The sequence below is a fragment of the Cyanistes caeruleus genome, chromosome 16 (genome assembly GCF_971803275.1).
Source record: "Cyanistes caeruleus chromosome 16, bCyaCae1.hap1.1, whole genome shotgun sequence".
NCBI lineage: Eukaryota > Metazoa > Chordata > Aves > Passeriformes > Paridae > Cyanistes > Cyanistes caeruleus.
The window spans coordinates 15,312,545-15,451,036 of NC_141716.1; the positions used below are offsets into that span (position 1 = coordinate 15,312,545).

At 52.4% G+C, this 138,492-nt stretch overlaps 3 protein-coding genes and 1 long non-coding RNA gene across 5 annotated transcripts in view; 3 read left to right on the plus strand and 1 right to left on the minus strand.

Annotated features, from left to right (window-relative positions):
* Positions 1 to 2,237, plus strand: part of LOC147650284 (uncharacterized) — a 3,643-nt gene extending 1,406 nt beyond the window's left edge. Inside the window, exons 1-2 of the long non-coding RNA XR_015276985.1 lie at positions 1 to 1,091; positions 1,824 to 2,237. The exon at positions 1 to 1,091 is cut by the window's left edge and continues 1,406 nt beyond it. This is a non-coding gene — a long non-coding RNA (uncharacterized LOC147650284). The remainder of the gene's footprint in view (positions 1,092 to 1,823) is intronic.
* Positions 2,238 to 13,794: 11,557 nt separating this feature from the next.
* Positions 13,795 to 94,027, plus strand: LOC111943692 (uncharacterized). 2 transcript variants are annotated; one of them, XM_086853507.1, is made up of 30 exons: positions 13,795 to 13,970; positions 14,050 to 14,211; positions 15,147 to 15,194; positions 15,332 to 15,564; positions 16,014 to 16,167; positions 17,604 to 17,797; positions 19,144 to 19,271; positions 19,450 to 19,619; positions 20,387 to 20,557; positions 21,164 to 21,298; positions 21,575 to 21,720; positions 22,174 to 22,455; positions 68,158 to 68,317; positions 68,897 to 69,189; positions 75,541 to 75,588; positions 75,726 to 75,958; positions 76,414 to 76,567; positions 78,004 to 78,197; positions 79,551 to 79,679; positions 79,858 to 80,112; positions 80,719 to 80,853; positions 81,128 to 81,273; positions 81,722 to 82,002; positions 83,965 to 84,124; positions 84,704 to 85,001; positions 90,880 to 91,112; positions 91,568 to 91,721; positions 92,084 to 92,277; positions 93,551 to 93,679; positions 93,858 to 94,027. In XM_086853507.1, exons 2-11 carry the CDS (start codon positions 14,197 to 14,199, stop codon positions 21,680 to 21,682), a joined length of 1,356 nt encoding a protein of 451 aa, XP_086709633.1. In that variant the 5' UTR covers positions 13,795 to 13,970; positions 14,050 to 14,196; the 3' UTR covers positions 21,683 to 21,720; positions 22,174 to 22,455; positions 68,158 to 68,317; positions 68,897 to 69,189; positions 75,541 to 75,588; positions 75,726 to 75,958; positions 76,414 to 76,567; positions 78,004 to 78,197; positions 79,551 to 79,679; positions 79,858 to 80,112; positions 80,719 to 80,853; positions 81,128 to 81,273; positions 81,722 to 82,002; positions 83,965 to 84,124; positions 84,704 to 85,001; positions 90,880 to 91,112; positions 91,568 to 91,721; positions 92,084 to 92,277; positions 93,551 to 93,679; positions 93,858 to 94,027. The 2 variants fall into 2 exon arrangements, with proteins under 2 accessions (XP_086709633.1, XP_086709634.1); XM_086853508.1 differs by lacking the exons at positions 75,541 to 75,588; positions 75,726 to 75,958; positions 76,414 to 76,567; ... (11 more) ...; positions 93,551 to 93,679; positions 93,858 to 94,027 and adding an exon at positions 72,704 to 73,149 and having other exon boundaries at positions 13,799 to 13,970.
* On the minus strand, positions 50,387 to 56,826 carry LOC147650285 (maestro heat-like repeat-containing protein family member 7). Its single transcript, XM_086853421.1, has 12 exons — positions 56,275 to 56,826; positions 55,933 to 55,997; positions 55,692 to 55,841; positions 55,370 to 55,518; positions 54,938 to 55,085; positions 54,504 to 54,691; positions 54,277 to 54,414; positions 53,891 to 54,005; positions 53,600 to 53,737; positions 53,221 to 53,397; positions 52,910 to 53,096; positions 50,387 to 50,397 (listed from the first exon to the last, which is right to left on the minus strand). The coding sequence occupies exons 1-12, from the start codon at positions 56,411 to 56,413 to the stop codon at positions 50,387 to 50,389; spliced, it is 1,605 nt and encodes a 534-aa protein (XP_086709547.1). The 5' UTR covers positions 56,414 to 56,826.
* An 8,052-nt stretch (positions 94,028 to 102,079) lies between the features above and the next one.
* LOC147650286 (maestro heat-like repeat-containing protein family member 1) lies at positions 102,080 to 102,893 on the plus strand. Its single transcript, XM_086853191.1, has 3 exons — positions 102,080 to 102,225; positions 102,472 to 102,659; positions 102,749 to 102,893. The coding sequence occupies exons 1-3, from the start codon at positions 102,091 to 102,093 to the stop codon at positions 102,888 to 102,890; spliced, it is 465 nt and encodes a 154-aa protein (XP_086709317.1). The 5' UTR covers positions 102,080 to 102,090; the 3' UTR covers positions 102,891 to 102,893.
* The last annotated feature ends 35,599 nt before the right edge of the window (positions 102,894 to 138,492 follow it).

The following is a 138,492-nucleotide window of genomic DNA, read 5'->3' on the forward strand; positions in this document are numbered from 1 at the left end:
CAGGCTGCAGAAGCTACCAAAGGAGAAGATGGAAATATACAACTTGCTGAACTCAAAGCCATCCAGTTGGCCCTGGACATTGCTGAGTGAGAGAAGTGGCCAGAACTTTCCCTCTACACTGACTCATGGATGGTAGCCAATGCTCTGTGGAGCTGTTTCCTGGCTGGAGAAGTGGAAAAAGGCCAATTGGCAGCATAGGGGAAAACTATTCTGGGCTGCTGACGAATGGCAAGATGTTGCTATTTGGGTAGAGAAGCTACCTGTGAAAGTCTGTCACGTCCATGTCCCCAAGAGTCAGGCTAATGAGAAGCACCGAAATAATGAACAGGCGGATCAGGCTGAAAAAATCAAGTTGTTTTGTTCAAGATAGATTTGGATTGGTAACACAAGGGACAGTTATTCCTAGCTTGATGGACCCATGATGCCTCAGGCCATCAGGGCAGAGATGCCACCTATAAGTGGGCATGAGACTGAGGGGTAGATCAAGCCATGGACAGCATCTCTCAGGTTATCCATAATGGTGAGACATGAGCTGCGATCAAACAAGCTAAGCGGGTGAAGCCCCTGTGGTATGGGGGCCGTGGTCCAAATGTAAGTGGGGAGGCCTGGCAGACTACATCACACTGCCTCAAACCCTCCAAGGCAAGTGCTACATGCTCACAGTGGTAGAAGCCACCGCAGCATGGTTGGAGACCTAGCCTGTGCCTCACACTGCTACCCAGAACACCATCCTGGGCCTTGGAAAGCAGGTCCTGTGGAAGGATGGTACCTGCCACACAATTGAGTCCAACAAAGGCACTCATTTCACGGACAGCCTTATAAACACCTGGGCTAGAGAACATGGCGTCGAGTGGGTGAATCACATTCCCTTCTATGCACCAGCTGCCAGGAAAGTTGAGCGGTGCAATGAACTCTTAAAAACAATATTGAAAGCAATGGGAGGCATGGGATCTTCAAGCAGTGGCAGCTGCATCTAGCAAAAGCTACATGGTTAGTTAACACCAGAAGTTCCACCAATGAAGCTGCCTATTCCTGATCCAAACCCCTGTGCACAGCAGATGGAGACAAGGATCTGGTGGTGCATATGAGAGGTATGCTGGGAAAGATTGTTTGCATTAATTCTGCCTCAATCAAAGACAAACCCATCTGTGGGGTTGCTCAGTGCACCAATTTGCACTTGCTGAGTGATGCAGAAAGATGGAGAAACATGATGTATGTCTCAAGGAGACCGTGTTTTGGGATGAATTTCCCAAGACACTGTGCCTGTAGCCATACCTGCATGTATGTATGTGTACAATTAGGATAATACATGTAGTTATACGGTTTGAAAATCAAAGTTTGATGTGATATGTTGGTATGGGAAAACATTCAGGGTGGCAAATGTTGTGGGTTTGCGGGGTTTGTTTTGGTGGATTTTCTCCTATTTGTTACATGAAAAGGGGGATGTTGATACATGAGGAGGGGGAAGTTGACACCCCTTGGGAAGGGATGATGGGCAATTGAGATACCAAAGAACTGGCCGATGTCCCTCCCATTCCACTGGAAGCTTCCAGGGAGGGAGGGTGGGGTTAGGCACGGGCTTGCTGAGGGAAGAACCATCTGGCTATGCTAGGAGCAGGGCAGTTGGGGCAGTTTCTGGTGCTGGGCCCGGCACTGCTTCAGAATTCTCCTTGCCACCCATGGGTGAGCCTGTTGCTTGCAGCAGCAGCTGGTTGACGGGGACTTTTCAGCACTCGCCATCAGCATGAAGGCCCTCACCATCTGCCTGCGAGCTTCAGGGGAAACTGGACAACCCCACCTGTCCTCTCTCTCTCTCTCTGCAGAGAGGGAGCCCCAGCTGCTGTTCAACTGGAGCCTCACCAGAGCTGCCATCTCCAGGATACTGCAATAGACAGGTGAGAACGTGGGAAAACCAGACCCCCACCTTCTCTCTCCCCCTGAGGCTGCCATTAACCCCTGGGGTGGCTCACAGCTCCCATCGCTGGCCCCCTGAAGCCGCCTGAGCCAACACCACCCCCTGGAACCAGGGCAGAGTCACTGCAGCCACTCTGCCTCGACGTGAGCCAACAGCAGCCTCTGCCAGTTGTGATCATAACTACAGCAAAGGCAGAACTGCTCAGTGGGTGAGAAGAATCCGTGATTAGTTTGGAGGGATGCTGTTGTTTGTTCTCTCTTGTTACCTCTTTCTCTCTCTGTATATTTATATATGTGCTAGTAAAGAAAAAAAACAGGCTTCACTCTTTAGAGTTTTTTAAAGTTATATTAATTATTATAGTTATATTAATATTTAAAAGTTTAATAAGGGGAAGAAAGGGACAAATCTCTAGGGCTGGGGTGGATTTGGCAATCGGCCAAAAACCACACCTTAGCTATGGAAGTTTGACATTTAGGGAAAGCAGTAAGAGCCACCCACGGAAGGGATTTCTTTGAGAGAAGCTGCTGGGAGTTTCTTCTGTGCCTGAGATAGGCCAATAGCTGGCCAGTTCTGAGAACTGACAGCACTTTGCACCACTGAAAAGTAAGTCCACCTCTGTGAATTCCGCCTTTTAAAAACCAAGCTCGGGAACTTCTCTCTCTTTCTTTCCAGCCATGAAATGCAGCAGAACTCTGGTGCGGCTGGCCCTGCTCCCCCATGGCCTGTGCGACCTGCCTGGGGGTGGGGGACTGGGCCAAACCCCATCGGCTCCTGGGTGGGGAATGGAGACTGAGGCCCCCCCCCTCCCCAACCCAATGCCCTCCCGCAGGCCGGGCAGGTCTCTGCTGCAGCACTGGCTTCTCCCAGGAAGCTCTCTCGGTCCCATTCCAGTGGGGTGGAAAAAGCCCTTCCCAGGGGAGTCCCCCAACCCAGGCGGGGCCAGGCCATGGCTGCTGACACTCACCAACATGCCCCACATCCCCCTCAGCCCCCACAGATGGCCCAGCCGCTGCCAGGCTGAAAGAGGCACCAGCGTGGCTTTAAAATCTGACACCGTAACTACCTCTTGTGGCCTGGGCAAGATTTAACCCTTTCACTACACAGATGAGACCTGCAGACCTGGCTTTTTCCTCCAGGGAGATAAAAGAATAATCGACACATAGAAAGACAACATGAAACATCGGGGTCAGTAAGAGAGGGATTCAAACCTCAGATGGAAGGAGAATGAGGAGATGCTCTAATAAGCTGAAATATTCTTTTGGTAGGGCCGTGGAGATGGACAATTATGTTCTGAAAAAGAACTCCTTTAATTCATGAAAGAGTATTGGGGGGATGAAGTATTCAAGCTGCAGATCTAAGCAGAGGTATCCATTGACGAAGTTAAGCAGATGGTGAAGTAACTGTGATCCCATGAGAGGCTTGAACAGAGAAAGAGAGAGATGAGAGCTGAAGACTGTTTGCCCTCAGGGAGAGAAGAAGAAAACCTCTGTTCCCAAAGATGATCACAGAGACAGATGGAAATAACCTTTGCCTTTGAATAACTCATCCTTAAAATAATACCCCATGAGTTCATGGCCCATGGACACACCTCTAGGAGGGCTGTTCAAATGGAGGGCACACCTCTAGGAGGGCACGATGGCAGAGTTTTTTTTCCCCAGGCAGCTGTCACTCGTATAAATGAAAAGCCACAAGAAAACTCTGTCTTGTGAAGTCTCCATGGCACAAGAGAAAACTGCTCTCCCTACAAAGACTGATGAAAGACTATTGTACAGTTGGTGCTGCTTTAACATCCCAGGCTTTGTCTCTACATTGTCAGTTGGGCAAGGAAAAAAGTTTTTGGGAGGTTTTATTCTGATGCTTCTTATTCTTGTGGTTCTGTTAATAAAGTTTCTTTATTCCTTTTAAGTTTTAGGCCTGTTTTGCCCTTCTCCTAATCCATATCTCACAGCAAGAAATTAGTAAGTACCCTGGTGGTTTTAGCTAGCGCTAAAAGCCACCACATTATTTGGTGCATTGGCCAGGAAACTTAAATTGGTAATCTAAACCACTACATTAGCTTCAGAAAATGTTCCCGATATACTGTTATATTACAGGAGGTCCATGCACATTCATGTGTTTCATGCATTATTCAAACATTCTTGTGAGATTTTTGATGTCTCAAGAACTCTTTTGTTTAGTTTTACACTCCAACTTTTCTGTATGATATCCTGTGGGTTAAGTCCATATATTTTATTTCTTCTCCTGTTTCCACCCTGTTGTTCCACACCCTGATAAAGAGTTCTTCTAAAATTCTTCTCCAGCGCTCTAGTTTATGTCACTGTTATCACTTAGAGAGGTCAGTCAGCAGATGTGGGGGAAACAAGCATGATTGCTTTACACCATTCTTTTAGTTGCATAGGAGCATTTTAACATTTTGTGGTTTGCTAAGGCCTACAATATAATACAGTCATCGCACCACTATTTCTGCAAGCTTTACAGTGCAAAACTAATAGATTGTGTTACACTAACAAGCAGCCAAAAAGAGTTACAAATTGTACCATATCCAAATACTTATGATCCAATACCAACAAGTAAAAGCTAATACAGAAATGCAAAAGCCAATATTACATGTCATTTTAAACAGAACTGTTATTCCTTTTCCCATATAATTGCCTGGAAGCCCTGTCATTTCAAGTAATAATTTGGAGGAAGGGGGCAATCTTTCCATTCCAGGAAGATTTCCAGCTTTCTTGGCAGACATCTGTCTTTTAAACCAGGACAATCTGCTATCATTAATGGAAAAACTGACCTAGGAGGTAAAGGAACTCACAGAATTGCAGTTTCAGCCTGTAGTTCACCAATTTGAGTTTCCCAGCCAATACACCAAATGATGTGGTGGGTCTAGTGCTGGCTAAAATTACTAGTGAACGTACTTATTTCTTGCTGTGAGATATGGATTAGGAGGAGGGCAAAACAGGCTCAATACTTAAAAGGTATGAAGATGTTGGGGGTTCGGTGTCCTCCTTCTTGTTCCTTCTCAGCTATGGAATTTTTACCCTTTAGTGGCAGGGAAATCTGACTGCTGGTACTTAGTGAGTACTTGAGAAACACAAAGAGCTTGGCTGGGCCAGGGGGGAAGAGATGCAGGGAAAAGGGAGGGTGGGGGACAGCTGGGGGCTGGCTGGTTTCTTGGGCTGGAGAGCAAGACACTCTCTCTTGGAGCTGTTGAGGTTTTGGAGAAGAGAATTTGCCATCACCCAGATGAAGCTGCTGCTGCTTCTTCTTCCCTCTTCATCAGTGGGCCTTGTGCCCCCTGTCCTGCTGAGATGTGGCAGTGCCAGCCACTGCTGTGGAGCTGCTGATACACCTCATCCACTGGCCCAGGATCTCAGCTCATCCCTGCTGTTCCAGCTGAGTGTTCCTCAGAGCCCTGCAGGAGCACCGGGACTGCCCGCCCGAGGGGGTTTGTGAAGCAAAGCCTCTCCTCCATCCCTTCCTGCCTTGGCTGAGAAGGTTGTCACAGGGTCCTTGGTTCTGTTTTGTTGTTAATGCTGTAGTTATTGTTGTTGGCCTTGTTGCACATAATAGTAAAGAACTGTTATTCCTATCCCCAGATCTCTGCCTGAGAGACCCTTGATTTCAAAATTATAGTAATTTGGAGGGAGGGGGTTTACATTTTCATTCCAAGGGAGGCTCCTGCCCTCCCTAGCAGACACCTGTCTTCCAAACCAAGACAGAAGAAAACTTTATTAACAAAACTAAAATTATAAAAAGAGTCAGAATAAAACCCTCAGAACAGTTTTCCTCCCCCTGCCAGGCTTCTTTTCCAACAGACAACACAGAGACAACACCTGGGGATTTAAAATCACTTACTAAATCTACAATAGTCTTTCATGAGTTCTTGTAGGGAGAGGAATTTTCTCTTGCCATGCCATGGAGACTTCTCCACAAGAAACAATTCCCTTGGGGCTTTTCATTTTCACAAATAGCAGCTGCCTGAGGAAAAAAAACAAACCTGCAATTGTGAAGTTGCTCCCATTTTCACAGCCTTTCTACAGTTGCAATTATGGGCTATGTCAACTTATGGGCTATTCTTTTAAGGATGAGTTCTTCAAAACCAAAGGTGCTCTTCATTTATCTCTGCAATCATTTTCATCTCTGGGAACAGAGGTCTTCCCTCCCTGGGGGCAAAGGGTCTTCATCACTGTCTCTCTGTGTCTCTCTGTTCAAGCTTCTGATGGGATCACAGCTCTTTCAACATCTACACTGCTTCATCAGTGGATGCCTTTGTCACATATACAGTTTGAACACTTTATCCCCCTATACTTTCCCCTGAATTAAAGGGGATATTTTAGTGGATCATAGCCCATCTCCCTGGCCTTACCAAAAGTGCTTTCAGGCTCAATACTAAGGCATCTCCTCATTTACCTTCCATCAGACGCTTGACTCTTTCTTTCCTGACCTCGGTCTTCAACTTTGTCTTTCTACGTGTCGTCACTCTGTTCTTTTCTCTCAGCCGAGGTGAGAATCGTGCTCTGTGGGTCTCATCTGTGCACTGAAAGGGTTAAATGGTGCCCAGACCTGTGGACGGTCATGGGGTGTCTGCCAGGGCAGCAGCCGGAGCTGTTTGTGGTGGAGGATTCTCGGTAGCTGTGCTGGGGGAGGGCGGCTAGGATCTCAGCAGCCAGGCCAGGACTCCAAGGCAGCACGCCGTGGGCCAATGGCTACCCCTCCCTCTGCCTGGCAGTTTCTGGTAAAACCCAGCAGCGGCAGAATTTCAGCCCTGGCCCTGCCTGGCCTGGCGGTGCCACTGGGAAGGGCTCGGCGGGCTTCCCGGGAAGGGCTCAGCCCCCCTGGGAAGGGGTCCCAGCCCCCCGCCGCAACAGACCCAGCGAACTTCCCAGGAGGGGCCAGCGCCGCAGCAGAGCCGGGCCTGGCCCCACCAGACCCCTCAGGCTGTGCGGGGAGCCGGGCCCCAGTCACCTGTTCAAGGCCAGAAGCCAAGAGAGCTTTCCAGGCCTTGTCTGTTTTTAAAATGTGCATCTCATAGAGGCGGACCAAGCTTCTAAGTGGTTCAATAAGTTGTCAGTTCTCGGAACTAGCCAGCTATTGTTTTTTTCCAAACACACAGGAAGCTCTTAGCTTCTGTCAGAGAAATAATTTCTATGGGTGCTTTCTTCCTTCTTGCCCAAATATCCATCAATGCAAAACCAGCACACAGCCCTTGCCTGTCGCTCTATTAGGAACGGCGAGAATGAACGACAAAGACGCTCTATGGAGTCGATCAGGAGAATTTCTCTTAGTTTATTACTTCAAGTCTTTTTTATAGACCGATATGTGGAAAGTACAGAAAAGAAACTCTTACTGGTTAGTAAACTACTACATCACCATCATTGGTCAGTGGGGCACACCACCCCTTGACCTTCTCCTGCAAAGAAAACAAGGAACAGACAAACAGCACCTGCAAGGCTGCTTTCTGTCTCTGAGGATTGTTTTAAATCCTCCTCATAATTTCCCAGGCCACTTTCTCAGGCAAGACTGAGAAAGCTATGTGGCCTGCAGTTTCACATGCTCTCTGTTTCAGAGTTAGCATCCACACTTGCCTAGGAATTGTTTTCCCCATCTCGACAAATTAGGGGCTTATATGGTTTGAAGAATAGTCTTCAAATGATCTCTACACCCCAGCTTTTACATCCCTCAGAGTGCACCTTCCCACAGTAGGTCACACCAGTCTGGCACGGTTCCTATGCAGCTGACATCCATTGTCACCAACAAAAGGACTACTCTTCCTTTACTCACCACCAGTGAGAGGGAGCATGGATCATTACATTTTTTCCCACATAAGATATGGAGCAGAAATTCCTGTTGTAAATCCTGCCAAATCTTTCTGAATATGGAAGTGGTGCCACACATGGCACAGGGAAGGGTTTCTTCCCCTCTGCTCCACACCAGTGAGGCAGCCTTGGAGTGCTGGGCCCAGAGCTGGGCTGCCCAGTACAGGGGACAGGGACAGACTGGACACAGCCCAGCACAGGGCCATGATGGGCCATGATGGAGGGGCTGGAGCATCTCTGCCATGAGGAGAGGCTGAGAGAGCTGGGACTGCCCAGCCTGGAGCACAGCACGCTCAGGGCATCTCATCCCTGGGGATAAATACCCAGGGTGGGGCTGCAGAGGGGATGGGGTCAGGGACAGCCCCAGGGGCCACGGGCACAAAGTGACACACAGGAGGGGCCCTGTGAGCTCAGGAGACACTTCTGCACTGGGAGGGTGGCTGAGCACTGGTGCAGGTGCCCAGGGAGGTGATGCAGCAGGTGACTCAAAAGCCACCTGGACACATCCTGGGCAGCTGTCTCTGGGTGGTCCTGATGGGGCAGGGGCTGTGCAAGGTGACCTCCAGAAGTACCTCCAACCTCACCCAGCCTGAGATTCTGTGACTCTCAGACTAAAACAGGTTGCAGTTTCCTAAGGACAAATGAAAAAGCTCCACACATGGCAGGAGTCTCCTGCCCTCACCAAAGTGGATTATGGCACATGTCTCCTTTCTGCAGATTCCTCCCTGGAGTGATCATGTCCCTCAGTGTCACTCCTTGAGGCTGAGAGAAATCTTTGCCCATGATCATTGGTTTGGGTGCTCAATCTCTAATTAAGAATTGGTTTTGCTGGCTTGAATAGAATTGATTCAAAGTTGCATCAAATGTAACACACTACACTGGAAGTTATAGTTCCGTGTACTGGGTAGTAAGTAATTCCAATAAAGATCTTTTAGTTTAATCATGATCATAACAAACTCTTTATTTGTCTATAAATACATCCTACATCCTATGAAACACAGTTGTATAAAGGTTCACTTACACCTATAACTATGCTTTAAACATAAACTAGTGACAAAATCTAAGGCTAATACTACATCCAGCTGCTCCATGGCTCCTCTCTGAGAAGTTTAGGAAGCAAGGAGATCCCTTCTGCTCCCTGTGACTCAACGGGAGTGTCTCGTGCCTGCTCCCTGCACAGCTCTCCAGGTGGTGCTGTCGGTCTCGGGCCAGCTGTGACTGCAGCAGGGACACCTGAAAGAGGCACAAGGCCCGGCTCAGACAAGCCCACGCTGGCAGCAGCATCCACAGCCCCACGGTACCGGCTGTCAGGGCAGACACAGCCTCCAACTGCAGCCCTCACCAACACTCTGCCCTCGGGGAAGGGGAAAGGAACAGGCTCCCAGACTGGCCCTGAACAGAGCTCAGATGATCAACAAGTCCAGTCCAAGGCTGCCAAACCCTTCCCACGTACATCCCTCAGCCCCCACAGGTCTAGCAGAGCGAGTTCCAACAGCAGTGAGGAACCCAACTCTCATTTCCAAAGGACACATTTGGGCCACTGACCCCTTGCTCCACAGGCTGTGCATCAGCAGGAGGACTACTGCTGCTCCCCTGAGCTGCTGGAGCTTCTTTCAGAAGTTGACCTATTTTGCTGCTCAGACTTGGAGACACTGAACGTAAAGGACTCTGGGGGGAACGCTCTCCTAAAAGTTCTGATTCTTCTTCCTTCACGTTCCACCTGCACATTGGATGGGAGAAAGGTCACAGAAACCTGTCAGCAAACATGGAGCAAAAGAACCTCTGGACATCAATGCAAGATCTCTGCTCTGAGAGCCTGAATTGCACCAGACAACACTGGGGGCAAAAAGCTCTCGCTGGGGGCTGCGCAAGAGAGGCCAGGGTGTGTCCAGGGACACGGGGCCAGGGAGGGAGACAGTGCAGTGAAGGCACCTTTGAGAAAGCCATGGGCTGCCGCAAGAGACAGAACAAACAAAAGTCTGTGCCTGCAGCAGGGACAGGGAGAGGCAAGGAAACAAGCAGGGCACTGCAAAGCACTGCCTGGGCAAACGTGCTGTGCTCCAGAGAAGCCTGAGGCTCTGCACAGGTGGTGTACTTTACCTGCTCGAGAGTCCTCCTGGGCACAGTGGTTGATCCAAGATTCTCTGTCTTGTCTTTTGCTGATGTTGCAGCCACATCCCGTACATGTTCCACGACCTTCCTGGAGTGCTCTGATAGCTGCTTCCCTTCTGCTCCAACAGCCTGCTGGGTATTCAGAGAAGAGATGATTCCCTTATTTCAGACACCACAAAAGCTGTCCCTTGGAAATCTGTCTCACAAAGCATCCGTGTGGCACCAGCAGTGCAGCTTCTGTTTGGCTCACTCAGTACAAAACTACTCACTTGCTGCATTCCCTCCCACACCAAATCCAAATCCCCATGTGTTGCCATGATCTTGTGTGGGCACAGGAGAAGCAGCTCCCCGTGCCCAGCATTTGGCCTGCAGCTGACCTGAACAGCAAACTCCAGAGATGTAGCAGTCATTCTGGGCGTGCCAGGAAACAATCTGCCAGTCAATGGTCTCTGGCTGGGGCCAGGCAGACAGACAAGGCTGCCTGCTGCAGCCTGGGCTGCTTTGGCCAAGCAGGCCTGGACTCACAGGGATATAGAGTCCCACTTCTTTATGGGAAACATCACTGGAATCCTTCAGAGACATTGGAGTGGACTGAAGGTCAGTGCCTGTGCCCACCTGGATACAGGTCTTCCCGTCAGGATGTCCATGTGTTTCTTCAGAGAACCTTTGGCAATTTCACTCTTCCTTGGTGCATCACTCAGGACTTGAGTGTTCTGTATCCATTTCTCCAAAACATCAGCCCCACGCTCCAAATCTTCCTGCATGCCTTCCCTCTCCACTTCCAATTGTTGAGTGTTTCCCTTATGATTTCTCATTGTAGGTGCATGCATTTCTATCTTCTTTTCCAGATCTCTCATCTTCCCCTCATACAATTCCCGTTCATGCTGCCAAAACAGGGAGAAGAAGACTCACTCATTGCCTCCCTTGGTTTGCTTCTCATACCAGATCTGGACTCCTGCTGCAGGGGCAGGCACGTGCTGCCCCCCTCTCTCTCTGCCTCTCGGGCTGCTGCAGACCTTGGCTGGGTCCCCCCTTGACGCTGCCTCTTTCCCAGCTCGCTCAGCCCATCCCAGCTTCCTTTCTGCCCGTCCCCGACCTCTGGCAGCTCCACTCCCGTGTTCCTTTGGGCACGAGCTGCCAGAACTGCAGCCAGGATTTCAAGTCAATGCTAAGCAGGATTTAGGCAGTGCCATGAGGATGTGCTCTCCATCAGGAAGGAGGAGCAAACACCCTCAGCATTTCATTCCAAGGCCTTGGGGCAACAGGAGTGGTTTTCCAACACTCCTGTGTAGACTTTCCATGGCAGCATCCCCAAGAGCCCCACTGCCCTCTCTTGCAGCACCAATGGCCAGATCAGTCATTCCCTGCTGCCACTCAGGACGAGTTCTCCCCTTGCAGGCACACGTCCTGATCTGCATCAGCACCTGGCTTTCCTCTCTTCTCTCCCCACTGCCTGCTCTCATACGGCCAAGGCCAAACACCTTTCAAATAACAGCAACCTAGGTCTTCTCATCCCTCCTGCCAGCTCCAGATATTTAGAAATCTGAACATGGATTTGGACGCAACGATTGCCCAAACCATGCAATGTCAATGGAGACAATGTGGACATGGAGAACTAAAGCTTCCAGGGCACAGAACTCCAGCATGGAGGAAAATCAGCAGCCTCAGTGCTAACTGGCTTTGACATGGCTACAACATCATTTCCTCCTTGTTCAGAAGAATGCAATTAGGAAAGTTAAACTGGAAAAAGGTGCTCCTTAGAACTGGTAACACAAGGTGCAAACATAGCTAGGAAATGGCCCTTTGTGGCATCTGCCATTCTCACCAGCACATCCTGCCTTTCCTTCTCCTGGCTCTCCAGTTTCCTCTGCAGTGATGCCACCTCTGACGAACAGTCACAGCCTCTTCCTTCAAGGCAGTTTCTAGAGAGGTCTTCTGCTGTTCTGCCCTCCACATTGCTGCAGGAGGGAAGGGGAAAGAGAAGGGAGAAAGCAAAGCAAAGTAAACTGATGGGCACCCTGCAGAGACAACAGCACTGTCTTCTCTGCCTGCCATGGTTTGCCAGGCGTTAAGCCCACAAGAGCTTCCAAAACTGAGAGAAATGAAGGAAACTTCCAGGCAGAGAAAAAAGCAGGAATGGCAGGGGCAAGGTTCAGAGGAATAGCAAAGTGTGTTTGCTCTTGGCCTTGTGCAGAATCCAAGAGAGACAAAGCAGCAGGGATGCCTGTGCAGCCCTGCTCCAGAGAGGCCAATAGCCTGGAGGCTTTGACAGGGCCTGAAATTTGGGGGAATTGAGCTGAGGCATCCAGCTCCAGCTGCTTAGCACAGACACAGCACCTGAAAGGCACCAGCTGTGTATGGGATCAGCCACAGCAGAGCCAGTTGGCACCGCCAGCCACAGCATCATCCTTGAGATAAACTTTGACTGGCGCCTGGATGGATAAGTCTCGTGCTGGTTGTTTTTCCTGTCTGCCATCTCTGGGCAAAGGCCTTTACCTCTGCATGGGATCAGAGATCCCCGCTGGTGGAACAGGATGGGGCAATGGATGGGAGAGAAGTTGTACCTTGCTGAGTTTCCTCCAACAGTGTCTGCAGCTCCTGATTGCAGGCCTTGATTTGGTTGTTGTCAGCCTGAGCCATCCTCAGCTCCATCTCCATGGCCTCACAGTGTGTGGCCATGGCCTCTGCTCTTTCCTCAGAGCTCTGGAGCCTCAGACGCAGCTCAGACATCTCAGCCTGCAGCACATGCACAGCGTCCCTCAAGCTCTGTTCTCCTGCTTGGGACTTTTCCAGCTCCTGCAGCAGCTCCTTCTCTTGAGTGTCCTGCTGAGCTGCCTTCTCTGTCACTGCATCCTGCAGGGCCTGGATCTGGAAGATGGATGCAGAGAGCCTCAGGGACTGGGCTGCTCCTGAGGCAGCAGAGCGGGCAGTAGGGAGAGCATTGAAGGAGAAATGACTTCAGGTAGAAATACACCAGAAACAGAAGGTGCAGAACCAGGAATCCAGTAGAGACAAAGGTAGAGAAAACAGGGGAAGGGAGGCAAGGGGCACCCTTGAGGCTGCAGCTCTGAACACGGGCTGAACTGGCTGTGGTGGAAGTGCCCTGCCCAGCCTGCCATAGCCACGTCTGTGTCCCCACATTGCTCAGTGCCTGGCACAGGCACCAATCCTGTCAGGGACAGCACTGCTAACAGAGGGACAGAGAAGCTCCAGAGGAGTGTGCTGCTGCTTCTGCTCCCAGATTTCCTGCTGGGACCCAGGAAAGAATGGGGGAAAACTTTGGCAGCAGACACCAGATCCAGCCTTGGCCTGAGGGTGCAGCAGCAGCAGCCCTGGGCAGAACACGGCGGCAGTGGATGCTGCTGGGAGGGGAAAGAGGTTGGGACTAGCATGCCAAAGGTGGTGTTGTGTGTCCCTGGAGAAGAGGATGGAGTGCCCAGCTTACCTGGGTGTTGAGCTGCTTCAGTTGTCCTGCACAAATTGAAGAGAGTTGTTCGGCCTGCTGAAGAGCAGAATGAAACTGAGACAGCTGATTGTTCAGCACTTGGTTCCTTTCTTCCAGTGATCTGAGGCACAGGGTCTTTTCCTCCAGAGACAGAATCAGCCTAGAAAGGAAGCATGCAACTCATTACTGTATGCGATCACATTTTATAAATTCTTAAGATTTGCTCCACGTCGGAGACAACTGCTCTGTCCGATGAGGCTCTGCACACTGATGCTGCCTGGTGCAGGAACTCGGAACTCATGAGCTGGGTCCCTGCCCAGCTGCCCAGCAGGGTTGTGTGGACATGGGGGAGGCAAGGCTGGTGCCAGGGCCAGCAGGGATCAGGGATGAGGCGAGAGCCGGGGAGGGCCTCTCCAACAGTCTCTGCAATGTTGGGACTCAGACCGTGGCAACCGTCAACAGTCCATGAAATGTTGGGGATTGCACCCTGGAAACAATCAACAGCTCTTGGCTATTTGGGTTTGGACCATGGAGCTGTCAACAGCTTGTGACCATTGGGGCTTGGACCTTGCAACGGCCAACAGCACTTTGATCGTGTTTGATTGCTATTGACCCTGCAAAGGCCAAGAACCTTTGGAGATTGGGGTTTGGACCCTGCAAAGGCCAAGGGCCTTTAGATACTGGGGTTTGGACCCTGCAAAAGCAAACTCCATTGGACACTGAGGTTTAGACTTTGCAAATGCCAAGGCCTTTTAGGCACTGAGAGTTAAACCCTGCGAAGGCCAAGGGTGTTTGAACATTAAGGGTTAAACCCTGGAAGTCCGAGGGCCTTTGAACACTGGGGTTAAACCCTGCGAAGGCCAAGGGCCTTTGGACACTGCACTTTGGACACTGTTTGTGCCAAGGAGCGGATGGACACGCGACGGGTGAGTGAGAAAGCCACTGCTCTCCTTGTGCCAAGCCCTGCAGGGGCCTGGGTGGGCCTGGGCTGTGCCTCAGGGAAGGCTTCCCTCTGGGAATAGCAAGGGTTTAACAGTTGCTGTTCCAGAGCTCCAGCAGCTTTGGTGCTTGCTGTGGGGACAGGCCTGGGAGGGAATGGGGGGCACCTGGCCATCCCAGAGCACAGCCACATCTCCTCCTCCATCCTTGTCCAACCGGAGGGGCCATGGGCACAAACAAGGGTCATCGCCTTCCCCTCAGCCTAATTTACAGTGCAGCCTCAGCTCTTCCCAGAGGCAAACCGGGGTTTCTCTCAGACATTTCTGAGATGATCCCCAGTGGCCTAGGGGAGGCCATGGGGATAACAGGAAGATGCTCCAAGGGCTGGAGCACCTGTGCCAAGGGCAAAGGAGGCAAGAGTTGGGGTTGTCCAGGTGGGAGAAGGTTCCAGGGTAATCTTAGAGCTCCTATCAATGCATGAAGGAAGGGCCTGCAAGAGAGCTGGACAGCGACTTAAGGCAGGGGCCTGCAAGGACAGGACGAGGGAAAATGGCTTCCCACTGAGACAGGGCAGGGATGGATGGGCTATTTGCAGGGAATTCTGCCCTGTCAGGGTGCTGGGGACCTGGGGCCCTGGCATAGGATGCCCAGGGAAGCTGTGGCTGCCACTGGATCCCTGGGAGTGTTCAAGGCCAGGTTGGATGGGTCTCTGGGCAACTCCCGTTTTGGTGTCCTTAGAAATGATGAGACACATTCCAGCATGTTTGTTTGTGCTGCTGTCAAACTAGTGGGCTGAAAATATTCCCAAGGAGGGGAGGAAGAGCTCAGCTGGAATTGCTGCTCTCTGGGACAGGCTGGGAAGCACTTAGATGTGACTGGGCAGGCATGCAGTCTGAGTGTGCTCTTCCCTGTGCTCTTCCAGGGAGCTCGAGGTCTTTCTCACCAGGGACAATCCTCCCGAGCCCCTGAGGTGAGTAAACTGTGCTGAGCTGGCTGGGATTTTGAAACTGAATGGACACTGGTTCTTGTGGGATCAGAAGAGGCATCTCAGTGGTACTTTGGAATAGGAAGAGAATGCCTGACTAACAGCTGGATGTGGGCTTTCAGGCACTGACAGACGACAGTGACAGCATGGCCCATTCCATCGTCTGCACTGACAATCCTGGCAGCATCCTCTCAACTCTGACATCCACGGATAAACAGGATCCCTTTGCATTGCTTTGGGAAGTCTCAGGGAATTGTGGGCGCTTGCAGGAACGTATTGGTCAAATGGACGAGGAAACCCAAACGGTCACAAGCCGCTATCAGCAGATGGAGGATCTGATAGAAGAAATCAGAGGGTGAACATTTCCTCCTCCTCCTCCTCCTCTTGCATTCCAGATGCAATCTGCTTCCAGGTGTGGGAGTTCAGAGGTTCCTGGGTGAAGAAATCACCTGCCCTACCATGTGTGGCTCTTGAGCATCGTCCTGTCAGGGTTTTTCATGCTCTACTGTGACTCCTAAGGCTGTGTGGGAGATGCACAGCCATGTTGGAATAGAAGACTCCTTTTTCTCACCATACTGCTTCCCTGAATTCTGTTCTTTGCGTGCCCCTGCCCAGCCACTGCTTCTCACTGAAGGAAGGCAAAATCCTGCCTTCCTTTCCCTTTGCCTCTGGAGGATTTCCTAGGGAGGGAAAGAGCAAGGTCTTCCTTAGCCCACTGCCCCCTGCTCCAGCCTGGAGTGCTGGAAATGGGATCGGTGACTCTTGAGGCCTCTTTGTTCTTCTGACTGAGCCTTGTCTCTGCAGTTGCTGCAAAAACGTTGAGAAGTCCAGGGAAAAGCTGCAGCAATGCATGGGAATCCCAGAGCCAGGAGCCTTGTGGCTGCGTCAAAGGAACACCGAGCAGCAGAAGGAAACGTCACCCCAGGTGGAAAAGGCCCAGCAGCAGGACAGGATGGAGGTTGGTTTTGGAAATGAGACTGGCTTTCCCTTGAAAACTTGTCTTGGCCCTTCTTGTACAGTGGAGGCTGCACTGGAGGGAGAAGACCCCTCATTGCAGAGCGAGCTGGAAGTCAAGAGGCAGACACTGGAGGAATTGCAGCTTCAGAGGGATCTGCTGGAGCAAAGGAGGGATGATGTCACCATGGCTCTGGACACCTCATTGCTAGGCAGCACCTGTGGGAGTGGGAGTTGTGCCAGCCAGATCAGCCCAGATGCTGGTTCTGGCAGTAGAAGACAGGGACACTGCTGTGGACAGCTGCCTCAAGATGGCACATGCATTTTTTAGCCAGGGATATGGGTGTTTGTCAGCAAAGTGTTGCATGCTTCTGCAAAATTTGTTGCTGTGAGCAGCCACAGAGCCTCTAAAACAGGGAATGGAGCTGGGGAAGGGTCTGGAGCACAGGTTTGACAAGGAGCAGCTGAGGGAGCTGGCGGGGCTCAGCCTGGAGAAAAGGAGGCTCAGGGGGCACCTTCTTGCTCTCTACAGCTTCCTGTGACAGGAAGGTGCAGCAGCTGAGGGTTGGGCTCTGCTCCCAGGGAGCAAGGGACAGGACACGAGGAAACTGCTCCAAGCTGTGCCAGCATAGGTTTGGATTGGGCGTTACAGGATAGCTGCAAGAGAAGGGTTTGTTTCTGATGGTCCCTCTCAGACAGTCTCCGTTCTGGGGTATGTGGTAGGTTTGGCAAATATACAGCAGAGATTTTGCTTTTGAAGAAAAGAGCTCAAAAACACGGTTTGGTCATCTGGCTTGAATAGCAGCAAGGGCCATTAGACACCTTCTTTGTGTAAGACAAGTCAGTGGTATTGTTGGTGTGAATTGCTGCACCAAGACATCTGCATTGGCCACATCAGCCAGATTTCCATCAGTCACTAAATGTCTGCTCACCACAAGAGCCATTTCCCTGCCAAGCATCCCCTCGTTGCAGAGAGCTGCTCTGAACATGTGGAGAGGTGACACTTTGATGGGGGTTTTGTTCTAGAAGAGGCAGTCCTGTATATTTTCCCTTGCTTCAGGGAGCAAAATTGCTTTCCCCAACCTTCCTGAAAATATCCAGGGCTGAAAAAGATCCTGATAGAAATTTTGTTTGCCATGTGGCACTTGAGGAAGATGCAGTGCTTTTGGGTGACAACATGGAGTTTGGAGTAGGGATGTTTGTTGGCAAGGAGCTGTCAAGTCCCAGGCAAGGCAGCAGGGCCTGACACAGCAGCTCCAAGGTAACAGTGGCAGCGGCTTTTGCAGCCCAGGGTATCAGAGCTGCATAGGGTAGTGCTGTGAACCTTGGAGGCCAGAGCACAGGTGCTCCTTGTCCTCTGGCTGCCTGCGAGGTGGCACTGGCTGGCTCTGCACAGGGCTCCTGAGGAAGGGCTCAAGCTGTACCTTGTCCTGTTTCCAGGTTTCCCAGGAGCAAGAGTCAGCGAGCAGGGCTCTGGAGCAGCTGCGCCAGCAATCCACTGGCCAAGAGCATGCACAGGCCCAGGTGTGCAGAGAGAAGGAGCTGCTGGGCCAGGAGAAGGCTGCCCTTAAGGGAGGAATGGATAACATGGAACGGCACCAACAAGAGCTTTGCAAGCAGCTGGCAGAGACCAGGTAAAGGCAGGGAGCAGAATCTTTCAGATGTTTTTACATTCCGTGGAAGAATATGGAAATGTCTCCAAAAAAAGAGAAATATGCCACAATGTGAAGGTTATTTTTCTGACATCTAAAGCCAATAAAGCTCTCATGAGCCTTGGGCTCCTGTTTGTGCTGCCAAGCACATTCCTGTGGGAAGTCAAAAGCAAGCCACCCAGCCCTGAATTGAGTAGTAGTTAAAGCATGCAGAGGTTGAGTGAAACCTCAAGTTTCTCTTGCGTTTGGTTCCTTTTTGTGAGCATCCCTGGTTCACTGAACATCCCTCGTTCCTTACCAAGTAGCTTGACATGATCTTGATCTTCAGAACTGAAGCCGCATCTTGAGCATTCCAGGCTCTTACCTGGGGACATTGGGAGTGTTTTGTTCTAGAAGGGGAAGTCCTGTATGTTTTCCCTTGTTGCTTGCTGCCATTGTGGGTGAAGCCAGAGGCTCCTGCTGAAAGTCTTGAGGCTTTCTGCTTCCAAGCCCACTCTTGAGAAGTGTGGGCCAGGTGCTAGAGGTGGTTATAGAGCAGCAGGGAAAGCCCTTTGGAATCCTCAACGACCTCTGGGGATTCTTGCTAATTGTTGATGGGCATCCACCTGCCAAACCCACTGAGGTCTCTTTGCATGGTCCCTCTCACTCTGTAAAGAAGGACAAGCCAATTGGGCTACTGCCTGCTTAGCCAACAACACTAAAATAAAGGTGGCAAGCCTACTCCTTGACCTTGCATGAGTTTAAACAGCAGTCTCTGAATTCAAGTAGTTATTGTTCAGACAAAAGGGTGTTGGGATCTTTTACAAGTGCTGCCATGACCATGAGATTTTACTGTATCATGCAAAGTAGTTCTGAAGTCTCTTAAATACATGGTGTCTGGAAGATGATGTAACTTTATGTCCATTTTCAAGAGCATCAAAAAGTCAGGAGTCAGCCAGAGCAAGAGTCTGTCCTGTCCCCCTGCAGAGCAGCTTGCAAGTGCTGATGACAGAAGGGCTGTGAGCAGAGGCTGAGACTTTGCTCGTCAGCCCATCCTGTCCGGGCAGAGCTCCCCAGTGTCATAGGTCAGGAACAGCAAGTGAAGCTTTGGCTGTTGAGGTCAAGTTGGGCTGGGCTGTGTGTGCTGTGCCAGGCCATAAGGAAGGCCAGGGCACTCCCTCAGAGGGCCCTGCTTTGCTATGGAAATGGCACAAAAGTGTCTTCTCTGGACGAGTTTCCATGTGATCCATTTTCCATAGTGATGTGTGGGGATCTTGAGCCTCGTTGTCCTGGAATAACCAGCTGTGGGTGTCAGGAGCAAGCAGCTCATGTCTCTCTGCAACTTGTAGGTCAGCAAAGGAGAGCCTGGAATCCAGCCTGTCTGCTGTTCAGCAGCAAATATCTCAGCTGGAGATGAGCAGGAACCATCTGGAGGCTCAAGTGCTCAGAGTCACGCAGGCCAAGGCAGTGGTAGAAGGTGAGGACCTCGTGTGCTTTGTTTGTGGTGCTGCCCCTGCCGAGAGAAGCTAAGCACCCTGTAAAGCCACCTCTGTCCACAGGGCTTCTGAGGAGTGGTGGGGCTGGAGGCACTGAAAGGGCCTAAGGTCAGTAAAGTCAGCAAAGACTCTGATTCCTGCTGTTGGTGATGTTTGCAGGACAAGTGAAATTCCTGCAACAAGAGCTGGAAGCAGAGAGAGCTCTCAGGATGAAAGAACAGGAAGAGACAGCTCAGCAGCTCATGCAGGCAGAGAATAGGTGTCAAGAAAGCCTCAGGCTTCAGGCAAAAGCTCAGCAACTGGAAATAAACAAGCTCCTGCACGACCTGGTAGGGGACAATATGCTTCTGAATTGTCCGAGCTGGGCCTGTGGGAAGGTTTAGCTCAAGCAGAACCTGAGAGTGAGAAAGGGCAGCAATCCTCTGCCAGAGGCCTCTTGCTGCTGGGCTGGGCAGCAGAGCCAGCATCTCAGACTTGGAGGTGTGTGAAGCCCCCCAGGCTGGTGCTGGGACAGCAAATGCAGCCACGGCTCCAGTGAGGGCGTAAGACGAGTTCCAGAGCAGGTTGGGCAGTGCCCACCCAAAGTGAGACAGCCCAGGGCAGGATCATCCCTGAGTCCCTCCTGCCACGGAGCAGATGCCATCATGCAGCAGATGCCAACATGGAGCAGATGCCAACGTGGAGCAGATGCCATCAGTGCCACTGGCTGCAGGAGTGGGAACTCAGTTCCTTTCTTGCTGTGCTTCCATGATTGACACAGGGATTAGGTTTGGGCTGGAAGCCAATGGAACAGGCCCCTGGTCCTTCAGTGCTTGTGGCTGGGGCATCAGGGAGGGGAAGGTGACACCTCCTTTTGTGAGTGCTTGGGCTCAATGCTTGTGAAGGCTTTTCCCAACAGAAATGATTCCATGAGGCTGTGATTCTTGCAGCTGCTGAGCCTCCTCTTAAATTCCCATGCAGGACATGAATTCTGGAGTGCAGAAAGCCAGTGCTGTTGTCTTTTCAGGTTGGGGTTTGTGGGATGGATGAAGCTTCACATCTTTCCGCAAGGAGCTTGCTGGGACTTCATCTTGCAAATTTCTCCTCCCCTCCTCAGGCAAGTGAACGTGAAAGGCACCGTGCTAAGATGCTGGAACAATGGCAAGAAGAGAAGGCAAAGAGAGAGCGGGAACACGAGAAGGTGCTGCTTGAGCTGAGGCAGAAAGTTGCCAGCCTGCAGGCCCAACAACAAGACGAACAAATTAGATTTGAAAAAGCCAAGCGACAGGTAATGGTTCTGAAGGGAGAACTGGTGTGATTTTTTGCAAGGCTGGAGCTGTGGAGATAGCAGGCTATGGGGGCTGTGTGGAGCATGTCCTCCATGTCCTCTCCATTGAATGTGGGCAGGTGAAAGGTGATCGGGTCTGTCTTTGGGACCAGGAATGAGCCCTCTCACAGGAAGCCAGGCAGAAACATCAGCTTTAAGTTGAGATTTTTGTGCTGCTCTTGTGTTCTGTTTTTCTAAGACATACCTCAGAGTTTCTTCACTGTTCTCTTGCCACTCCCCTTCTGGTGTGTGCTGGTAGGTGTTCAGTGCCAAAGTGAGATTGTAGGACTTTTGTGGGCACAGGGAGGGTGTAGCAGGAATGCTGACAAGGATGAGAAAAATCTATTTAACGACTCATCTGGAGTATTTCTGAAGAGGAACCCAGAGATGTCTTCTGGGCTGTGTTTTAAGTCACTTCCTGGGCAGCTGTGGTTCCCCGGGGCAGACAGTGGCCCAGGGGAGCAGCAGCCAAGTGCTCTGAGGGCGCATGAGCCCATCCGTCTTTGCCTCTTGCCACACAGATGTTGCAGGCAAGTGTGAAACCCTCTGCTCTTTGCTTCTGTGCAGGTGCTGCAGGAAGAGCAGAATGAGAAGAGGGCTTTAACAGAGACACTGCTCCAAACTCGGGGACAGCTCAGCCAAGCGTGCCAGCAGGTCCAGCAGCTCAGGCAGGCGGTGAAAGAGCAGCAAGAGAAGGGACAGGTAAGTCTGAGTAGGCAGGGAATGGAGTGCAGGGCAGGGACAAGGGCACAAAAGGCAGCTCCTGGGAGTGAGGAGGCAAGGGCTGCCTCAGGCTCTGGGAACACAGAGCCTGGTAAGCTCCAGAGCTCAGGCCCAGGAAGGAGGGCTTGCAGTGCAAGCAGAGCTGGGTTGAGAAGCCACAAGAAATGGCTGAAGGAATGGGATTTGGAGACAGCAAGTGCAAAAATCTGAGCCTGAGGGCAGGTCCCAGGAAGTCACTCTGCATTTTGTTGCCAGACCATCGAGGCAAAGCTGCAAGCTGAGCTGCAGGAAGCTCACAATGAAATATTGGCAGTGCAGAGGAGGCACAAGGAAGAACTTCAGGGCATCAGAGAGAGGAGATGAATGTCTTCCTTGAACAGAGGGATGCTCTACAAAAGCAGGTGAGTTGAAACAGCAGTGGCACTGCAGTCACCCAGGGAGGACTCTGTGGCCTTCTTGCTTTTCCATGGCAGAGCAGCAGCTGATGGAGTGATCCCTGGGGCTGCCTCATGCTGTGGGGGCTCCATGGCAGCTGCTCTGAAGGACACTCAGTGCTCTGCTGAATCTCAGCTGCTGCCCCCTGGACAGCTGGGCCAGTCCTCTGGGCTGTTGGCCAGCACCCATCAGCATGGACTCCTGCTGGCCTCTTCTTGCTAGCCTTGGTTTGGGAGGTGCTTTTTCAGGTGGGCCACTTAGAGACTTAACCAAGTTGTCCATCTCTATTGGGAATCTGCCAGTCCCAGGACAGGGAGAAAGGGAAAGTTTTCCTTTCTCATTCCTAAGTGCCTCTACTGTGGCTGACAGTGGCAGGCTGTGGCTGTCGCCTCTGACTGCTTTGTTCTGTTTGACTGGAGGTGGAAGAGTTGACATCTCAGCTGGCAGCCTCCTTGAGAGTTCCTGGAAAGCACAGTCCAGAGAGCCCAGCAAGATGTGAGCGAGGCCCAGGCACAGTCAAGGCAGAAGCAATTGGAGGCTGAACACATCCAGAAGAGGCTGGAGGAGGCAGAACATCAGAAGAAGGAGCTCCAAGTGAAGCTGCAGAAACTGGAGAGGGAATGGAGTGAATGCAAAGAAGTGGCACTGGAAAATTTTGAATTGCAGGCTTCCGTGAATGTCCTAGAGAGGGAAAGAGACAGGTAAATGAAAGCCTGTGGGACTCTGCAATGTGGTGAATGCATTCCCTCTTTGCCATCTTTGCACCTACCTGGGGCTCTGGCAGCATTTCCTAAGGGGCAGATTCTGAACTCTCCATGAAGACACATCTCATTATCTGTATGTTGTGTTCACTCTCTAATATTTTAAGCCTTCACTTGGAGTTTTTCTGAAGACAAAGGCTTTTGGGGTAGCTCTTTCCCTCTAGGGAGTGTTGTGCTGTTAGGTTAGGTTAGGTTAGGTTAGGTTAGGTTAGGTTAGGTGGGTGTGTTAACAGTGCTGGAGCTGCAGTGTAAGGAGCTGGATACATCCATCAGCTCCACCTTGGCTGCTGTAACTTGAAGCCTTTGGGATCTGATCAGCCTGGCATCTGATGCCTTTACTGGGCAGAACCTTCTTAAGGCCCTGAGTGCTGATCAAGCCCAGATTGCCCTGGGAGGCACCCAAGAAACAAGAATGTTTCTTGAAAGAAATTGGCCAGGAGACAAGACTCCTGTTTGATGCCTTTAATTAGGATTCAGCTCTTGGGGTGGGGGGCCCGAGGGCTTGTTTGCACCATGGCCATTCCCACACTTGCAGCTCCAAGGAGGAGGCACAATTCAGCTTTGCAGCACACACTGCAGAGCTGGGGCTTCCATCCTCATGAGAGTAGCCAGAAGGCCTGTTGTTCTGGCTCATTGTCTAGGGGTGTCAGTCCTTTCCAGTCCTCTTAGGTCATGGTGATGCAGGAAGATGGTTTCTAAGCAGGCTTAGGTGATGCAGGGAGATGATCTTAGCTTGCTAGAATATGTTTCCTTGTCCTTTTATTCCTCTGTTAGCTCATTGTTTTGGTGTCTTGCATGCCTTAGTTTGCGTATTACTTGGTTGCACAGCTTCCTGGGAGTTTCTTTGTTCTAGTGTGGCACAGCAACCATGGGAGTTGTCTCCTTCTGTGGCATACCTTTCTAATGGGTTGCTTTTGTTAGTTTAATTTAGCCCCCATGGGAGCAGCTCTGTTACAGCAGTAGCAGGGAAGGAAGGGAAAGGTACAGGAATATCTCATAAGAACCTTTCAAACACTTCAGAACCTGGTACGTAATTAACATTACTAATAACCATCGGAGTAAACAAGGGGTACAAGGTTTACAAATGGGATAAGAACGTTAACTGTACGTAACTAAACACAGTATTTTAACTGGGGTGGATTTCTTGAGAGATTTTATTCATGATATCTCTGGTGCATTGCTCCTGATAAAATGCCCCCCCCCCGCCCCGGTGCCTGGAGGGGCTCAAGCAGGGTCCCTGCCACCCTCCACACTCACAGGTGTTACTGACTGTGCAAAGAATGCAAGAAACCAGAGCAAGGTTAGGGGGGCTCCTCCAGCTGATCAAGTCAAGCCAGTCTTCAGTGCCACAGGATTCTTCTTCCAAGAAGAAGACAAAGGAAAGGCAGAGCACTCTTGCTTGCCTGGAGGTTTCTGCATCTTTCATCAGCTTGAGCTCCAAGCCTCTGTTGCCACTTCTGCCTTGGGCCTTTGTTCCTCCAGCTGAAAGTAGGATGGGTGCTGGTAAATCTCAGGGAACTTGCCAGACGTCCCCTGGCTGTAGGGTGCTGCTCCTCCCACCTGGACATACAAGATGGGGGAAGGAAACGTCTCTTCCATGTTGACCAAACCTCTTCCCCTTGGAGCCTGGTTAGTCAGAAGAAAATTCTTCCTCTTCCCTAATGTCTTCATTGCAGGACTTTGTTAGGTTTGTATTCACTTTCCCAGCTCAAATAGAAGGTAGGCCATGAAGGCAGGAACTCCCTGTTCTTTCAGGAACAAAAGCAGAGTGGGCACATGCTGGGCTGTGACTGCAGGGGGAACAAACAGCCAAGTTGTTTAGACAATCCTCATTGGACAGAGCAGTTTTCTCTGAGGTGGTGCAAGTCCTAGGAGTTTATAAAATGTGATGCCATTAGTAATGAGTTGCATGCTTCCTTTCTAGGCTGATTCTGTCTCTGGAGGAAAAGAGCACGGATCTCAGAATGCTGGAACAAAGGAACCTGGTGCTGAACAATGAGCTGTCTCAGTTTCATTCTGCTCTTCAGCAGGCCGAACAACTCTCTTCAATTTGTGCAGGACAACTGAAGCAGCTCAACACCCAGGTAAGCTGTGCACTCCATCCTCTTCTCCAGGGACACACAACACCACCTTTGGCATGCTAGTCCCAACCTCCTTCCCCTCCCAGCAGCATCCACATGTTCTTCCCAGGCCTGCTGCTGCTGCTGCACCCTCAGGCCAAGGCTGGATCTGGTGTCTGCTGCCAAAGTTTTCCCCCATTCTTTCCTGGGTCCCAGCAGAAAATGTGGGAGCAGAAGCCGCAGCACACTCCTCTGGAGTTTCTCTGTCCCTCTGTTAGCAGTGCTGTCCCTGACAGGATTGGTGCCTGTGCCAGGCACTGAGCAATGTGGGGACACAGACGTGGCTATGGCAGGCTGGGCAGGGCACTTCCACCACAGCCAGTTCAGCCCGTGTTCAGAGCTGCAGCCTCAAGGGTGCCCCTTGCCTCCCTTTCCCTGTTTTCTCTACCTTTGTCTCCACTGGAATCCTTGGTTCCACTGGAATGCCCTGGAATCCTGCACAGGCATCCCAGCTGCTTTGTCTCTCTTGGATTGCTCACTCAGCACAAGGCCAAGAGCAAACACACTTTGCTATTCCTCCGAACCTTGCCCCTGCCATTCCTGCTTTTTTCTCTGCTTGGAAGATTCCTTCACTTCTGTCAGCTTTGGAAGATTTTGTGGGCTTAAGACCAGGCAAACCCAGTCAGGCAGAGAAGACAGTGCTGTTGCCACTTTGCAGCGCCTCCCTCATCTCAAGGAGGACATTCATATCCTCTCTGATGCCTTGGAGTTCTTCCTTCTGCCTTCTATGCACTGCCAGCATTTCATTGTGAGCTTCCTGCAGCTCAGCTTGCAGCTTTGCCTTGATGGTCTGGCAACAAAATGCAGAGCGACTTCCTGGGACCTGCCCTCAGGCTCAGATTTTTGCACTTGCTGTCTCCAAATCCCATTCCTTCAGCCACTTCTTGTGGCTTCTCAACCCAGCTCTGCTTGCACTGCAAGCCCTCCTTCCTGGCCTGAGCTCTGGAGCTTACCAGGCTCTGTGCTCCCACAGCCTGAGGCAGCCCTTGCCTCCTCACTCCCAGGAGCTGCCTTTTGTGCCCTTGTCCCTGCCCTGCACTCCATTCCCTGCCTACTCAGACTTACCTGTCCCTTCTCTTGCTGCTCTTTCACCTCCTGCCTGAGCTGCTGGACCTGCTGGCACGCTTGGCTGAGCTGTCCCCGAGTTTGGAGCAGTGTCTCTGTTAAAGCCCTCTTCTCATTCTGCTCTTCCTGCAGCACCTGCACAGAAGCAAAGAGCAGAGGGTTTCACACTTGCCTGCAACATCTGTGTGGCAAGAGGCAAAGACGGATGGGCTCACGCGCCCTCAGAGCACTTGGCTGCTGCTCCCCTGGGCCACTGTCTGCCCCGGGGAGCCACAGCTGCCCAGGAAGTGACTTAAAACACAGCCCAGAAGACATCTCTGGGTTCCTCTTCAGAAATACTCCACATGAATCGTTAAATAGATTTTTCTTATCCTTGTCAGCATTTCTGACACCCTCCCTGTGCCCACAAAAGTCCTATGTTGTGGTTTTAATCCAATTACTAAGAAAATAACTTATTTCTTGTTGTGAGATATGGATTAGAACAAGAGCAAAACAGGCATAAAACTTAAATGGAAAAAAAAAAAAAAAGTTTTTTGACAAACTACAATAATTAGAACACCAGAATAAACTTCCAGAAAAACCTTTTCATCCCCTATTCACCCACTATTCCCTTGTTCACATGACAACAGAGACAAAAACTTTGGAACTTTGATGGTTAAAACAGTCCCAATTCTTGCTACAGTCTTTTCACCAGTCGTAGTAGAGAAACAGAAGTTTTTTCCTGTTAATTTATGGAGTTTCTCACAAGAAAACTATTTTTGTTATAGTTTTCCATTGCCCTAATGTTAGCTGCCCAGAGCTGCTATTATTAGAGCTCACTCCTCCCATTTTCACATCACTCTGAAGTGTGTATGGGCCATGAGTCTAGGGATAGCATTTCTAAGGATAAGTTATTCAAAGGCAAAAAAGTCTTCTTCATCTGTTTCTGTGAGCTTCACTAGAAAACAGTTTTCTCATTGCCTCTCAAGGCTTCAAATCTCCCAGCACTTCACTATACCATAATTACTCTACTTTTTACTCCAATTTACACTTTGAACCCTATTATTCCTCCCTAGATACTGTATCATGAATTAAAGGAGTTCTTTTCAGGACTTCATTGTCCATCTCCATAGTTTTAACAGAAAGATATTTCAGCTTAATGAAAGCATCTTCTTAATTCTCTACCTCTTCTGAAGCTTCTTTTCTTTCCTGTCACTGGTAGTTTATAAAGTGTCTTTTCATGTTGATCACTCTCTTTTTCTCTCTCTGGATAAAAAGATTAATCCGCAAGTCTCATCTGGGTAATGAAAGAGTTAAAATCTTGCCCAGGCTTTTGTAGATGGTTCGGTGATCTCTGCCGAACAGGAGCTGGAGCCGTCTGCGATGGGAAGTTCTTCATAGCTGCTCTGGAGAGTGTGGTCGCTGTCTCTGCTTGCTGCAGGTCCAAAGCCTCTCTCCTTCTTCACTCAGCAGTTTCTAGTGAATTTAGTTACAGCAAAACCTGCAGCCGAGCCAGAGATCGGCCTGGCCCGGCCCGGGCCCGAGGAAAACCTTCCCCAGGCCCCCCCATCTCCCGGGCAGGAGACGCGGCAGGCCCGGCCCCGGCCCCGCCCGGCCGCATGGCCTGGGCAGGGAACGGGAGGCCTGGAGCTCCGCCACCCTTCCAGCCAGGAAACAAAGAGAACCCAGAGAGCTCTGCTTTTACACTTTAAGGTAGGGTTCACAAGTTGATCCCACTTTTCAATGGCCTAAACTGCTGTCAATTCTCAGCAATGACCGATAATTGGTCAGGAGAAAAGACTCCAGGCAGTTCCCAGCAACTCCAACTCCCTTAAAGGTAAAGTAACTCCATGACACCCAGCTTGAGGAAATGAATGCAGAAGGAGGTGCAGAGTTGTTCAGAGAAGGTTTGGTGAAGATAAAACTAAGATAAAAAAGAGATTTGCTGCTTCTTTCTACCAAACTTCCAGTGTTTGGTGTGTTTGCAAAGCCCCTGCTTTGGTCAAGTGGCACATGACCATTTTCTCTCTCTCAAGATGGGTGCACAGGGGAAAGAGGTGCCTGTGTGGAAAATCTTGACATTTCCTGCAAAACAGTGAATTGCCTGGGTGTAAAAATAAACATCATAAACATAAACATAATATTATAATAGTTAATAATAATAATAATAATAATAATAATAATAATAATAATAATAATATTAATAATAATAATAATGATGGCAGGGTGGAGGCAAGGGCAGCCCTGCCCTGGGGAATCAGCTCCTAAATGCCCTGGATGCAGGTGTTTGGGGAAGGCTGGGGGGTCTGCAGTTTGGCCCTGTGGGACAGAGGGATGGAGTTCCCATGCCTGGGCAGTCCAGGGGAGGATGATCCAGAGCCTCATGGCTCTTGTCAAGTCTCTGTGTGAGGCAGATTTTCCCCAAGACCTCACTCCAGCCTTCCAGAAAGCAAATAGTTCTGTGTTCTGCTTCCCCAAACCTGTGTCTCCTCATCTGCTCCACCCTCTGAGTGCACTCACAGCCTGGCCAAAAAGAATTAAAAGTTTTTTGTGGCTGGCAATTCAAAAACTATGAAAGCTCACAGACAAATTCTGTGGGGTTGGTTGGAAAGACAGAGTGAGTTTTGGAGGGTCTTTGTTCTCTTTGCTCTTCATCTGCACAAGTCTTCACACTTTCCATTACAAGTCCCAGCCAGAGCTCCTGCTGGGGAAAGGAAAAGCTCCATAGCCATGAAGTGGAGCATTCCCTTCATTCCAGCAGCCCCTCATTGACCAGGAACTCCACAGGTCACCGTGAGGCAGTTCATTGCCAGATTTCACCAGGAGTAATTCATAACCAGGAAAAGGCATCCCTGGGACTCCCAGAACTCCTGAATAGTTCATTATCCAAGGCACAATGCCTTCTGAGCATCCTCCTAGCAGGGAGGCTCCCATGTGGATACACCAAAATCCTCTCCAGCATTCCCCAGCAAGGAATCCCTCAGCTGGCATCTGCTCATTGCTGCAATAGCTGAAATTTAATTTGATCTTAATAATTAAACCTCCAAATAACAGCTTTCACATGCCAGCTGAACCATTAAATTCCAGGAGTGGATACAAGCCTTTTTGCAGTGAGTGGAGTTTACTCATGTGGAAATTTCCTGGTGTGCTACTGGACTTGTTATTGATGCAAATTTTGTGGCACTGAATAAAAATGTTTCTTTTCCCTTTCAGACGACGATAGAATCCGTGAGTTGTTTGGTTGGGTTGGTTTGGGTATTTTTAATGCGCTTGGCACAAAGAAACTCCTCGTTGTTTGAGCTGTGCCTCAGTGCTGATGCACAGGACCTTTTCCAGAGCTGGTTTTAGAACTGGAGTCACTTTGCAGCAGCCTCAGCTGGAATCTGTGGGGGTAAAAATCAACAGTGGTGCCTCCAGAACCCCTCTGAGAGTCTTCTGCAGGGCCTTGTCCTGAGCCTCACCCTCCAGGACACACCAGCCAAGAAATGCAGTGGGACCACCATGGCACCAGCGCTCCCTGATAGACTCAACCACAGGAAATTACACCAGAGGGTGTGAAATATCAGATTTTCTCTTGTCCCTTGCTCTACTCAGTGCCCGTGGCTGTACAACACAGCCAAACATCCATCCCTGAGCTTGGCTCAGGAATCCTGGCAGCTTTGGAAAAAACCACTTTGCCACCACACGTGTAAGGCCAGCAGAAAGGCTTCCCCCGAGCAGCTCCTCCTGGATTCCAACCACAGACCTCTTCTTAAACCTAAATAATTTAAAAGGCACAAGCAAGACCTCTCTAGCTGCTCCCCCACCCATATCTGAGTATCTTTACTCACCGAAAAAGTGCACTCATGAAATTGTAATGTACATGTTAATTAATGTACATATTTTCTCTGTGAATTTTGCACAGCTGTAAGTGGCCAAATAAATAATGAATGCCGTGGAATAATTTATGTGAGCTCTGTTTCTTATAGTACATGTTTTAATTACCGATATGGACGCATCTCGATGAATTATTGAAAGTCAAAGAATAAATAATATTAAAATTAAAAAGTACACGAGAAGCAAAGTTCAAATAGATATTTAATTCTACTAACACGCTGTGATGTAATCCTTGCCCCATAATTGGCAGCAGGAGAGGAAATGTTCGTCCTGGCCAGCTTGAGCTCCATTTCTTCTGGGGTTTTTTGTGCCTTTCAGTGTTGAAATTCATCAGCTGAAGCTACAGGGATGCTTTTCACCATTGGACCTTCAGAAGGAACTATGTTAGTTACATTAATTATGTCAATTCTTCCCTGTGAGGCTGCTGAGGCCCTGGCACAGGTTTCCTGTGGCTGCCCCTGGATGCCTGGAAATGTCCAAGGCCAGGCTGGATGGGGCTTGGAGCAGCCTGGGATAGGGGAAGGTGTCCAGGCTCCTTTGTGATGCCCCTGCACCAACTCAGGCAATATCAGCAGCTTGTCACACTCAGATCCTCCAGCAGAGAATCCCACAGCACTCAGGGGTTAATTGGGGAAGCTCCAAAATTCCCACGTGGAGCTACAAATTGTCATCCAACTTTTACACAGTCAGCCAAAGGCCAGGGCTGTTCTGGGCCTCCAAATGCAGCTGTTGCACACTGTGAGCTGGTTTTGCAGCTGGGACCAGAGGTGAGGAACAGCTGGGGGAAGTGGCCAGTAATTAACGCTGCTGGTCATTAGCATGCTTGATTACTTACTGCTTATGCACTGCAGAGTAATTGTGTGCAATTTGCTGTCAACTGTGGGTTCCTCAAAGGTGCTGCCTTTGCAAGAACTGCCCTGGATGCTTTGCCCAGGGAGATGTTGGCAAAACTTGGGCAGAAGCTGTGCCTAAGGGGCTCCCTCAGGAGGTGTTGGACACACACTGATGTTTCCTGAGTGGATGGGTGCAGCCACTGCCCTCAGCCCAGCAGGAATCCTCCAGCCAGAACTGCTGCTGGCCTGTCCATCCTCCCCTCACTCAGTGCACCAGGATGGGTGTCACTGCTGGACACAAAATGAGTCACAGGGACACAGCTCGAGGTGTGGTGCAACAGAGTCCTTTATTCTCTCAGTATTTATAAGTTTTTGACCACCACCCGAGAATGGATAGTCAGGTCACCACCTTCCCAACCACACTGGCTGTGAGAGGTGTCCATCAAAAAGGCAAATGCTGGCTTGGAGATGCCAAGTCCAGATCCCTGCACTTGTGGGTGCATCCATGGGGATCAGGAGCTGCTTGCCCAGAAGGAGCTGGCCACCAAGCCCAGTCTCTTCTGAGGGACAAAATTCCCTCTCCCTGCTCACGGAGCGATCCCAGCCCAGCACAGGATGGGAGGCACAAACACCAGGGCAATGAGACAGACTGGAAGTGACATTCTTAAATGGTGTCACTTCCAATTAGTCTTTGTGCCTGCAGAACGAGAAGAACTATTTTTAAGTTAAGTTGGAGATTTGTTTTCAAGCTTTTCCAAGGTATAGCAAGCATTTTTCTCTCCAAGATGTCACAGCTTGCGCTTTTGATCCTTTTTATGACTTGTCTTTGCTTCTTTTCCTTTTTTCTCTCTCCTGTCATATCCCAAACATTCACCAATTTTCCCCACAAAGACAGTATCCACTTGTGCTTTTTTATAAAGGGGTTTTCTATGGAACTTCTCAGTGAACAATTAATTCTTTGGCCAGCTCTGCAAATGGAAAATACTTGATTGAAGAGCAGCAATATGTGGACAACTCAAGAAACACACAAAATATCTTTAAGACAAATTAATTTTCAAACAAAGATGCAAAAATAAATTGCAATTTGCAAATACACTGAAGGTAAAATTCCCCCCCAGAATGGGTTGGGTTGGAAGGGACCTTAGAGATCATCTCATTCCTCCCCCAGCCATGGGCAGGGACACCTCCCACTATCCCAGGCTGCTCCAAACCCTGTCCAGCCTGGCCTTGGGCACTTCCAGGGATCCAGGGGCAGCCCCAGCTGCTCTGGGCACCCTGTGCCAGGGCCTGCCCACCCTCACAGGGGAGAATTTCTTGTGTATTTCTGACTTAAATTTCCCCTCTTTCAGTTTGATCCCATTCCCCCTTGTCCTGTCACTGCAGCTCCTGAGGAAGAGTCACTCTCCCACTTCCCTGCAGCCCCTTCACACCCTGGGAAGGAGCTCTGAGGTCTCCTCACAACCTTCTCTTCTCCAGGTTCAGCTTCCCCAGCCTGTCCCCACAGGGAAGGAGCTCCAGTTCCCTTGCCAGCATCTCCTCCTGGTTCCTCGTGGGACACAACTGATGGAACTGCTCAGGCTGAGCTCGTGGGCAAGATCCCAGCAGCCCCAAACCTGGACAACCCCAGACACTGCAATTTAAACCCAAAATGCTCGGGATGGTGAGGCTGAACATGAGGCAGCACAGCCCACATCTCAGTCAATATCCAGCATTTTATTCTGGGCTAGATCCTCCACTGCTGACATCCCCTTTCTCACGTGTCCACCTGCAGGACTGAACAAATCCTCTCTCCTGGCTGAGATTTCCTTGGCTTCCCCAGAGGGGAAGGAGATGGCAAACCAAAGCCCTGGAGAAGAGGGAGGTGGGAAACCATCCCTTTTTCACCACCTGGGAGCAACACAAAATTCTGCTGTTCCAAACAACACCTGGGGCTGTTTGCTGCAAAGGACGAGCACAACTCAGGGGCTGCTTAGCTCCAGACCAAAAATAAAGTCAAAAAAGCAAAGTCAAAATCCTTTCCAGGCTGTCCCCTGCCCCCTGGCCAGCCAGGTGACTGTCACTCAATACTGAATTTGTGCATCTCACAGGAACTTTGCCTCAAATGATAAATCAAGCAGGTTTTTTTAAAGCCCCACCTTATCACAGTCTCTCCTCCGGCACTTCCATGGGAAGGAATAATTATTTTGTGCTCACTGCATGTATAATGAATTTTCAGGCATACTTGTTTGATCTATCGCCTTGAAAATAAAAAATCCCATTAGTCTAACAAGCTCACCAATTATTTCCTGGGATCACTGAGCCTATTCCAGCAGAGAAAGTCGCATAAAATTGAAAGTGAACAGGGAACAGTGCAATATGTTGTTTTACAGGGTAAAACATTCTAAAGCAGTGTTTCACATCGTGTTTGGGGGCAGAGGAAAGAGAACTGGAAAGAGCAGCGAGCTTGGGTCTGCCTTAGCTGCGTGGAAATACCTGGGCAGGGAAGAAACATTTAAAGTTGCCTGAATTTAGATATTAACTACTCTTGTAGTTAACTGCTCTGTCCAAGCCAGCTTTTGCAGGTTCCATGTTTTAAAAAAAGGCTTTTCCAGGACACCCATTCTCACTCATTTCAGATATTGAAACCCAGGCTGGTGAATGGCACTCCAGAAAAATCAGTGTCTCTCTCTCAGCTCCAAAGAAAGCCTGAATAACTTGCTCAGACACTGGAGGTACACAAAGTTGGATGATGCAGATTTCCTCTCCCCACCCAACCTCCCTCAGTCCCCATGAGCTCCTGGGGGCTGTGGGGACACCACTGAGCTCTCTCCAACCTCCAAATTAGTCCTGCTGCCCTCTGGGGTCACCACCTCTCTCCACTGCCGTGGCCAAAATAAAAAATAATTCAAATTGCTCCCAGGAGCTGCCTCAGCTTCAGCTGGAAGCTGAACCCAGCACACAAAGGGATTCATTCACTGAAGCCAGCAAGGGGCCAAATCCAAGGCAAAGATTCCCAAGTAAGTCTGCAGCTTGGAATAAGCTGGGGGTTGGCATGGACAGGACACAGCTTCAGTTTGAGCATCTGTGTCAAAGCAGCAGTAAAACCCCCAAAGTTGGTTATTGCTGGGGGTTTCCATCAGGATTACACCCAAATCTTGCTCCACATTTGGCAGCTCACAGATCAACACACTGAGGAAGCACCAGGAAAGAGGCTGGACGTGGCAGGGGTGGCTGCAGGGTTTCATCAGCCCTTTCCCTGCCACTCTGAGTGTTGGAAGGAGAACATATCTGAATTCAAAGCACAATTTAAATCTTATTTGCTCTTTAGGGATGTTGAGAGATGTTTTTGCTGTGGTTCTGGAGGGGCGGCAGCAGCAAAGGCAGGCAGTGATTATAGAAATGCCTAAAATTAACAATGTTATACACACTGGCATTCCTGACTTCCAGCACTCCACACTGCACCCAGAAAGGTGGAAGTGGCTGCTCAAACACCCATGAAAATTACAAATTAGACAGAGCATGAAAACAGAACCATTTTGTGCTGGGGGATGGGGTCAGCAGCAGAAATGGACCTTCATGGACAGAGAGGATGATTTGACTTAATCTAACAGGATATTTGCAGGCCTGAAGAGTTTGGGGACTGAGAATGAAGAGTTTTGAGGGTTCCATGGCACCACACCAAGCCCAGGGTTGTCCCCAAGATGCCAGCCCAGCCCTGGGAGAAGCCAGGGCCAGAGGCTGCAGGATCTTGTCTGGGTTCACCCAAACTGCTCCCTTCTCTTTCAGCACCAGCACATCCCCTTTTCCTGGGCCTTGGAGTATCCATCTGTGTTCCTGCCCCTCACCCTGTGCCTCCCTGCAGGTCACAGCTGCTCTTCTGCTCCTTGCAGCCTCCTCCTCCTCCTCCTCCTCCTCCTCACAGCACTGACACGGAGAGGTGTCCCCAGGTGGAACAGGACGTGCTGAAGTGCTCTGGCTGAACAGATCCCACCAGGAATCAGGGGCTGCAGAGCAACACCAGCACAAATGGGCTCTCTGGGGGCTGGTGCCATCCCTGCCCAGGTAAATGACCATGTGCAGAGTCAGACAAGTGTATTTCTATTACAAAAGGCTAAAAAACCTACCACCACCAAAAATCCCACACATTTTCTCCCTGTTCCTGTCTCTGGAAAAAGATCCACAGCTAAAAACAGAACAAGGGAGTCTTCAAAACAACCAGGAATGATGAGAGAAAGGGCACAAGTGGAGTAACTGAGGCATGAAAATGGAGTTTTAGCTTGTCACATTCAGTACTGCCTAGAGGGCCCTGGAAATACTGAACCCCCTGTCACCTATGTAAACTTTAGAGATCCATCCCAGCAGGGCCATGAGCCACTTCTGGCTAAGCTGAGGTCTGTCAAGCACTCCTCAGGCACACAGGAGGACACCAGTGAAGGGTTTGGGCACCTCTGGTCACATCTGCTGAGGTGCAGGGTGCCCCACTCTTCCCAGCTGATTCCCAGCACCAGCAGCACATCACAACCTCCCAGCTCCGAGCCACAGGTGAGCAGGGCTGGAGTCTGCCTGCTCCAAGGAAAGGTTTTTCCCAGCTGCAGGAGACCCCAAGCCCAGCCTGTGTTTGCCAGCCCTCCTGGCCGTGAGTGAAGTGCTTTCCCTGGGGGAGCAGCACAGTTTGATTCTCCCTCCAGCTGCCTTGGCTGTCTCTTACTGACCCCTTCAGCCGCAGGGCTCTTCCTGGAGCACGTCCTGTGCATCAGGATTGTCTCCCCACACCTCCTGGCCAGCACTCCTCAAAGCCTGGCCACCCAGCAGCTCTCCTGTCCTCCAGGACACAGCCTGCTGGGAACTGAGGGAGCTTCACCTGCTCACGTGGGATGGTCCAAATGGGATTTGTCCTGGACCCAAATCAGCCCAGGACTTTGCCCACGTGGAAATTTCACTCCTTTGCAAAACAGAAGCACACTCTGACACTGAAGAGAAAATTTTGGCAGCCAAGCCTGCTTCTGCCAGGGATTAGCACTGGAGACCCTCGCACTGGGGATGGACACCTCCTTCATCCAGGAGCTTCAGATCAGGCCTCACCAGGGTCCAGAAGGTCACACAAGGACAAAACACTGAAGTGGAAGCAGAATTCCTGGGCACAGCCCTTCCCTGGGGACCCTGGGGGTGCTGGCTCAATAAAGCAGAAGGATTTTGGAAAAGTCTGCTACTGGCCCTGAAACTGGGCTGGCTGCTAAGGCTGGGAGCAGAGCAGGGTCACCAAGAAAAGGGGGCTGGAATGTTCTGAGGCAGGAAACTGCCCAGTGAAGCTGGGACAGGGAGGTGGGACACAGCCTGACACAGCCTGACACAGCCACGCAGCTCCTCTGCCCCAGGCAAGGGCTACACAGGGAATTTGGGAATTGCACACCGTGTGATCCCGCTGTGATGCTCCCAGGAGCCTCAGCCTGGGCTCCAAAGGAAAACTGCTGCTCCTGAGGAGCTCTTCAAGGACAGTCAGCAGTGGATGAAGGAGGCTCAGAGAACAGAGGGCAGCTGAGAGGCAGGGCCAGGGCTGGGGCTCATGGTGTGTCCTCAGAAAAAAAGGGAGACAAGATTTTCTCTCAGAGCTCAGGACCACTGGGAGCCTCTAAGGCATCACTTTTTAGGGACATCACAGAGAAGGAAAGGAACAGAGCTCTGGAAATTGGTCCACTTGGTCTTCACTTAAAAAAACAACACTGACAATAACTGGGGCTGAAGAGGAAAAATTATCACAGAAATGTTTGGGGTGGAAGGGACCTTAAAGTTCGTATTGTTCCTCCCCCAGCCATGGCAGGGACACCTTCCACTGTCCCAGGCTGCTCCAAGCCCCGTCCAGCCTGGCCTTGGACACTTCCAGGGATCCAGGGGCAGCCCCAGCTGCTCTGGGCACCCTGTGCCAGGGCCTGCCCACCCTTGCCAAGGAACAATTCCTGCCCAATACCCCATCCAACCCACTCTCTGGCACTGGGAGCCATTCCCTGTGTCCTGTCCCTCCATCCCTTGTCCCCAGTCCCTCTCCAGCTCTCCTGGAGCCCCTTTAAGCACTGGAAGGGGCTCTGAGCTCTCCCTGGATCCTTCTCTTCATTTCTCCTGGCCCAAGCAGTTGCTCTGCCCACAGAAACTCCCAGAGCTCCTGCCTGGTCTCCAAGAAACACAGCTTTTCACCTTTCTTTCCCCTTTCAAAGCCTGTTTATCATTTGCTGTCTATTAGGCTGTCTTCCATCATCCAGCTTTATTCCTGCCTGTGAGTCCAGCTGGAAATCTCCACATTTACTCTTGCCCACCCAAGACCAGAACCCCAAAACCAGAGAGCCCAGCCCAGCCCTCCCGAGCTCTGCAGCAGACTTGGTTTAAATGCCAAGGTGAGGCTGTTGAATTCCGTCCCAGTTTCAGATATATTATCCCAAACCCAAAAGGTTTCTTGAATAAAACATGAAAATCCAGAATGCCATCTGTGCAATATCATTGGGCTAATTAAGTTGATATTAAATACAATTTGTTTTACCCAACTCCTACATTTTTCATTTTAAGCGAGTTACAGAATATTCTGGGTGAAATAAGTGTTAGAGAAACTGGTACTGGAAGCTCCAGCAGCTGAGCTGGAAACACCTGGGCTGCACATGAAGGGGGAGTCTCAGCAGAATCTTCCTGGAGCTCTTGTTAGCAAAAGAAAAATGACAAAGCATCCCTGGTAAAAGTGACCCTGCCCCCGTGGGGCTCTGTTTGGGAAGAGCCCTTTGGAGCCAAAAGAAAATGATGTTTTTCCAGGAGCAGCCCTGGGGTCTGACTGAGGGAAAGCTGCCTCAGCATCCCCACCAGCCTGTCCAGCCTCTGCCACTTTCCTGGGGGAAAAAATAAATAAATCTTGTAATCCAGAGGCAGAGCAAGCAGCCCTGGGCAGGTGACCCCAGCAGCTCTGCCCTGTGCCTTGCAAACCTCAATGAGAAACATCTCCATGGGCTGCCCAGCCACCCCCCAGCCCCATGGGGAGAGGTGCCAGCCCCCAAATCCACACTGTCCCCAGATCCATGCTGTCCCCAGATCCACGCTGTCCCCAGATCCATGCTGTCCCCAGATCCACGCTGTCCCCAGATCCACGCTGTCCCCAGATCCACGCTGTCCACAGATCCATGCTGTCCCCAGATCCATGCTGCCCTGGGGAATTCCGTGCCAGGAGGGCACCAAGGGATGGCTGGGAGCTGCTGAGAGGGGACAGGACTGGTGGAATAACAATCTGTTGGTTTAAGGACCTGCACACATACCCAGAGCTGTGCAAAGGCAATTCCTACAGCCTGGGCCAGCAGCAGGAGGTCTGAGTGCCCCCAGGTCACCTTTCCAGGGCCAGCCAGCCCATCCAGACACCAGCTGCCCTTTCAGGAGAGGGAATATATCAATCATGCCCTTTGCTCTGACACAGGGGATGTGACATTCCTGCAAAGCACTCGCAGGTGAAGAGACTCTGGAAGCAACAGGCTGGAAAATCCTGCTTCTGCCAGAGACACCAACCCCTGCCCCTCTCACAGCTCTCTGGGGGAGAGAGATCTGCACCTCTCCATCAGCAGGGACACATGGAACACCTGCCCTAGCAGTCTCCATCCTCCCACTTCCCAGCCTGCATCCACAGGACTCATTGAAACATGTGCAGGAGATGCAGCAGTGCAACTGCCTGCTGCTTAACTTGAGGTGAGCAGTGGGATTTGCATCAAATGTATCCCAGTAAACCCCTGCCACAGGCTAAGGCTGCAGGCAGCCCTGAGCAGATGGTGATTTTCCCAGTGCCACCTCTGTATCCCAAGGGCCACACAATGGGTGTATCACATATCCCAAGGGTATCACAATGGATGTGCTCAGTGCAGGGAATGCCTGCAGGATGCAGCTCTCCTGCTAAAATCCAGGACAGCTCTAGGAAATACTGGACAAGCCAGAGTGCTGTGCTCTCACAACTTCATGGGAGGATGGAATTTTCCATGGTTTTGGACAAACACTGAAAATGATGAGAACTCGATATTCCCCACCTAAAAAAACCCCAACCAAACAAAAACCCCTCACCCAAAAACAACAACAACAACAACAACAATTCAGCTTTGCAGAACAAGTTGATTTGTTACAGCAATGGCAATTACTGTACACATTCCTGTGCACAGGCAGGTTCTGAGCAGGGTGAGTTTAACCTGCAGTGCTGCAGGACCTGCAGGAAAAGCCTCCCTGGTTATGCAGGGCTGGGACACACCTCCTCACCTTTTCCTTGTGGATCTAACAGGATTCAGGCTCCCAGCTGCCATCCCAGCCCCAGCTCTGTGTGCTGAGCCCATCCCAAGGATCCAGCCGGGATGTGATGGAGCCCAGCAGAGCCAGGAGGCAGCAGCACCTCTGGAGGCAGCGCCAGCTGTGCTGCCCTGCACGTGTCCCCAGGCTGTGCCCAGCTCCAGGGCACACAGCAGAGCTCCTGGAGCCACCACAGCTCCGTGGCACTGGTGTCTGCCCGGCTCTGCCGCGTGGGATCGCTGACAGGACAGCAGGAAGGGTCCCTGCTCCTCGGCCACCACCCCTGCACAGTGGCTGGGAAGGGACCTGGGCTGCTGGACACGAGCCCAGGTGGGCAAGGAGAACAATCCTGGCTTGTATCCAAAACAGAGTGAGCAGGAGCAGCAGGACAGTGATTGTCCCCTGTGCTGGCACTGCTGGGGCACCCCCAGAGCTGGGCCCAGTTCTGGGCCCCTCACGAGAAAGGCACCGAGGGGCTGGAATGTCCAGAGGTGGGAATGGAGCTGGGGAAGGGTCTGGAGCCCCAGGAGGGGCTGAGGGAGCTGGAAAGGGACTCAGCCTGGAGCAAAGGAGGCTCAGGGGGCCCTTCTGGCTCTGCACAATCCCTGCCAGGAGGGGACAGCCGGGGAGGTCGGGCTCTGCTCCCAGGGAACAGAGACAGGAGGAGAGGGAACGGCCTCAGGCTGGGCCAGGGGAGGCTCAGGGGGGAGATCTGGAAGGATTTCTTCATGGAAGAAATTGATTTCTTCATTGTCAGGCACTGGCAGGGGCTGCCCAGGGCAGTGGTGGAGTCCCCATCCCTGGAGGTGTCCAAGGAAGGTCTGGATGTGGCACTCAGAGCTCTGGGCTGGGGACAAGGTGGGCATTGGGCACAGGTTGGGCTCAGTGACCTTGGGGATCTTTTCCAGCCTCAGTGATCCTGGGATTCTGTGAAGGGGTGCTCACGTCAGGTACCTCAAACACAACCAGTGTTGGTTTCACCTGTGCTTTCCCTCCCTCCCAACACACCTCTGCTCCTGTGGCCTCTGGGAAGAGCAGGGATGTGCCTCAACTCCAGCAAATCCCAGCTGTCAAATGGATCTGGGGCAGCAGGGAGGCGGCACAAAGAGAACCCCAAGTCCAGCCACTCACAGCCAGGCCTGCCATGACTGCAGCTGGTGAGATGGGCACTCCTGGACACACAGCAGCCACTGGGACACTCCTCACCCCTCCATCCTACACAGAACTCCAAGTTCTTGCTGTCAAAGGGCTTTCTTTGCTATGGATAGAGGGGGAAAATGCAGAAAAACAATAAAAGAATAAAAGCCAACCTGAGGATGTCCAAGCAAGGGTTGGTCTGACTGAGGCTCAGGACACTCTTGTCCCCCATGATTCCTCCCAAAACCTGCTGAGCTTTAAAAAGGACACTGAAATAGGCTTAGTTTTGTGCCAAAGTCTCTCACAGCCTCTCCAGCACCAAGTTTTAGTGGATCAGCCATCAGGATCCCCACCAGGCTGAGTGAGAACTCCTGCATTCCCTGGCACCCTGAATTCCAAGGCCAAAGCCAAACAAAACAAGCAGAGCAAACCCTGCTCCTTCCCCTTCCCCCTCCCAGCCAGGTGGGCAAGGCAAACCATTCCTGCTGAAATACAGCTCTCAATTGGAAAGGGCCCCAAGATTGTGTCCCCTGAACGAGAAAGCTGACAAGAGGGGGAAAATATTATTAAAAATAAAATACATCAATCACTCCACAAATTATACTCCAATATGTCCTTCAGGCAGGAAGGTCCCTCCTTGGTGCTGTATTCTCTTTCTTTGGGATTTGCTTTCTTTAGGGAACACACGGATTGCAGCAGCTGAGTGGATCATTTAAGTGGATCCTGCACATAACAGACACAAAATGTGTGTGGGGCATCGCTGTGAGGTGTTCTGGGAGGGATGGGATCGTTCCAGAGCATCTCTGGGCTCATTTCTGCAGCACAACACACTGAGAAAACCAGCAAGGGCTGGGGAGCACTGGGAGAAACCCCTGAGCCACTTTCCTTCCTCCTCCCTCCCTGCAGAGGATGCTCCTTCCTCATCCTCTGAGCCACAGGGCTTTTCCCTCCATTGTCATTCCTTCTCTTCAGCTGCATCCCAGTGCTTGTGTTTGGATTTGATACTGGGAATGAAAAATCAAAGCTTTCCTGGTGTTCCAGGAAAGGGATCCTCACAGGGATCAGCCAGGTCTGACACAGCATCCTCGAGTTAAAGCTCCAAATAAGATCTGTTCTTACCTCTGCTTTTCACATCCAGGTAACTTTTCCTTTTCCATTTCCAACTTTTACTATTTAAAGGTGAAACCTTCTGTGGTTTGTGTCTGCCTGAACTGTTTGAGAAGGAAAATGGTTTGAAGAATATTGTGTCTTTTTTGGGGTTTTTTTGGGAATTGAAAGATGCTTTCCCCAGTGATTTGAAAGGAAAATAAGCATAGATGCATTTTTCAGAACTGGAATAACACCAGTTTAAAAAAAAAACCAAAAAAAGCACAATCAACAGTTTCAAGTGAAACACTTGAAAATCAGATTAATAAATCAGGTCACTTCTGAGCAGGAGCAGCTGATCTCTGTCCCTTCAGTCAGCTTCTGTGTGATGCTTTTCTTTGCTTCTTTCTGTAGAGGAGCCAAACTAATTCCTTTCCCCTCCACTCCCCTTCTGGCACCGGTGGAAAATCTTCTCCCATCCCTGCTGGAGTGCTCTGCAGGAGGCTGGTGTGGCTTTGTCAGGGGTAAAAGCAGTCTGAGGAAGGTGCAAAGTGGGAGCCTGGGAAAGGATGGAAGGTCTGCAGCCTCTGTGCTGTGTAAAATGCTGCAAAAACTGCCCTGAAGACTGACCAAAGCCCCCCTCCCCTCTGTTAAACACAGATTTCTGTCAGGAATGAGGGCTCTGCCCTCAGCTCAGCACTTGGGGACTCCCCATGGAGCCACCCCAAGCATGCAGAGGGCACTGGCACTCCATGGGATGAGGTTTGTGTGGATACAGACCCCAACAACAGCAACCAGAGCTCCCTTCTTGGGTTCCATAAAGCAGATTTAGCTCCTAACCCATCTCTAATATGTCTGCTCCTCGTAGCCAGATGAATAAGGAACAAATATAAATCACAAGGAATTTATCTGATGATGGCAAGGAGAGAAAGGGATGAATAATTTATTTGACGGATATTATTCATCCATCCATGGAGCCAGCCAAGTAATGAAAACATTTATTCACAAATCACTCTGTTGACAATCGAAAACTTTGTACAAGAAGTAATTCATATGTATGATTTGACTCCTGGAAAACCCAAACTAGAGAGCTGACCTTGCTGAGGAGCAGGAAGTGCTAAAGCTGGGCTTATCTTAGACCCACCCCACGATTTCCATCTCTTTCCCACCTCTGGGACTACACAAAACAGATTTCCAGCTCTGAACTATGGAAAACCTGACTTTCACCCACAGCCGCCACCAAAAATCATTAAAACATGGCACATGACTTTCCCATGAAGGCAGAGATGCTCTTCCCACCAACCAAGCCCCACTCCAGAGTGCAGGAGCTCCCTCCATAAATAAACCACTAGAAAAGCCTAAAAATAACTGTTTCTTTTTCTTCCAGAGGACATTCAGCTGCTTTCCAAGATCTGGGCAGTTTATTCCATTATCAGAACTCCTTCCTCCATCCCATCTTGGAGCTTCCAGACTGTTTAAATAACCCAAAGTGTCCATATTCCCTCTAAGTAACAGGAACAACAGTCAAGCCAAGTCAGAGCTGCCACAGATGGAAATATGCTATTTATGGCCCCCTGAATTTCAGTCACTAGTATATGGCCTCAGCTCCTCTAAAAAGGATCACAAATCTACACAAAGTCCCCACGTGCAGCTCTGTGCTTTTGGGTCCTCCAAGATATTTAAAATCCCATGGAGATGGAGTGCTCCCTATTGACCATCCAAACACAAAGAAACACACATTATCCCAACATGACTATGGAATAAATCACCATCTGCTTCCAAGAAGGTGAGGAGGAAGAATTCCTGCAGCCACAGCTCTGGAGCTGGTGAAGCAGAAAACTCGTCATGGTTCAATTAATCTCACAAAAAGAATCAAAATCATGGCTGCCTCTCTGAAATAGATGCAAATCTCCATTCCCCTCTGGTGAGTGAGGCAGGGCTGGCAATCCTGTCTGAGCAGGTTGCTTATGAGATTTTAGTGCTTGTGGGAAAGCACAAGGGCACAATCCTGGGCATCTGGCATTTGCAAGGTGCTGTCTCCTCCCAGCTGAGGGCAGGAGAATGAACAGAAAAGCTCAGGCAGGGCAGACAGCTGGGGGCTCTTTGTAACAGACCCTGAAGACCTAAATCTGGAGGGAGAAAGGTGGGAGGGATTAGAGAAGTCTGGGATGATTTAGGACACAGAGCCAAGCTTCACACTTAATTCCCAGCAAAAGCTCAATAAAGGCAGATGTGCTCACAATTAAGAAACTGCTCTTGGAATCTCAGACTGGTTTGGGTTGGGAGGGACCTTAAAGGTCACCCAGTCCCACCCCTGCCATGGCAGGGACACCTTCCACTGTCCCAGCTGCTCCAAGCCCTGTCCAGACTGGCCTTGGACACTTCCAGGGATCCAGGGGCAGCCCCAGCTGCTCTGGGCACCCTGTGCCAGGGCCTGCCCACCCAGAGTAAAAGATTTCTTTGCCATTATCCAATCTAAGTTTGTCCTCCTTCAGTTTAGAACCATTCCCCTTGTCCTGACACTGTCTGCCCATATGAAAAGCCTCTCTTCCTCTGTTTCATAGGCCACTTCAGGCATGGGAAGTGGCTCTGAGGACTCCCCAAAACCTTCTCTTCTCCAGGCTGAACCTCCCCAGCTCTCCAGGTCTGTCTCTACACATCAGAGGTGCTCCAGCCCTCCCTCATCCCTACCTCCACCTGAAGCAGGATGGGATCTGAGCAGCAGGACCTCAGCCAAAGTCCCAGCCCAGGCACTCAGCTTTTGGTCCAAATTCAAAAACCCCTCTGTCTCTTGCTCCCCAGCAGCCAAAGGGAGATCACCCGGAGGGACCATCCCCTGCTCAGAGCCAGCTCCAGGGGTGACCAGCCCTCACCCCAAAGAGCAGCTCCCTCCTCCCCCATCCTCAGCCAGGGCATAGTTCCCATGAAAGTTTTCAGTGGCCCACAAAAACAGCCACAAAATCAGCAAAGTTTCATCTAAAAAATAACCCAGAGCTGGGCTTGGAGCCTTCCCTGGAAGCAGAGCTTTGGTTGAGACACAATTCCCTGTGGAATTCCCATGGGGAGTCTCTGATCAATTAGAGAACAAAAGCTGCTTTATCCAGCCCTGCTCTCCTGCTGAGGGGCCATACTGAATACCAGACAGTATCTCCTTAAACCAGAGAGATTCCCCATTCCAGCAGCAGATATCTGGGCAGCCTCTGTACAGCCCAACACCTTTCCCTAATATATCATGCTTCCATTTCTAGAGCCCTTCAGTAGCACTGTACTCAGAAGAGCTACAAAAATAATCACAGTCAATATTCTGGAGTCTTAACAGAGGCTTTAGTACCATTTATAAGTGGAATTTGTAGTAAACCACTCCTGCCTGGAGAGCAGGATCTCACTGAGAGCCCAAGAACTTCAGAAGTATTGAAAAGCTCCACCACAACCATTCACCTGCTGCATTTTAAATTTTGAATTTTCATTCATTCTCCCCTAATTACCAAACCCAGCCCTTCCTCTTAGCTCCAATTAAACCTCCATAGGCGTCTTCTAAGCCAGATTTAAGGGAAATTTGAACCACAAGAATTTGCCAGCAAATTTTATTTAAAGAAGCAGAGAAGTCTCTACCCTCAAGTAAATGTCTCCAGATTCAGCCAGCAGCAGGAGAGCTGAGGGCAAGGTCTGCTAGCACTTCTCTGTCCTCATTCCCAGGAGGATGGGATGGGATGCTCCTGCCTCAAGCATGGGGCTGACCAAAGGGATGGAAGAGGAAAAGAGGAGTTGGTATTTCACATTTTTGAGACTTTTTTTTTTGTTTGTTTTGCAGGCAGCCAAGCCAGCCTGGAGGCACCAAACAACATCAGCTAAAGGCATCCTGAGGGTTTTGCTGGGATGGGCAGGGTGGTCACTGATGTGCAGGTCACGTCCAGCAGCTCCCTGTGTCCAGTGCTGGGCAGGAGCAGGAGCTGGGCACTGAGGAGAGCCAGCTGTCCTGGAGCTCCATCTAGTGCAAGGCACCCTGGATTTATCCTGTCTCCACATCTGGGGAAGCTCCTGGAGCCACAGGATTTCCAGAGACTTTGCGCTTCACGATTCCCCCCATTTGCAGCTGTTGCTGCTGCTGGTGACACCATAAAAACACAGTTCAGGTGCATTTACAGCCAGGAAGGTACCAAAAGGACAGGGATTCTCTCTTCTTTTAAATCCTCTGGTTAGTTTTCAACTTGGAAGTACTTGGGGCTGCAAAAAGTGTTGTTCACAAGCTCTGCAACCTCTGAAAGAGCAGAGCAGCAGCAGGGCTCAGGTGGCTCAAACACAGCTCTGGTTTTCAGAAGGATTCCGACTTTTCACGTCTTGACTCCTCCATTGTCTTTGAAAGCCTCCACCACACCAGAAGGGCTCAGAGCTTCAGAAAAAGGTGGTTTCCCCTGAAAATCTTGCTGGGAGCTGCCAGCAAACAGGGAACCACACCATGAGCGTGAGAGGGTGAGCTCCTGGTTTTATTTTAAACACCAGTATCAAAAAGGGGGGAGAAAACATAAAAATAAAGAGGCCTATTTGGAAAAACAGAAATGTTAATTTTCAAAGGAATTACAGAAAAAATGGGATAAGATCCTTCTCATTGCTTTTTCGCCAGATACACTGAGCTGGACACAGAGACTGAGGATTTCTCTCCCCAGTGAAAATCCTTTTCCTAAAGCCCCTCTGCCATCCATGGCCACCACAACAGCCCCAGATCCCAGTGTTCTCCCCTCCTCCTGCACAGCTGCTCCTCAGGGAAGCCAAGACTTTGTGCACCTCATTATATTTTTAACCACACCCGCTATTCAGGCACTTTCAACTCCTGAGAGGGAGGGGAGATTTAAACAAAGACAGATGTGTAAATACCTGAATAAAGACATGAATGATTAAGAGAAATAACTGTCAATAACTGTTAATTGTTTCCATGCCAATTGCCAAGATGCAGTAGAGGCTACAAGGGATTTCCAGCTATTAACAGGTGAGGAGGCAGTGGTGTTCAATGAAGGTCAAAGAGTGATTTATACAATGTGCTACAACACTTCTGCTCACTTTTTTATTGAATGTCTCTGCAGTGCTATTCCCTGGGAATTCCTGTTTTACACAACTTAAAACTGCTCAGCTTTCCATGAAATCACAGGATCATTAAGGTTGGAAAAGCCCTCTAAGATCATCAAGTCCAATTTTTAACCAAACACCAGCATTCCCACTAAACTGTATTGCCACGTGCCACGAATACTTGGCTTTTGAACACTTCCAGGGATGGTGACAACAACATCTGTGGCCAAAATGTGATGGTTTGGAGCCAACAGTGGGATATCCCCTAATGCACAACTCCTGCTGGAGAAATCTCAGGGAAACTCCATGCTGCCAGGCTTGGGAGTTTGAAAACTCTCAAAACCAAAAAAGAAATCAAAGCACAAATGTGTTTGTTCCTTGGAATAAAATACCTGTGGTTTCCCATGCTGGCTGCAGCCCCCCATCCCAGGGGATTCTCCGTTTTGTGTGGGCCCATCAGCTGCAGGTTTAATTTGGCCGTGAGTTCCACATGTCTCACAAAACCCTCTTTAAACAACTTCCAGAAATGCTTTTATTCCGAGGATGTTCTGACTTGAATGCATCTGATTCATCCCCCCCCCCCCCCCCCCGAAAATGACCCTTTTACAGCACAGCCTGAGCAGCTGAAGGGAAGCAGAGTTGTTCTCTCCCTGCTATCACAATCAAGTTGTTTGGTATAAAATGTGGCTGAGGAGTGAATCCATAATGTTCCTGGCCATGTAAGGAAACTGCTATTACCAGGAGGAAAATGCAGGTAGTAACTCTGCGGGTTTTTCTCCACTGGAACTGTAATTAATGTGGATGCTGTGCACTAAGTACAGGGAGAAATACAGACTTCAGAGCAGTGAAAATGCATCTCATTAACACCGGAACTACTGTATCGTCCAAATGCATGATGTTCAGCAAGGAAAAGCTGGGTAATTGAATTCCCACCAAAGCACAGTTCATCTGCATCAAACAGCACCATGCCCATCGTGCAGCTCCTTCGGGCTGCTGCTGGAAATGAGGATTAATTAGGATACCTGCTCGTTACTCACAGAGCAGGCACACACACTGTGGTCAGGCTTGGGGCTGTAGTGAGAGGCTCTGCTCAAACCCCAGCCAGGCAGAGCAAGGCAACTCCAAAACTTTGGATCTTCTTGCACTCAAGATGCCCCAAGAGTCAACATTTTTTTTTTGTCCGTGAAGAAAAAGCTGGCAAAAAACCCCAACAATTCACAGGAAGACACCTCTGCTGCATAAATATTTCAGTAATAACTAATAAGTGATTTATGGAATTGGTTTTGAATTATTCTAGGCTGGATTGGCTCGAGTGGCAGGGATGTGCACAAATCATTCCATGCACAGCACCCCCCAATCCCAACATGCGGCTAATGAACCCTCCGGAGCCAAACACACTCCTCCTTCAGGAAGAACCCACTGATCTGCAGCATTTTAATGGGTAAATTATTATTAATTTAAATAAATACATGAAAAACTCCCAAATACATCAGAGGAGAGAGTTTGGGAAGGGGAAGGAGGCATCCAGACAGAAACAGCAGAGAGGGTTTGGAGGTTTGGAGCTGGAAATCTGTGCTTTGAGCAGTCTTTCAGTCAGATCCAAGTGGGACTAATCCATCCCTTTGCTGCAGAACCTCCCATCCATGAGCCCCAGCACTGGGGTGTGTAAGGGCAGCAGGAGCTCGTTAAATGCATTTTAACTCATTATCATCATGTATTCTCCCTTTTCCTCCCCTGTCACATGTTCACCAGAGCCCCAGCACACGGCTCTCTGGTATCCCACCGACACAACTTCCAGGCTGAGAAACCCCTGCAAAGCCAAACCCCAGAGTTATTCTGGGCACAGGCATCTTGGGCTAAAGCAGCACACGGAGAGGAGGTCACCCCATCTCATCTTGGGGTCCTGGTATGATTTTCCTCCACATTCACCCCAGACCCTGATCCCCCCCAAAGCCCCCCACAGTGAGAAGGGGCCAGCCCCCTCAGCATGCCCTTTGGGTGTCATTTTGGGCTGTAGGGGAGGCAGTGGGAGCAATCCATCACCCTCAACCTTTGGAAAACCAGTGACTGCTGGGATATCATTTTAAGCTGCCACTTGGCTGAATTTTACTCCCTAGAGGTGCAAAGGATGCTGAGCTCTGGCTCATTCTGGCTCCCTAAGGTGGGACATGATCCCATCACTCCCAAGACCTCACTGTGCTCACCAGTGCCTCAGCTCCCATGCAGCCTGGCACACCCCATTACTTCAGTGCTTCAAATCCCATTATTCAGCTCTAACGAGGAAATCATTTTAATTAAGGAAATTAAAAATGTATTTGCTTTGGAATTTTAAGTAGGTGTTAATTTGAAGGGATGAAAAAGAGCCGTGCAGCCTGCTTGTGTGAGGAGCAGCAGGGGATGGGGATGGAGGAGGGGAAGGGCCCTCTGCAGCACCTGGGGTCCCTGGGGAGCAGGGGCAGGGCACTAAGGCAGGAGCAGCAAAAGGCAGAGCCACCTCCCAGCTAAGGAGGGCTCCTGCTGATTCCATTCCTGCAGGAGAGTGGAGCCAGGTGGGAGTCAGGCTTTTCTCCCAACAAGTGACAAAAGGAGTAGGGCCTCCAGTTACACCAGGGGAAGTTTAGGTTGGATGTTAGGGAAAATTTCTTCATGGAAAGGGCTGTCAAACACTGGAACAGCTGCCCAGGGCAGTGGTGGATCCTCCATCCCTGGAGGAATTTCAAACCCCTGTTGATGTGGCACTTGGGAACATGGTTTAGTTTAGCAGTGCTGGGAGAACAGCTGGCAGTCAATGATCATAGAGCACTTTTCCAACCTTAATGATTCCACAGATCTATGAAATACAGCAAAAAAGGTGTTGGAAAATCCTTCAGAGAAGCTCTGAAGCCGTGAGGCCACGAGGAGGGACAAGAATATTGCCAAGCTGGCCCTGGTCCCTGTTACCGCTGAAGATCAATAGATCACACGGACACAGGTTGAGGTGTGGTGAAGAAAGAGCAGAGTTTATTTTTCCTCCCAGGATTTATAGGCTTCTTACCATGGCCAGGCATTGGATGCTCAGGATAACACTTTCTCACTGCACTGGCCATGAGAAATGCCCATCAGAAGACGTGTAACAGAAAGAATGTACACATATCTATGTTTACAGTTACTGTCCTGGGAAAGTCCTTAGAAAACTATGTTAGCAAGCTCAGAAGCTGAGTTTTCAGGGTGACAGGTCCCCATGGGCTGCAGTGTCCTCTCATGTCCCCTGGTCCCCAAGGGCTGAGGTTCACCTGGAGGTGCCAGGTCCTGCTTCCATTCCCTCCTTCACTTGTTGCTAGTCTCCAACACCACAAGACTCCATCAGTAGTGTCCCAGGCTTTCCACAGGTGCCACCAACCCACTGGGAGCTCAGCTGAGTGCCAGTGCCACGGGGGGTGGGGGGGGTGGCTTTTGGCCAGAAGGAAGGAGATGCTTCTCACTTTGTGTCCTTGCAGCAGAGACAGCCCAGAGAAGGCTGCAATGCAAGGCTCAGCTTAATGCAGCAGGGTAAGAGTCCTATCAAAAACAGCAGCTAATAAGTTAAGTAATACCCAGTGTTATTAATGCTGCAGCTCTGCCATCACCCATGTATTTATAATAACAGTGTTCCCACTGTACTAGCATTAATCATAATGGATTTACTAAGAAATTAAGGGGGAAGGGATATTATCTCTCTCGGGAACGGCACTTGACAGCAGCCCTATTTACTGTGTGGATTTGGATTGGTTTAATTCTCAATGTCTCGCTCATTAATCTGCTTTTCCAACAGCCCCTCACAAACACCCCTCTGGGAGCACAACCACAGGAGGAGGGAGGCAGGACAAGCACAGCCAGCTGAGGGGGGCTCAGGCAGAGCAGCCCCAGGGAATCCTGGCACAGGGTCAGCACAACCACCAGGGCTGTCTCATGGGGTGTGAGGGCACGGTCCTCTCCTGCCTTGGTGGGCAGTGTGCACGTCTGGGCATCACCCTCTTCTCCAGCCAATCTGCTATTCTCAGCTCCATGCTTAAAAACTCCTTAGCTTTACCTGGTGAGCAAGGAATAGTCAGCATCTCTTCCCAACATTTATAACAAGAGCTCAAAGGTTTTATTGAAACTTGTTTTCCCATATGCCTTTCTCTTCATTAGGCTTCTGGCTCGGGACACTTGGACCAAGAGCAGCTTGTCCAAGCCAGGAAATGCAGTGAGACACCCACAAAGCTCAGGCCCACCAGCCTAACCAGAACCCATTGAGCTTTCACCAGTGGGTTTTTACCAATCAGACAGCTTTTCACTGTCTGATGAAAATGAAAGATTAATGTATGTCCTGAAAGTCAGATGATCTGAGTAAAATTAAATCCTGATGAAAATCAAAGCTTGGTAAAAATTAAAGCCTGAAGTCCAAAGTGATCCAGTGATTTTTACCAGGAGTACGGCTTTCCTTGGTTAGTTTATAGCTGTGAGGAAAGACAGAGACATTTTATCACAGCTTGCATTAAACCCCTCTGATGCCTTGCCTGGGAGAGTGGAAGTGGCCTGGAAGCTGTGCACCTGTCAGCAGGAAAACAAGCTGGAGGAAAAAGGCTCCCAAATCCCAGAAAGCCCTGGAGCCTCCTGGGCTGGTGTCCCCATCAGGGGCAGCTGGCTGTCCTCAGCCAAGGAAACACTGGGATTCCACTGGATTTATTGTACCTATCCATTGCATCACACAAAGGATCTGAGGACACCTGGCTAATTTTTTCACCCCAAGTTCTTGATACACAAATAAACACACTTCCCCCTTTTCTTTGTCCATTTAATATTTTTTTCTTTCTATTTTCTGCTTGAGGAGAGGGCTGGGCTGAGATTCATGAGTGTTCAGGAACACCCCCATGTCCAGCCCCCAGCCAGGGAGGCCGCAGTGAAGCCTCCTCAAGGTCTTCTCTCCTCCTGGCTGAGCAGCCCCAGCTCTCTCAGCCTTTCCTCAGAGCAGAGGGGCTCCAGCCTGCGGCATCTCTGGGGCCTCCACTGCCTTGCCTCCAACAGCTCCAGCTCCTTCTGTGCTCAGGACCCCAGAGCTGGGGCAGGGGTGAGCCCGGGAGGGGCTGCAGCTTCATGGGCACCAGCAGGAAATTTTGTGTTATCCCTGGAGAGGAACTAAATGCACTCTGGTGTTGAGGGATAAAATGAAAGGAATCAAGCCTGCCCTGGGCAGGGTTGCCACCAGCACCAGCATTTCCTTGTGCAGTCTGAAGGGATCTGTCAGGGGCAGATCCCAGGGCTCCCCTTGCTCCGGCCCCCAGCCCAAAGCAGCTGCAAGGATGGCAGGGCTGGGCTGCGGGTCCGTGCCCAGCTCAGTTCGGAGCTCCCTGTGCCACCACAAGCACAGGCTCCAAAGCAAACCCTGTCCATGGGGACACAGCAGCTGTGCAACGCTGGCACCCTGCAGCTGAGGCCGAGCCTGCAGCACCTTGGGGAACCCACACAGCCCAGACTGTCCCCAAGGCTTCCTGGAGCCCACAGACAAGGGCGGTTCTTGCGTGCCCTGCGGAATCCATCTTGCCACTTCTGCAAGATGGAGCCTGGAGCTGCCCGGAGGACGAAGGCTGTTTCCAGAGCCAGCCTTCTGATGGCAGGGCTGATGTCCTGTGCCTTGTCATCAAGGGCTGGAAGAGAGAGGAACAGAGCCATGGTCAGATCTGGATCTGCAGGGACCCGAGGAGAGCCCCGTGCAAGGGCCAACCCAGGTGGCTCTGGCCATGGCCAGGAGGGAGCAGGGACCAAAGGGATCAGCCCAAAGCCACTGGACACTATTGGCACTCGTGCCCCTGAAATCTCTGTGTGTGCCCTGGCCACACCAGGCCTGGTCCGCACAGGGAGCAGAGCCCTGGGCAGCCGGGGCAGGGATTGCAGCTCTCCTTGGCAGCCGGGGCTGGCAGCCCGCTGCCCTCACTCACCCTGACAGATGCTCTGGAGCTCTCGTTTGTTCCCCCGGAGGTGCCACCCGGCCATCCCTGGGAACACAGAGCCTGTCAGGGTCCCAGCAGCACAGCTCCCTGCCAGCGGCGCTGCCAGCCCTGGGGCCACACGGCCTCCTGCCCCGGCAGGGCTCAGCCCCGGCCCTTGCCGCATCCTGACTCAGCCCAAGGGCCCGGCTGCCAGAGGCCGGCAGCAGCAGCCCCGAGGGCAGCCGGGGCTCCAGGGCCGGGGCAGCAGCCGGGGCTGGGGCCGAGCTGCGGCGGGGCAGGGAGGGAGCCCAGCCCGGTTCGTGGCTCACCAATGAACCTGATGGCCGCCGCTCGCAGGGACTCCTGCGGGCTGTCCAGGTAGAGCAGGGCCCGGTGCAGGTGCTCAGCCGCTCGGCTCCTGTCCTGTGCCAGCTGCAGAGAGCGGCGGGAGGGAAGGGTTGGTGCGGGCTCTGCCCCTCGGCCGGGCACTGCTGCCTGCGGCCAGCCCCGGCCTCCCGTGCCCGCCCAGCCCTGAGGCACCGGGCAGCAGCCGCTGGCGCCGGGCTCCGGAGGGGGCAGAGGGCCGGCTGCTGCCCGGGGAGCCGCGGTGCTGGCCTGCCCGACAGAGCAGCTGTGCCGGGGCTCCATGGGCACACGGCTCGGGGCCACAGGGGGCTGGAGTAGAGCCCGCGGGGCCCAGGGAAGGGAGCAGCGTGTGGGGCACAGGCTGGCGGCCCTGGGTGCGGCACTGGGCAGGGCACAGCTGCCAGCCGCACACACTGAGCTTCTCCAGCCTGGGGCTGGGGCTTCCAGCCCGCCCTCGCCGAACCTCCAGGTCTGATCCACCCGCAGCATCTGCTGGAGATCCTTCCTCTTCAGGAATCGGGCGGAACAGAGCAGCGTTTCCCGGGAGGCCTGGAGAGCAGCAGAGACCCAGAGATGGCACCACAGCCCAGGGCACAGGACCCACGTCCCTGGGCCAAGACCGGGAGGGATCTGCAGCCTGCGAGGCAGCAGAGCAGGAGGCAGCCGAGCGCCCTGCCAGGGAGCCACGGCAGCTGCCGAGTCCTCACATCAACCACGCGCTGGTTCTCATCATGGCAGTGCAAGGAGAGTGGGAGCAGGCTCTGCTGCACGTGGGACTTCAGGGCCTTTTTCCCCTCCTTTGGTACTAAATCCATCATCTCTTGGAAGATGAACATGGAGCACAGCTGCACCTGGCTATCGTCCTGTACGAAAGGAAGAAATAAAGACCTCAGCATCAGCTGCTTCAGGCCCACCTGGGCACAGGCCTGCAAATGCCCAGGGCACAGTGCCCAGGCAGCAGCCATGGCTGGAGACACAGAGCCTTACATTGTCAAAGAGCGGCAGGAGCGCCTCAGCCAGCTGCAGGCCGAGGGGGATGGTTATCGGGCCACCATTGTACAGGAACAAACGTCTGAGGAGAGCGATGCTCATCCCAAGCACATGGCTGTCATTTTCCCCCAGGAGCTCCACGAGCCTTTCATGCAGGCCCCACATTCTTTTGGCCTGTGTGGAACACAAGTGTGTGAAATGCCACCCTGCTGCCACAGGGCCCAGAGGCCAAAGGCCTGTGCCAAAGGCCTGGGGCAGGAGGCAAGAGGCAGGAGGCAGGAGAGCTGGCAGCAGCTGCCTCAGTGCCCAAAGGCCAACCAAGCGCAAGCCACTGCCTTCCCCAGCCCCACGCCGGCAGCCGCTGTCCCCTTCTCACCATGGAGGAATTCTTGCCGAGCACCACAAGGCCTCTGAGTGCCAAGCGACGCCTCTCCCTGCACTCGCTCTGCAGTTTGCTTGATGCGATCTCCAGGACTCTGTCACGGTATTCACTCGAGTCCAGGCACTCCAACATCTGAAGGGCACAGGCCGGTGATGGGGCAGCAGCGCACAGGGCTGGGCCCAGGCAGCAGCACAGGGCGTGGGCACCGTCCCGGGCGGCTGCGGCACCGAGAGGGCAGAGAGCTGGGAGACAGCTCAGCGAGACAGCGCTGCCCTTCAGGCTCACCTCCACAAGGAACGCCATGGCGGCCAAATCCCCGTGTGCCGTGTCTTTGCTGAGCAGCCCGAGCAGGTAGAATGCAATCGCAGAACACAAGGGTAGGGACACGTGACGCATTGCTCTGACGGGAGGAAAAAGGAACCAAGACCCTGAGCCAGCGGGACAAACCTCTCCATGGACTGACTCCCAGGAGGAGCTTGGCCCTTCTCCACCACCCTGCAAGGGGACCTGGGGTCCTTTGGGGGCCAAGCTGCCCTTGGGCACCCTCCTCTCCCAGGCTTGTGCAGTGTCCTTGGCCATCCCTTGGTGACAAGGCCCTCTGGCCCCTGACCACGGGGACTGTGTGGGGCACCCCAGGCACGGGGCACAAGCGCTGTTTGGGGGCAGCTCACCTGGCCAGCACACCCACAGCACAGTGGTGCGTGCCAGCACACAGCAGCGTGTCCCAGCCACGCTCGTCTTCCACTGCTGCCACCACATCCTCATAGTGCAGTCGGCAGAGCAGGGCCTTCAGGGTGTGCACTGCAAACCTGTGTGCACGGCAAAGCCCAGGTGATGCTGGGAGCACGGGCTGCTGCCCTGGGGACATGGCAGGGACAGGAGGACTGGCATGGAGCACCTGTTGGGGCTGATGGCAAGGCCGTGTTGCTGCTGGCATCTCTTCCAGAAGGTATCGACCTTCTCTGGCAGATCCAATGTGCTGAAGAGCACTTGCAAGAGCAGGTGCACCAAGAGACGGGGGAAATACACTGTCACTGCATGTGGGACACAGGGCAGCTGGAGTATCTTCCATATCACCACAGTTGCCTGCGAAGGACAGAGCAGCCTGAGTCAGTGCTCAGTGCTCAGGTGTCCATGTGGCAGGGCCCGAGCGTGGCAGGGAGAGGCCAGTGGAGATGTAGGGATAGCAGCCGGCCTGGTGGCCCTGGAGCTGCTCCTAGGCCAGGTTTGAGCCCAGTGCCTGAGGCAGGGAGATGCCATGGGAGGAGGGAGGATGGAGACCTGAGGGAGAGGTGACCTTGGGGTGAGCAAAGGTCAGTTGCAGAAACTCACAGCCAGGGCAAGGACAGCCGTGTGGTCCCCGTCGGAGGTGCACATGCTGAGCTCTGGCCAGGTGCCCAGCACATCCAGGAGTATCAGCATGGCCGGCTCTGCAGCCCTGCACGAGCACATGATGCTCTTCCACATGGTGGTAGCAGCTCTGTGGGGACAGAGTTCTGTGTCAGGGGGGTCTGGGACACATCCCCGTGGCCTGGGCAGCAGCAGGGAGCTGAGCTGGCTGCCAGCCCTGCCTCTGCCCACTGCCCCTCTGTGGCAGCCCAGCCCTGTGGGGACTGGCCCCTGAGGGCAGCAGGCTCGGGGGCTGCTGTGCCAGGGCTGACAAAGGGAGGAGCCACAGGGCCCTGGAATACTCTGTTTGTCAGACACCTGGGCCAGGCTGTGCAGGGGGATGCCCTGAGCCCTCTGGGCACGTGGGCCCTGTACCTGTCACACCATGGGGCCACACGCAGGAGAGCCATCACCACGTCAGCAGGCTGTGCCTCTGTCAGATCCAGAAGGGGCCTGCACAGATTGTACTCAGGAAACTCATTAGCCTTGAGCCACTGGTGGATGAACCTCACCATGGGGAGCACCTGGAGAAGGCACAGGGAAACTTGGAAAGCTGCCAGCAGGAGTAATGTGCCCAGCTTCCCAGAGAAGTGCTTCCCTTCCCACCGCACTGCCATGGCCTCAAAGGCTTGCAGTGAGCAGCTGGCGTGGCCAAGCAATTCCTGGGAGGATCGAAGCCAGGCCACAGGCTGCTTACTTGCTTTGGACTGGAAGGACCCTCCTCCACAAGCATGTCCAGCAGGGCAGCACTGGCCTTGGTTTTGAAGATGGGAGAGTATGCTCTGACCACAGTGCCCATGGCACTGGTCTCTTCCTCCCGAATTCTCTTCATGAATTTGCAAATCATCTGCAGCAGAAGGGCAAGAAATGAGGGACATTGCATGGAGTGCTCCAAGCGTGGTGCTGGGCTGAGCAGGAGAGGGGATGGCTGCAGGTACCTGCGCTGTTGTGCGGAAGAGGCCACGGCTGCGTTCCTGCTCTCGAGTGCGCTCCATGGCTGCTCCTGGCAAAGAGCGAGCGCAGCTTGAGCTGAGGGGCTGCGGGAGAGGCCGGAGAACACAGCCCAGCCCTGCACTCCCCAGGCAGGGACAGCCCCAGGAGGCCCCAGGGCACAGAGTACAGCTCCAGGGCGTCTGCCCCAGCCCCACTTCTGTCCTGTCCATGGGCGTGTCCCCGGGGGATGGGATGGGATGGGATGGGATGGGATGGGATGGGATGGGATGGGATGGGATGGGATGGGACGAGGCCAAGCTGGCTGCAGGCCCAGGTCTGCCGCTCACCCTGCTGCGGTGGCTGGAATTGCTCCAGCTCTCCATGCTGCTGTGCTGGGGCAGTCCCAGGGCCTTCTTTCTCCTCCTTCACCCAGGTCATCTTGGGGACACTCGGAGGTCTCTGCTCAACATCACTGCCTGGATTCATGGCTACTTGCAGCAGAGGTGGCTCGGAAAAGGTCTGAGTTGGCAAGTCCTGCAGCTGTGCCTGGAAGGCACCTGCAGGAGTGAAGTCTTGGCAAGGCTGCAGGACAGCCAGTCCTGCACTTGGGTCTCAGGGGCTCGTGCCACAAGGACAGGAGACTCGTCGTCAAGGACCGCGGTGAGGAAATGCCACGGTCTGGGCTCGAGCACACCTGAGAAGTGTGGTGCTTCACCTCACCAGAAGTGAAGCCTCGGGAAGGCTGCAGGTCACCGAGTGCTGTGGTCTGGCCTCGAGGTGACCTGCAGGAGTAACGCCTCAGAAAGGCTCTGGGTCAGCAAGGAATGAGTGCGCCGTGCGGGGGCTCCTCACAGCACCACTCTGTCCCGTCCTGCCCTGTCACGTGCACCAGGCACTGTGGTGTGGCTGTGTCACCGCCAACACTAATGTCACCCCATGTCACAAAGGGCCCTTGGACACCCTGTCCCGTTCCATTCCACGGTTACCATGCTGCGCCGTGTCACCAAGGGCCGTTGCACACGCTGCCCCCTGCCCTGGGGCTCCACCCAGCCCGGCCAAAGTGGCCCAGCTTGGAAGCAATGCCTTGGCCCAAGTGTCTCAGACAGCCCAACAGGATCTTTAGGAACAGCTCAAACCATCAGCAAAGGCTGCCCTGCTCTGTGGGCTCAGGGCAGCAGAAGGAGCCCCCTGGGTTGCCGAGGCAGCCGTGGCGGGAAGGGCGCGGGGCCCTCCACAGAAGCTGTCACGGCCTCCTTGGGACATGTCCCGCCTGGTGGCCATCCTAAACGTGGCGGTGTGACACAGACCAGGAACGTGTGGGCCAGGGCCCGAGTGCTGTTCTGACCCCACTGAAATCAGCAGGGGTGTCAGAATCCTTGCCAAAGCAGGCCTGCCACCCCCCGAGCCCTGGCAGCGCTGGTGCCCATCTCCTGCCCCAGAGACCTGTGCCCTGGGGGGGCTTCTGTGCCAGAGGGCAGCCAAAGCCAATGTGCATTGGGGGCTGTGCTCCATCCTACAGGGACTGTTGGCCAGAGCACCTGGAACAACTGGTGGCAACACTTGGGACGTGTCAGATGATGTTGCTCCTTCCTGGAATGTTGTTTTTCGTGGAAGGGATTAGCAGTAGCACAAAAACACCAACAGCTACTGAATTTCGCTGGACAAAGAGACTCCACAGAGATGCTGTCATGTATCCTTGTGCCTTTCTGTCTTTCTTGCATTTTGGAAGAAAAAGAATTGGCCCAGCCTCTGCTGCAGCTGCTGTGTGTCTGCCTGTGGCAGCTCATGTGCAAACACAGCTGGCTGCCTGCTGAGCACGGCAATGGACAGCCACAAACAGGGAGGTCCCCAGTGAACATCGAGGCAGACACCTGGGGAAGTGCAGAGCATAGGGATAACTGTGGGAACAGAAGCTGGTCTGTGTCTCTGATCATGGTGCTGATGCCCTAAAGCTGGGCAAGAAAACAGTACTCCATGGTATAAAGGCCTATAGAGCAGGTATTTATTTATTTGATGCCGGGAGGGAGTGGCATAGCTTCAGCACAAACTCACTCCTCCATTCTTCACACAGTACTACCTTTTATACATTTTTTTAACTTAATGTTCACATTATACTTTCCAAACCTTCATATTGCAACCTATTTCATAATCACATGCTAAATTTGCTGATTTCCAAAAAATTCTGCATTCACATACCCTTTTACAAAGTAATTAATTCTTTCTGCATCCAGCTTTTTGCATAGCTGAAGCATTATCTCACTGCCTCGGCACCAGCGTGCCTGGTGTCCAGCCTAGTGTCAAACTAGGACACTGCAATAAAATGGAACAAGGCAGTGTTGGTACCTCCAACACAACAGTGGCAGTAGAAAGCAGGGCTATTGTTATCTCAAGCCAACCATTTGTGTATCCACTGGAGTCACAGAAGCACCTGGGCATTTCTGCAGCTCATTTAGGATCCAGCTGGGAGGCTCCAACCAAAGCAGCAGGGCTGCAGTTGATTTGTGCCCTGCGCTAGGAACATGTGAAGCCACGGATGGCTGCTGAGGAGACGGGGCTGTGATGCTCGCGTGCAGCCAAGAGAGCAAGAGCAGCACCTTTCCAGGGTGTGAAGGGGCTACAGAGAAGTGGGAGAGTGACTCTTTGTCAGGAACTGTAGTGACAGGACAAGGGGAAATGGGTTCCAATGGGGAATAGGAGTGGATTTGATGTTAGGAAAATATTCTTTGGTGTGAGGTGGGTGAGGCCCTGGCCAGGCTGTGCAGAGAGGCATTAAAGGACAGGCTGAACAGGGCCCTGAGCAACCTGGGGAGGTGGGAGGTTACTCAGGGCTGAACAAGAGGACCTATAGGGTCCCACCCAAGCCAAACCATTCCAGGATTCCATCATTCCAGGCCCTAATGGAAGTGGTCCCAGGACTCCTGTAACATCACTGCCCCCAGAGTTGTGATGTCTCAGCCCGTGTTCCAGCAGCAGAAACGCAAGCAGGGCAGGATGCCCTCGCTTGGCTTTTGTCTCTTGAACAATCTGAGCACTGGCAATGCAAAGCAGAGGAGGGCCAGAGCTTTTGGGGGCTCCAAGCCCTTAATATCAGCCCCTGCAGCTGCAAAAGCCGCTCCCCAGATGCTGGCTCCAGCAATTCCCAAGGCCATAAAGGCCTTCAGAGCCTGAATGTGGATTTTGCATCCGTGTAGCCTGGTGCCAGCTCTCAGCCCAGGAGTCCCTGTGGCTGCAGCAGGAAGGGTGGCAGAAGGTTTCCTGCCTGCTTTGCATTGCTGCAGGGGCTGCTCCTGTCAGAGCCCCCTCTCTGCTGGTGACAGCTTTGCTCTTGGGGACACCGCTCTGCAGCAGCCCAGGAACACGAGCGGTGCCCAGTGCCGGGAGCGCCACCAGTGGTTCCCCCCTGTGCACGGGGACCCCAGCCCCAAGGTGGCTGTGCCAGCACCCCCAGGGACCTCCAGCCTCGGGAACCCAGGGCAAGGGGAAACCACAGCTGTGCAAATGCTGCCTGTGCCCAAAGCAAATGCAAAGACAGACAGCCTGTGACAAACAAGGACAATTTATTTACACAACAGCACCACCACCACCAATGAACTACAGAATGTATTTACGTTATAAGAATCTTCATAGCAACAATCTATAAAATGTATTTACAATGAAAGGACCTCTATAGCAATTGCAATCTAAGAAATGTATTTACATTAGAACCTAACTGCAGCCTATAGAACATATATACTGAAGGGACTGTGTCCATCATTTCTGTTATTCCTGCAAGAGAAGGAGGCATCTTGGCCACTCCAGCCCAGCCCTGAGGGCTGTTCCTGTGCACGCTCTGGTGCCGTTTCTGCTCTGTCCAGAGCCGCTTCAGCAGCAGCGACTCAGCAGCGCTGCTCGAGGAGACATCACCACCCTCCCCATGGAGGCAGAAGCTGTGCAGACACAGAGCTCTGTGTCAGGGGAGCCTCGGTCTCAGCACCGTGGCCTGGGCAGGCGCGGGGGCCCGGGCTGGCCGCCAGCCCTGCCTCTGCCCGCTGCCCTGGCAGCACCCAGTGGCTGTGCCCTGCCAGGGCCTCCTTGCCCTCCTTGTTGCCAGCCAGCCCAGCCTGGGCGCCTCGGGGCTGCTGAGGCCCAGCCTCGAGGGCTTCTGCTGCAGGCATGGCAGTCTCTCAGGGGAAGCACCAGAGCAGCGGGTGACAGGAACAAGGTGACTGCCCGGGGGCTGCTCGTGGCCTCTGACACCCAATTCCTCAGTGCTTCCACCACCCCGTCCCCTCAGGGGCCTCCTGTGCCCTTGGAACCTCCTGCCACCTCCTCCCTCACACCTGCCCCTTGTGCCTTCCCACTGCCTTGTCCCATCAAGGCCTCTGCAGCACCGCATTCCTTCCAGGCCTCCCTCCACCCCAGCCCCTCTGGTCTCCCCCAGCCCGGCCAACCTGCCCGGCAGCAGCGCAGCCCCGATGGAGCTCCAGAGGAGCCGGATTGAGAGAGCCTCAGAGCCCTCAGCAATCCCGCCAGCAACCCACAGGCTGCAGGACACAGACGGCGCTTCCTGGCTGGGAGAAGCCTCGTGCCCATCTCCAGGCACCACAATCACAGCGATCCCCACAGCTCCAGCCCCTGCCCAGCTCCTCTGTGGGCAGCGTTAAGGCTTCAGCAGAAGCACCAAAGGCCGAGGGCCTTCTGGCCATTTTCCCTTCCCCACTGCACGCCTGGGCAGCTTGCTGAGCACAAGCACCCTTTTCCCCTCTCCCCCTATGCCCTGCGCACACTGGGCACCAGAGAAAGCACCTGAGACACTGGGTATGAGAACACATTCTATATTTCTATATATAATTCTATATCTATATTCTATATATTTCTAATTCTATATTTCTATATTAAAGAAGAACTAAGAAAAAGGAAAAAAAAAACATCTTAAAGAAAAATCCTGCCTGGCTCAGATGGCCCCGGCAGACAGAGAGCCTCTCAATTCAGCTCTCCTCAGAGCTCCAGCAGCACAGCCAGCCACGGGCCCACAGACAAGGGCGGTTCTTGCGTGCCCTGCGGAATCCATCTTGCCACTTCTGCAAGATGGAGCCTGGAGCTGCCCGGAGGACAAAGGCTGTTTCCAGAGCCAGCCTTCTGATGGCAGGGCTGATGTCCTGTGCCTTGTCATCAAGGGCTGCAAGAGAGAGGAACAGAGCCATGGTCAGATCTGGATCTGCAGGGACCCAAGGAGAGCCCCGTGCAAGGGCCAACGCAGGTGGCTCTGGCCATGGCCAGGAGGGAGCAGGGACCAAAGGGATCAGCCCAAAGCCACTGGACACTATTGGCACTCGTGCCCCTGAAATCTCTGTATGTGCCCTGGCCACACCAGGCCTGGTCCGCACAGGGAGCAGAGCCCTCGGCAGCCGGGGCAGGGATTGCAGCTCCCCTTGGCAGCCGGGGCTGGCAGCCCGCTGCCCTCACTCACTCTGACAGATGCTCTGGAGCTCTCGTTTGTTCCCCCGGAGGTGCCACCCGGCCATCCCTGGGAACACAGAGCCTGTCAGGATCCCAGCAGCACAGCTCCCTGCCAGCGGCGCTGCCAGCCCTGGGGCCACACGGCCTCCTGCCCCGGCAGGGCTCAGCCCCGGCCCTTGCCGCATCCTGACTCAGCCCAAGGGCCCGGCTGCCAGAGGCCGGCAGCAGCAGCCCCGAGGGCAGCCGGGGCTCCAGGGCCGGGGCAGCAGCCGGGGCTGGGGCCGAGCTGCGGCGGGGCAGGGAGGGAGCCCAGCCCGGTTCGTGGCTCACCAATGAACCTGATGGCCGCCGCTCGCAGGGACTCCTGCGGGCTGTCCAGGTACAGCAGGGCCCGGTGCAGGTGCTCAGCCGCTCGGCTCCTGTCCTGTGCCAGCTGCAGAGAGCGGCGGGAGGGAAGGGTTGGTGCGGGCTCTGCCCCTCGGCCGGGCACTGCTGCCTGCGGCCAGCCCCGGCCTCCCGTGCCCGCCCAGCCCTGAGGCACCGGGCAGCAGCCGCTGGCGCCGGGCTCTGGAGGGGGCAGAGGGCCGGCTGCTGCCCGGGGAGCCGCCCTGCTGCCCTGCCCGACAGACCAGCGGTGCCGGGGCTCCATGGGCACACGGCTCGGGGCCACAGGGGGCTGGAGTAGAGCCCGCGGGGCCCAGGGAAGGGAGCAGCGTGTGGGGCACAGGCTGGCGGCCCTGGGTGCGGCACTGGGCAGGGCACAGCTGCCAGCCGCACACACTGAGCTTCTCCAGCCTGGGGCTGGGGCTTCCAGCCCGCCCTTACCAGGCCCTCGCCGAACCTCCAGGTCTGATCCACCCGCAGCATCTGCTGGAGATCCTTCCTCTTCAGGAATCGGGCGGAACAGAGCAGCGTTTCCCGGGAGGCCTGGAGAGCAGCAGAGACCCAGAGATGGCACCACAGCCCAGGGCACAGGACCCACGTCCCTGGACCAAGACCAGGAGGGATCTGCAGCCTGCGAGGCAGCAGAGCAGGAGGCAGGCGAGCGCCCTGCCAGGGAGCCACGGCAGCTGCCGAGTCCTCACGTCAACCACGCGCTGGTTCTCGTCATGGCAGTGCAAGGAGAGTGGGAGCCATCTCTTGTAACTCTGCATGGTGTCTTTCTTCAAAAAAGGTTTTTTGAAGAGGGGAGAAAAATTTTCAAGATGAAGTTGCAGGGAAGCTCCCTGCTGAAAAATGTGAAGCTTCATCCATCCCACAAACCCCAGCTTGAAAAGACAACAGCACTGGCTTTCTGCACTCCAGAAACCATGTCCTGTCTGGGAATTTAAGAGGAGGCTCAGCAGCTGCAAGAATCACAGCCTCATGGAATCATTTCTGTTGGGAAAACCTTCACAAGCATTGAGCCCAAGCACTCACAAAAGGAGGTGTCACCTTCCCCTCCCTGATGCCCCAGCCACAAGCACTGAAGGACCAGGGGCCTGTTCCATTGGCTTCCAGCCCAAACCTAATCCCTGTGTCAATCATGGAAGCACAGCAAGAAAGGACCCAAGTTCCCGCTCCTGCAGCCAGCGGCACTGATGGCATCTGCTCCATGTTGGCATCTGCTCCATGTTGGCATCTGCTGCATGATGGCATCTGCTCCGTGGTAGGAGGGACTCAGGGATGATCCTGCCCTGGGCTGTCACACTTTGGGTGGGCACTGCCCAACCTGCTCTGGAACTCCTCTTACACCCTCACTGGAGCCATGGCTGCATTTACTGTCCCAGCACCAGCCTGAATTCAGAAGCATATTGTCCCCTACCAGGTCTTGCAGGAGCTTGTTTATTTCCCTTTGCTTTGTGGTTCCTGGAAGCCTGAGCATTTCTTGACTCTGCTTTTCTGCCTGCATGAGCTGCTGAGCTGTCTCTTCCAGTTCCTTTCTCCTGAGAGCTCCCTCTGCTTCCAGCTCTTGTTGCAGGAATTTCACTTGTCCTGCAAACATCACCAACAGCAGGAGTCAGAGTCTTTGCTGACTTTACTGACCTCAGGCCCTTTCAGGACCTCCAGCCCCACCACTCCTCAGAAGCCCTGTGGACAGAGGTGGCTTTACAGGGTGCTTAGCTTTTCTCGGCAGGGGCGGCACCACAAACAAAGCACACGAGGTCCTCACCTTCTACCACTGCCTTGGCCTGCGTGACTCTGAGCACTTGAGCCTCCACATGGTTCCTGCTCATCTCCAGCTGAGATATCTGCTGCTGAGCAGCAGACAGGCTGGATTCCAGGCTCTCCTTTTGCTGACCTACAAATTGCAAATACAGAGAGACATGAGCTGCTTGCTCCTGACACCCACAGCTGGTTATTCCAGGACAACGAGGCTCAAGATCCCCACACATCAGTAGGGAAAATGGATCACATGGAAACTCTTTCAGAGAAGGCACTTTTGTGCCATTTCCATAGCAAAGCAGGGCCCTCTGAGGGAGTGCCCTGGCCTTCCTTATGGCCTGGCACAGCACACACAGCCCAGCCCAACTTGACCTCAACAGCCAAAGCTTCACTTGCTGTTCCTGACCTATGACACTGGGGAGCTGTGCCCGGACAGGATGGGCTGACGAGCAAAGTCTCAGCCTCTGCTCACAGCCCTTCTGTCATCAGCACTTGCAAGCTGCTCTGCAGGGGGACAGGACAGACTCTTGTCCTGCCCAACTCCTGACATTTTAATACTCTTGAAAATGGACATAAAGGTACATCATTTTCCAGACACCGTGTATTTAAGAGACTTCAGAACTACTTGGCACGATGCAGAAAAATCTCATGGTCATGGCAGCACTTGTAAAAAATACCAACACCCTAAATGCAGAGACTGCTGTTTAAACTCTTGCAAGGTCAAGGAGTAGGCTTGCCACCATTATTTTAGTATTGTTGGCTAAACAGGCAGTAGCCCAATTGGCTTGTCCTTCTTTACAGAGTGAGAGGGACTGTGTAAATGGACTTTGATTGGCTTGGCAGGTGGATGCCCATCAACAATTAGAAAGAATCCCCAGAGGTCGTTGAGGATTCCAAAGGGCTTTCCCTGCTGCTTTCTAACCAGCCCTAGCACCTGGCCCACACTTCTCAAGAGTAGGCTTGGAATTAGAAAGCCTCAAGACTTTCAGCAGGAGCCTCTGGCTTCACCCAGAATCGCAGCGCACTACTCCCAACATCCCCAGGTAAGAGCCTGGAATGCTCAAGATGGAGCTTCAGTTCTGAAGATCAAGATCATGTCAAGCTACTTGGTAACAAACGAGGGATGTTCAATGCCCAGCATAAGGAACCAAACCTAAGAGAAACATGAGGTTTCACTCAACCTCTGCATGCTTTAACTACTACTCAATTCAGGGCTGGGTGGCTTGCTTTTGACTTCCCACAGGAATGTGCTTGGCAGCACAAACAGGAGCCCAAAGCTGACGAGAGCTTTGTTGGCTTTAGATGTCAGAAAAATAACCTTCATATTGTGACTTTTTATTTTTTTGAGACACTACCATTTTATGTCCGTGGAATGTAAAAACACCTGAAAGGCTCTGCTCCCTGCCTTTACCTGGTCTCTGCCATCTGCTTGCAAAGCTCTTGCCTCTGCTGCTCCATAGCTGCCAGTCGTCCCTTAAAGGCAGCCTTCTCCTGGCCCAGCAGCTCCTTCTCTCTGTGCACCTGGGCCAGTGGTTGCCCTTGGCCAGAGGATTGCTGGCGCAGCTGCTCCAGGGCCCTGCTCGATGACTCTTGCTCCTTGGAAACCTGGAAACAGGACAAGATACACCTTGAGCCCTTCCTCAATGATGGTGTGTGCCATTTTGAGGCAGCTGTCCACAGCAGTGTCCCTGTCTTCTTCTGCCAGAAACAGCATCTGGGCTGATCTGGCTGGCACAACTCCCACTCCCACAGGTGCTGCCTAGCAATGAGGTGTCCAGAGCCATGGTGACATCATCCCTCCTTTGCTCCAGCAGATCCCTCTGAAGCTGCAATTCCTCCAGTGTCTGCCTCTTGACTTCCAGCTCGCTCTGCAATGAGGGGTCTTCTCCCTCCAGTGCAGCCTCCACTGTACAAGAAGGGCCAAGACAAGTTTTCAAGGGAAAGCCAGTCTCATTTCAAAAACCAACCTCCATCCTGTCCTGCTGCTGGGCCTTTTCCACCTGGGGTGACGTTTCCTTCTGCTGCTCGGTGTTCCTTTGACGCAGCCACAAGGCTCCTGGCTCTGGGATTCCCATGCATTGCTGCAGCTTTTCCCTGGACTTCTCAATGTTTTCACAGCAACTGCAGAGACAAGGCTCAGTCAGAAGAACAAAGAGGCCTCAAGAGTCACCAATCCCATTTCCAGCACTCCAGGCTGGAGCAGGGGGCAGTGGGCTAAGGAAGACCTTGCTCTTTCCCTCCCAAGGAAATCCTCCAGAGGCAAAGGGAAAGGAAGGCAGGATTTTGCCTTCCTTCAGTGAGAAGCAGTGGCTGGGCAGAGGCACGCAAAGAACAGAATTCAGGGAAGCAGTATGGTGAGAAGAAGGAGTCTTCTATTCCAACATGGCTGTGCATCTCCCACACAGCCTTAGGAGTCACAGTAGAGCATGAAAAACTCTGACAGGACGATGCTCAAGGTAGGGCAGGTGATTTCTTCACCCAGGAACCTCTGAACTCCCAGACCTGGAAGCAGATTGCATCTGGAATGCAAGAGGAGGAGGAGGAGGAGGAGGAGGAAATGTTCACCCTCCGATTTCTTCTATCAGATCCTCCATCTGCTGATAGCCGCTTGTGACTGTTTGAGTTTCCTCATCCATTTGACCAATATGTTCCTGCAAGTGCCCACAATTCCCTGAGACTTCCCAAAGCAATGCAAAGGGATCCTGTTTATCCGTGGATGTCAGAGTTGAGAGGATGCTGCCAGGATTGTCAGTGCAGACGATGGAATGGGCCATGCTGTCACTGTCGTCTGTCAGTGCCTGAAAGCCCACATCCAGCTGTTAGTCAGGCATTCTCTTCCTATTCCAAAGGACCACTGAGATGCCTCTTCTGATCCCACAAGAACCACTGTCCATTCAGTTTCAAAATCCCAGCCAGCTCAGCACAGTTTACTCACCTCAGGGGCTCGGGAGGATTGTCCCTGGTGAGAAAGACCTCGAGCTCCCTGGAAGAGCACAGGGAAGAGCACACTCAGACTGCATGCCTGCCCAGTCACATCTAAGTGCTTCCCAGCCTGTCCCAGAGCGCAGCAATTCCAGCTGAGCTCTTCCTCCCCTCCTTGGGAATATTTTCAGCCCACTAGTTTGACAGCAGCACAAACAAACATGCTGGAATGTGTCTCATCATTTCTAAGGACACCAAAACAGGAGTTGCCCAGAGACCCATCCAACCTGGCCTTGAACACTCCCAGGGATCCAGTGGCAGCCACAGCTTCCCTGGGCATCCTATGCCAGGGCCCCAGGTCCCCAGCACCCTGACAGGGCAGAATTCCCTGCAAATAGCCCATCCATCCCTGCCCTGTCTCAGTGGGAAGCCATTTTCCCTCATCCTGTCCTTGCAGGCCCCTGCCTTAAGTCGCTGTCCAGCTCTCTTGCAGGCCCTTCCTTCATGCATTGATAGGGGCTCTAAGATCACCCTGGAACCTTCTCCCACCTGGACAACCCCAACTCTTGCCTCCTTTGCCCTTGGCACAGGTGCTCCAGCCCTTGGAGCATCTTCCTGTTATCCCCGTGGCCTCCCCTAGGCCACTGGGGATCATCTCAGAAATGTCTGAGAGAAACCCCGGTTTGCCTCTGGGAAGCGCTGAGGCTGCACTGTAAATTAGGCTGAGGGGAAGGCGATGACCCTTGTTTGTGCCCATGGCCCCTCCCGTTGGACAAGGATGGAGGAGGAGATGTGGCTGTGCTCTGGGATGGCCAGGTGCCCCCCATTCCCTCCCAGGCCTGTCCCCACAGCAGGCACCAAAGCTGCTGGAGCTCTGGAACAGCAACTGTTAAACCCTTGCTATTCCCAGAGGGAAGCCTTCCCTGAGGCACAGCCCAGGCCCACCCAGGCCCCTGCAGGGCTTGGCACAAGGAGAGCAGTGGCTTTCTCACTCACCCGTCGCGTGTCCATCCGCTCCTTGGCACAAACAGTGTCCAAAGTGCAGTGTCCAAAGGCCCTTGGCCTTCGCAGGGTTTAACCCTTTATGTTCAAACACCCTTGGCCTTCTCAGGGTTTAACTCTCAGTGCCTAAAGGGCTTTGGCATTTGCAAAGTCTAAACCTCAGTGTCCAATGGAGTTTGACTTTGCAGGGTCCAAACCCCAGTATCTAAAGGCCCTTGGCCTTTGCAGGGTCCAAACCCCAATCTCCAAAGCTTCTTGGCCTTTGCTGGGTCAATAGCAATCAAACACGATCAAAGTGCTGTTGGCTGTTGCAAGGTCCAAGCCCCAATGGTCACAAGCTGTTGACAGCTCCATGGTCCAAACCCAAATAGCCAAGAGCTGTTGATTGTTTCCAGGGTGCAATCCCCAACATTTCATGGACTGTTGACGGTTGCCACGGTCTGAGTCCCAACATTGCAGGGACTGTTGGAGAGGCCCTCCCCGGCTCTCGCCTCATCCCTGCTCCCTGCTGGCCCAGGCACCAGCCCTGCCTCCCCCATGTCCACACAACCCTGCTGGGCAGCTGGGCAGGGACCCAGCTCATGAGTTCCAAGTTCCTGCACCAGGCAGCATCAGTTTGCAGAGCCTCATCGGACAGAGCAGTTTTCTCCGAGGTGGAGCAAATCTTAAGAATTTATAAAATGTGATCGCATATAGTAATGAGTTGCATGCTTCCTATCTAGGCTGATTCTGTCTCTGGAGGAAAAGAGCATGGATCTCAGAATGCTGGAACAAAGGAACCAGGTGCTGAACAATCAGCTGTCTCAGTTTCATTCTGCTCTTCAGCAGGCCGAACAACTCTCTTCAATTTGTGCAGGACAACTGCAGCAGCTCAACACCCAGGTAAGCTGGGCACTCCATCCTCTTCTCCAGGGACACACAACACCACCTTTGGCATGCTAGTCCCAACCTCTTTCCCCTCCCAGCAGCATCCACATGTTCTTCCCAGGCCTGCTGCTGCTGCTGCACCCTCAGGCCAAGGCTGGATCTGGTGTCTGCTGCCAAAGTTTTCCCCCATTCTTTCCTGGGTCCCAGCAGGAAATCTGGGAGCAGAAGCAGCAGCACACTCCTCTGGAGCTTCTCTGTCCCTCTGTTAGCAGTGCTGTCCCTGACAGGATTGGTGCCTGTGCCAGGCACTGAGCAATGTGAGGACACAGACGTGGCTATGGCAGGCTGGGCAGGGCACTTCCACCACAGCCAGTTCAGCCCGTGTTCAGAGCTGCAGCCTCAAGGGTGCCCCTTGCCTCCCTTCCCCTGTTTTCTCTACCTTTGTCTCTACTGGATTCCTGGTTCTGCACCTTCTGTTTCTGGTGTATTTCTACCTGAAGTCATTTCTCCTTCAATGCTCTCCCTACTGCCCGCTCTGCTGCCTCAGGAGCAGCCCAGTCCCTGAGGCTCTCTGCATCCATCTTCCAGATCCAGGCCCTGCAGGATGCAGTGACAGAGAAGGCAGCTCAGCAGGACACTCAAGAGAAGGAGCTGCTGCAGGAGCTGGAAAAGTCCCGAGCAGGAGAACAGAGCTTGAGGGACGCTGTGCATGTGCTGCAGGTTGAGATGTCTGAGCTGCGTCTGAGGCTCCAAAGCTCTGAGGAAAGAGCAGAGGCCATGGCCACACACTGTGAGGCCATGGAGATGGAGCTGAGGATGGCTCAGGCTGACAACAACCAAATCAAGGCCTGCAATCAGGAGCTGCAGACACTGTTGGAGGAAACTCAGCAAGGGACAACTTCTCTCCCATCCATTGCCCCGTCCTGTTCCACCAGTGGGGATCTCTGATCCCATGCAGAGGTAAAGGCCTTTGCCCAGAGATGGCAGACAGGAAAAACAACCAGCACGAGACTTATCCATCCAGGCGCCAGTCAAAGTTTATCTCAAGGATGATGCTGTGGCTGGTGGTGCCAACTGGCTCTGCTGTGGCTGATCCCATACACAGCTGGTGCCTTTCAGGTGCTGTGTCTGTGCTAAGCAGCTGAAGCTGGATGCCTCAGCTCAATTCCCCCAAATTTCAGGCCCTGTCAAAGCCTCCAGGCTATTGGCCTCTCTGGAGCAGGGCTGCACAGGCATCCCTGCTGCTTTGTCTCTCTTGGATTGCTCACTCAGCACAAGGCCAAGAGCAAACACACTTTGCTATTCCTCTGAACCTTGCCCCTGCCATTCCTGCTTTTTTCTCTGCCTGGAAGTTTCCTTCATTTCTCTCACTTTTGGAAGCTCTTGTGGGCTTAAGGCCTGGCAAACCAAAGCAGGCAGAGAAGACAGTGCTGTTGTCTCTGCAGGGTGCCCATCAGTTTACTTTGCTTTGCTTTCTCCCTTCTCTTTCCCCTTCCCTCCTGCAGCAATATGGAGGGCAGAAGAGCAGAAGACCTCTCTAGAAACTGCCTTGAAGGAAGAGGCTGTGACTGTTCGTCAGGAGGTGGCATCACTGCAGAGGAAACTGGAGAGCCAGGAGAAGGAAAGGCAGGATGTGCTGGTGAGAATGGCAGATGCCACAAAGGGCCATTTCCTAGCTATGTTTGCACCTTGTGTTACCAGTTCTAAGGAGCACCTTTTTCCAGTTTAACTTTCCTAATTGCATTCTTCTGAACAAGGAGGAAATGATGTTGTAGCCATGTCAAAGCCAGTTAGCACTGAGGCTGCTGATTTTCCTCCATGCTGGAGTTCTGTGCCCTGGAAGCTTTAGTTCTCCATGTCCACACTGTCTCCATTGACATTGCATGGTTTGGGCAATTTCTGGTGTCCAAATCCATGTTCAGATTTCTAAATATCTGGAGCTGGCAGGAGGGATGAGAAGACCTAGGTTGCTGTTAATTGAAAGGTGTTTGGCCTTGGCCGTGTGAGAGCAGGCAGTGGGGAGAGAGGAAATCCAGGTGCTGATGAAGATCAGGACGTGTGCCTGCAAGGGGAGAACTCGTCCTGAGTGGCAGCAGGGAATGACTGATCTGGCCATTGGTGCTGCAAGAGAGGGCGGTGGGGCTCTCGGGGATGCTGCCATGGAAACTTTACACAGGAGTGTTGGAAAACCACTCCTGTTGCCCCAAGGCCTTGGAATGAAATGCTGAGGGTGTTTGCTCCTCCTTCCTGATGGAGAGCACATCCTCATGGCACTGCCTAAATCCTGCTTAGCATTGACTTGAAATCCTGGCTGCAGTTCTGGCAGCTCGTGCCCAAAGGAACACGGGAGTGGAGCTGCCAGAGGTCGGGGATGGGCAGAAAGGAAGCTGGGATGGGCTGAGCGAGCTGGGAAAGAGGCAGCGTCAAGGGGGGCCCAGCCAAGGTCTGCAGCAGCCCGAGAGGCAGAGAGAGAGGGGGGCAGCACGTGCCTGCCCCTGCAGCAGGATTCCAGATCTGGTATGAGAAGCAAACCAAGGGAGGCAATGAGTGAGTCTTCTTCTCCCTGTTTTGGCAGCATGAACGGGTATTGTACCACCAGCAGCTGAGAGACCTGGAAAAGGACATGGGTGCACCTGACATCCAAAGAGGGAAGAAGATAACCCAGGAATTGGAAGTGGAGAGGGAAGACATGCAAGAAGAGTTGGACCACGGGACTGCTGCTGCCTTGAAGAAGAGAGGAAGAGAAGAAATCAAAGGGACAGAGAATGCTCAACTCCTGAGTGCTGCACTGAGGAAGAGCGAAATGGCCAAAGGGACTCTGAAGAAAAACTTTGTAATCCTGCAGAGAAAATCTCCTGACAACTGCATGGGCCAGTCTCATCTCCAGGTAGGCACAGGCACTGACCTTCAGTCCACTCCAATGTCCCTGAAGGATTCCAGTGATATTTCCCATAAAGAAGTGGGACTCTATATCCCTGTGAGTCCAGGCCTGCTTGGCCAAAGCAGCCCAAGCTGCGGCAGGCAGCCTTGTCTGTCTGCCTGGCCCCAGCCAGAGACCATTGACTGGCAGATTGTTTCCTGGCATGCCCAGAATGACTGCTACAGCTCTGGAGTTTGCTGTTCAGATCAGCTGCAGGCCAAATGCTGGGCATGGGGAGCTGCTTCTCCTGTGCTCACACAAGATCATGGCAACACGTGGGGATTTGGATTTGGTGTGGGAGGGAATGGAGCAGGTGAGCAGGGCGATGGACTAAACCCAGCAGAGTTTTGTACCAAGAGATGTGAGCAGCAGCAGCTGCACTGCTGGTGCCTCGAGGATGCTTGCCAAGATGGAGATTTCTGAGGGACAGCTCTTGTGGTGTTTGAAATAAGGCAATCATCTCCCCTCTGAATCCCCAGCAGGCTGTTGGAGCACAAGAGGAGCAGCTGTTACTTGTCTCACAGAGCAGGCTGGAACCTCAGCAACCGCTTGCATCAGCAGATGATGCCTGAATGAACCACTGAGCCCAGGAGAACTTTTGAGCACGTAAAATGGGCTTTCTGTGCCTCCACGGAGCCTCAGGCTCCTCTGGAGCACAGCACGTTTGCCCAGGCAGTGCTTTGCAGTGCCCTGCTTGTTTCCTTGCCTCTCCCTGTCCCTGCTGCAGGCACAGCCTTTTGTTTGTTCTGTCTCTTGCGGCAGCCCATGACTTTCTCAAAGGTGCCTTCACTGCACTGTCCCCGTGTCCCTGGCCCCGTGTCCCTGGACACACCCTGGCCTCTCTTGCGCAGCCCCCAGCGAGAACTTTTTGCCCCCCGTGTTGTCTGGTGCAATTCAGGCTCTCAGAGCAGAGATCTTGCATTGATGTCCAGAGGTTCTTTTGCTCCATGTTTGCTGACAGGTTTCTGTGACCTTTCTCCCATCCAATGTGCAGGTGGAACGTGAAGGAAGAAGAATCAGAACTTTTAGGAGAGTGTTCCCCCCAGAGTCCTTTACGTTCAGTGTCTCCAAGTCCGAGCAGCAAAAGAGGTCAACTTCTGAAAGAAGCTCCAGCAGCTCAGGGGAGCAGCAGTAGCCCTCCTGCTGATGCACAGCCTGTGGAGCAAGGGGTCAGTGGCCCAAATGTGTCCTTTGGAAATGAGAGTTGGGTTCCTCACTGCTGTTGGAACTCGCTCTGCTAGACCTGTGGGGGCTGAGGGATGTACGTGGGAAGGGTTTGGCAGCCGTGGACTGGACTTGTTGATCATCTGATCTCTGTTCAGGGCCAGTCTGGGAGCCTGTTCCTTTCCCCTTCCCCGAGGGCAGAGTGTTGGTGAGGGCTGCAGTTGGAGGCTGTGTCTGCCCTGACAGCTGGTACCGTGGGGCTGTGGATGCTGCTGCCAGCGTGGGCTTGTCTGAGCCGGGCCTTGTGCCTCTTTCAGGTGTCCCTGCTGCAGTCACAGCTGGCCCGAGACCGACAGCACCACCAGCAGAACTACATTGAGAGCTGTTCAAGGACCAGCCAGGAGCTGTCAGACCTTCACCAGGAGCTGTCCTGCTCCTTTGCAGCTGTGCTCAAGGAGCCCAAAGCTGCTCTTGTGGAAGCAGAGACTTGAAGCTGCATCAGTCTCTGAATCTTAACTTGGCAGGGACATCCTTGGGCCATCAGTCTCTGGAGAGACAGGCCCTGGAGAAGGCAGGTGCAGCTCTTGTGCACAGAGGATTTCTGCCCTGCTCAGAAGGCAGTTCCTGTCAACTGGGGCACAGAAATCCTCCCTAGGACACAGACAAACACTATCAAAGATGAGGGCAAAAAACACCTGCCAAAACTCTTCCAAGCAGACCCATTTGGTTCTTGAAGGTCTGTTCCTAGTGAGGAATCTTTGATGTAAGCAGCAGGATTTTTCTTCTGCCTAGAAGACCTAGTGATATATTCGCAAACAGAGAGCAGAGCAGGAAAAACATGCACTTGGGGCTGTCTCAGGATTCTTAATCCATTTTATGAGCTGACGCTGCTCTTGGCCGCCCCGGAGCTCTGGGCTGGCTCCACAGTGCCCAGGGTCCAATGGGAGCTCGCGGAGGGAGGGGTAAGGGGAGGAGGTTACAATACCAGGGACCAATGGGGATACAAAGAAGGCGGGAATACAACATAACAACCAATAGTGTTTTGAGGAAGGGATGACATACATGGAAGGAGCTGGAAGGAGAGGTGGGGTTTACAGGGATGGATGGGGAGCTGGGGCAGGGTAAAGGTGATTGACGGGGAACATTCAGAAAAACTGGGAGGGGTTTACATAACAGACAAATGGAACCAACCAAAGCAGTAAATGGGAGACAACCAGGAACATATCAAACAGACGAAATACTAACAATTTTAACAGAACTGAATAAACATACTACAACAATGAGCCTTAAACACTGCAGCTCTAGGCATTTCTGTGTAGGAATTTGAAAAGTCCCTGAAACACCATTTTTCCTCCTCAGGTGGCTGTCCTAAAGGCAAAGCTTTACTTTAGATGAATATTTATAAACACCAAGAACCTTTTTAGGATTGTTCTTACATCTCCCCTTGGTCAGTGTCCTGGGGTGACTTTATGATACTGGTATCCCAAATCGTCTGGTTTATGTTATATATTAAGTTGTGCACCTTTAAGACTGGCTTTGAGAGCAAGAGAGGGGGAAGAAGAAGCGCGCAGTGTGTTAAGGAAAAACATCACTCCCACACATCCCGCTTCTGGACTGTGGTGTCGGCAGCACAGACAGACAGCGGGACAGAGCTTCTCTCTGGCTTTTAGTTAGTTTTAGCTAGCTGAGGCAGAGGAGTTCCCTGGACATTTGGTTTTTTTCCAATTTTCTTGGATCTGTGCAAGCCTGCTCTGGACTGAACACCCAGCCAAACCCAGGGAGCTAACGCCTGTGGCCCACCGGGGCCTGGGCCTCGGCACTTTCCAGCGCCGGAGGGACTGATAAGAACCTGAGCGAGCCGAGCTACACCACATGAAAAAGACTTTTTCTTCCTAGATTTGCCGTCCCATCGAACGGCAAGAGGTTTTATTATTTAATATTATTCAATTTCTGTTAAACAAACAGCTTTTTCCACTTCTCTCCGAGGAATTTTTTTTTTTTTCTTTTTTTCCTTTTCCTGAACCAGTTGGTAGGGAGGCGCATTTCCCTGTGGAAATCCCCATTTAGAGTTTTCCTTCCTAATTTGCCCTAAACTAGGACAGTCAGGGAAGACAGGAGAATTCCTGTGACTCAGGAACTAATCACATCCCAGAAGAGCATGTGGGTCTTGAGAATGCTGAGCCTTAAAACTGGTGCTGCCTGGAGCAGCAACTTGGAACTCATGTTATGAGCCAGGTCCCTGCCCAGCTGCCCAGCTTGGGCTTGGACCTTGCGACGGCCAACAGCACTTTGATCGTGTGCTAGTGACCCTGCAAAGGCCAAGAACGTTTGAATATTTGGGTTAGGACCCGGCAAAGGCCAAGGGCCTTTGGACACTGGGGTTAAACCCTGCGAAGGCCAAGGGCCTTTGGACACTGCACTTTGGACACTGTTTGTGCCAAGGAGCGGATGGACACGCGACGGGTGAGTGAGAAAGCCACTGCTCTCCTTGTGCCAAGCCCTGCAGGGGCCTGGGTGGGCCTGGGCTGTGCCTCAGGGAAGGCTTCCCTCTGGGAATAGCAAGGGTTTAACAGTTGCTGTTCCAGAGCTCCAGCAGCTTTGGTGCTTGCTGTGGGGACAGGCCTGGGAGGGAATGGGGGGCACCTGGCCATCCCAGAGCACAGCCACATCTCCTCCTCCATCCTTGTCCAACGGGAGGGGCCATGGGCACAAACAAGGGTCATCGCCTTCCCCTCAGCCTAATTTACAGTGCAGCCTCAGCGCTTCCCAGAGGCAAACCGGGGTTTCTCTCAGACATTTCTGAGATGATCCCCAGTGGCCTAGGGGAGGCCATGGGGATAACAGGAAGATGCTCCAAGGGCTGGAGCACCTGTGCCAAAGGCAAAGGAGGCAAGAGTTGGGGTTGTCCAGGTGGAGAAGGTTCCAGGGTGATCTTAGAGCCCCTATCAATGCATGAAGGAAGGGCCTGCAAGAGAGCTGGACAGCGACTTAAGGCAGGGGCCTGCAAGGACAGGACGAGGGAAAATGGCTTCCCACTGAGACAGGGCAGGGATGGATGGGATATTTGCAGGGAATTCTGCCCTGTCAGGGTGCTGGGGCCCTGGCATAGGATGCCCAGGGAAGTCTGAGTGTGCTCTTCCCTGTGCTCTTCCAGGGAGCTCGAGGTCTTTCTCACCAGGGACAATCTTCCCGAGCCCCTGAGGTGAGTAAACTGTGCTGAGCTGGCTGGGATTTTGAAACTGAATGGACAGTGGTTCTTGTGGGATCAGAAGAGGCATCTCAGTGGTCCTTTGGAATAGGAAGAGAATGCCTGACTAACAGCTGGATGTGGGCTTTCAGGCACTGACAGACGACAGTGACAGCATGGCCCATTCCATCGTCTGCACTGACAATCCTGGCAGCATCCTCTCAACTCTGACATCCACGGATAAACAGGATCCCTTTGCATTGCTTTGGGAAGTCTCAGGGAATTGTGGGCGCTTGCAGGAACGTATTGGTCAAATGGACGAGTAAACCCAAACAGTCACAAGCCGCTATCAGCAGATGGAGGATCTGATAGAAGAAATCAGAGGGTGAGCATTTCCTCCTCCTCCTCCTCCTCCTCCTCTTGCATTCCAGATGCAATCTGCTTCCAGGTCTGGGAGTTCAGAGGTTCCTGGGTGAAGAAATCACCTGCCCTACCATGTGTGGCTCTTGAGCATCGTCCTGTCAGGGTTTTTCATGCTCTACTGTGACTCCTAAGGCTGTGTGGGAGATGCACAGCCATGTTGGAATAGAAGACTCCTTCTTCTCACCATACCGCTTCCCTGAATTCTGTTCTTTGCGTGCCTCTGCCCAGCCACTGCTTCTCACTGAAGGAAGGCAAAATCCTGCCTTCCTTTCCCTTTGCCTCTGGAGGATTTCCTTGGGAGGGAAAGAGCAAGGTCTTCCTTAGCCCACTGCCCCCTGCTCCAGCCTGGAGTGCTGGAAATGGGATTGGTGACTCTTGAGGCCTCTTTGTTCTTCTGACTGAGCCTTGTCTCTGCAGTTGCTGCAAAAACGTTGAGAAGTCCAGGGAAAAGCTGCAGCAATGCATGGGAATCCCAGAGCCAGGAGCCTTGTGGCTGCGTCAAAGGAACACCGAGCAGCAGAAGGAAACGTCACCCCAGGTGGAAAAGGCCCAGCAGCAGGACAGGATGGAGGTTGGTTTTGGAAATGAGACTGGCTTTCCCTTGAATACTTGTCTTGGCCCTTCTTGTACAGTGGAGGCTGCACTGGAGGGAGAAGACCCCTCATTGCAGAGCGAGCTGGAAGTCAAGAGGCAGACACTGGAGGAATTGCAGCTTCAGAGGGATCTGCTGGAGTAAAGGAGGGATGATGTCACCATGGCTCTGGACACCTCATTGCTAGGCAGCACCTGTGGGAGTGGGAGTTGTGCCAGCCAGATCAGCCCAGATGCTGTTTCTGGCAGAAGAAGACAGGGACACTGCTGTGGACAGCTGCCTCAAGATGGCACACGCATTTTTTAGCCAGGGATATGGGTGTTTGTCAGCAATGTGTTGCATGCTTCTACAAAATTTGTTGCTTTGGGCAGCCACAGAGCCTCTAAAACAGGGAATGGAGCTGGGGAAGGGTCTGGAGCACAGGTTTGACAAGGAGCAGCTGAGGGGGCTGGCGGGGCTCAGCCTGGAGAAAAGGAGGCTCAGGGGGCACCTTCTTGCTCTCTACAGCTTCCTGTGACAGGAAGGTGCAGCAGCTGAGGGTTGGGCTCTGCTCCCAGGGAGCAAGGGCCAGGACACGAGGAAACGGCTCCAAGCTGTGCCAGGAGAGGTTTGGATTGGGCGTTACAGGATAGCTGCAAGAGAAGGGTTTGTTTCTGATGGTCCCTCTCAGACAGTCTCCGTTCTGGGGTATGTGGTAGGTTTGGCAAATACACAGCAGAGATTTTGCTTTTGGAGAAAAGAGCTCAAAAACACGGTTTGGTCATCTGGCTTGAATAGCAGCAAGGGCCATTAGACACCTTCTTTGTGTAAGACAAGTCAGTGGTATTGTTGGTGTGAATTGCTGCACCAAGACATCTGCATTGGCCACATCAGCCAGACTTCCATCAGTCACTAAATGTCTGCTCACCACAAGAGCCATTTCCCCGCCAAGCATCCCCTCGTTGCAGAGAGCTGCTCTGAACATGTGGAGAGGTGACACTTTGATGGGGGTTTTGTTCTAGAAGAGGCAGTCCTGTGTATTTTCCCTTCCTTCAGGGAGCAAAATTGCTTTCCCCAACCTTCCTGAAAATATCCAGGGCTGAAAAAGATCCTGATAGAAATTTTGTTTGCCAAGTGTCATTTGAGGAAGATGCAGTGTTTTTGGGTGACAACATGGAGTTTGGAGTAGGGATGTTTGTTGGCAAGGAGCTGTCAAGTCCCAGGCAAGGCAGCAGAGCCTGACACAGCAGCTCCAAGGTAACAGTGGCAGAGGCTTTTGCAGCCCAGGGTATCAGAGCTGCATAGGGCAGTGCTGTGAACCTTGGAGGCCAGAGCACAGGTGCTCCTTGTCCTCTGGCTGCCTGCGAGGTGGCACTGGCTGGCTCTGCACAGGGCTCCTGAGGAAGGGCTCAAGCTGTACCTTGTCCTGTTTCTAGGTTTCCCAGGAGCAAGAGTCATTGAGCAGGGCTCTGGAGCAGCTGCGCCAGCAATCCACTGGCCAAGGGCACGCACTGGCCCAGGTGCGCAGAGAGAAGGAGCTGCTGGGCCAGGAGAAGGCTGCCCTTAAGGGAGGAATGGATAACATGGAACGGCACCGACAAGAGCTTTGCAAGCAGCTGGCAGAGACCAGGTAATGGCAGGGAGCAGAGCCTTTCAGATGTTTTTACATTCCATGGAAAGAAAATGGAAATGTCTCCAAAAAACGAGAAATATGCCACAATGTGAAGGTTATTTTTCTGACGTCTAAAGCCAATAAAGCTCTCATGAGCCTTGGGCTCCTGTTTGTGCTGCCAAGCACATTCCTGTGGGAAGTCAAAAGCAAGCCACCCAGCCCTGAATTGAGTAGTAGTTAAAGCATGCAGAGGTTGAGTGAAACCTCAAGTTTCTCTTGCATTTGGTTCCTTTTTGTGAGCATCCCTGGTTCACTGAACATCCCTCGTTCCTTACCAAGTAGCTTGACATGATCTTGATCTTCAGAACTGAAGCTCCATCTTGAGCATTCCAAGCTCTTACCTGGGGACATTGGGAGTGTTTTGTTCTAGAAGGGGAAGTCCTGTATGTTTTCCCTTGTTGCTTGCTGCCATTGTGGGTGAAGCCAGAGGCTCCTGCTGAAAGTCTTGAAGCTTTCTGCTTCCAAGCCCGCTCTTGAGAAGTGTGGGCCAGGCGCTAGAGCTGGTTAGAGAGCAGCAGGGAAAGCCCTTTGGAATCCTCAATGACCTCTGGGGATTCTTGCTAATTGTTGATGGGCATCCACCTGCCAAGCCAATCAAAGTCCATTTACACAGTCCCTCTCACTCTGTAAAGAAGGACAAGCCAATTGGGCTACTGCCTGTTTAGCCAACAATACTAAAATAAAGGTGGCAAGCCTACTCCTTGACCTTGCAAGAGTTTAAACAGCAGTCTCTGCATTCAGGTAGTTTTTGTTCAGACAAAAGGGTGTTGGTATTTTTTACAAGTGCTGCCATGACCATGAGATTTTACTGCATCATGCCAAGTAGTTCTGAAGTCTCTTAAATACATGGTGTCTGGAAGATGATGTAACTTTATGTCCATTTTCAAGAGCATTAAAAAGTCAGGAGTCAGCCAGAGCAAGAGTCTGTTCTGTCCCCCTGCAGAGCAGCTTGCAAGTGCTGATGACAGAAGGGCTGTGAGCAGAGGCTGAGACTTTGCTCGTCAGCCCATCCTGTCTGGGCACAGCTCCCCAGTGTCATAGGTCAGGAACAGCAAGTGAAGCTTTGGCTGTTGAGGTCAAGTTGGGCTGGGCTGTGTGTGCTGTGCCAGGCCATAAGGAAGGCCAGGGCACTCCCTCAGAGGGCCCTGCTTTGCTATGGAAATGGCACAAAAGTGCCTTCTCTGGACGAGTTTCCATGTGACCCATTTTCCATAGTGATGTGTGGGGATCTTGAGCCTCGTTGTCCTGGAATAACCAGCTGTGGGTGTCAGGAGCAAGCAGCTCATGTCTCTCTGTATTTGCAATTTGTAGGTCAGCAAAAGGAGAGCCTGGAATCCAGCCTGTCTGCTGCTCAGCAGCAGATATCTCAGCTGGAGATGAGCAGGAACCATCTGGAGGCTCAAGTGCTCAGAGTCACGCAGGCCAAGGCAGTGGTAGAAGGTGAGGACCTCGTGTGCTTTGTTTGTGGTGCCGCCCCTGCCGAGAAAAGCTAAGCACCCTGTAAAGCCACCTTTGTCCACAGGGCTTCTGAGGAGTGGTGGGGCTGGAGGCACTGAAAGGGCCTGAGGTCAGTAAAGTCAGTAAAGGCTCTGACTCCTGCTGTTGGTGATGTTTGCAGGACAAGTGAAATTCCTGCAACGAGAGCTGGAAGCAGAGAGAGCTGTCAGGACATTGTTTCTGGAATGCAGAAACCTCCCCTCCTCAGGCAAGTGAACGTGAAAGGCACCGTGCTGAGGTGCTGGAACAATGGCAAGAAGAGAAGGCAAAGAGAGAGCAGGAACACGAGAAGGTGCTGCTTGAGCTGAGGCAGAAAGTTGCCACCCTGCAGGTCTAACAAGATGAACAAATTAGATTTGAAAAAGCCAAGCGACAGGTAATGGTTCTGAAGGGAGAACTGGTGTGATTTTTTGCAAGGCTGGAGCTGTGGAGATAGCAGGCTATGGGGGCTGTGTGGAGCATGTCCTCCATGTCCTCTCCATTGAATTTGGGCAGGTGAAAGGTGACCGGGTCTGTCTTTGGGACCAGGAATGAGCCCTCTCACAGGAAGCCAGGCAGAAACATCAGCTTTAAGTTGAGATTTTTGTGCTGCTCTTGTGTTCTGTTTTTCTAAGACATACCTCAGAGTTTCTTCACTGTTCTCTTACCACTCCCCTTCTGGTGTGTGCTGGTAGGTGTTCAGTGCCAAAGTGAGATTGTAGGACTTTTGTGGGCACAGGGAGTGTGAAGCAGAAATGCTGACAAGGATGAGAAAAATCTATTTAACGACTCATCTGGAGTATTTCTGAAGAGGAACCCAGAGATGTCTTCTGGGCTGTGTTTTAAGTCACTTCCTGGGCAGCTGTGGCTCCCCGGGGCAGACAGTGGCCCAGGGGAGCAGCAGCCAAGTGCTCTGAGGGCGCGTGAGCCCATCCGTCTTTGCCTCTTGCCACACAGATGTTGCAGGCAAGTGTGAAACCCTCTGCTCTTTGCTTCTGTGCAGGTGCTGCAGGAAGAGCAGAATGAGAAGAGGGCTTTAACAGAGACACTGCTCCAAACTCGGGGACAGCTCAGCCAAGCGTGCCAGCAGGTCCAGCAGCTCAGGCAGGAGGTGAAAGAGCAGCAAGAGAAGGGACAGGTAAGTCTGAGTAGGCAGGGAATGGAGTGCAGGGCAGGAACAAGGGCACAAAAGGCAGCTCCTGGGAGTGAGGAGGCAAGGGCTGCCTCAGGCTGTGGGAGCACAGAGCCTGGTAAGCTCCAGAGCTCAGCCACAGGAAGGAGGGCTTGCAGTGCAAGCAGAGCTGGGTCGAGAAGCCACAAGAAGTGGCTGAAGGAATGGGATTTGGAGACAGCAAGTGCAAAAATCTGAGCCTGAGGGCAGGTCCCAGGAAGTCACTGCATTTTGTAGCCAGACCATCAAGGCAAAGCTGCAAGCTGAGCTGCAGGAAGCTCACAATGAAATGCTGGCAGTGCAGAGGAGGCACAAGGAAGAACTTCAGGGCATCAGAGAGAGGAGATGAATGTCCTCCTTGAGCAGAGGGATGCTCTACAAAAGCAGGTGAGTGAAACAGCAGTGGCACTGCAGTCAGCCAGGGAGGACTCTGTGGCCTTCTTGCTTTTCCATGGCAGAGCAGCAGCTGATGGGGTGATCCCTGGGGCTGCCTCATGCTGTGGGGGCTCCATGGCAGCTGCTCTGAAGGACACTCAGTGCTCTGCTGAATCTCAGCTGCTGCCCCCTGGACAGCTGGGCCAGTCCTCTGGGCTGTTGGCCAGCAACCATCAGCATGGACTCCTGCTGGCCTCTTCTTGCTAGCCTTGGTTTGGGAGGTGCTTTTTCAGGTGGGCCACTTAGAGATTTAACCTTAAGTTGTCCATCTCTATTGGGAATCTGCCGGTCCCAGGACAGGGAGAAAGTTTTCCTTTCTCATTCCTAAGTGCCTCTACTGTGGCTGACAGAGGCAGGCTGTGGCTGTCGCCTCTGACTGCTTTGTTCTGTTTGACTGGAGGTGGAAGAGTTGACATCTCAGCTGGCAGCCTTCGGAGAATTCCTGGAAAGCACAGTCCAGAGAGCCCAGCAAGATGTGAGCGAGGGCTAGGCACAGTCAAGGCAGAAGCAATTGGAGGCTGAACACATCCAGAAGAGGATGGAGGAGGCAGAACATCAGAAGAAGGAGCTCCAAGTGAAGCTGCAGAAACTGGAGAGGGAATGGAGTGAATGCAAAGAAGTGGCACTGGAAAATTTTGAATTGCAGGCTTCCATGAATGTCCTAGAGAGGGAAAGAGACAGGTAAATGAAAGCCTGTGGGACTCTGCAATGTGGTGAATGCATTCCCTCTTTGCCATCTTTGCACCTACCTGGGGCTCTGGCAGCATTTCCTAAGTGGCAGATTCTGAACTCTCCATGAAGACACATCTCATTATCTGTATGTTGTGTTCATTCTCTAATATTTTAAGCCTTCAGTTGGAGTTTTTCTGAAGACAAAGGCTTTTGGGGAAGCTCTTTCCCTCTAGGGAGTGTTGTGCTGTTAGGTTAGGTTAGGTGGGTGTGTTAACAGTGCTGGAGCTGCAGTGTAAGGAGCTGGATACATCCATCAGCTCCACCTTGGCTGCTGTAACTTGAGGCCTTTGGGATCTGATCAGCCTGGCATCTGATGCCTTTGCTGGGCAGAACCTTCTTAAGGCCCTGAGTGCTGATCAAGCCCAGATTGCCCTGGGAGGCACCCAAGAAACAAGAATGTTTCTTGAAAGAAATTGGCCAGGAGACAAGACTCCTGTTTGATGCCTTTAATTAGGATTCAGCTCTTGGGGTGGGGGGCCCGAGGGCTTGTTTGCACCATGGCCGTTCCCACACTGGCAGCTCCAAGGAGGAGGCACAATTCAGCTTTGCAGCACACACTGCAGAGCTGGGGCTTCTGTCCTCATGAGAGTAGCCAGAAGGCCTGTTGTTCTGGCTCGTTGTCTAGGGGTGTCAGTCCTTTCCAGTCCTCTTAGGTCATGGTGATGCAGGAAGATGGTTTCTAAGCAGCCTTAGGTGATGCAGGGAGATGATCTTAGCTTGCTAGAATATGTTTCCTTGTCCTTTTATTCCTCTGTTAGCTCATTGTTTTGGTGTCTTGCATGCCTTAGTTTGCGTATTACTTGGTTGCACAGCTTCCTGGGAGTTTCTTTGTTCTAGTGTGGCACAGCAACCATGGGAGTTGTCTCCTTCTGTGGCATACCTTTCTAATGGCTTGCTTTTGTTAGTTTAATTTAGCCCCCATGGGAGCAGCTCTGTTACAGCAGTAGCAGGGAAGGAAGGGAAAGGTACAGGAATGTCTCATAAGAACCTTTCAAACACTTCAGAACCTGGTACGTAATTAACATTACTAATAACCATCGGAGTAAACAAGGGGTACAAGGTTTACAAATGGGATAAGAACATTAACTGTATGTAACTAAACACAGTATTTTAACTGGGGTGGATTTCTTGAGAGATTTTATTCATGATATCTCTGGTGCATTGCTCCTGATAAAATGCCCCCCCCCCCCCGCCCCGGTGCCTGGAGGGGCTCAAGCAGGGTCCCTGCCACCCTCCACACTCACAGGTGTTACTGACTGTACAAAGAATGCAAGAAACCAGAGCAAGGTTAGGGGGGCTCCTCCAGCTGATCAAGTCAAGCCAGTCTTCAGTGCCACAGGATTCTTCTTCCAAGAAGAAGACAAAGGAAAGGCAGAGCACTCTTGCTTGCCTGGAGGTTTCTGCATCTTCCATCAGCTTGAGCTCCAAGCCTCTGTTGCCACTTCTGCCTTGGGCCTTTGTTCCTCCAGCTGAAAGTAGGATGGGTGCTGGTAAATCTCAGGGAACTTCCCAGACGTCCCCTGGCTGTAGGGTGCTGCTCCTCCTACCTGGACATACAAGATGGGGGAAGGAAACGTCTCTTCCATGTTGACCAAACCTCTTCCCCTTGGAGCCTGGTTAGTCAGAAGAAAATTCTTCCTCTTCCCTAATGTCTTCATTGCAGGACTTTGTTAGGTTTGTATTCACTTTCCCAGCTCAAATAGAAGCTAGCCCAGGAAGGCAGGAGCTTCCTGTTCTTTCAGGAACAAAAGCAGAGTGGGCACATTCTGGGCTCTGACTACAGGGGGAACAAACAGCCAAGTTGTTTAGACAATCCTCATTGGACAGAGCAGTTTTCTCTGAGGTGGTGCAAGTCCTAGGAGTTTATAAAATGTGATACCATTAGTAATGAGTTGCATGCTTCCCTTCTAGGCTGATTCTGTCTCTGGAGGAAAAGAGCATGGATCTCAGAATGCTGGAACAAAGGAACCTGGTGCTGAACAATCAGCTGTCTCAGTTTCATTCTGCTCTTCAGCAGGCCGAACTGGTCCCTTCAAGCCGTGCAGGACAACTGCAGCAGCTCAACACCCAGGTAAGCTGGGCACTCCATCCTCTTCTCCAGGGACACACAACACCACCTTTGGCATGCTAGTCCCAACCTCCTTCCCCTCCCAGCAGCATCCACATGTTCTTCCCAGGGCTGCTGCTGCTGCTGCACCCTCAGGCCAAGGCTGGATCTGGTGTCTGCTGCCAAAGTTTTCCCCCATTCTTTCCTGGGTCCCAGCAGGAAATCTGGGAGCAGAAGCAGCAGCACACTCCTCTGGAGCTTCTCTGTCCCTCTGTTAGCAGTGCTGTCCCTGACAGGATTGGTGCCTGTGCCAGGCACTGAGCAATGTGGGGACACAGACGTGGCTATGGCAGGCTGGGCAGGGCGCTTCCACCACAGCCAGTTCAGCCCGTGTTCAGAGCTGCAGCCTCAAGGGTGCCCCTTGCCTCCCTTCCCCTGTTTTCTCTACCTTTGTCTCTACTGGATTCCTGGTTCTGCACCTTCTGTTTCTGGTGTATTTCTACCTGAAGTCTTTTCTTCTTCAATGCTCTCCCTACTGCCCGCTCTGCTGCCTCAGGAGCAGCCCAGTCCCTGAGGCTCTCTGCATCCATCTTCCAGATCCAGGCCCTGCAGGATGCAGTGACAGAGAAGGCAGCTCAGCAGGACACTCAAGAGAAGGAGCTGCTGCAGGAGCTGGAAAAGTCCCGAGCAGGAGAACAGAGCTTGAGGGACGCTGTGCATGTGCTGCAGGTTGAGATGTCTGAGCTGCGTCTGAGGCTCCAAAGCTCTGAGGAAAGAGCAGAGGCCATGGCCACACACTGTGAGGCCATGGAGATGGAGCTGAGGATGGCTCAGGCTGACAACAACCAAATCAAGGCCTGCAATCAGGAGCTGCAGACACTGTTGGAGGAAACTCAGCAAGGTTCAACTTCTCTCCCATCCATTGCCCCATCCTGTTCCACCAGCGGGGATCTCTGATCCCATGCAGAGGTAAAGGCCTTTGCCCAGAGATGGCAGACAGGAAAAACAACCAGCACGAGACTTATCCATCCAGGCGCCAGTCAAAGTTTATCTCAAGGATGATGCTGTGGCTGGCGGTGCCAACTGGCTCTGCTGTGGCTGATCCCATACACAGCTGGTGCCTTTCAGGTGCTGTGTCTGTGCTAAGCAGCTGAAGCTGGATGCCTCAGCTCAATTCCCCCAAATTTCAGGCCCTGTCAAAGCCTCCAGGCTATTGGCCTCTCTGGAGCAGGGCTGCACAGGCATCCCAGCTGCTTTGTCTCTCTTGGATTGTTCACTCTGCACAAGGCCAAGAGCAAACACACTTTGCTATTCCTCTGAACCTTGCCCCTGCCATTCCTGCTTTTTTCTCTGCCTGGAAGTTTCCTTCATTTCTCTCACTTTTGGAAGCTCTTGTGGGCTTAAGGCCTGGCAAACCACAGCAGGCAGAGAAGACAGTGCTGTTGTCTCTGCAGGGTGCCCATCAGTTTACTTTGCTTTGCTTTCTCCCTTCTCTTTCCCCTTCCCTCCTGCAGCAATATGGAGGGCAGAAGAGCAGAAGACCTCTCTAGAAACTGCCTTGAAGGAAGAGGCTGTGACTGTTCGTCAGGAGGTGGCATCACTGCAGAGGAAACTGGAGAGTCAGGAGAAGGAAAGGCAGGATGTGCTGGTGAGAATGGCAGATGCCACAAAGGGTCATTTCCTAGCTATGTTTGCACCTTGTGTTACCAGTTCTAAGGAGCACCTTTTTCCAGTTTAACTTTCCTAATTGCATTCTTCTGAACAAGGAGGAAATGATGTTGTAGCCATGTCAAAGCCAGTTAGCACTGAGGCTGCTGATTTTCCTCCATGCTGGAGTTCTGTGCCCTGGAAGCTTTAGTTCTCCATGTCCACACTGTCTCCATTGACATTGCATGGTTTGGGCAATTTCTGGTGTCCAAATCCATGTTCAGATTTCTAAATATCTGGAGCTGGCAGGAGGGATGAGAAGACCTAGGTTGCTGTTAATTGAAAGGTGTTTGGCCTTGGCCGTGTGAGAGCAGGCAGTGGGGAGAGAAGAGAGGAAAGCCAGGTGCTGATGCAGATCAGGACGTGTGCCTGCAAGGGGAGAACTCGTCCTGAGTGGCAGCAGGGAATGACTGATCTGGCCATTGGTGCTGCAAGAGAGGGCAGTGGGGCTCTCGGGGACGCTGCCATGGAAAGTCTACACAGGAGTGTTGGAAAACCACTCCTGTTGCCCCAAGGCCTTGGAATGAAATGCTGAGGGTGTTTGCTCCTCCTTCCTGATGGAGAGCACATCCTCATGGCACTGCCTAAATCCTGCTTAGCATTGACTTGAAATCCTGGCTGCAGTTCTGGCAGCTCGTGCCCAAAGGAACACGGGAGTGGAGCTGCCAGAGGTCGGGGACGGGCAGAAAGGAAGCTGGGATGGGCTGAGCGAGCTGGGAAAGAGGCAGCGTTAAGGGGGGCCCAGCCAAGGTCTGCAGCAGCCCGAGAGGCAGAGAGAGAGGGGGGCAGCACGTACCTGCCCCTGCAGCAGGAGTCCAGATCTGGTATGAGAAGCAAACCAAGGGAGGCAATGAGTGAGTCTTCTTCTCCCTGTTTTGGCAGCATGAATGGGAATTGTACCACCAGCAGCTGAGAGACCTGGAAAAGGACATGGGTGCACCTGACATCCAAAGAGGGAAGAAGATAACCCAGGAATTGGAAGTGGAGAGGGAAGACATGCAAGAAGAGTTGGACCACGGGACTGCTGCTGCCTTGAAGAAGAGAGGAAGAGAAGAAATCAAAGGGACAGAGAATGTTCAACTCCTGAGTGCTGCACTGAGGAAGAGCGAAATGGCCAAAGGGACTCTGAAGAAAAACTTTATAATCCTGCAGAGAAAATCTCCTGACAACTGCATGGGCCAGTCTCATCTCCAGGTAGGCACAGGCACTGACCTTCAGTCCACTCCAATGTCCCTGAAGGATTCCAGTGATATTTCCCATAAAGAAGTGGGACTCTATATCCCTGTGAGTCCAGGCCTGCTTGGCCAAAGCAGCCCAGGCTGCGGCAGGCAGCCTTGTCTGTCTGCCTGGCCCCAGCCAGAGACCATTGACTGGCAGATTGTTTCCTGGCATGCCCAGAATGACTGCTACAGCTCTGGAGTTTGCTGTTCAGATCAGCTGCAGGCCAAATGCTGGGCATGGGGAGCTGCTTCTCCTGTGCTCACACAAGATCATGGCAACACGTGGGGATTTGGATTTGGTGTGGGAAGGAATGGAGCAGGTGAGCAGGGCGATGGACTAAACCCAGCAGAGTTTTGTACCAAGAGATCTGAGCAGCAGCAGCTGCCCTGCTGGTGCCTCGAGGATGCTTGCCAAGATGGAGATTTCTGAGGGACAGCTCTTGTGGTGTTTGAAATAAGGCAATCATCTCCCCTCTGAATCCCCAGCAGGCTGTTGGAGCACAAGAGGAACAGCTGTTACTTGTCTCACAGAGCAGGCTGGAACCTCAGCAACCGCTTGCATCAGCAGATGATGCCTGAATGAACCACTGAGCCCAGGAGAACTTTTGAGCACGTAAAATGGGCTTTCTGTGCCTCCACGGAGCCTCAGGCTCCTCTGGAGCACAGCACGTTTGCCCAGGCAGTGCTTTGCAGTGCCCTGCTTGTTTCCTTGCCTCTCCCTGTCCCTGCTGCAAGCACAGCCTTTTGTTTGTTCTGTCTCTTGCGGCGGCCCATGGCTTTCTCAAAGGTGCCTTCACTGCACTGTCTCCCTCCCTGGCCCCGTGTCCCTGGACACACCCTGGCCTCTCTTGCGCAGCCCCCAGCGAGAGCTTTTTGCCCCCAGTGTTGTCTGGTGCAATTCAGGCTCTCAGAGCAGAGATCTTGCATTGATGTCGAGAGGTTCTTTTGCTCCATGTTTGCTGACAGGTTTCTGTGACCTTTCTCCCATCCAATGTGCAGGTGGAACCTGAAGGAAGAAGAATCAGAACTTTTAGGAGTGTTCCCCCCAGAGTCCTTTACGTTCAGTGTCTCCAAGTCTGAGCAGCAAAATAGGTCAACTTCTGAAAGAAGCTCCAGCAGCTCAGGGGAGCAGCAGTAGCCCTCCTGCTGATGCACAGCCTGTGGAGCAAGGGGTCAGTGGCCCAAATGTGTCCTTTGGAAATGAGAGTTGGGTTCCTCACTGCTGTTGGAACTTGCTCTGCTAGACCTGTGGGGGCTGAGGGATGTACGTGGGAAGGGTTTGGCAGCCGTGGACTGGACTTGTTGATCATCTGATCTCTGTTCAGGGCCAGTCTGGGAGCCTGTTCCTTTCCCCTTCCCCGAGGGCAGAGTGTTGGTGAGGGCTGCAGTTGGAGGCTGTGTCTGCCCTGACAGCCGGTACCGTGGGGCTGTGGATGCTGCTGCCAGCGTGGGCTTGTCTGAGCCGGGCCTTGTGCCTCTTTCAGGTGTCCCTGCTGCAGTCACAGCTGGCCCGAGACCGACAGCACCACCAGCAGAACTACATTGAGAGCTGTTCAAGGACCAGCCAGGAGCTGTCAGACCTTCACCAGGAGCTGTCCTGCTCCTTTGCAGCTGTGCTCAAGGAGCCCAAAGCTGCTCTTGTGGAAGCAGAGACTTGAAGCTGCATCAGTCTCTGAATCTTAACTTGGCAGGGACATCCTTGGGCCATCAGTCTCTGGAGAGACAGGCCCTGGAGAAGGCAGGTGCAGCTCTTGTGCACAGAGGATTTCTGCCCTGCTCAGAAGGCAGTTCCTGTCAACCGGGGCACAGAAATCCTCCCTAGGACACAGACAAACACTATCAAAGATGAGGGCAAAAAACACCTGCCAAAGCTCTTCCAAGCAGACCCATTTGGTTCTTGAAGGTCTGTTCCTAGTGAGGAATCTTTGATGTAAGCAGCAGGACTTTTCTTCTGCCTAGAAGACCTAGTGATATATTCGCAAACAGAGAGCAGAGCAGGAAAAACATGCACTTGGGGCTGTCTCAGGATTCTTAATCCATTTTATGAGCTGACGCTGCTCTTGGCCGCCCCGGAGCTCTGGGCTGGCTCCACAGTGCCCAGGGTCCAATGGGAGCTCGCGGAGGGAGGGGTAAGGGGAGGAGGTTACAATACCAGGGACCAATGGGGATACAAAGAAGGCGGGAATACAACATAACAACCAATAGTGTTTTGAGGAAGGGATGACATACATGGAAGGAGCTGGAAGGAGAGGTGGGGTTTACAGGGATGGATGGGGAGCTGGGGCAGGGTAAAGGTGATTGACGGGGAACATTCAGAAAAACTGGGAGGGGTTTACATAACAGACAAATGGAACCAACCAAAGCAGTAAATGGGAGACAACCAGGAACATATCAAACAGACGAAATACTAACAATTTTAACAGAACTGAATAAACATACTACAACAATGAGCCTTAAACACTGCAGCTCTAGGCATTTCTGTGTAGGAATTTGAAAAGTCCCTGAAACACCATTTTTCCTCCTCAGGTGGCTGTCCTAAAGGCAAAGCTTTACTTTCCATGAATATTTATAAACACCAAGAACCTTTTTAGGATTTTTCTTACATCTCCCCTTGGTCAGAGAAGACAGGAGAATTCCTGTGACTCAGGAACTAATCGCATCCCAGAAGAGCATGTGGGTCTTGAGAATGCTGAGCCTTAAAACTGGTGCTGCCTGGAGCAGCAACTTGGAACTCATGTTATGAGCCAGGTCCCTGCCCAGCTGCCCAGCTTGGGCTTGGACCTTGCGACGGCCAACAGCACTTTGATCGTGTGCTAGTGACCCTGCAAAGGCCAAGAACGTTTGAATATTTGGGTCAGGACCCGGCAAAGGCCAAGGGCCTTTGGACACTGGGGTTAAACCCTGCGAAGGCCAAGGGCCTTTGGACACTGCACTTTGGACACTGTTTGTGCCAAGGAGCGGATGGACACGCGACGGGTGAGTGAGAAAGCCACTGCTCTCCTTGTGCCAAGCCCTGCAGGGGCCTGGGTGGGCCTGGGCTGTGCCTCAGGGAAGGCTTCCCTCTGGGAATAGCAAGGGTTTAACAGTTGCTGTTCCAGAGCTCCAGCAGCTTTGGTGCTTGCCGTGGGGACAGGCCTGGGAGGGAATGGGGGGCACCTGGCCATCCCAGAGCACAGCCACATCTCCTCCTCCATCCTTGTCCAACGGGAGGGGCCATGGGCACAAACAAGGGTCATCACCTTCCCCTCAGCCTAATTTACAGTGCAGCCTCAGCGCTTCCCAGAGCAAACTGGGGTTTCTCTCAGACATTTCTGAGATGATCCCCAGTGGCCTAGGGGAGGCCACGGGGATAACAGGAAGATGCTCCAAGAGCTGGAGCACCTGTGCCAAGGGCAAAGGAGGCAAGAGTTGGGGTTGTCCAGGTGGGAGAAGGTTCCAGGGTGATCTTAGAGCCCCTATCAATGCATGAAGGAAGGGCCTGCAAGAGAGCTGGACAGCGACTTAAGGCAGGGGCCTGCAAGGACAGGATGAGGGAAAATGGCTTCCCACTGAGACAGGGCAGGGATGGATGAGATATTTGCAGGGAATTCTGCCCTGTCAGGGTGCTGGGGCCCTGGCATAGGATGCCCAGGGAAGTCTGAGTGTGCTCTTCCCTGTGCTCTTCCAGGGAGCTCGAGGTCTTTCTCACCAGGGACAATCCTCCCGAGCCCCTGAGGTGAGTAAACTGTGCTGAGCTGGCTGGGATTTTGAAACTGAATGGACACTGGTTCTTGTGGGATCAGAAGAGGCATCTCAGTGGTCCTTTGGAATAGGAAGAGAATGCCTGACTAACAGCTGGATGTGGACTTTCAGTCACTGACAGACGACAGTGACAGCATGGCCCATTCCATCGTCTGCACTGACAATCCTGGCAGCATCCTCTCAACTCTGACATCCACGGATAAACAGGATCCCTTTGCATTGCTTCGGGAAGTCTCAGGGAATTGTGGGCGCTTGCAGGAACATATTGGTCAAATGGACGAGGAAACCCAAACGGTCACAAGCCGCTATCAGCAGATGGAGGATCTGATAGAAGAAATCAGAGGGTGAACATTTCCTCCTCCTCCTCCTCCTCCTTCTCTTGAATTCCAGATGCAATCTGCTTCCAGGTCTGGGAGTTCAGAGGTTCCTGGGTGAAGAAATCACCTGCCCTACCATGTGTGGCTCTTGAGCATCGTCCTGTCATGGTTTTTCATGCTCTACTGTGACTCCTAAGGCTGTGTGGGAGATGCACAGCCATGTTGGAATAGAAGACTCCTTCTTCTCACCATACCGCTTCCCTGAATTCTGTTCTTTGCGTGCCTCTGCCCAGCCACTGCTTCTCACTGAAGGAAGGCAAAATCCTGCCTTCCTTTCCCTTTGCCTCTGGAGGATTTCCTAGGGAGGGAAAGAGCAAGGTCTTCCTTAGCCCACTGCCCCCTGCTCCAGCCTGGAGTGCTGGAAATGGGATTGGTGACTCTTGAGGCCTCTTTGTTCTTCTGACTGAGCCTTGTCTCTGCAGTTGCTGTGAAAACATTGAGAAGTCCAGGGAAAAGCTGCAGCAATGCATGGGAATCCCAGAGCCAGGAGCCTTGTGGCTGCGTCAAAGGAACACCGAGCAGCAGAAGGAAACGTCACCCCAGGTGGAAAAGGCCCAGCAGCAGGACAGGATGGAGGTTGGTTTTTGAAATGAGACTGGCTTTCCCTTGAAAACTTGTCTTGGCCCTTCTTGTACAGTGGAGGCTGCACTGGAGGGAGAAGACCCCTCATTGCAGAGCGAGCTGGAAGTCAAGAGGCAGACACTGGAGGAATTGCAGCTTCAGAGGGATCTGCTGGAGCAAAGGAGGGATGATGTCACCATGGCTCTGGACACCTCATTGCTAGGCAGCACCTGTGGGAGTGGGAGTTGTGCCAGCCAGATCAGCCCAGATGCTGTTTCTGGCAGAAGAAGACAGGGACACTGCTGTGGACAGCTGCCTCAAAATGGCACACACCATCATTGAGGAAGGGCTCAAGGTGTACCTTGTCCTGTTTCCAGGTTTCCCAGGAGCAAGAGTCATTGAGCAGGGCTCTGGAGCAGCTGCGCCAGCAATCCTCTGGCCAAGGGCAACCACTGGCCCAGGTGCACAGAGAGAAGGAGCTGCTGGGCCAGGAGAAGGCTGCCTTTAAGGGACGACTGGCAGCTATGGAGCAGCAGAGGCAAGAGCTTTCCAAGCAGCTGGCAGAGACCAGGTAAAGGCAGGGAGCAGAGCCTTTCAGATGTTTTTACATTCCACGGACATAAAATGGTAGTGTCTCAAAAAAAAAAGAGTCACAATATGAAGGTTATTTTTCTGACATCTAAAGCCAACAAAGCTCTCGTCAGCCTTGGGCTCCTGTTTGTGCTGCCAAGCACATTCCTGTGGGAAGTCAAAAGCAAGCCACCCAGCCCTGAATTGAGTAGTAGTTAAAGCATGCAGAGGTTGAGTGAAACCTGAAGTTTCTCTTAGGTTTGGTTCCTTATGCTGGGCATTGAACATCCCTCGTTTGTTACCAAGTAGCTTGACATGATCTTGATCTTCAGAACTGAAGCTCCATCTTGAGCATTCCAGGCTCTTACCTGGGGATGTTGGGAGTAGTGCGCTGCAATTCTGGGTGAAGCCAGAGGCTCCTGCTGAAAGTCTTGAGGCTTTCTGCTTCCAAGCCTACTCTTGAGAAGTGTGGGCCAGGTGCTAGGGCTGGTTAGAAAGCAGCAGGGAAAGCCCTTTGGAATCCTCAACGACCTCTGGGGATTCTTTCTAATTGTTGATGGGCATCCACCTGCCAAGCCAAACAAAGTCCCTTTGCATGGTCCCTTCTCACTCTGTAAAGAAGGACAAGCCAATTGGGCTACTGCCTGTTTAGCCAACAATACTAAAATAATGGTGGCAAGCCTACTCCTTGACCTTGCAAGAGTTTAAACAGCAGTCTCTGCATTTAGGGTGTTGGTATTTCTGACAAGTGCTACCACGACCTTGAGATTTTTCTGCATCATGCCAAGTAGTTCTGAAGTCTCTTAAATACACGGTGTCTGGAAAATGATGTACCTTTATGTCCATTTTCAAGAGTATTAAAATGTCAGGAGTTGGGCAGGACAAGAGACTGTCCTGTCCCCCTGCAGAGCAGCTTGCAAGTGCTGATGACAGAAGGGCTGTGAGCAGAGGCTGAGACTTTGCTCATCAGCCCATCCTGTCCGGGCACAGCTCCCCAGTGTCATAGGTCAGGAACAGCAAGTGAAGCTTGCTGTTGAGGTCAAGTTGGGCTGGGCTGTGTGTGCTGTGCCAGGCCATAAGGAAGGCCAGGGCACTCCCTCAGAGGGCCCTGCTTTGCTATGGAAATGGCACAAAAGTGCCTTCTCTGGAAGAGTTTCCATGTGATCCATTTTCCATAGTGATGTGTGGGGATCTTGAGCCTCGTTGTCCTGGAATAACCAGCTGTGGGTGTCAGGAGCAAGCAGCTCATGTCTCTCTGTATTTGCAATTTGTAGGTCAGCAAAAGGAGAGCCTGGAATCCAGCCTGTCTGCTGCTCAGCAGCAGATATCTCAGCTGGAGATGAGCAGGAACCATGTGGAGGCTCAAGTGCTCAGAGTCACGCAGGCCAAGGCAGTGGTAGAAGGTGAGGACCTCGTGTGCTTTGTTTGTGGTGCCGCCCCTGCCGAGAAAAGCTAAGCACCCTGTAAAGCCACCTCTGTCCACAGGGCTTCTGAGGAGTGGTGGTGCTGGAGGCATTGAAAGGGCCTGAGGTCAGTAAAGTCAGTAAAGACTCTGACTCCTGCTGTTGGTGATGTTTGCAGGACAAGTGAAATTCCTGCAACAAGAGCTGGAAGCAGAGGGAGCTCTCAGGAGAAAGGAACTGGAAGAGACAGCTCAGCAGCTCATGCAGGCAGAAAAGCAGAGTCAAGAAACGCTCAGGCTTCCAGGAACCGCAAAGCAAAGGGAAATAAACAAGCTCCTGCAAGACCTGGTAGGGGACAATATGCTTCTGCATTCAGGCTGGTGCCGGGACAGTAAATGCAGCCATGGCTCCAGTGAGGGTGTAAGAGGAGTTCCAGAGCAGGTTGGGCAGTGCCCACCCAAAGTGTGACAGCCCAGGGCAGGATCATCCCTGAATCCCTCCTGCCACGGAGCAGATGCCAACAGGGAGCAGATGCCAACATGGAGCAGATGCCATCAGTGCCGCTGGCTGCAGGAGCGGGAACTTGGGTCCTTTCTTGCTGTGCTTCCATGATTGACACAGGGATTAGGTTTGGGCTGGAAGCCAATGGAACAGGCCCCTGGTCCTTCAGTGCTTGTGGCTGGGGCATCAGGGAGGGGAAGGTGACACCTCCTTTTGTGAGTGCTTGGGCTCAATGCTTGTGAAGGTTTTTCCCAACAGAAATGATTCCAGGAGGCTGTGATTCTTGCAGCTGCTGAGCCTCCTCTTAAATTCCCAGACAGGACATGGTTTCTGGAGTGCAGAAAGCCAGTGCTGTTGTCTTTTCAAGCTGGGGTTTGTGGGATGGATGAAGCTTCACATTTTTCAGCAAGGAGCTTCCCTGCAACTTCATCTTGAAAATTTTTCTCCCCTCTTCAAAAAACCTTTTTTGAAAAAAGACACCATGCAGAGTTACAAGAGATGGCTCCCACTCTCCTTGCACTGCCATGACGAGAACCAGCGCGTGGTTGATGTGAGGACTCGGCAGCTGCCGTGGCTCCCTGGCAGGGCGCTCGGCTGCCTCCTGCTCTGCTGCCTCGCAGGCTGCAGCTCCCTCCCGGTCTTGGTCCAGGGACGTGGGTCCTGTGCCCCGGGCTGTGGTGCCATCTCTGGGTCTCTGCTGCTCTCCAGGCCTCCCGGGAAACGCTGCTCTGTTCCGCCCGATTCCTGAAGAGGAAGGATCTCCAGCAGATGCTGCGGGTGGATCAGACCTGGAGGTTCGGCGAGGGCCTGGTAAGGGCGGGCTGGAAGCCCCAGCCCCAGGCTGGAGAAGCTCAGTGTGTGCGGCTGGCAGCTGTGCCCTGCCCAGTGCCGCACCCAGGGCCGCCAGCCTGTGCCCCACACGCTGCTCCCTTCCCTGGGCCCCGCGGGCTCTACTCCAGCCCCCTGTGGCCCCGAGCCGTGTGCCCATGGAGCCCCGGCACAGCTGCTCTGTCGGGCAGGGCAGCAGGGCGGCTCCCCGGGCAGCAGCCGGCCCTCTGCCCCCTCCAGAGCCCGGCGCCAGCGGCTGCTGCCCGGTGCCTCAGGGCTGGGCAGGCACGGGAGGCCGGGGCTGGCCGCAGGCAGCAGTGCCCGGCCGAGGGGCAGAGCCCGCACCAACCCTTCCCTCCCGCCGCTCTCTGCAGCTGGCACAGGACAGGAGCCGAGCGGCTGAGCACCTGCACCGGGCCCTGCTCTACCTGGACAGCCCACAGGAGTCCCTGCGAGCGGCGGCCATCAGGTTCATTGGTGAGCCACGAACCGGGCTGGGCTCCCTCGCTGCCCCGCCGCAGCTCGGCCCCAGCCCCGGCTGCTGCCCCGGCCCTGGAGCCCCGGCTGCCCTCGGGGCTGCTGCTGCCGGCCTCTGGCAGCCGGGCCCTTGGGCTGAGTCAGGATGCGGCAAGGGCCGGGGCTGAGCCCTGCCGGGGCAGGAGGCCGTGTGGCCCCAGGGCTGGCAGCGCCGCTGGCAGGGAGCTGTGCTGCTGGGACCCTGAAAGGCTCTGTGTTCCCAGGGATGGCCGGGTGGCACCTCCGGGGGAACAAACGAGAGCTCCAGAGCATCTGTCAGGGTGAGTGAGGGCAGCGGGCTGCCAGCCCTGGCTGCCAAGGAGGGCTGCAATCCCTGCCCCGGCTGCCCAGGGCTCTGCTCCCTGTGCGGACCAGGCCTGGTGTGGCCAGGGCACACACAGAGATTTCAGGGGCACGAGTGCCAATAGTGTCCAGTGGCTTTGGGCTGATCCCTTTGGTCCCTGCTCCCTCCTGGCCATGGCCAGAGCCAGCTGGGTTGGCCCTTGCACGGGGCTCTCCTCGGGTCCCTGCAGATCCAGATCTGACCATGGCTCTGTTCCTCTCTCTTGCAGGCCTTGATGACAAGGCACAGGACATCAGCCCTGCCATCAGAAGGCTGGCTCTGGAAACAGCCTTTGTCCTCCGGGCAGCTCCAGGCTCCATCTTGCAGAGGTGGCAAGATGGATTCCGCAGGGCACGCAAGAACCGCCCTTGTCTGTGGGCCCGTGGCTGGCTGTGCTGCTGGAGCTCTGAGGAGAGCTGAATTGAGAGGCTCTCTGTCTGCCGGGGCCATCTGAGCCGGGCAGGAATTTTCTTTAAGATGGTTTTTTTTTTCCTTTTTCTTAGTTCTTCTTTAATATAGAAATATAGAATTAGAAATATATAGAATATAGATATAGTTTTATATATATAAATATAGAATGTGTTCTCATACCCAGTGTCTCAGGTGCTTTCTCTGGTGCCCAGTGTGCGCAGGGCATAGGGGGAGCGGGGAAAAGGGTGCTTGTGCTCAGCAAGCCGCCCAGGCATGCAGTGGGGAAGGGAAAATGGCCAGAAGGCCCTCGGCCTTTGGTGCTTCTGCTGAAGCCTTAACGCTGCCCACAGAGGAGCTGGGCAGGGGCTGGAGCTGTGGGGATCGCTGTGATTGTGGTGCCTGGAGATGGGCACGAGGCTTCTCCCAGCCAGGAAGCGCCGTCTGTGTCCTCCAGCCTGTGGGTTGCTGGCGGGATTGCTGAGGGCTCTGAGGCTCTCTCAATCCGGTTCCTCTGGAGCTCCATCGGGGCTGCACCGCTGCCGGGCAGGTTGGCCGGGCTGGGGGAGACCAGAGGGGCTGGGGTGGAGGGAGGCCTGGAAGGAATGCGGTGCTGCAGAGGCCTTGATGGGACAAGGCAGTGGGAAGGCACAAGGGGCAGGTGTGAGGGAGGAGGTGGCAGGAGGTTCCAAGGGCACAGGAGGCCCCTGAGGGGCTGGGGTGGTGGAAGCACTGAGGAATTGGGTGTCAGAGGCCACGAGCAGCCCCCGGGCAGTCACCTTGTTCCTATCACCCGCTGCTCTGGTGCTTCCCCTGAGAGACTGCCATGCCTGCAGCAGAAACCCTCGAGGCTGGGCCTCAGCAGCCCCGAGGCGCCCAGGCTGGGCTGGCTGGCGACAAGGAGGGCAAGGAGGCCCTGGCAGGGCACAGCCACTGGGTGCTGCCAGGGCAGCGGGCAGAGGCAGGGCTGGCGGCCAGCCCGGGCCCCCGTGCCTGCCCAGGCCACGGTGCTGAGACCGAGGCTCCCCTGACACAGAGCTCTGTGTCTGCACAGCTTCTGCCTCCATGGGGAGGGTGGTGATGTCTCCTCGAGCAGCGCTGCTGAGTCGCTGCTGCTGAAGCGGCTCTGGACAGAGCAGAAACGGCACCAGAGCGTGCACAGGAACAGCCCTCAGGGCTGGGCTGGAGTGGCCAAGATGCCTCCTTCTCTTGCAGGAATAACAGAGATGGTGGACACAGTCCCTTCAGTATATATGTTCTATAGGCTGCAGTTAGGTTCTAATGTAAATACATTTCTTAGATTGCAATTGCTATAGAGGTCCTTTCATTGTAAATACATTTTATAGATTGTTGCTATGAAGATTCTTATAACGTAAATACATTCTGTAGTTCATTGGTGGTGGTGGTGCTGTTGTGTAAATAAATTGTCCTTGTTTGTCACAGGCTGTCTGTCTTTGCATTTGCTTTGGGCACAGGCAGCATTTGCACAGCTGTGGTTTCCCCTTGCCCTGGGTTCCTGAGGCTGGAGGTCCCTGGGGGTGCTGGCACAGCCACCCTGGGGCTGGGGTCCCCGTGCACAGGGGGGAACCACTGGTGGCGCTCCCGGCACTGGGCACCGCTCGTGTTCCTGGGCTGCTGCAGAGCGGTGTCCCCAAGAGCAAAGCTGTCACCAGCAGAGAGGGGGCTCTGACAGGAGCAGCCCCTGCAGCAATGCAAAGCAGGCAGGAAACCTTCTGCCACCCTTCCTGCTGCAGCCACAGGAACTCCTGGGCTGAGAGCTGGCACCAAGCTACACGGATGCAAAATCCACATTCAGGCTCTGAAGGCCTTTATGGCCTTGGGAATTGCTGGAGCCAGCATCTGGGGAGCAGCTTTTTCAGCTGCAGGGGCTGATATTAAGGGCTTGGAGCCCCCAAAAGCTCTGGCCCTCCTCTGCTTTGCATTGCCAGTGCTCAGATTGTTCAAGAGACAAAAGCCAAGCGAGGGGATCCTGCCCTGCTTGCGTTTCTGCTGCTGGAACACGGGCTGAGATATCACAACTCTGGGGGCAGTGATGTTACAGGAGTCCTGGGACCACTTCCATTAGGGCCTGGAATGATGGAATCCTGGAATGGTTTGGCTTGGGTGGGACCCTATAGGTCCTCTTGTTCAGCCCTGAGTAACCTCCCACCTCCCCAGGTTGCTCAGGGCCCTGTTCAGCCTGTCCTTTAATGCCTCTCTGCACAGCCTGGCCAGGGCCTCACCCACCTCACACCAAAGAATATTTTCCTAACATCAAATCCACTCCTATTCCCCATTGGAACCCATTTCCCCTTGTCCTGTCACTACAGTTCCTGACAAAGAGTCACTCTCCCACTTCTCTGTAGCCCCTTCACACCCTGGAAAGGTGCTGCTCTTGCTCTCTTGGCTGCACGCGAGCATCACAGCCCCGTCTCCTCAGCAGCCATCCGTGGCTTCACATGTTCCTAGCGCAGGGCACAAATCAACTGCAGCCCTGCTGCTTTGGTTGGAGCCTCCCAGTTGGATCCTAAATGAGCTGCAGAAATGCCCAGGTGCTTCTGTGACTCCAGTGGATACACAAATGGTTGGCTTGAGATAACAACAGCCCTGCTTTCTACTGCCACTGTTGTGTTGGAGGTACCAACACTGCCTTGTTCCATTTTATTGCAGTGTCCTAGTTTGACACTAGGCTGGACACCAGGCACGCTGGTGCCGAGGCAGTGAGATAATGCTTCAGCTATGCAAAAAGCTGGATGCAGAAAGAATTAATTACTTTGTAAAAGGGTATGTGAATGCAGAATTTTTTGGAAATCAGCAAATTTAGCATGTGATTATGAAATAGGTTGCAATATGAAGGTTTGGAAAGTATAATGTGAACATTAAGTTAAAAAAATGTATAAAAGGTAGTACTGTGTGAAGAATGGAGGAGTGAGTTTGTGCTGAAGCTATGCCACTCCCTCCCGGCATCAAATAAATAAATACCTGCTCTATAGGCCTTTATACCATGGTGTACTGTTTTCTTGCCCAGCTTTAGGGCATCAGCACCATGATCAGAGACACAGACCAGCTTCTGTTCCCACAGTTATCCCTATGCTCTGCACTTCCCCAGGTGTCTGCCTCGATGTTCACTGGGGACCTCCCTGTTTGTGGCCGTCCATTGCCGTGCTCAGCAGGCCGCCAGCTGTGTTTGCACATGAGCTGCCACAGGCAGACACACAGCAACTGCAGCAGAGGCTGGGCCAATTCTTTTTCTTCCAAAATGCAAGAAAGACAGAAAGGCATAAGGATACATGACAGCATCTCTGTGGAGTCTCTTTGTCCAGCGAAATTCAGTAGCTGTTGGTGTTTTTGTGCTACTGCTAATCCCTTCCACGAAAAACAACATTCCAGGAAGGAGCAACATCATCTGACACATCCCAAGTGTTGCCACCAGTTGTTCCAGGTGCTCTGGCCAACAGTCCCTGTAGGATGGAGCACAGCCCCCAATGCACGTTGGCTTTGGCTGCCCTCTGGCAAAGAAGCCCCCCCAGGGCACAGGTCTCTGGGGCAGGAGATGGGCACCAGCACTGCCAGGGCTCGGGGGGTGGCAGGCCTACTTTGGCAAGGATTCTGACACCCCTGCTGATTTCAGTGGGGTCAGAACAGCACTCGGGCCCTGGCCCACATGTTCCTGGTCTGTGTCACACCGCCACGTTTAGGATGGCCACCAGGCGGGACATGTCCCAAGGAGGCCGTAACAGCTTCTGTGGAGGGCCCCGCGCCCTTCCCGCCACGGCTGCCTCGGCAGCCCAGGGGGCTCCTTCTGCTGCCCTGAGCCCACAGAGCAGGGCAGCCTTTGCTGATGGTTTGAGCTGTTCCTAAAGATCCTGTTGGGCTGTCTGAGACACTTGGGCCAAGGCATTGCTTCCAAGCTGGGCCACTTTGGCCGGGCTGGGTGGAGCCCCAGGGCAGGGGGCAGCGTGTGCAACGGCCCTTGGTGACACGGTGCAGCATGGTAACCGTGGAATGGAACGGGACAGGGTGTCCAAGGGCCCTTTGTGACATGGGGTGACATTAGTGTTGGTGGTGACACAGCCACACCACAGTGCCTGGTGCACGTGACAGGGCAGGACGGGACAGAGTGGTGCTGTGAGGAGCCCCCGCACGGCGCACTCATTCCTTGCTGACCCAGAGCCTTTCTGAGGCGTTACTCCTGCAGGTCACCTCGAGGCCAGACCACAGCACTCGGTGACCTGCAGCCTTCCCGAGGCTTCACTTCTGGTGAGGTGAAGCACCACACTTCTCAGGTGTGCTCGAGCCCAGACCGTGGCATTTCCTCACCGCGGTCCTTGACAACGAGTCTCCTGTCCTTGTGGCACGAGCCCCTGAGACCCAAGTGCAGGACTGGCTGTCCTGCAGCCTTGCCAAGACTTCACTCCTGCAGGTGCCTTCCAGGCACAGCTGCAGGACTTGCCAACTCAGACCTTTTCCGAGCCACCTCTGCTGCAAGTAGCCATGAATCCAGGCAGTGATGTTGAGCAGAGACCTCCGAGTGTCCCCAAGATGACCTGGGTGAAGGAGGAGAAAGAAGGCCCTGGGACTGCCCCAGCACAGCAGCATGGAGAGCTGGAGCAATTCCAGCCACCGCAGCAGGGTGAGCGGCAGACCTGGGCCTGCAGCCAGCTTGGCCTTGTCCCATCCCATCCCATCCCATCCCATCCCATCCCATCCCATCCCCCGGGGACACGCCCATGGACAGGACAGAAGTGGGGCTGGGGCAGACGCCCTGGAGCTGTACTCTGTGCCCTGGGGCCTCCTGGGGCTGTCCCTGCCTGGGGAGTGCAGGGCTGGGCTGTGTTCTCCGGCCTCTCCCGCAGCCCCTCAGCTCAAGCTGCGCTCGCTCTTTGCCAGGAGCAGCCATGGAGCGCACTCGAGAGCAGGAACGCAGCCGTGGCCTCTTCCGCACAACAGCGCAGGTACCTGCAGCCATCCCCTCTCCTGCTCAGCCCAGCACCACGCTTGGAGCACTCCATGCAATGTCCCTCATTTCTTGCCCTTCTGCTGCAGATGATTTGCAAATTCATGAAGAGAATTCGGGAGGAAGAGACCAGTGCCATGGGCACTGTGGTCAGAGCATACTCTCCCATCTTCAAAACCAAGGCCAGTGCTGCCCTGCTGGACATGCTTGTGGAGGAGGGTCCTTCCAATCCCAAGCAAGTAAGCAGCCTGTGGCCTGGCTTCGATCCTCCCAGGAATTGCTTGGCCACGCCAGCTGCTCACTGCGAGCCTTTGAGGCCGTGGCAGTGCGGTGGGAAGGGAAGCACTTCTCTGGGAAGCTGGGCACATTACTCCTGCTGGCAGCTTTCCAAGTTTCCCTGTGCCTTCTCCAGGTGCTCCCCATGGTGAGGTTCATCCACCAGTGGCTCAAGGCTAATGAGTTTCCTGAGTACAATCTGTGCAGGCCCCTTCTGGATCTGACAGAGGCACAGCCTGCTGACGTGGTGATGGCTCTTCTGCGTGTGGCCCCATGGTGTGACAGGTACAGGGCCCACGTGCCCAGAGGGCTCAGGCCATCCCCCTGCACAGCCTGGCCCAGGTGTCTGACAAACAGAGGATTCCAGGGCCCTGTGGCTCCTCCCTTTGTCAGCCCTGGCACAGCAGCCCCCGAGCCTGCTGCCCTCAGGGGCCAGTCCCCACAGGGCTGGGCTGCCACAGAGGGGCAGTGGGCAGAGGCAGGGCTGGCAGCCAGCTCAGCTCCCTGCTGCTGCCCAGGCCACGGGGATGTGTCCCAGACCCCCCTGACACAGAACTCTGTCCCCACAGAGCTGCTACCACCATGTGGAAGAGCATCATGTGCTCGTGCAGGGCTGCAGAGCCGGCCATGCTGATACTTCTGGATGTGCTGGGCACCTGGCCAGAGCTCAGCATGTGCACCTCCGACGGGGACCACACGGCTGTCCTTGCCCTGGCTGTGAGTTTCTGCAACTGACCTTTGCTCACCCCAAGGTCACCTCTCCCTCAGGTCTCCATCCTCCCTCCTCCCATGGCATCTCCCTGCCTCAGGCACTGGGCTCAAACCTGGCCTAGGAGCAGCTCCAGGGCCACCAGGCCGGCTGCTGTCCCTGCATCTCCACTGGCCTCTCCCTGCCATGCTCGGGCCCTGCCACATGGACACCTGAGCACTGAGCACTGACTCAGGCTGCTCTGTCCTTCGCAGGCAACTGTGGTGATATGGAAGATACTCCAGCTGCCCTGTGTCCCACATGCAGTGACAGTGTATTTCCCCCGCCTCTTGGTGCATCTGCTCTTGCAAGTGCTCTTCAGCAAATTGGATCTGCCAGAGAAGGTCGATACCTTCTGGAAGAGATGCCAGCAGCAACATGGCCTTGCCATCAGCCCCAACAGGTGCTCCATGCCAGTCCTCCTGTCCCTGCCATGTCCCCAGGGCAGCAGCCCGTGCTCCCAGCATCACCTGGGCTTTGCTGTGCACACAGGTTTGCAGCGCACACCCTGAAGGCCCTGCTCTGCCGACTGCACTATGAGGATGTGGTGGCGGCAGTGGAAGACGAGTGTGGCTGGGACACGCTGCTGTGTGCTGGCACGCACCACTGTGCTGTGGGTGTGCTGGCCAGGTGAGCTGCCACCAAACAGCGCTTGTGCCCTGTGCCTGGGGTGCCCCACACAGTCCCCGTGGTCAGGGGCCAGAGGGCCTTGTCACCAAGGGATGGCCAAGGACACTGCACAAGCCTGGGAGAGGAGGGTGCCCAAGAGCAGCTGCTTCCCAAAGGGCCTGGGTCCCCTTGCAGGGTGGTGGAGAAGGGCCAAGCTCCGCCTGGGAGTCAGTCCATGGAGAGGTTTGTCCCGCTGGCTCAGGGTCTTGGTTCCTTTTTCCTCCCGTCAGAGCAATGCGTCACGTGTCCCTACCCTTGTGTTCTGCGATTGCATTCTACCTGCTCGGGCTGCTCAGCAAAGACACGGCACACGGGGATTTGGCCGCCATGGCGTTCCTTGTGGAGGTGAGCCTGAAGGGCAGCGCTGTCTCGCTGAGCTGTCTCCCAGCTCTCTGCCCTCTCGGTGCCGCAGCCGCCCGGGACGGTGCCCACGCCCTGTGCTGCTGCCTGGGCCCAGCCCTGTGCGCTGCTGCCCCATCACCGGCCTGTGCCCTTCAGATGTTGGAGTGCCTGGACTCGAGTGAATACCGTGACAGCGTCCTGGAGATCGCATCAAACAAACTGCAGAGCGAGTGCAGGGAGAGGCGTCGCTTGGCACTCAGAGGCCTTGTGGTGCTCGGCAAGAATTCCTCCATGGTGAGAAGGGGGCAGCGGCTGCCGGCGTGGGGCTGGGGAAGGCAGTGGCTTGCGCTTGGTTGGCCTTTGGGCACTGAGGCAGCTGCTGCCAGCTCTCCTGCCTCCTGCCTCTTGCCTCCTGCCCCAGGCCTTTGGCACAGGCCTTTGGCCTCTGGGCCCTGTGGCAGCAGGGTGGCATTTCACACACTTGTGTTCCACACAGGCCAAAAGAATGTGGGGCCTGCATGAAAGGCTCGTGGAGCTCCTGGGGGAAAATGACAGCCATGTGCTTGGGATGAGCATCGCTCTCCTCAGCCGTTTGTTCCTGTACAATGGTGGCCCGATAACCATCCCCCTCGGCCTGCAGCTGGCTGAGGCGCTCCTGCCGCTCTTTGACAATGTAAGGCTCTGTGTCTCCAGCCATGGCTGCTGCCTGGGCATTGTGCCCTGGGCATTTGCAGGCCTGTGCCCAGGTGGGCCTGAAGCAGCTGATGCTGAGGTCTTTATTTCTTCCTTTCGAACAGGAGGATAGCCAGGTGCAGCTGTGCTCCATGTTCATCTTCCAGGAGATGATGGATTTAGTACCAAAGGAGGGGAAAAAGGCCCTGAAGTCCCACGTGCAGCAGAGCCTGCTCCCACTCTCCTTGCACTGCCATGACGAGAACCAGCGCGTGGTTGATGTGAGGACTCGGCAGCTGCCGTGGCTCCCTGGCAGGGCGCTCGGCTGCCTCCTGCTCTGCTGCCTCGCAGGCTGCAGCTCCCTCCCGGTCTTGGCCCAGGGACGTGGGTCCTGTGCCCTGGGCTGTGGTGCCATCTCTGGGTCTCTGCTGCTCTCCAGGCCTCCCGGGAAACGCTGCTCTGTTCCGCCCGATTCCTGAAGAGGAAGGATCTCCAGCAGATGCTGCGGGTGGATCAGACCTGGAGGTTCGGCGAGGGCCTGGTAAGGGCGGGCTGGAAGCCCCAGCCCCAGGCTGGAGAAGCTCAGTGTGTGCGGCTGGCAGCTGTGCCCTGCCCAGAGCTGCACTCAGGGCCGCCAGCCTGTGCCCCACACGCTGCTCCCTTCCCTGGGCCCCGCGGGCTCTACTCCAGCCCCCTGTGGCCCCGAGCCGTGTGCCCATGGAGCCCCGGCACCGCTGGTCTGTTGGGCAGGGCAGCAGGGCGGCTCCCCGGGCAGCAGCCGGCCCTCTGCCCCCTCCAGAGCCCGGCGCCATCGGCTGCTGCCCGGTGCCTCAGGGCTGGGCGGGCACGGGAGGCCGGGGCTGGCCGCAGGCAGCAGTGCCCGGCCGAGGGGCAGAGCCCGCACCAACCCTTCCCTCCCGCCGCTCTCTGCAGCTGGCACAGGACAGGAGTCGAGCGGCTGAGCACCTGCACCGGGCCCTGCTCTACCTGGACAGCCCGCAGGAGTCCCTGCGAGCGGCGGCCATCAGGTTCATTGGTGAGCCACGAACCGGGCTGGGCTCCCTCGCTGCCCCGCCGCAGCTCGGCCCCAGCCCCGGCTGCTGCCCCGGCCCTGGAGCCCCGGCTGCCCTCGGGGCTGCTGCTGCCGGCCTCTGGCAGCCGGGCCCTTGAGCTGAGTCAGGATGCGGCAAGGGCCGGGGCTGAGCCCTGCCGGGGCAGGAGGCCGTGTGGCCCCAGGGCTGGCAGCGCCGCTGGCAGGGAGCTGTGCTGCTGGGACCCTGACAGGCTCTGTGTTCCCAGGGATGGCCGGGTGGCACCTCCGGGGGAACAAACGAGAGCTCCAGAGCATCTGTCAGGGTGAGTGAGGGCAGCGGGCTGCCAGCCCCGGCTGCCAAGGGGAGCTGCAATCCCTGCCCCGGCTGCCGAGGGCTCTGCTCCCTGTGCGGACCAGGCCTGGTGTGGCCAGGGCACACACAGAGATTTCAGGGGCACGAGTGCCAATAGTGTCCAGTGGCTTTGGGCTGATCCCTTTGGTCCCTGCTCCCTCCTGGCCATGGCCAGAGCCAGCTGGGTTGGCCCTTGCACGGGGCTCTCCTCGGGTCCCTGCAGATCCAGATCTGACCATGGAGATCTGTTCCTCTCTCTTGCAGCCCTTGATGACAAGGCACAGGACATCAGCCCTGCCATCAGAAGGCTGGCTCTGGAAACAGCCTTTGTCCTCCGGGCAGCTCCAGGCTCCATCTTGCAGAAGTGGCAAGATGGATTCCGCAGGGCACGCAAGAACCGCCCTTGTCTGTGGGCCCGTGGCTGGCTGTGCTGCTGGAGCTCTGAGGAGAGCTAAATTGAGAGGCTCTCTGTCTGCCGGGGCCATCTGAGCCAGGCAGGAATTTTCTTTAAGATGGTTCTTTTTTTCCTTCTTCTTAGTTCTTCTTTAATATAGAAATATAGAATTAGAAATATATAGAATATAGATACAGAATTATGTATAGAAATATAGAATGTGTTCTCATACCCAGTGTCTCAGGTGCTTTCTCTGGTGCCCAGTGTGCGCAGGGCATAGGGGGAGAGGGGAAAAGGGTGCTTGTGCTCAGCAAGCTGCCCAGGCGTGCAGTGGGGAAGGGAAAATGGCCAGAAGGCCCTCGGCCTTTGGTGCTTCTGCTGAAGCCTTAACGCTGCCCACAGAGGAGCTGGGCAGGGGCTGGAGCTGTGGGGATCGCTGTGATTGTGGTGCCTGGAGATGGGCACGAGGCTTCTCCCAGCCAGGAAGCGCCGTCTGTGTCCTCCAGCCTGTGGGTTGCTGGCAGGATTGCTGAGGGCTCCGAGGCTCTCTCTATTCGGTTCCTCCGGAGCTCCCCAGAAGGGAGCCCTGGGGCCTCTGAGCCTGGGCTCAGGCTCCAGGAAGCCTTGGGGACAGTCTGGGCTGTGTGGGTACCCCAAGGTGCTGCAGGCTCGGCCTCAGCTGCAGGGTGCCAGCGTTGCACGGCTGCAGTGTCCCCATGGGCAGGGTTTGCTTTGGAGCCTGTGCTTGTGGTGGCACAGGGAGCTCCGAACTGAGCTGGGCACGGACCCGCAGCCCAGCCCTGCCATCCTTGCAGCTGCTTTGGGCTGGGGGCCGGAGCAAGGGGAGCCCTGGGATCTGCCCCTGACAGATCCCTTCAGACTGCACAAGGAAATGCTGGTGCTGGTGGCAACCCTGCCCAGGGCAGGCTTGATTCCTTTCATTTTATCCCTCAACACCAGAGTGCATTTAGTTCCTCTCCAGGGATAACACAAAATTTCCTGCTGGTGCCCATGAAGCTGCAGCCCCTCCCGGGCTCACCCCTGCCCCAGCTCTGGGGTCCTGAGCACAGAAGGAGCTGGAGCTGTTGGAGGCAAGGCAGTGGAGGCCCCAGAGATGCCGCAGGCTGGAGCCCCTCTGCTCTGAGGAAAGGCTGAGAGAGCTGGGGCTGCTCAGCCAGGAGGAGAGAAGACCTTGAGGAGGCTTCACTGCGGCCTCCCTGGCTGGGGGCTGGACATGGGGGTGTTCCTGAACACTCATGAATCTCAGCCCAGCCCTCTCCTCAAGCAGAAAATAGAAAGAAAAAAATATTAAATGGACAAAGAAAAGGGGGAAGTGTGTTTATTTGTGTATCAAGAACTTGGGGTGAAAAAATTAGCCAGGTGTCCTCAGATCCTTTGTGTGATGCAATGGATAGGTACAATAAATCCAGTGGAATCCCAGTGTTTCCTTGGCTGAGGACAGCCAGCTGCCCCTGATGGGGACACCAGCCCAGGAGGCTCCAGGGCTTTCTGGGATTTGGGAGCATTTTTCCTCCAGCTTGTTTTCCTGCTGACAGGTGCACAGCTTCCAGGCCACTTCCACTCTCCCAGGCAAGGCATCAGAGGGGTTTAATGCAAGCTGTGATAAAATGTCTCTGTCTTTCCTCACAGCTATAAACCAACCAAGGAAAGCAGTACTCCTGGTAAAAATCACTGGATCACTTTGGACTTCAGGCTTTAATTTTTACCAAGCTTTGATTTTCATCAGGATTTAATTTTACTCAGATCATCTGACTTTCAGGACATACATTAATCTTTCATTTTCATCAGACAGTGAAAAGCTGTCTGATTGGTAAAAACCCATTGGTGAAAGCTCAATGGGTTCTGGTTAGGCTGGTGGGCCTGAGCTTTGTGGGTGTCTCACTGCATTCCCTGGCTTGGACAAGCTGCTCTTGGTCCAAGTGTCCCGAGCCAGAAGCCTGATGAAGAGAAAGGCATATGGGAAAACAAGTTTCAATAAAACCTTTGAGCTCTTGTTATAAATGTTGGGAAGAGATGCTGACTATTCCTTGCTCACCAGGTAAAGCTAAGGAGTTTTTAAGCATGGAGCTGAGAATAGCAGATTGGCTGGAGAAGAGGGTGATGCCCAGACGTGCACACTGCCCACCAAGGCAGGAGAGGACCGTGCCCTCACACCCCATGAGACAGCCCTGGTGGTTGTGCTGACCCTGTGCCAGGATTCCCTGGGGCTGCTCTGCCTGAGCCCCCCTCAGCTGGCTGTGCTTGTCCTGCCTCCCTCCTCCTGTGGTTGTGCTCCCAGAGGGGTGTTTGTGAGGGGCTGTTGGAAAAGCAGATTAATGAGCGAGACATTGAGAATTAAACCAATCCAAATAGTAAATAGGGCTGCTGTCAAGTGCCGTTCCCGAGAGAGATAATATCCCTTCGCCCTTAATTTCTTAGTAAATCCATTATGATTAATGCTAGTACAGTGGGAACACTGTTATTATAAATACATGGGTGATGGCAGAGCTGCAGCATTAATAACACTGGGTATTACTTAACTTATTAGCTGCTGTTTTTGGTAGGACTCTTACCCTGCTGCATTAAGCTGAGCCTTGCATTGCAGCCTTCTCTGGGCTGTCTCTGCTGCAAGGACACAAAGTGAGAAGCATCTCCTTCCTTCTGGCCAAAAGCCACCCCCCCCACCCCCAGTGGCACTGGCACTCAGCTGAGCTCCCAGTGGGTTGGTGGCACCTGTGGAAAGCCTGGGACACTACTGATGGAGTCTTGTGGTGTTGGAGACTAGCAACAAGTGAAGGAGGGAATGGAAGCAGGACCTGGCACCTCCAGGTGAACCTCAGCCCTTAGGGACCAGGGGACATGAGAGGACACTGCAGCCCATGGGGACCTGTCGCCCTGAAAACTCAGCTTCTGAGCTTGCTAACATAGTTTTCTAAGGACTTTCCCAGGACAGTAACTGTAAACATAGATATGTGTACATTCTTTCTGTTACACGTCTTCTGATGGGCATTTCTCATGGCCAGTGCAGTGAGAAAGTGTTATCCTGAGCATCCAATGCCTGGCCATGGTAAGAAGCCTATAAATCCTGGGAGGAAAAATAAACTCTGCTCTTTCTTCACCACACCTCAACCTGTGTCCGTGTGATCTATTGATCTTCAGCGGTAACAGGGACCAGGGCCAGCTTGGCAATATTCTTGTCCCTCCTCGTGGCCTCACGGCTTCAGAGCTTCTCTGAAGGATTTTCCAACACCTTTTTTGCTGTATTTCATAGATCTGTGGAATCATTAAGGTTGGAAAAGTGCTCTATGATCATTGACTGCCAGCTGTTCTCCCAGCACTGCTAAACTAAACCATGTTCCCAAGTGCCACATCAACAGGGGTTTGAAATTCCTCCAGGGATGGAGGATCCACCACTGCCCTGGGCAGCTGTTCCAGTGTTTGACAGCCCTTTCCATGAAGAAATTTTCCCTAACATCCAACCTAAACTTCCCCTGGTGTAACTGGAGGCCCTACTCCTTTTGTCACTTGTTGGGAGAAAAGCCTGACTCCCACCTGGCTCCACTCTCCTGCAGGAATGGAATCAGCAGGAGCCCTCCTTAGCTGGGGGGTGGCTCTGCCTTTTGCTGCTCCTGCCTTAGCGCCCTGCCCCTGCTCCCCAGGGACCCCAGGTGCTGCAGAGGGCCCTTCCCCTCCTCCATCCCCATCCCCTGCTGCTCCTCACACAAGCAGGCTGCACGGCTCTTTTTCATCCCTTCAAATTAACACCTACTTAAAATTCCAAAGCAAATACATTTTTAATTTCCTTAATTAAAATGATTTCCTCGTTAGAGCTGAATAATGGGATTTGAAGCACTGAAGTAATGGGGTGTGCCAGGCTGCATGGGAGCTGAGGCACTGGTGAGCACAGTGAGGTCTTGGGAGTGATGGGATCATGTCCCACCTTAGGGAGCCAGAATGAGCCAGAGCTCAGCATCCTTTGCACCTCTAGGGAGTAAAATTCAGCCAAGTGGCAGCTTAAAATGATATCCCAGCAGTCACTGGTTTTCCAAAGGTTGAGGGTGATGGATTGCTCCCACTGCCTCCCCTACAGCCCAAAATGACACCCAAAGGGCATGCTGAGGGGGCTGGCCCCTTCTCACTGTGGGGGGCTTTGGGGGGGATCAGGGTCTGGGGTGAATGTGGAGGAAAATCATACCAGGACCCCAAGATGAGATGGGGTGACCTCCTCTCCGTGTGCTGCTTTAGCCCAAGATGCCTGCGCCCAGAATAACTCTGGGGTTTGGCTTTGCAGGGGTTTCTCAGCCTGGAAGTTGTGTCGGTGGGATACCAGAGAGCCGTGTGCTGGGGCTCTGGTGAACATGTGACAGGGGAGGAAAAGGGAGAATACATGATGATAATGAGTTAAAATGCATTTAACGAGCTCCTGCTGCCCTTACACACCCCAGTGCTGGGGCTCATGGATGGGAGGTTCTGCAGCAAAGGGATGGATTAGTCCCACTTGGATCTGACTGAAAGACTGCTCAAAGCACAGATTTCCAGCTCCAAACCTCCAAACCCTCTCTGCTGTTTCTGTCTGGATGCCTCCTTCCCCTTCCCAAACTCTCTCCTCTGATGTATTTGGGAGTTTTTCATGTATTTATTTAAATTAATAATAATTTACCCATTAAAATGCTGCAGATCAGTGGGTTCTTCCTGAAGGAGGAGTGTGTTTGGCTCCGGAGGGTTCATTAGCCGCATGTTGGGATTGGGGGGTGCTGTGCATGGAATGATTTATGCACATCCCTGCCACTCGAGCCAATCCAGCCTAGAATAATTCAAAACCAATTCCATAAATCACTTATTAGTTATTACTGAAATATTTATGCAGCAGAGGTGTCTTCCTGTGAATTGTTGGGGGTTTTTGCCAGCTTTTTCTTCACGGACAAAAAAAAAAATGTTGACTCTTGGTGCATCTTGAGTGCAAGAAGATCCAAAGTTTTGGAGTTGCCTTGCTCTGCCTGGCTGGGGTTTGAGCAGAGCCTCTCACTACAGCCCCAAGCCTGACCACAGTGTGTGTGCCTGCTCTGTGAGTAACGAGCAGGTATCCTAATTAATCCTCATTTCCAGCAGCAGCCCGAAGGAGCTGCACGATGAGCATGGTGCTGTTTGATGCAGATGAACTGTGCTTTGGTGGGAATTCAATTACCCAGCTTTTCCTTGCTGAACATCATGCATTTGGACGATACAGTAGTTCCGGTGTTAATGAGATGCATTTTCACTGCTCTGAAGTCTGTATTTCTCCCTGTACTTAGTGCACAGCATCCACATTAATTACAGTTCCAGTGGAGAAAAACCCGCAGAGTTACTACCTGCATTTTCCTCCTGGTAATAGCAGTTTCCTTACATGGCCAGGAACATTATGGATTCACTCCTCAGCCACATTTTATACCAAACAACTTGATTGTGATAGCAGGGAGAGAACAACTCTGCTTCCCTTCAGCTGCTCAGGCTGTGCTGTAAAAGGGTCATTTTCGGGGGTGGGGGATGAATCAGATGCATTCAAGTCAGAACATCCTCGGAATAAAAGCATTTCTGGAAGTTGTTTAAAGAGGGTTTTGTGAGACATGTGGAACTCACGGCCAAATTAAACCAGCAGCTGATGGGCCCACACAAAACGGAGAATCCCCTGGGATTGGGGGCTGCAGCCAGCATGGGAAACCACAGGTATTTTATTCCAAGGAACAAACACATTTGTGCTTTGATTTCTTTTTTGGTTTTGAGAGTTTTCAAACTCCCAAGCCTGGCAGCATGGAGTTTCCCTGAGATTTCTCCAGCAGGAGTTGTGCATTAGGGGATATCCCACTGCTGGCTCCAAACCATCACATTTTGGCCACAGATGCTGTTGTCACCATCCCTGGAAGTGTTCAAAAGCCAAGTATTCGTGGCACGTGGTAAGACAGTTTAGTGGGAATGCTGGTGTTTGGTTAAAAATTGGACTTGATGATCTTAGAGGGCTTTTCCAACCTTAATGATCCTGTGATTTCATGGAAAGCTGAGCAGTTTTAAGTTGTGTAAAACAGGAATTCCCAGGGAATAGCACTGCAGAGACATTTAATAAAAAAGTGAGCAGAAGTGTTGTAGCACATTGTATAAATCACTCTTTGACCTTCATTGAACACCACTGCCTCCTCACCTGTTAATAGCTGGAAATCCCTTGTAGCCTCTACTGCATCTTGGCAATTGGCATGGAAACAATTAACAGTTATTGACAGTTTTTTCTGTTAATCATTCATGTCTTTATTCAGGTATTTACACATCTGTCTTTGTTTAAATCTCCCCTCCCTCTCAGGAGTTGAAAGTGCCTGAATAGCGGGTGTGGTTAAAAATATAATGAGATGCACAAAGTCTTGGCTTCCCTGAGGAGCAGCTGTGCAGGAGGAGGGGAGAACACTGGGATCTGGGGCTGTTGTGGTGGCCATGGATGGCAGAGGGGCTTTAGGAAAAGGATTTTCACTGGGGAGAGAAATCCTCAGTCTCTGTGTCCAGCTCAGTGTATCTGGCGAAAAAGCAATGAGAAGGATCTTATCCCATTTTTTCTGTAATTCCTTTGAAAATTAACATTTCTGTTTTTCCAAATAGGCCTCTTTATTTTTATGTTTTCTCCCCCCTTTTTGATACTGGTGTTTAAAATAAAACCAGGAGCTCACCCTCTCACGCTCATGGTGTGGTTCCCTGTTTGCTGGCAGCTCCCAGCAAGATTTTCAGGGGAAACCACCTTTTTCTGAAGCTCTGAGCCCTTCTGGTGTGGTGGAGGCTTTCAAAGACAATGGAGGAGTCAAGACGTGAAAAGTCGGAATCCTTCTGAAAACCAGAGCTGTGTTTGAGCCACCTGAGCCCTGCTGCTGCTCTGCTCTTTCAGAGGTTGCAGAGCTTGTGAACAACACTTTTTGCAGCCCCAAGTACTTCCAAGTTGAAAACTAACCAGAGGATTTAAAAGAAGAGAGAATCCCTGTCCTTTTGGTACCTTCCTGGCTGTAAATGCACCTGAACTGTGTTTTTATGGTGTCACCAGCAGCAGCAACAGCTGCAAATGGGGGGAATCGTGAAGCGCAAAGTCTCTGGAAATCCTGTGGCTCCAGGAGCTTCCCCAGATGTGGAGACAGGATAAATCCAGGGTGCCTTGCACTAGATGGAGCTCCAGGACAGCTGGCTCTCCTCAGTGCCCAGCTCCTGCTCCTGCCCAGCACTGGACACAGGGAGCTGCTGGACGTGACCTGCACATCAGTGACCACCCTGCCCATCCCAGCAAAACCCTCAGGATGCCTTTAGCTGATGTTGTTTGGTGCCTCCAGGCTGGCTTGGCTGCCTGCAAAACAAACAAAAAAAAAAGTCTCAAAAATGTGAAATACCAACTCCTCTTTTCCTCTTCCATCCCTTTGGTCAGCCCCATGCTTGAGGCAGGAGCATCCCATCCCATCCTCCTGGGAATGAGGACAGAGAAATGCTAGCAGACCTTGCCCTCAGCTCTCCTGCTGCTGGCTGAATCTGGAGACATTTACTTGAGGGTAGAGACTTCTCTGCTTCTTTAAATAAAATTTGCTGGCAAATTCTTGTGGTTCAAATTTCCCTTAAATCTGGCTTAGAAGACGCCTATGGAGGTTTAATTGGAGCTAAGAGGAAGGGCTGGGTTTGGTAATTAGGGGAGAATGAATGAAAATTCAAAATTTAAAATGCAGCAGGTGAATGGTTGTGGTGGAGCTTTTCAATACTTCTGAAGTTCTTGGGCTCTCAGTGAGATCCTGCTCTCCAGGCAGGAGTGGTTTACTACAAATTCCACTTATAAATAGTACTAAAGCCTCTGTTAAGACTCCAGAATATTGACTGTGATTATTTTTGTAGCTCTTCTGAGTACAGTGCTACTGAAGGGCTCTAGAAATGGAAGCATGATATATTAGGGAAAGGTGTTGGGCTGTACAGAGGCTGCCCAGATATCTGCTGCTGGAATGGGGAATCTCTCTGGTTTAAGGAGATACTGTCTGGTATTCAGTATGGCCCCTCAGCAGGAGAGCAGGGCTGGATAAAGCAGCTTTTGTTCTCTAATTGATCAGAGACTCCCCATGGGAATTCCACAGGGAATTGTGTCTCAACCAAAGCTCTGCTTCCAGGGAAGGCTCCAAGCCCAGCTCTGGGTTATTTTTTAGATGAAACTTTGCTGATTTTGTGGCTGTTTTTGTGGGCCACTGAAAACTTTCATGGGAACTATGCCCTGGCTGAGGATGGGGGAGGAGGGAGCTGCTCTTTGGGGTGAGGGCTGGTCACCCCTGGAGCTGGCTCTGAGCAGGGGATGGTCCCTCCGGGTGATCTCCCTTTGGCTGCTGGGGAGCAAGAGACAGAGGGGTTTTTGAATTTGGACCAAAAGCTGAGTGCCTGGGCTGGGACTTTGGCTGAGGTCCTGCTGCTCAGATCCCATCCTGCTTCAGGTGGAGGTAGGGATGAGGGAGGGCTGGAGCACCTCTGATGTGTAGAGACAGACCTGGAGAGCTGGGGAGGTTCAGCCTGGAGAAGAGAAGGTTTTGGGGAGTCCTCAGAGCCACTTCCCATGCCTGAAGTGGCCTATGAAACAGAGGAAGAGAGGCTTTTCATATGGGCAGACAGTGTCAGGACAAGGGGAATGGTTCTAAACTGAAGGAGGACAAACTTAGATTGGATAATGGCAAAGAAATCTTTTACTCTGGGTGGGCAGGCCCTGGCACAGGGTGCCCAGAGCAGCTGGGGCTGCCCCTGGATCCCTGGAAGTGTCCAAGGCCAGTCTGGACAGGGCTTGGAGCAGCTGGGACAGTGGAAGGTGTCCCTGCCATGGCAGGGGTGGGACTGGGTGACCTTTAAGGTCCCTCCCAACCCAAACCAGTCTGAGATTCCAAGAGCAGTTTCTTAATTGTGAGCACATCTGCCTTTATTGAGCTTTTGCTGGGAATTAAGTGTGAAGCTTGGCTCTGTGTCCTAAATCATCCTAGGCTTCTCTAATCCCTCCCACTTTTCTCCCCCCAAATTTAGGTCTTCAGGGTCTGTTACAAAGAGCCCCCAGCTGTCTGCCCTGCCTGAGCTTTTCTGTTCATTTTCCTGCCCTCAGCTGGGAGGAGACAGCACCTTGCAAATGCCAGATGCCCAGGATTGTGCCCTTGTGCTTTCCCACAAGCACTAAAATCTCATAAGCAACCTGCTCAGACAGGATTGCCAGCCCTGCCTCACTCACCAGAGGGGAATGGAGATTTGCATCTATTTCAGAGAGGCAGCCATGATTTTGATTCTTTTTGTGAGATTAATTGAACCATGACGAGTTTTCTGCTTCACCAGCTCCAGAGCTGTGGCTGCAGGAATTCTTCCTCCTCACCTTCTTGGAAGCAGATGGTGATTTATTCCATAGTCATGTTGGGATAATGTGTGTTTCTTTGTGTTTGGATGGTCAATAGGGAGCACTCCATCTCCACAGGATTTTAAATATCTTGGAGGACCCAAAAGCACAGAGCTGCACGTGGGGACTTTGTGTAGATTTGTGATCCTTTTTAGAGGAGCTGAGGCCATATACTAGTGACTGAAATTCAGGGGGCCATAAATAGCATATTTCCATCTGTAGCAGCTCTGACTTGGCTTGACTGTTGTTCCTGTTACTTAGAGGGAATATGGACACTTTGGGTTATTTAAACAGTCTGGAAGCTCTAAGATGGGATGGAGGAAGGAGTTCTGATAATGGAATAAACTGCCCAGAGCTTGGAAAGCAGCTGAATGTCCTCTGGAAGAAAAATAAACAGTTATTTTTAGGCTTTTCTAGTGGTTTATTTATGGAGGGAGCTCCTGCAGTCTGGAGTGGGGCTTGGTTGGTGGGAAGAGCATCTCTGCCTTCATGGGAAAGTCATGTGCCATGTTTTAATGATTTTTGGTGGCGGCAGTGGGTGAAAGTCAGGTTTTCCATAGTTCAGAGCTGGAAATCTGTTTTGTGTAGTCCCAGAGATGGGAAAGAGATGGAAATCGTGGGGTGGGTCTAAGATAAGCCCAGCTTTAGCACTTCCTGCTCCTCAGCAAGGTCAGCTCTCTAGTTTGGGTTTTCCAGGAGTCAAATCATACATATGAATTACTTCTTGTACAAAGTTTTCGATTGTCAACAGAGTGATTTGTGAATAAATGTTTTCATTACTTGGCTGGCTCCATGGATGGATGAATAATATCCGTCAAATAAATTATTCATCCCTTTCTCTCCTTGCCATCATCAGATAAATTCCTTGTGATTTATATTTGTTCCTTATTCATCTGGCTACGAGGAGCAGACATATTAGAGATGGGTTAGGAGCTAAATCTGCTTTATGGAACCCAAGAAGGGAGCTCTGGTTGCTGTTGTTGGGGTCTGTATCCACACAAACCTCATCCCATGGAGTGCCAGTGCCCTCTGCATGCTTGGGGTGGCTCCATGGGGAGTCCCCAAGTGCTGAGCTGAGGGCAGAGCCCTCATTCCTGACAGAAATCTGTGTTTAACAGAGGGGAGGGGGGCTTTGGTCAGTCTTCAGGGCAGTTTTTGCAGCATTTTACACAGCACAGAGGCTGCAGACCTTCCATCCTTTCCCAGGCTCCCACTTTGCACCTTCCTCAGACTGCTTTTAACCCTGACAAAGCCACACCAGCCTCCTGCAGAGCACTCCAGCAGGGATGGGAGAAGATTTTCCACCGGTGCCAGAAGGGGAGTGGAGGGGAAAGGAATTAGTTTGGCCGCTCTACAGAAAGAAGCAAAGAAAAGCATCACACAGAAGCTGACTGAAGGGACAGAATCAGCTGCTCCTGCTCAGAAGTGACCTGATTTATTAATCTGATTTTCAAGTGTTTCACTTGAAACTGTTGATTGTGCTTTTTTTGTTTTTTTTTTTCTTAAACTGGTGTTATTCCAGTTCTGAAAAATGCATCTATGCTTATTTTCCTTTCAAATCACTGGGGAAAGCATCTTTCAATTCCCAAAAAAACCCCAAAAAAGACACAATATTCTTCAAACCATTTTCCTTCTCAAACAGTTCAGGCAGACACAAACCACAGAAGGTTTCACCTTTAAATAGTAGAAGTTGGAAATGGAAAAGGAAAAGTTCCCTGGATGTGAAAAGCAGAGGTAAGAACAGATCTTATTTGGAGCTTTAACTCGAGGATGCTGTGTCAGACCTGGCTGATCCCTGTGAGGATCCCTTTCCTGGAACACCAGGAAAGCTTTGATTTTTCATTCCCAGTATCAAATCCAAACACAAGCACTGGGATGCAGCTGAAGAGAAGGAATGACAATGGAGGGAAAAGCCCTGTGGCTCAGGGGATGAGGAAGGAGCATCCTCTGCAGGGAGGGAGGAGGAAGGAAAGTGGCTCAGGGGTTTCTCCCAGTGCTCCCCAGCCCTTGCTGGTTTTCTCAGTGTGTTGTGCTGCAGAAATGAGCCCAGAGATGCTCTGGAACGATCCCATCCCTCCCAGAACACCTCACAGCGATGCCCCACACACATTTTGTGTCTGTTATATGCAGGATCCACTTAAATGATCCACTCAGCTGCTGCAATCCGTGTGTTCCCTAAAGAAAGCAAATCCCAAAGAAAGAGAATACAGCACCAAGCAGGGACCTTCCTGCCTGAAGGACGTATTGGAGTATAATTTGTGGAGTGATTGATGTATTTTATTTTTAATAATATTTTCCCCCTCTTGTCAGCTTTCTCGTTCAGGGGACACAATCTTGGGGCCCTTTCCAATTGAGAGCTGTATTTCAGCAGGAATGGTTTGCCTTGCCCACCTGGCTGGGAGGGGGAAGGGGAAGGAGCAGGGTTTGCTCTGCTTGTTTTGTTTGGCTTTGGCCTTGGAATTCAGGGTGCCAGGGAATGCAGGAGTTCTCACTCAGCCTGTGAAGAGATCTTCCCTTTGCCCCCAAAGTAAATCCAAGCTAGCTCTGTCGAATGGAGGGGTCAGGGAGGCTCTTCAAGACCAAGAAAATACCAAAAAGGTGCTGCTTCTCCCTCCAGGGGATCGGAGGATGTTTATTCTGGCTAGCTTCCAGAAGAGAGAAGAGGCTGGGTGCCTCTTTCCCAGACTCTTTCAAACCTCGGGAGAGGGGCGGGGGGACACACAACACCAAGCCATGGGATAACGTTTCAGGGACAGGGAGGGGAGGGGAAAGACACGTCACAGAGAAACAAAGTAACTCCCAGAAATATGCACCACCACATCTGCCCCTACTTTGATATATGTAATTGAATGAAAGGTAATGAGCTTATACTACTTACTGACCTGAAGTGGCCCACCAATCCCCATTTGCAGGCTGGTGAGGGTTACTCCGGTCTGCCAACTCTATATGGTTGACATCTGAGGTAGCTGAGATTAGCTTAACTATGCTTCTGTACAGTATTTTGCTTAGCACTCCAAACACTAACACCGCCAGCAAAACAATGACTAGCAGTGACAGAATAGTTTTCACTACTGAAGCCCACCACCCCGAGAGTCCCCAGTTTTTAAACAGTCCATTGAACCAGTCATCTGCTTCTTGCTTGACTTGTCTGATCATGCTTTTCATCTCTCGGAGCGTGGCATGGATGTTAGGAGCTTTCGATGTTAGATCCATACAGCAAAGACCCTCGAACTCCTGGCACTCGTGCCCGTGGAGCAACAGGAGAAAGTCTATTGCAGCACGGTTTTGAAGTGTCGTCTGCCTGGTAATTTCCTCATCTTCTAGGAGGGCACTTATGGCATTAGATGTTAAATTCGCTTGTTTTACCACCCAGCATTCTAGGTGTCCCAATTCACCTAGAGCCTTAGCTGCAGCTACCCAGGGAAGGAAAATGGATGCAGCAATCCTTTTTTGATTTTGACCAATGGAAAATCTCTGAGTCACAATTTTCATCATCTGATTTTGTAGCACTTCTCTTTTGAATTCTTTTTGTCAAATTGTTTTTATGGGTCCACTCGCCAATTAATGTTTGATTGGGCGCTAACAGTGATAGACGCCCTATGGTACACGGCCCTCCGAGGAGACGGGATGGAATTCCTGCCCATGCACGGTCCCAACAAATGAGGAACAGTCCTTTGGGGAGGCTTTTGGGATGTGTATGAGCTGAAGAGTGCACTTTGATGTAGCTTAGTACACGGCACCACCTTTTTGCTGTGAACTCTTCTCGATGTTGTATTATATGGTGGAATGTTTCTTTATGAGTTGGAGGACTGACCCTAAAGTGTACACAGTATGATGCTGGGGAGGAACCCAGTAGCTCTAACTCCTGGGGTTCCTGGGTTGCCTTAGGAAAATGGGGTAGCCACTCTTCTACTGGGCTTCTTAACTCTGCTTCCATATGAGTGCTGTGTAGTTTATTATCTGCCTCAGGAGTCAGTGTACTAAAGCTGTGTGTGAATTCATCATGCTGCAAGGGAATTCCTACCAGGCAGATAGACATAGGGTTTTTTGCTGCTGCAGTCGATAGACATATGTTTTCCTGTTGGAGTGTTTGTGCCAGGGTAACCCAGACGTTCTGGTGTGGCTGTGGGACGATCCAGGCTGCTGTCAGGCTGCTCAGTGCGAGCAGGATGACAGCAGGGTTAAGGCTCATCATGGATTTGAGTAAGAGGTAGGTTATTTCTAAAAAAAAGGAAACAGACATTCTTTAAAACATATTCACAGTTATAGTATGCAGGTCAGAGGCTAGAGAGGTTTCTTCTTGCTCTCTTCAGCGGCGTCTTCTCTTGGAAGTGACAGCCACTTGCTTCTCTTCTCTTCTTGCTGGTGCTGGATTCTTTGGAACAAAAGGTTTTACCCATTTCTGAGGGATCCATCGGGGGCCTGAAGGGGTGGATACACACGCATAACCTCGCCCCCAGGTGACAAGTTCATAGGGACCCTTGGTTTGCCAAGTTTCAGGGTCCCTGATTAACACCGGTGGATGCTGTGACAATTTAAACTGATCACCACTGTTAAAATGCCGAGTTACAGGAGGATTCATATTTTCAAATGAGCAGTTTAGGAAATTATTAGTAAACAGAGCTTTACAGAGTTTCTGCTGGGGAGACATCCGCACTGCTTTGCTACCTTGCCTGGCTAGGACTTGTTTGAGCGTCTGATGTGTACGCTCGATTACAGCTTGACCTGTGGGGGAGTGGGGGATGCCAGTTTTATGTTCCACTCCCCACTGCTGGACAAATTCCAGGAACTCCTTGGATTTATATGCTGGGCCATTATCTATTTTAATTTCTTTAGGGATTCCCAATACAGAAAAGGCCTGTACTAAGTGTTGTTTAGCATGCACAGACTTTTCTCCTGCATGAGCAGAGGCATACACCGCTCCTGAGTATGTATCAATACTCACATGTACATACTTAAGGCGACCAAAACTGGGAATGTGAGTGATATCTGTTTGCCACACCTCACAGCTCTTAAAGCCTCTGGGATTAACCCCGATGCCTAATGATGGCACTGCCTGAAGCTGACAATTGGGACAGGTAGCCACGATGGCTTTGGCCTGATTCCGTGTCAGCTGGAACTGACGAATCAGTCCTGGCACATTTTGATGATATTGCTGGTGACTTATTTTTGCCTGCTGAAACACATCAGGGAGACATACCTTTTCGGCTGGGGCAGCAAGGGAGTCAGCCTTCCGGTTCCCCTCAGCGATTTCACCTTGCAATGGGGTGTGCGATCTTATATGCATCACATAGAAAGGTTGTTCTCTATTCGAGACCAAGTAAATCAGTTTTGAAAGCAATCTAAAGAGATGCTCGTTCTCAATGTCCTTGAGAACTGCCTGTTCCGCTCTGGACACCACTCCTGCTACGCAGGCTGAGTCAGTAACTAAATTAATTGGTTCTGAAAATTTTTCAAAGGCTCTCACGACCGCAGCTAGTTCAGCTATCTGGGGTGACCCCTCTACAAACTCAACATCAGCTTCCCAAAGCTGAGTCTGTGGATTTCTCCAAGTCATCACCGACTTGTGGGATGTCCCAGATGCATCAGTGAACACTGTGAGAGCTTTGAGTGGCCTCCGGCTCCTTTTCTCACGAGGAATGAGATGGAATTCCTCACGAAACAATTTGTGTGATGGTGCATGAACTGAAATTTGCCCACTATAGCTGTCCAGAGCTAACTGGAGGTTAGCATTTCTCTGCAGCAGATGCTCAAACATCTCTTTGGTCAGTCTCTCAGGGGAGTTTTTGCCTTCTCCAGAGAGCCTGACTGGGAGGTGAATACACATAAAGTCACAACCTGCCAGTTCTTGCAGCCTTACTTTGGCCTTTTGAATCAGCTCTTGTGGCTTGGTGATAGTCCTGGGTCTTTGATAAGAGAAGAAAACCCATTCTATTATTAAGAGTGGGTCCCTCTGCCCCTCGGCCCACTGGAATATTAACCCATGTAGGTGTGGCAATTTCCCCAGGACAATAAATTTGAAAGGCAGCTCAGGTTTGAAGCGGTGTGCCTGTCTTTCTGTCAAGGTCCTTTGTGCCTTTTCAATTACAGTTTTTGCTTCTGGAGTCAGCTTCCTAGGAGACAGTAACTCTCTCTCCCCTTTTAATCAATTGAGTAGAGGGCCCAGGTCCTCATTGGTGAGACCTAGCCAGGGTCTGACCCAGTTTAGTGACCCGCATAAGGAATGGAGATCTGCTAGAGTTTTAGGATTACCAATAATTTCCAATTTTTGTGGAACAACAGTCCATGCTGTAATTTCCAGGCCCAGGTATTTCCAAGGTGGCATCCTTTGAACTTTGTCTTCCTGCAATTGGAATCCAGCAGAGGTTAAAACTTTAACCACTAGGTCAAGGGTATCTTTCAGTATGTTGTTATTGGGACAGCATATTAAAATATCGTCCATATAATGCAAAATGATAGCCTCTCTCTTTTCAGCATGCACTGAGGACAGCAATGACCCCACATACCACTGGCAGATGAAGGGGCTTGCTTTCATCCCCTGAGGTAGAACTGTCCAGTGGTACCGTTTCATTCCCTGTTAATGGTAGGAATGGAAAAGGCAAACCTTGGTGCATCCTCTGGATGCAGGGGAATTTGAAAAAAGCAATCTTTAATATCCAGTACTGCTAGTAGCCAATCTTGTGGTAGCATGGTTGGGGAGGGCATTCCTGGTTGGAGAGATCCCATGTCTTGTATTTTTTTGTTTATTTCTCTTAAATCTTGAAGGAGACGCCATTTATCTTTCCCTGGCTTTTTTATTACAAACACCGGGGAATTCCGAGGGCTGGTTGTTTCTACTATGTGTCCCTTAGCCAATTCTTCTTCCACTAATTTTTCTAGAGCCCCAAGTTTTTGTTTGCTGAGAGGCCACTGGTTCACCCAAATTGGATCATTATCTAGCCAAGATAATTTTTGGACAGGACGCTCTACAGTGGCCTCTATCAAAGATCCTGAGGTGTCTCAGGAATAGTGAGTTTTACCCCCCACTGAGACATGGTATCTCTCCTCCACAAGGGGCACTTGTAGTCAATTACAAAAGGTCGGACACTAGCTATCCTACCATCCGGACCTTTGATCTGGACGATATCTCTAGCAATTTTTGCCAGTTTCATCCCTCCAACACCCTGTATTTTTCCTGCCACTGGTTGTAGTTCCCAGTGTGAGGGCCACTCCTTTTCCAGTATGATGGTCACATCTGCCCCAGTGTCAATTAACCCTTCTACATGGAGATGTTCTGATTTATGTGTTAAGTTACATCCCATAATGGGCTTGTTTTCACCCACTACTTCTGCCCAGTAGACTCCTGGTGCTTTGTCATCTACTGGGACTTCTGTTGGAACAGGGATTACCTGGGCTATTACCTGCCCTTTATCTATATAGTAAGGTGGTTGGGGGCACCTAGCTAAGAGAATTGGGTGTGTTAGGTCTCCCTTAATTGTCATGGGAGCCACCCATGGGAGCCACCTCAATCTCTATTGGTGTGTGTGCTGTGTCTCCAATAACAAAATACCTGCTATCCAGTCCAGCCAGGTCTTGTGAATTATCCTGCAAATCTACTCCCACGACAGTCCAGCAGTCAGATCTGAAACAAAAAGCTTTAGAAGTTATAAGTCTGAATCGCTTTTGCGGTTGCCAGACCTTATTAGGCAAACGTTTTTCACAATTATATTTTTGCAGTTTTTCACCCCCCTTCCCCCTTTTTATTAAAGGACAGAGATTCGTTTCCACTTCATTTATGTCTGCACACTGAGTGGATAAGCGCTGTGATGTAAGTTTTTTGGCAAGCTGGTATCCATGTGTTTCTGTTGTTTTAAAGGACAGTTTTTAGCAAAATGTCCCGGTTTTCTGCAGTAAAAACAAATTCGCTGTTGCTGGTCAGATGTCATCTGTTCATTCCTTGTCTCAGATGAAACTGCAGCAACAGATCTTGGGGTGGTCCAGGGAGGTCTCTTTTCCTGCAAAAACATCTCTGCTTTCCTTGCACAGGCTGCTGACATCTGTGCAAAGGTCGGAGGGGGATCCACAGGCAAACCTAAAATAATTCTACGGCAAGATTCATTAGCATTTCTCTGAGCAAGTTCCTTGACTAACTCTGTCTGTACTACAGGGCCTTTTACCTGACGGGAGACTTGTTCTCTTAATCGGTCTAAGAATTGCAGGAATCCTTCTGAGGGCATTTGTTTTACATTAATATAACTGCCCTTAGTGTCAGCTGTAGGTAGCTGTGTGAAAGCCTTTTCTGCAGCTGTAGTGATTTTATCTATCACAGCTTTTGGCAATGCCCTAGTTTGGTCCTCAGGTTTTTCCCATACTCCTTCACCACATAAATGCTCTAAAGTAATAGGATTATTTAATAAATCTACATATTGGTGATTAGTTTTTAATAATTCCACCAGTATGTTTTTTAGAAATCGCTTCCATGTGTTTTCCCATAATTCAAATTCAGATGGTGTAAGCAAACACCTAAAAAGATCTTTAATATCTGTAGGAACTAAATCATTTGAGGTTAATGTTGTTTTAACAATGCTTTTAAATATTTCACTATTACGGCCAAATTCTCTTTGTACTTTGCAAATTTCCTTTTTGTCTTGGTATGAAAACGGCTTGTAATGCCGATTCTGTGGTCTTGTTCCAGTAAAAGTCACCGGAGCAGCAGTAGGGAAAAAGGCTGAGTCACAACCATTTTGTTCTCCATTCCCAGGAGTTGCATTGAACCGGCAGGGGGGAGAGGCTTGTCCTGCCCGGATATCGAGAAGGCTCGCATTCCCCCATCCCCCAGGGGCACCATGTGGCTCCACACTGGGAGCAGGCTGAGAGGATTCACCCTTCCATTCCCCGGGGCATCCCCCGGGGCCATCAGGGCAATTTGCAGCAGCGCAACCACACCCGCCTTTGGAATGTGGTGAGGCAACCTCACCTCCCTGCTCGGTCTGGGGCCCGCCCCCCGGACCGTGGGAACTGGGAAGGGCTCCGCCCCTCACCCCCCACTCGGCCCAGCCCCCAGCCCCGCCCCCAGCTCCCACCCCATCCCCGCCCCCAGCCCCGCCCTCACAGGAGCTGGGCGGGGGGGCCCTCACCCCCATGCCAGGCCCTGGGGTCCCGCACACCCCCATGCCGGGTCCCGGGGGTTTCATTCCCTCATCGGGTCTGTGGAGAGACTCAGCCCCACCCCTGCAGGAGCCAGGAGAGAGCCCGCAACCCCCCATGCCGGGCCCGGGAGGCTCGCAGCCTCCCAGCGGGGGGCAGGGCCGGGACACCCCTCCCCCTGCCCCTCTGCAGGAGCAAGGGGTGTAACTCCCTCCCTCCCCGTTCCTCCTCCCCACGGGACAGGGGCCGGAGGGACAGGGGATAGGGTTACAGCCTTGGGGGACAGGGTCATAGGGTGGGGCCAGGCAGGGCTGGCGGGTGGTGCAGGGTGGAATGTCAGGGGGAACAAAGGGGTTGTGATAAGGGTTGGGGGCAGGAACCGGTGGGTGGGAGGGATTATGGGTAGGAGAAAGGGGATACACAGGGGGATTCACCATGTGGCCAGGTAACACGCGGCCGGCGCCATTTTGGCTCTGCACATGTTCTTGAGTAAGTTCAGCAGAGCTCTCTCCTCCTTGCAGGGAGGATTTAAAGCTATGTTTTTCGGGATTTTCTGCGGGGAGGGAAGGGTACAGGCAGTTTTTGTCTGCCTGTAATGCCTGGGACAAGCCCTCTGACGGAGGTGCTGAGGGAAGGTGAGGGGAAGAGCAAGCCAGAGGCTTTTGCCTCTGTAGGCTGGTTTTCCGAATTAAAAGGAAAAGGGGGAGGTATTTGCCAGCTGTGCTGTCCCCCAATTCAACTTGCATAGTAAGGGCTTGTCCAGCCTTGTCCCAGTCAGGCAGGGAATCAACATTTAAATCCGGAAAATGCAAAAAAAAACCCTTTTACTAATTTCCTCAGCTTTTTTTTTGAGAAATTGATATTTCCAGACTTTAAAATATTCTTAATAAGGGAATATTTATTCCTTTCCTGTGTAGACAAAAGAGTACCCATGGCCAATCTTAAGGCTTTACTACACAGGCTGGTCTAACCTTTTTTTTACCTCCGAAAAAAACAGAAAAGATCCAAACTGCGGTCAGGGTTTAGAAACCACCGCGGAGCCCAGGACCTGCTGCCGGTGCACCTCCCCCACTCCACGTGGATTCCGCTGGTCCCGATACCAGGGAGAGGCTCTGGCACCGGCACTACCACCACCGTGCCCCGCTAAAACCCCACAACAACCGCCGGATTTCCCACACCCCCCGCGACCCCCCCAGTACCTGTTTCCTGAAGGATACGCGGTGTTCAAAGAAAAGAAAAGAAAAAAAAAAAGGTTCTCGGTCTGAGTTGACTCGTTGTCGTGGTTTTAAACCAGTAATTAAAAAAATTATTTATTTCTTGTTGTGAGATATGGATTAGAACAAGAGCAAAACAGGCTTAAAACTTAAAAGGAATAAAGACAGTTTATTAACAAACTACAAGAATAAGAACACCAGAATAAACTTTCAGAAAACCCCCTTTTCTTTCACATCTTAACTATTTCTCTGTACACATGACAACGTAGAGACAAATAATTTTAGGACTTTGGTGGTTAAAAACAATCTTAATTCTTGCTACAGTCTTTTCATCAGTCTTTGTAGAGAAACAGAAGCCTCTTTCTGTTAGCTTACGGAGTTTCTCACGAGAAAACTATTTTTGTCATAGTTTTTTATTTCTCTAATGCCAGCTGCCCGGAAATCTGTCATTAGATCTTCTCCTCCCATCTCACATCTCTCCGAGGTGTGTATGGGTCACTGAGCTTAGGGATTTTATTTTTAAGGATAAGTCATTCAAAGGCAGAAGTCTTCTTCATTTGTTTCTGAGAGCCTTCCTGGAACACAGTTTTCTCTTTGCCCCCCAAAGCTTCAAAATCTTCACTCAACTCAATTCCAGCAACTCACAGTATCACAAGTACTCTCTCTCTTTTGCTCAAAACTTACACTTTGAATACTCTATTCCTCCCAACACTCATCATGAATTAAAGGAGTCTTTTTATACTATTATTGTCTATCTCCATAGCTTTACCAGAAAGATATTTCAGCTGTAAAGCATCTCCTTATTCTCTCTTTCTTATTTAAACTTAACTCTTTTCTTCACTGTTTTTGGTGGTTCTATGATGTCTTCTCTATGTTGATTGTCTCTCTCTTTCTCTGTCTTTCTGAGAAAAGGAGTAATCTGTATGTTTATCCAGGTAGTAAAAGAATTAAAAGCTTTAGGAAAACTGCAAGAGTTCATGGTGTTAAGTTTCAGTCTAGCAGCAAAAACTGAAAACCAAGCTTGGCTGCTTCTCTTCCCCCCTCCCCCCCCCTCCACCCCGCGGCCTTGTCGGCCTGGAGAGGGGGTGAGGAGGCCAAGACAGAGCCTTGTTACCTCTTCAGAAGCCGGAAACCAAAGAGAATAAGAGAATTCTGTCTGTACTTCTTAAGGGGGTGTTTACCAGTTGAATTCACTTTTTAATGGTCAAATCTGCTGTCAATTCATGGAAATGACTGATAATTAGTCAGGAGGAAAAACTCCCATCAGCCACCAGCAGCTTCAACTTCCCCTCTTTCTAAGCTGTCTTAAAAGTAAAGCCACCCCATGACACTTGTGTACTCACCGAGCTACCAACTCGACCCCCGTCAGAAAAACTGCGAGGTAGGTGACAGTACCTAGGCTTGTTAAAACACCCATGGGGTGTTTTCCAGCCGTCCGGAGGGGTTCTAAAGCCCCCGCAATGGGCGCCACCTGAAGAGTCCTTCCCTTTGCCCCCCAGAAGTAAATCCAAGCTAGCTCTGTCGAATGGAGGGGTCAGGGAGATCCTTCGAGACCAAGAAAAGACCAAAAAGGTGCTGCTTCTCCCTCCGGGGGATCGCAGGATGTTTATTCTGGCTAGCTTCCAGAAGAGAGAAGAGGCTGGGTGCCTCTTTCCCAGACTCTTTCAAACCTCGGGAGAGGGGCGGGGGGACACACAACACCAAGCCATGGGATAACGTTTCAGGGACAGGGAGGGGAGGGGAAAGACACGTCACAGAGAAACAAAGTAACTCCCAGAAATATGCACCACCACAAGCCTGGTGGGGATCCTGATGGCTGATCCACTAAAACTTGGTGCTGGAGAGGCTGTGAGAGACTTTGGCACAAAACTGAGCCTATTTCAGTGTCCTTTTTAAAGCTCAGCAGGTTTTGGGAGGAATCATGGGGGACAAGAGTGTCCTGAGCCTCAGTCAGATCAACCCTTGCTTGGACATCCTCAGGTTGGCTTTTATTCTTTTATTGTTTTTCTGCATTTTTCCCCTCTATCCATAGCAAAGAAAGCCCTTTGACAGCAAGAACTTGGAGTTCTGTGTAGGATGGAGGGGTGAGGAGTGTCCCAGTGGCTGCTGTGTGTCCAGGAGTGCCCATCTCACCAGCTGCAGTCATGGCAGGCCTGGCTGTGAGTGGCTGGACTTGGGGTTCTCTTTGTGCCGCCTCCCTGCTGCCCCAGATCCATTTGACAGCTGGGATTTGCTGGAGTTGAGGCACATCCCTGCTCTTCCCAGAGGCCACAGGAGCAGAGGTGTGTTGGGAGGGAGGGAAAGCACAGGTGAAACCAACACTGGTTGTGTTTGAGGTACCTGACGTGAGCACCCCTTCACAGAATCCCAGGATCACTGAGGCTGGAAAAGATCCCCAAGGTCACTGAGCCCAACCTGTGCCCAATGCCCACCTTGTCCCCAGCCCAGAGCTCTGAGTGCCACATCCAGACCTTCCTTGGACACCTCCAGGGATGGGGACTCCACCACTGCACTGGGCAGCCCCTGCCAGTGCCTGACAATGAAGAAATCAATTTCTTCCATGAAGAAATCCTTCCAGATCTCCCCCCTGAGCCTTCCCTGGCCCAGCCTGAGGCCATTCCCTCTCCTCCTGTGGCTGTTCCCTGGGAGCAGAGCCCGACCTCCCCGGCTGTCCCCTCCTGGCAGGGATTGTGCAGAGCCAGAAGGGCCCCCTGAGCCTCCTTTGCTCCAGGCTGAGTCCCTTTCCAGCTCCCTCAGCCCCTCCTGGGGCTCCAGACCCTTCCCCAGCTCCATTCCCACCTCTGGACATTCCAGCCCCTCGGTGCCTTTCTCGTGAGGGGCCCAGAACTGGGCCCAGCTCTGGGGGTGCCCCAGCAGTGCCAGCACAGGGGACAATCACTGTCCTGCTGCTCCTGCTCACTCTGTTTTGGATACAAGCCAGGATTGTTCTCCTTGCCCACCTAGGCTCGTGTCCAGCATCCCAGGTCCCTTCCCAGCCACTGTGCAGGGGTGGTGGCCGAGGAGCAGGGACCCTTCCTGCTGTCCCTGTCAGCGATCCCACGCGGCAGAGCCGGGCAGACACCAGTGCCACGGAGCTGTGGTGGCTCCAGGAGCTCTGCTGTGTGCCCTGGAGCCGGGCACAGCCTGGGGACACGTGCAGGGCAGCACAGCAGGCGCTGCCTCCAGAGGTGCTGCTGCCTCCTGGCTCTGCTGGGCTCCATCACATCCCGGCTGGATCCTTGGGATGGGCTCAGCACACAGAGCTGGGGCTGGGATGGCAGCTGGGAGCCTGAATCCTGTTAGATCCACAAGGAAAAGGTGAGGAGGTGTGTCCCAGCCCTGCATAACCAGGGAGGCTTTTCCTGCAGGTCCTGCAGCACTGCAGGTTAAACTCACCCTGCTCAGAACCTGCCTGTGCACAGGAATGTGTACAGTAATTGCCATTGCTGTAACAAATCAACTTGTTCTGCAGAGCTGAATTGTTGTTGTTGTTGTTGTTGTTGTTGTTGTTTTTGGGTGAGGGGTTTTTGTTTGGTTGGGTTTTTTTTAGGTGGGGAATATTGAGTTCTCATCATTTTCAGTGTTTGTCCAAAACCATGGAAAATTCCATCCTCCCATGAAGTTGTGAGAGCACAGCACTCTGGCTTGTCCAGTATTTCCTAGAGCTGTCCTGGATTTTAGCAGGAGAGCTGCATCCTGCAGGCATTCCCTGCACTGAGCACATCCATTGTGATACCCTTGGGATATGTGATACACCCATTGTGTGGCCCTTGGGATACAGAGGTGGCACTGGGAAAATCACCATCTGCTCAGGGCTGCCTGCAGCCTTAGCCTGTGGCAGGGGTTTACTGGGATACATTTGATGCAAATCCCACTGCTCACCTCAAGTTAAGCAGCAGGCAGTTGCACTGCTGCATCTCCTGCACGTGTTTCAATGAGTCCTGTGGATGCAGGCTGGGAAGTGGGAGGATGGAGACTGCTAGGGCAGGTGTTCCATGTGTCCCTGCTGATGGAGAGGTGCAGATCTCTCTCCCCCAGAGAGCTGTGAGAGGGGCAGGGGTTGGTGTCTCTGGCAGAAGCAGGATTTTCCAGCCTGTTGCTTCCAGAGTCTCTTCACCTGCGAGTGCTTTGCAGGAATGTCACATCCCCTGTGTCAGAGCAAAGGGCATGATTGATATATTCCCTCTCCTGAAAGGGCAGCTGGTGTCTGGATGGGCTGGCTGGCCCTGGAAAGGTGACCTGGGGGGCACTCAGACCTCCTGCTGCTGGCCCAGGCTGTAGGAATTGCCTTTGCACAGCTCTGGGTATGTGTGCAGGTCCTTAAACCAACAGATTGTTATTCCACCAGTCCTGTCCCCTCTCAGCAGCTCCCAGCCATCCCTTGGTGCCCTCCTGGCACGGAATTCCCCAGGGCAGCATGGATCTGGGGACAGCATGGATCTGGGGACAGCGTGGATCTGGGGACAGCATGGATCTGGGGACAGCGTGGATTTGGGGGCTGGCACCTCTCCCCATGGGGCTGGGGGGTGGCTGGGCAGCCCATGGAGATGTTTCTCATTGAGGTTTGCAAGGCACCGGGCAGAGCTGCTGGGGTCACCTGCCCAGGGCTGCTTGCTCTGCCTCTGGATTACAAGATTTATTTATTTTTTCCCCCAGGAAAGTGGCAGAGGCTGGACAGGCTGGTGGGGATGCTGAGGCAGCTTTCCCTCAGTCAGACCCCAGGGCTGCTCCTGGAAAAACATCATTTTCTTTTGGCTCCAAAGGGCTCTTCCCAAACAGAGCCCCACGGGGGCAGGGTCACTTTTACCAGGGATGCTTTGTCATTTTTCTTTTGCTAACAAGAGCTCCAGGAAGATTCTGCTGAGACTCCCCCTTCATGTGCAGCCCAGGTGTTTCCAGCTCAGCTGCTGGAGCTTCCAGTACCAGTTTCTCTAACACTTATTTCACCCAGAATATTCTGTAACTCGCTTAAAATGAAAAATGTAGGAGTTGGGTAAAACAAATTGTATTTAATATCAACTTAATTAGCCCAATGATATTGCACAGATGGCATTCTGGATTTTCATGTTTTATTCAAGAAACCTTTTGGGTTTGGGATAATATATCTGAAACTGGGACGGAATTCAACAGCCTCACCTTGGCATTTAAACCAAGTCTGCTGCAGAGCTCGGGAGGGCTGGGCTGGGCTCTCTGGTTTTGGGGTTCTGGTCTTGGGTGGGCAAGAGTAAATGTGGAGATTTCCAGCTGGACTCACAGGCAGGAATAAAGCTGGATGATGGAAGACAGCCTAATAGACAGCAAATGATAAACAGGCTTTGAAAGGGGAAAGAAAGGTGAAAAGCTGTGTTTCTTGGAGACCAGGCAGGAGCTCTGGGAGTTTCTGTGGGCAGAGCAACTGCTTGGGCCAGGAGAAATGAAGAGAAGGATCCAGGGAGAGCTCAGAGCCCCTTCCAGTGCTTAAAGGGGCTCCAGGAGAGCTGGAGAGGGACTGGGGACAAGGGATGGAGGGACAGGACACAGGGAATGGCTCCCAGTGCCAGAGAGTGGGTTGGATGGGGTATTGGGCAGGAATTGTTCCTTGGCAGGGTGGGCAGGCCCTGGCACAGGGTGCCCAGAGCAGCTGGGGCTGCCCCTGGATCCCTGGAAGTGTCCAAGGCCAGGCTGGACAGGGCTTGGAGCAGCCTGGGACAGTGGAAGGTGTCCCTGCCATGGCTGGGGGAGGAACAATACGAACTTTAAGGTCCCTTCCACCACAAACATTTCTGTGATAATTTTTCCTCTTCAGCCCCAGTTATTGTCAGTGTTGTTTTTTTAAGTGAAGACCAAGTGGACCAATTTCCAGAGCTCTGTTCCTTTCCTTCTCTGTGATGTCCCTAAAAAGTGATGCCTTAGAGGCTCCCAGTGGTCCTGAGCTCTGAGAGAAAATCTTGTCTCCCTTTTTTTCTGAGGACACACCATGAGCCCCAGCCCTGGCCCTGCCTCTCAGCTGCCCTCTGTTCTCTGAGCCTCCTTCATCCACTGCTGACTGTCCTTGAAGAGCTCCTCAGGAGCAGCAGTTTTCCTTTGGAGCCCAGGCTGAGGCTCCTGGGAGCATCACAGCGGGATCACACGGTGTGCAATTCCCAAATTCCCTGTGTAGCCCTTGCCTGGGGCAGAGGAGCTGCGTGGCTGTGTCAGGCTGTGTCAGGCTGTGTCCCACCTCCCTGTCCCAGCTTCACTGGGCAGTTTCCTGCCTCAGAACATTCCAGCCCCCTTTTCTTGGTGACCCTGCTCTGCTCCCAGACTTAGCAGCCAGCCCAGTTTCAGGGCCAGTAGCAGACTTTTCCAAAATCCTTCTGCTTTATCGAGCCAGCACCCCCAGGGTCCCCAGGGAAGGGCTGTGCCCAGGAATTCTGCTTCCACTTCAGTGTTTTGTCCTTGTGTGACCTTCTGGACCCTGGTGAGGCCTGATCTGAAGCTCCTGGATGAAGGAGGTGTCCATCCCCAGTGCGAGGGTCTCCAGTGCTAATCCCTGGCAGAAGCAGGCTTGGCTGCCAAAATTTTCTCTTCAGTGTCAGAGTGTGCTTCTGTTTTGCAAAGGAGTGAAATTTCCATGTGGGCAAAGTCCTGGGCTGATTTGGGTCCAGGACAAATCCCATTTGGACCATCCCACGTGAGCAGATGAAGCTCCCTCAGTTCCCAGCAGGCTGTGTCCTGGAGGACAGGAGAGCTGCTGGGTGGCCAGGCTTTGAGGAGTGCTGGCCAGGAGGTGTGGGGAGACAATCCTGATGCACAGGACGTGCTCCAGGAAGAGCCCTGCGGCTGAAGGGGTCAGTAAGAGACAGCCAAGGCAGCTGGAGGGAGAATCAAACTGTGCTGCTCCCCCAGGGAAAGCACTTCACTCACAGCCAGGAGGGCTGGCAAACACAGGCTGGGCTTGGGGTCTCCTGCAGCTGGGAAAAACCTTTCCTTGGAGCAGGCAGACTCCAGCCCTGCTCACCTGTGGCTCGGAGCTGGGAGGTTGTGATGTGCTGCTGGTGCTGGGAATCAGCTGGGAAGAGTGGGGCACCCTGCACCTCAGCAGATGTGACCAGAGGTGCCCAAACCCTTCACTGGTGTCCTCCTGTGTGCCTGAGGAGCGCTTGACAGACCTCAGCTTAGCCAGAAGTGGCTCATGGCCCTGCTGGGATGGATCTCTAAAGTTTACATAGGTGACAGGGGGTTCAGTATTTCCAGGGCCCTCTAGGCAGTACTGAATGTGACAAGCTAAAACTCCATTTTCATGCCTCAGTTACTCCACTTGTGCCCTTTCTCTCATCATTCCTGGTTGTTTTGAAGACTCCCTTGTTCTGTTTTTAGCTGTGGATCTTTTTCCAGAGACAGGAACAGGGAGAAAATGTGTGGGATTTTTGGTGGTGGTAGGTTTTTTAGCCTTTTGTAATAGAAATACACTTGTCTGACTCTGCACATGGTCATTTACCTGGGCAGGGATGGCACCAGCCCCCAGAGAGCCCATTTGTGCTGGTGTTGCTCTGCAGCCCCTGATTCCTGGTGGGATCTGTTCAGCCAGAGCACTTCAGCACGTCCTGTTCCACCTGGGGACACCTCTCCGTGTCAGTGCTGTGAGGAGGAGGAGGAGGAGGAGGAGGAGGCTGCAAGGAGCAGAAGAGCAGCTGTGACCTGCAGGGAGGCACAGGGTGAGGGGCAGGAACACAGATGGATACTCCAAGGCCCAGGAAAAGGGGATGTGCTGGTGCTGGAAGAGAAGGGAGCAGTTTGGGTGAACCCAGACAAGATCCTGCAGCCTCTGGCCCTGGCTTCTCCCAGGGCTGGGCTGGCATCTTGGGGACAACCCTGGGCTTGATTTGGTGCCATGGAGCCCTCAAAACTCTTCATTCTCAGTCCCCAAACTCTTCAGGCCTGCAATTATCCTGTTAGATTAAGTCAAATCATCCTCTCTGTCCATGAAGGTCCATTTTTGCTGCTGACCCCATCCCCCAGCACAAAATGGTTCTGTTTTCATGCTCTGTCTAATTTGTAATTTTCATGGGTGTTTGAGCAGCCACTTCCACCTTTCTGGGTGCAGTGTGGAGTGCTGGAAGTCAGGAATGCCAGTGTGTATAACATTGTTAATTTTAGGCATTTCTCTAATCACTGCCTGCCTTTGCTGCTGCCGCCCCTCCAGAACCACAGCAAAAACATCTCTCAACATCCCTAAAGAGCAAACAAGATTTAAATTGTGCTTTGAATTCAGATATGTTCTCCTTCCAACACTCAGAGTGGCAGGGAAAGGGCTGATGAAACCCTGCAGCCACCCCTGCCACGTCCAGCCTCTTTCCTGGTGCTTCCTCAGTGTGTTGATCTGTGAGCTGCCAAATGTGGAGCAAGATTTGGGTGTAATCCTGATGGAAACCCCCAGCAATAACCAACTTTGGGGGTTTTACTGCTGCTTTGACACAGATGCTCAAACTGAAGCTGTGTCCTGTCCATGCCAACCCCCAGCTTTTTCCAAGCTGCAGACTTACTTGGGAATCTTTGCCTTGGATTTGGCCCCTTGCTGCCTTCAGTGAATGAATCCCTTTGTGTGCTGGGTTCAGCTTCCAGCTGAAGCTGAGGCAGCTCCTGGGAGCAATTTGAATTATTTTTTATTTTGGCCACGACAGTGGAGAGAGGTGGTGACCCCAGAGGGCAGCAGGACTAATTTGGAGGTTGGAGAGAGCTCAGTGGTGTCCCCACAGCCCCCAGGAGCTCATGGGGACTGAGGGAGGTTGGGTGGGGAGAGGAAATCTGCATCATCCAACTTTGTGTACCTCCAGTGTCTGAGCAAGTTATTCAGGCTTTCTTTGGAGCTGAGAGAGAGACACTGATTTTTCTGGAGTGCCATTCACCAGCCTGGGTTTCAATATCTGAAATGAGTGAGAATGGGTGTCCTGGAAAAGCCTTTTTTTAAAACATTGTCGTGGTTTTAAACCACTAACTAAGAAAATTACTTACTTCTTGCTGTGAGATATGGATTAGAATAAGAGCAAAACAGGCATACAACTTAAAAGGGGAAAAAAAAGAAAGTTTATTGACAAACCACAATAATAAGAACACCAGAATAAACTTCCAGAAAAACCTTTCCATCCCCTATCCACCCACTATTCTCTTGTTCACATGACAACAGAGACAAAAACTCTGGAACTCTGATGGTTAAAACAGTCTCAATTCTTGCTAGTATGTTCACTAGTCTTTATAGAGAAACAGAAGTTTCTTCCTGTTAATTTATGGAGTTTCTCACAAGAAAACTATTTTTGTTATAGTTTTCTATTGCCCTAATGTTAGCTGCTCAGAGCTGCTATTATTAGAGTTCACTCCTCTCATTTTCACATCACTCTGAAGTAAGTATGGGCCATGTGTCTAGAGATAACATTTTTAAGGATAAGTTATTCAAAGGCAAAAAAAGTCTTCTTCATCTGTTTCTGTGAGCTTCACTAGAAAACAGTTTTTTCATGGCCTCTCAGGGCTTCAAATCTCCCAACAGTTTTCTCATGGCCTCTCAAGGCTTTTAATCTCCCAGTACTTCACTATACTATAATTACTTTTTACTCAAATTTACACTTTGAACACTATTCTTCTCTAGATCCTATATCATGAATTAAAAGAGTTCTTTTCAGGACTTTCTTGTCCATCTCTATAGTTTTAACAGGGAGATATTTCAGCTTAATTAAAGCATCTTCTTAATTCTCTACCTTTCCTGAAGCTTCTTTTCTTTCCTGTCACTAGTAGTTTATAAAGTCTCTTTTCATGTTGATCTTTCTTTCTCTCTCTCTCTAGATAAAAAGATTAATCCGCAAGTCTCATCTGAGTAATGAAAGAGTTAAAATCTTGCCCAGGCTTTTGTAGATAGTTTGGAGATCTCTGCTGAACAAGAGCTGGAGCCGTCTGCGATGTAAGGTTCCTCATGACTGCTCTGGAGCGTGTGGTCGCTGTTCTAACCTGCTGCAAGTCTAAAGCTTCTTTCTTCCTTCACTGGGCAGTTTCTAGTGAATTTAGTTACAGCAAAACCTGCAGCCGAGTCAAAGATCGGCTCGGCCCGGCCCGGGCCCGAGGAAAACCTTCCCCAGGCCCCCCCATCTCCCGGCCGGGAGACGGGGCAGGCCCGGCCCCATCCCCGCCCGGCCGCATGGCCTGGGCAGGGACGGGAGGCCTGGAGCTCAGCCACCCTCCACAGCCAGAAAACAAAGAGAACCCAGAGAGCTCTGCTTTTACATTTTAAGGTAGGGTTCACAAGTTGATCCCACTTTTCAATGGCCTAAACTGCTGTCAATTCCCAGCAATGACCGATAATTAGTCAGGAGAAAAAACTCCAAGCACTTCCCAGCAACTCCAACTCCCTTAAAGGTAAAGTAACTCCATGACAAACATGGAACCTGCAAAAGCTGGCTTGGACAGAGCAGTTAACTACAAGAGTAGTTAATATCTAAATTCAGGCAAATTTAAATGTTTCTTCCCTGCCCAGGTATTTCCACCCAGCTAAGGCAGACCCAAGCTCGCTGCTCTTTCCAGTTCTCTTTCCTCTGCCCCCAAACACGATGTGAAACACTGCTTTAGAATGTTTTACCCTGTAAAACAACATATTGCACTGTTCCCTGTTCACTTTCAATTTTATGCAACTTTCTCTGCTGGAATAGGCTCAGTGATCCCAGGAAATAATTGGTGAGCTTGTTAGACTAATGGGATTTTTTATTTTCAAGGCTATAGATCAAACAAGTATGCCTGAAAATTCATTATACATGCAGTGAGCACAAAATAATTATTCCTTCCCATGGAAGTGCCGGAGGAGAGACTGTGATAAGGTGGGGCTTTAAAAAAACCTGCTTGATTTATCATTTGAGGCAAAGTTCCTGTGAGATGCACGAATTCAGTATTGAGTGACAGTCACCTGGCTGGCCAGGGGGCAGGGGACAGCCTGGAAAGGATTTTGACTTTGCTTTTTTGACTTTATTTTTGGTCTGGAGCTAAGCAGCCCCCGAGTTGTGCTCGTCCTTTTCAGCAAACAGCCCCAGGTGTTGTTTGGAACAGCAGAATTTTGTGTTGCTCCCAGGTGGTGAAAAAGGGATGGTTTCCCACCTCCCTCTTCTCCAGGGCTTTGGTTTTCCATCTCCTTCCCCTCTGGGGAAGCCAAGGAAATCTCAGCCAGGAGAGAGGATTTGTTCAGTCCTGCAGGTGGACACGTGAGAAAGGGGATGTCAGCAGTGGAGGATCTAGGCCAGAATAAAATGCTGGATGTTGACTGAGATGTGGGCTGTGCTGCCTCATGTTCAGCCTCACCATCCCGAGCATTTTGGGTCTAAATTGCAGTGTCTGGGGTTGTCCAGGTTTGGGGCTGCTGGGATCTTGCCCACGAGCTCAGCCTGAGCAGTTCCATCAGTTGTGTCCCACGAGGAACCAGGAGGAGATGCTGGCAAGGGAACTGGAGCTCCTTCCCTGTGGGGACAGGCTGGGAAAGCTGAACCTGGAGAAGAGAAGGTTGTGAGGAGACCTCAGAGCTCCTTCCCAGGGTGTGAAGGGGCTGCAGGGAAGTGGGAGAGTGACTCTTCCTCAGGAGCTGCAGTGACAGGACAAGGGGGAATGGGATCAAACTGAAAGAGGGGAAATTTAAGTCAGAAATACACAAGAAATTCTCCCCTGTGAGGGTGGGCAGGCCCTGGCACAGGGTGCCCAGAGCAGCTGTGGCTGCCCCTGGATCCCTGGAAGTGCCCAAGGCCAGGCTGGACAGGGTTTGGAGCAGCCTGGGATAGTGGGAGGTGTCCCTGCCCATGGCTGGGGGAGGAATGAGATGATCTCTAAGGTCCCTTCCAACCCAACCCATTCTGGGGGGGAATTTTACCTTCAGTGTATTTGCAAATTGCAATTTATTTTTGCATCTTTGTTTGAAAATTAATTTGTCTTAAAGATATTTTGTGTGTTTCTTGAGTTGTCCACATATTGCTGCTCTTCAATCAAGTATTTTCCATTTGCAGAGCTGGCCAAAGAATTAATTGTTCACTGAGAAGTTCCATAGAAAACCCCTTTATAAAAAAGCACAAGTGGATACTGTCTTTGTGGGGAAAATTGGTGAATGTTTGGGATATGACAGGAGGGAAAAAAAAGGAAAAGAAGCAAAGACAAGTCATAAAAAGGATCAAAAGCGCAAGCTGTGACATCTTGGAGAGAAAAATGCTTGCTATACCTTGGAAAAGCTCGAAAACAAATCTCCAACATAACTTAAAAATAGTTCTTCTCGTTCTGCAGGCACAAAGACTAATTGGAAGTGACACCATTTAAGAATGTCACTTCCAGTCTGTCTCATTGCCCTGGTGTTTGTGCCTCCCATCCTGTGCTGGGCTGGGATCGCTCCGTGAGCAGGGAGAGGGAATTTTGTCCCTCAGAAGAGACTGGGCTTGGTGGCCAGCTCCTTCTGGGCAAGCAGCTCCTGATCCCCATGGATGCACCCACAAGTGCAGGGATCTGGACTTGGCATCTCCAAGCCAGCATTTGCCTTTTTGATGGACACCTCTCACAGCCAGTGTGGTTGGGAAGGTGGTGACCTGACTATCCATTCTCTGGTGGTGGTCAAAAACTTATAAATACTGAGAGAATAAAGGACTCTGTTGCACCACACCTCGAGCTGTGTCTCTGTGACTCATTTTGTGTCCAGCAGTGACACCCATCCTGGTGCACTGAGTGAGGGGAGGATGGACAGGCCAGCAGCAGTTCTGGCTGGAGGATTCCTGCTGGGCTGAGGGCAGTGGCTGCGCCCATCCACTCAGGAAACATCAGTGTGTGTCCAACACCTCCTGAGGGAGCCCCTTAGGCACAGCTTCTGCCCAAGTTTTGCCAACATCTCCCTGGGCAAAGCATCCAGGGCAGTTCTTGCAAAGGCAGCACCTTTGAGGAACCCACAGTTGACAGCAAATTGCACACAATTACTCTGCAGTGCATAAGCAGTAAGTAATCAAGCATGCTAATGACCAGCAGCGTTAATTACTGGCCACTTCCCCCAGCTGTTCCTCACCTCTGGTCCCAGCTGCAAAACCAGC

What these genes read in the sequence shown, in the direction of transcription:
- LOC147650285 (XM_086853421.1), bottom strand. Translation starts at nt 56,413, where the DNA reads ATGAATCCAGGCAGTGATGTTGAGCAGAGACCTCCGAGTGTCCCCAAG. An exon ending in TCTTCCGCACAACAGCGCAG is followed by an intron (nt 55,842 to 55,932) that starts GTACCTGCAGCC and finishes CTTCTGCTGCAG; the next exon opens with ATGATTTGCAAATTCATGAA. An exon ending in TCGGCAAGAATTCCTCCATG is followed by an intron (nt 53,398 to 53,599) that starts GTGAGAAGGGGA and finishes TGTTCCACACAG; the next exon opens with GCCAAAAGAATGTGGGGCCT.
- LOC111943692 (XM_086853507.1), top strand. An exon ending in CTGATAGAAGAAATCAGAGG is followed by an intron (nt 15,565 to 16,013) that starts GTGAACATTTCC and finishes TTGTCTCTGCAG; the next exon opens with TTGCTGCAAAAACGTTGAGA. An exon ending in ACAAGCTCCTGCACGACCTG is followed by an intron (nt 19,620 to 20,386) that starts GTAGGGGACAAT and finishes TCCCCTCCTCAG; the next exon opens with GCAAGTGAACGTGAAAGGCA.
- LOC147650286 (XM_086853191.1), top strand. Translation starts at nt 102,091, where the DNA reads ATGTGGAAGAGCATCATGTGCTCGTGCAGGGCTGCAGAGCCGGCCATG. An exon ending in CGGCTGTCCTTGCCCTGGCT is followed by an intron (nt 102,226 to 102,471) that starts GTGAGTTTCTGC and finishes TGTCCTTCGCAG; the next exon opens with GCAACTGTGGTGATATGGAA. An exon ending in CTTGCCATCAGCCCCAACAG is followed by an intron (nt 102,660 to 102,748) that starts GTGCTCCATGCC and finishes CTGTGCACACAG; the next exon opens with GTTTGCAGCGCACACCCTGA.